This window comes from Peromyscus californicus, unplaced genomic scaffold (assembly GCF_007827085.1).
Source record: "Peromyscus californicus insignis strain IS unplaced genomic scaffold, ASM782708v3 Scaffold_22__1_contigs__length_63687245, whole genome shotgun sequence".
Taxonomy (NCBI): domain Eukaryota; kingdom Metazoa; phylum Chordata; class Mammalia; order Rodentia; family Cricetidae; genus Peromyscus; species Peromyscus californicus.
The window spans coordinates 62,076-181,637 of NW_026294525.1; the positions used below are offsets into that span (position 1 = coordinate 62,076).

The 119,562-nt window shown below is 38.7% G+C and overlaps 1 protein-coding gene and 1 pseudogene across 8 annotated transcripts; both read right to left on the reverse strand.

Annotated features, from left to right (window-relative positions):
- Positions 1 to 14,091: 14,091 nt before the first annotated feature.
- Positions 14,092 to 67,077, reverse strand: LOC128118220 (zinc finger protein 431-like). Of its 8 annotated transcripts, none has more exons than XM_052750691.1 (6): positions 66,892 to 67,004; positions 59,855 to 59,893; positions 18,857 to 18,914; positions 17,743 to 17,869; positions 17,485 to 17,545; positions 14,092 to 16,340 (listed from the first exon to the last, which is right to left on the reverse strand). In XM_052750691.1, exons 4-6 carry the CDS (start codon positions 17,774 to 17,776, stop codon positions 15,050 to 15,052), a joined length of 1,386 nt encoding a protein of 461 aa, XP_052606651.1. In that variant the 5' UTR covers positions 17,777 to 17,869; positions 18,857 to 18,914; positions 59,855 to 59,893; positions 66,892 to 67,004; the 3' UTR covers positions 14,092 to 15,049. The 8 variants fall into 8 exon arrangements, with proteins under 8 accessions (XP_052606651.1, XP_052606647.1, XP_052606648.1 ...); XM_052750687.1 differs by lacking the exon at positions 18,857 to 18,914 and adding an exon at positions 56,901 to 57,046; XM_052750688.1 differs by lacking the exon at positions 18,857 to 18,914 and adding an exon at positions 56,901 to 57,064.
- A 4,510-nt stretch (positions 67,078 to 71,587) lies between these two features.
- Positions 71,588 to 89,401, reverse strand: LOC128118724 (endoplasmic reticulum aminopeptidase 2-like; annotated as a pseudogene).
- Positions 89,402 to 119,562: the final 30,161 nt, after the last annotated feature.

Genomic DNA, 119,562 nt, shown 5'->3' on the forward strand with positions numbered 1-119,562 from the left:
AAAGGCAAGGGTCTTACCTTTAATGGTGCTAAAATCTCTGAAAATCCTTACTTCTTTTTCACCACTGGACTGCCATCTGAGACTACCTAGTGCTGTTTTTCTCAACGAAATAGAGCTTTTCATTTCTTTCTACGTGTTTCTTTTTCACTGTAGACCTGAATGAGTCAACAGTAATAACCATCCAACAAAAACAATATTTTGTCTAAGAAATTAGCCGATTACTTTTTAATTTTGCCCACTTTCTCTGGACTTGGAGAGAATAAGAAAGATTTGGGTCAAACTATCAAACAAATGAACTCTAGCTAATTTTTTCATTAAGTCTTCTAAGTACCTGCCCATACTTACCAGGCCAAGATCACCTGATAGGGCCACAAGGAATGAAGCCAGGCTTGGGCTGGAGGAGCCACAGCAAGAGGAGGCTATGACTGTTTTATTGAAAGCAATCAAACTTTTTATATCTTTATCAGAAACAGAACACAATGGCAATTTCCAGGATACAATGAACTGTCAAGCTATATACAGGGTACACAAGATTAATGTGTAAGACCTGTTGTTCGAATGCTAAATGTTCTTATAATAAAAAACTCTGAGGCAGATATTGGGATGAAAGCTGAAAGACCAGAGCACTGCCATGTCTCACCTCACCAATTCCACGAATCCTCTGACTGAAATCCTCTAAGTCCTCACCCAAAAGGGTCTCAGCTGAAATGCTTTTAGTCCTGATCTCTTCACATCTGATATAACTTTCTCTGCCCTGCCATTTTACTTCATGGCCTGTGTGCTTCCCAAGCAAAGGTATGAGATCTCAATTGCTGGAATTAAAGATATGTGCCACCCCTGCCTGGCTCTGTTTCTCTCCTATACTGGATCAATCTCCTGTAGCCCAGTGTGGGTTTGAACTCACAGACATCTAGATGGATCTCTGCCTCCTAGTGATAGGATTAAAAGTGTGTGCCACCACTGCCTGACCTCTATATCTAATCTAGTGGCTGGCTCTGTCCTCTGATCCTCAGGCAAGTTTTACTGGGGTACACAATATATCACCACAAAGACCAATTGTCCTGTTAATTTTCCATGCTTTTTGACTACTAAGAGATCATACAGAAAGCCAAAAATCAGCTTGAATGTTTCACTGCCTGAGGGAGTGCATCAGTCTGTCAAAACTGGAAGGCTCATTGTGCCCCAGGAGCCATGGACTTTAACCTGAAAAACATATGACACATCTCTCAAGGAAGGTAGGCCAGGCTAACTCCATGGTTTCCTGAAGAGCTTCTTGCCCAATAAAATCTTATGACCTTGACCTCCACTGTCTGCCATTACTTTCAGCATTCCCATCTTCCAGGAACTACAAGAACAGTCAATTATCTCTGTGTCTAGCTGTCTATGGCTTTTGACATCTTAAGATATAGCATGAGGGCTGGAGAGATGGCTCAGAGGTTAAGAGCACTGACTGCTCTTAGAGAGGTCCTGAGTTCAACTCCCAGCAACCACATGGTGGCTCACAACCATCTGTAATGAGATCTGGTGCCCTCTTCTGGTCATACGTATACAAAATAAATAAATAAATCTTTAAAAAAAAGGATGTAGCATGAATCTTAAACGTTCTTATTATTAAAATCAAACTTGAGGCTAGGTATTGGGGTGAACACTGGAAGATCAGAGAAGCAGAACAAGCCACAGCCACCTCACCTTGCCAATTCCTCAGCTGATCCTGTTTCCTCAGACTGGAAGCCTCTGAGTCCTTATCCAGAATCAATGTCGGCTGAACTGCTGTGCTCTAAAGCCTAAAAGCTTAACCAGCCAAATGCTTCTAGTTTCTGGTCCTCACATCTTTTATACCTTTCTGCTTTCTGCCATCACTCCCTGGGATTAAAGGCTCACTTTCTGGGATTAAAAGCATGAGTCACCATGCCTGGCTGTTTCCAATGTGGCCTTGAACTCACAGAGATCCAGAGGGATTTCTGCCTCTGGAATGCTAGGATTAAAGGCGTGTGCTACCACAGCCTATCCTCTACATTTAATAATGTGGCTGTTCTCTTCTCTGACCCCAGATAAGTTTATTAGCATGCACAATATTTTGGGGAACACAACACCATCACATTAAAACCTGATATCTTCAACATTTTTCCAAAAATCAACATTTCCAGATCCTTTGCAGCAACAAAATCACTTTTGAGGTACCATTTTTGTTACAACTTTCTTCTCTGTTGCTGTGACTTAATTATCTAACCAAAAGTAACTCAGGCAACAAACAGATTCATTTGGTTGATACCCCTAGGTCACAGTCCTTCCTTGTGGGAGCTTAGGATAGAAACTCAATCTAATAACTGAAGGCAAAACATGTGGAAACATTGTTTCCTGGCTTTGTCTCTTGCTTTATCACTGCCTTATGCTCAGCTAGCTCTCTTATCCAGCCCAGGCCCACTTCCTCAGAGATACTGCCAACTCAGTGGAAGAGCCTTCCCACAACAAACAAAATCAGCACAATCTCTCTTTGACACAGTAACCAGATATTTTGTCTAGGCATACCCTCAATTGATGTTCCCTCAGATGACTATAGGCTATGTCATGTTGACAGCTGAAGCTAATTAGGAAAAACAAACAATAATATACAAGAAGGTTTTAAAGATCCAAAGCCAATGTATTAATCCTATCAATCACTTAAGCAGCAAAAACACAAACATGAAGATAGCAACAACTGGAAAACACAGATGTGCCAGAAAATGGGAAGAGGCAAGCATCTAACATCAAGAAGGGAAAACTAAAATTATCTCTCCACAGAAATTTCCCAAACCAACAAAAACACAAGGAGCTCATAACAAGGAATTTTCTGAATACAAAATTGGTGAAGGTTCATCATTTTCCAGAAAATGAGCAATATAATTAGATAATTGATAAAATTAACAACATAGTTGATACCACTAACAAAACAAGACACAAAGACAGACCTATAAATATATATTGTGGTCCCTTAAACAAGAATGACAAGATTCTAATCAAAATCAAACACCAAGAAATCACTGACCAAAACTCATCCTGCACACTCCGGTTCTCTCCTTTTCCAATAACAGAAAATGGGTTGGGAGAGGAGGACTGTTCCACCAAAATTGAAGAGATTCACTTGAAGCTTTCTGATGTTTTAACTTTGTAGAAAATAGTTTTGACTACTAAAAAGATCTCATTCTCTTATGATAAAGAAAAAGATGTCTGTTAGGATCACTTAGACACCACTTTGTTTCCTATGTTTGATAATTCCCTGTAAGTCTGCATCAGAGTGAGGAAATAAAAACTTTTTAAAACAAAATTCAAGAAAACAGATTTTTAAGGAACACCTAAAGCAACTTGTTTTACTCTAATTGTTTTATAAATCAAAAGTACTTTTGAAAACAAGTTTGCTGCTACTTTTTTGAATAAGTTTGTGCAAGAGAATGTCTTCCACATGTGTACAGGTGACATACAAAAGAGGGTATCAGAGCCCCTGGATCTGGAATAGCAGAGAGTTATGAGCCTCCCAACTGTAGGTATCTTAACTCAGGCCATCACCAAAAAGAATATGTGCTAAGCCACATGCCAAGACCCATAATACCTTTTATCTAATAAAACAAAAGTCTTTCACAGATTAACAAAAACAATAACAAAATCTAAATAAAGAAAAGAAATGATCCTTGGGAACATGGAGCATCAAAATTAAGATGTTCTGTATGATAAACTTGCACCATAAAATGAATACCATCCAATAACAGTGCTCAACAATTTATGACAGGAAAGCTGATTACAAAGCTACATTCACAGTAGAAACATTCAGAATTCTCAATGGGATTATAAAAAAAGGTACACAGATTGATATGACTTCTATACTTATCATAAAGATACAACAATCAAGAATGTGTAAAATATCTGTGAAAGAATAAAGGGGAAAGAGAGAAAAAGCCAGAAATGAAGGCAGGAAAATAGTCAACTTTTAATCAAAAGACCAAAGGAAACTTCACCAGGAAAAGTGTGATCTTGACCAATGTCACCCAGCTACCTATGATTCTATGTGAATAGAAATTAAACACAGACTTCACAACTTTCACAAAATTAACTTTAAGTGACCCTTAAACTGTTGTTTCTGACCCTCCAGCTACTGATATTTTTTTCAAAGACAGAATCCCCATGATCTAGAGCTCTCTTTGCAAATGGAAGTGATCTCTTACTATGGATATTTTCTTATAATTTCCTTGGCTTGTTGCCAAGTGATAGAAAAATCTTTTTTCAGACTTTTGCTGTTGACATGGTGTATTCCATGAAATTCTGAGGCCTCCAGCACATTTCCTACAAAGAACCAATCAAGTTCATCATCACCTTGTGCTAGAGGGACTGGCAGACCTGTATGGGATCTGATATGTGTTATATATATGGGATGATTCCTATTCCTGACTATTTCCTGTAATCATATAAATAATTAAGTTAATTGTGATTCATCAGGAATAAGTTCAGCAGTTTCAATGTATAAAACAAGTCTTTCTGCATATTGAAAGTTAGTAACTATATTAAGAAGTTCTGTAAAATTCATTAATACCATCAGAATAGCATATAATTCTGACTTTTGGACAGAATCATAAGGGCTTTGAGTCACTTTACTAAAATTTACTGATTTATAACTGATTTACAACCTGCTTTTCCTGATTTGTTTGCATCAATATAGAATTCAGGGGCTCTAGAAATTGGTGTTCCCTGTATAATGTGAGGAAGAATCCAGTTAGTTCTGCCGACAAAGAGGAAATTTTAGCATTAGTAAAAGATACTACAATTTCTGCTGGATCCATTCCTGTCAATTGATAAAGTCTTAATTTTCCTCTTTGAATCAACTCAGAAACCTTTTCCATTTGTTTTCAATTACTTACTTTGTGTGGTAAAAATATCCAAACTATGATATTATCTTCCCTCTGCTTTAAAATCCCTGTAGGGCAATGCATATAGGGTAAAATAACCAGGATGGAATCAAGCTCCAGATCCAAAGGATCCACATGTGCATCCTGTAATTTCTTTTCCACCAAAGCCAATTCTCTCTCAGTTTCAGCTGATAATTTTCTTGAACTGTTTAAGTACTTGTCATTTTGTAAGGTTTCAAACAAATTACTCAGTTCTTGAGTTGTTCTCCAATAGTGAGCTTTAGATAGGTAATGTCTCCCAACAATTTTTGAAAGTCATTAAGAGTTCTAAATTGATCTCTCCTGATTTGTACCTTATGGGGTTGGATTTTTTGTAAACTTATTTTATATCCTAAATAATTAACAGAATCTCCTCTTTGTATTTTTTCAGGAGCAATTTATAATCCCCAACAAGGCAAAATTTTCTTTACTTCTTCAAACATTTTCTCTAAAGTATCTACATTTGACTTAGCTAGTAAGATGTCATCCATATAATAGTAAACTATAGATTGAAGAAACTGTACATGAATCATTTCCAATGACTATTGTACAAAATATTGGCACAAGGTGAAGTTGTTTAACATCCCCTCTGGGAGAACCTTCCATTGATATCCATTAACAGACTGAGAATTATTTTAAGTAGGCACCATAAAGGCAAATTTTTCTCTATCCTTTTCTTGTAAATTTATAGTGAAGAAACAATGTTTTAAATCAATAACTACAATAGACCATCCTTTAGGTAATAGAGAAGGCAGGGGAATTCCAGGCTGTAAGGAGCCAATGGGCTAAATCACCTTATTAACAGCTCTTAGATCTGTTACCATTCTCCATTTTTCAGATTTCTTTTTAATAATACTTGACAATTCCAAGGACTGTTTGATTCCTCAATATGTTGAGCATTTAGCTGCTCCTGTACCAGCTGTTCTAAGGCCTATAATTTCTCTGATGTCAAAGGCCATTGTTCTACCTAGGCAGGTTTATCAATCAACTAAAGGTAGGGCTGTTGATACCTTTGAAAGACCAACAGCTGTTGTGCCCTGTTTTTGTACAACTTGAATGGTCAGTGACTATTCTTTATAATACCTTTTAATATTTTTCCAGAAACATACATTAATTTATGGTTTATTTTTTAGATTGAAGGAATGCTAATCTAGGTATTCCATTGCTGTAACAAATCATGTCCCCATAAATTCATTGCTATATTAGCCATATATGGTTTTAATTTTTTTCTCTGTCCTTCTGGACCTATACATTTGACCCATCTCACACTTTGTTTTACCCAAGATAAAGTTATAATCTCTAAAAGCTGAACATTTACCTCCTGAAGAGGCCAATTTGGATGCCAAGATTCTGTGGCAATTATTGTTACATCTGCCCCTGTGTCTACATACCTTCATTTATTCATATATTTAGCTTTGGTCCTTGATCATTTATAGAAGTCTTCCAAAATATTTGCTTTATGGTTTCTCCTGAAATTTTTGTTTTATCTTCTAAAGCTGTTTTATCATCAAGAGCAGTATGGTTTTTTACATCCTTTAATTGCTCTGGGGAGGAGCTTCCTCCACTATGACCAGGAATGAGTGAACCAAATTTGACATGTGGGCCTGTAAGAGGCCCCCCAAGGCATTTCCTGACTGCAAAGGGTTATCCTGTCTGTCCTTTGTTGATCTGTATTCATTGGTTCAATGTTGGCCTTTGCTGCACCTTCTGCATACTCCAGAATGGAGGGGCCTTCTGTTTGGATTATTCTTAGAGAAAACATTGTTTCTAGGAATGCCCTGTCAACAGTCTCTTTTTAGATGACCTTGTTTGCCACAATTAAAACACCTGATATTTTTATTTTTCTTCAAGCCTCTGGAAATCACCTCTCCCATCCAAGCATTATCATAGTTTATAAGATTCAATATTGACTATATCTCAAATCCATTCCTCTATGGGTACTGATTTTGCCTTTAAAGGCATAATTACCCCTTTTCATTGTGAATTAGCATTTTCAAAAGCCAAAGATTCAATTAGTATTTGTCTAGTTTCCTGATTTGGTATCATTCTATTTGCAGCTGAAGTCAATCTTTGTAAAACAATCAGGTTTCTTTTGGGCCCTGCATAACTTTAGTACATGACTCAGTTCTTTTTCTGAATTCTTTAATTATGTCTCAAGCATTCAAAGCTGCTGCATGGCATGGAGCCAGGGCATGGTCATTATATAGACTGCCTTTTTACATTAGCATAATTGCCCTCTCCAAGAAGTTGGTCTTGGAAGATTTCAATACCTCTAGCCCTACTTCATGTTCAATGGTCCTAGCCTCATCCACCAGGTCCTCCACTGCAATTGAGGATGAAGCTCCAATACTGCTGTAACCAAGTCTTTCCAGTCTTTTGGGATATTTCTGTTATTAGTGGACCATGAATTTAATGTCTGCTTCACAAAAAGAGAATTCATACCACATGAATCTCCTCAAATGTAACATTTCCATAGGAATCTAGTCAGCTCTTACACAGCCTTGTGGATATCTGTCATTTGGCAGTTGTTTTTGTAAGCTGACTGGATAAATTAAGGTTGGTTGTTAACCTTGGGCTGTTCCTCTCTAATTTAATAATGTAATGGTGAAGTTGGATCTCCTTCAAATTCCTCTCTCTGGGCCTGAATATCTCTATGGTTTATTTTAATAAGTTTTTCTAACACCTACATCTTGGTCCTCACTATTAACCAACTTTTAAAGAGATAAACCAAGAATTATCAAACCAGTAAGAATTATCAAACTAATTATCATTATGTCAATCTCAGTTGATTATCCCTTCATTTAATTGTTAGATTTTAAAACTATCCATTGCATAATCATACAGAGACCTAACTCCCTCCATTGTAATAGTGTTTCTCATTTTTTAATGTGGGGGGAAAAACCCTTTTTAAAACTAATTTCCACCTTTAAGAATTCCCAATTCTCTCACTAATTCTGCTGAAGACAATGAAGATGATGGTGAAGTGTGAGGCTGATTGCTGCTGCATAGAACAGTAGAAGCCCAACCAGGTGTCAAGGCAGATACTAGTGTGGCAGCAGCCTGAGGAGGTGGTCCAGGGAAAGCCCACAACTCACCAGGAGAGGAAGCTGGCTATCTGAAAAATGAACCCAGGAAATGGCAGAGAAGAAGCACATGCAGTGGAAGCTGCCTGAAAGCAGAGCTGGTCAGTAGCAAAGGGCTAACTTCAGCAGATGTAGCTGTAAGTTTCTCCAGTTCTGCCTGGCCCTGCTGTCAGGATGAATCTCTCCCACCAGCATCCCACAGCCACTTGGTTCCAAGTAAAAACACAGAAGCTTATATTATTTACAAACTGTATGGCCTATGGCTCAAGCTTCTGGCTAGCTAGTGCTTTCATCTTAAATTAACCCATTTATATTAATCAATGTTTTGCCATGTGGCCTGTGGCCATGCTGTCACCAGTCTGCTGACATCTTGTTGCTCCTTGGGTAGTGGGCTCATGTCTCTGCCTCTACCTTTCTTCTTCCTGGATTTTCTGCCTGGCTATAATCACTTGCCATAGGCCAGAGAAGCTTCTTTATTAACAAATCATAGCAACACATAGTCACAGCATACAGAAAGACATCCCACATCACTTCTCCTTTCTGTCTAATCAAAAAAGGTTTTAATTTTAACATAGTAAAATTACATATAACAAAATAGTTATTAAGCAAGAATTACAGTTACAATATCTAGTGTATTTGCATTTGGCAAAATTAAAGAAAATATCATATATCCTATTTTTGTAAGTCTAAAGTTTCATATCAAATTTACCTTTTATCATGACTAAGGAAAACTATAACTATCTAGTCTTCAACTCCATCAAAGACCCCAGAAAGATATAATATTACTTAAGCAAACAGAAAGTGCATTATAAGCAATTTCCAATATTCTAGAAATGCAGAGACATCTGGCTGCCTAGACAGTCATCCAAAGTTCCTCTATAATGTTGGGGCATCCATCTTCAGCCCATAGGCCTAGAGTTTTTCAGTCACTTCTCCGTGTGCCCTGCAGAATTTCTGACAGTCTCCTCTGTGAAGCAGGAAACTGAAGTACCATCTCAGCTTGTTTTGTCAAAATTTAGTGCTCACTTTCCCATGGGTCCAGCATGTTCAGTCTATATAACATATTGTCAAGGAGTCCAGGCAAGAGCAGTTTCTTTGCCCAGCAGGCCATTTTATGCAAAGAAGAAGATAAACTCCATATGGAAAATCTTTGATGCCCATCTTCCTCTTTGAAGTAAATTGGTGGAACGGACATGTCTCACTTTCTAGAACAGTCTGTTTTAAAAACATTTTAAATGCCATATTCTGTAAGTCTTTGAAGTATTTGAAGATTACCTAATTGAAATATATTTATGTATACCTAAAAAATTTAACATGACTATAAGTTTGATTGTTCTAGATGACTATTAATCTGTATTTCTTAATTATATATTACAATTTTAAAGGAGTTGCATAAACATAATACCTTAAGCAAAAGTAAAAATATACATACAGTATAACAAAATTAACTTTAAATTTGTATCAATAAACCAAAACCCATAGCAATGTAAAACATTTCAAACAAGTTGTTGCTCTATAAAGGTAGATTCAATAATCTACCCTTTTATCCTATCATATCTATATTCCCTTTTCTTCTTTAGAAAGAGATTGCATTTATAATCAGTGTTAGGATCCTGCTCTCACTCATTTTGGTGCCATGACTCAGATAGGAAATTCTGCACACTCAGATGAATGCTGTTGGAAACCTAGCTGAGGACCTGTGACTGCCCGGCAACTGCCAGATCTGCTTTTTTCATTTTCCCAGCCGCTGGACCCTCACACCACACCCACCACCCCCTCATCCTCCACCGCACGTGTGATTGGTGAGTCCTGCTTCCCACAACTGCAGTTTGAGCTATATTACTTGTGCCGGACTCCCGGGAGGGGGGGGTCCTTGAGCTGTGCTGGCAACAACACATTCTCTCCCTTGACGAAGGGGTCAATGCTGTCAGACACTTCGTGGGTCCATGTGCTGTATATGCTCCCAGCCCTTACCTTACCTTGAGGAATGGGACGGGGGTAACTTGTGCTGATTCATAGATCCTTCTCCTACCTCAGGGATGCCTGGGTTTGGAGTCTGATTCCAGTTTGTTATTTTAATTTTTTTTTTTCTCTCTTGGCTGCAGCCATGGGACATAGGGGTGAATATCAGTAAATTTGGCTGCATAACGGCTTCATGGGAACTTCCACCAGTAAACAGGCAAATAAAAAGTTACCTTATCCCCAAGCTTTTTACTGAAGCTCTGAATCCTTCTCCCTCCCCCTACAGCCCTCTGCCATGTACAACCACTTCTGTCTATCTGAATTCTGCCTTCTGCTCTCCAGCAGTGGGTGGGCCACTTCTGCTGACTCTCACCCTAACTCACCTTAACTCCTCCCACTCATTCTCAAGCTGCAGTGAGAAGCACAGGCAGGTGGGTCTGGAAGCAGGCTAAGATCTGTGCAGCCAAATAAGTTTATGATCAGGACCCACATGGGAATCACAGTAACAAGAATGGCTCTTTAGCCAGAGATAAGTTTATAGACTGCCTCCTGGCAGGTCTTCCAAAAACTGTCCTCAAGTCAGCAGCCCCCAGATCTCCCCAACATAGGACTAAAACTTAAGCATCTGGAGAGCAAGAGTCCTGACCCCACAGGCGGAAGTGTCATCTGTGCCTTTAAGGTGCACCGGGGAGAGACAAGAAAAGCTCAAGAACAAAATTACCAAGTGCTGGCACAAGCTGCCTCCCAAAAGCTGTTGGGTCCCTGTTTTAAGTGCAGGGGGAGGGGAGGCCACACAGGCTAATGAGCGCCCTGCCAGGCCATCAGTTGAGCTTTATTCAAAGTGCTGCCTAGAAAGATAACCAGTCAGCTGACTGCCCCCAGGCACCAAGATAGCATGGGAACATCAAGCCAAGACCTATAGCAGACCTAGGCTTGGCCACAGGCTCACAGGGAACCCAGGACGCAGCATGGAAGTGATATGTTTTTTTCCTTCTGGATACTAGAGCCACTGACCTAGTCCTGAGAGTTTTGGGGTCTCACCTCTCCTCATTTCCCTATTGTTGGGGTAGGGAGGACAGCCTTACCCACCTCAACAGACTTAATTGTACTTTCTGGGTTACTTAATGGGAAAAGATTTTCCAGCTAAGATAGAAACTTTCATTTCATTGCTCCTTCCATGTGCCTCACTCCAGACCTGTCAGAAGTGCTTCTCCTCCTCATACACACAGACAGGGCCCTGATCTCTGCCTTGTCCATAATTAAAAAAAAATAAGTTCTCATGTACCACAAGCTTTTCTCTTCCCAGTTCCCTCTTCTAATTAACTCAGCTAATGGTACAGGACCACCACAGAACTGGAGTCCAGAGACCATCAATTAAGAAACAGTAACAGCTAAAAGGTATTTACACCCCCAGACCCAAAAGTGGCTGGGCTCTGCAAAAACAGACTTTAATATAACCATCTATTACTGTTAAATGCTCTCAACAATTGATCACCTGTGTCTCCTGGATGCTAAACTAGTAAAAAAAAACAAAAAACAAAAAACAAAAAAAACCAAACAGGTGCCTTAAATAATCTGTCTCTGATCAAGCTTAAAAACATGTTCCAATCTCTCTATCTCTCCCATTAACACTAACCAATATAAGCAGAGAACTAAATGCTACCATGGTCACTAATTTTCTCATGGCTGCTTCTTAACATGTTCAAAATTTCTCCCAAGCTCCAGAAACCAGCTTAAATCCATCTGGACAGGTCAGATCTACTTCAGCTGCATCCTGTCAGACACAAAAGTAGCCAGGGTGCCAAGCCAAGAGGGATGGACGGCTTCAGGACAGCAGGACAGCCTTACCCACCATCCCAGGATGCCTGTCTACCTTGGAAGACCCCCTTCCCTACCTCCCCTAAGAGCCAACTGACACCCACCAAGTTAGCTGGAAATAGTTTTTCCGCAAGAAACAATGCACCTATTCCTATTCACTCGCCTTTTTATAATAAGCAAAAAGTCTGGAATGTTAGGATCCTGCTCTCACCCCTCCAGGTCTGACACCTTATGTCATCAGCAGGCACTGGCAACTAAATGGTCATGCAATCTGTGCCTTGAAAAGCCAGATGCAGACCCCCCCCCCATGCTCTCTCTCTCTCTCTGTTCTCTCTCTGTTCCCTGCTCTGCTCTGCTACCACCCCCCCCCCCCCCCGCCAGGCCTGGCTCCCCTCTTATCCCCTTTCTTTCTAATAAAGCTCTTTTTAGCTTTGGGAGTCGTGGCCATAGCCCGTGACTTTTCCACTGGTAACCAGTGCCACCCACCAGCACCATTTTCTATCAAATAATCCCCTTTAAATAAAAATAAACATATATGAACAATATCTTGAAAATTTGGGCATAGCTTCTCATACTACTTCCTGCTGATTGGGGGTGCTGGCAATCTTATGGGGATCCTGAGAAAATTAAGAATTATAGTTAAATCTTGGCTGTAGTAGTCGGTGAGGCTATATTGACCTTTCAGGGGGTCGTGGTTGATCAAAGCATATTAGCCTCGAAGCAATTCACAGGTTCTCATCTTCTGTGGAAACAAAAGCAGAAACTCTTTTCCAAAGCAACGTATCCTTAGACACAAATTTTGAAGTCAAGATACCTTTATGTATATATATAGGTTTAACTTAGTAGCCTTTACAATTAAATGTCTCTCTCCAGTTAAAAATCCCAAAAGCAATATAATAATATGCAGTATTCAGATTCTTTGTGTAATATCTATCCTTACATGGCTTAACTTTTTTATTATTCTTATTGTCTCTTTAATATTTTTAAAAACTATTTCTTTATATAACTCTATATTCATTTTCTCTCTCTTCCAAGTCTACATATATTTTTATGCACACTGTAAACCATTTAAAGTTTTATTCCATCTGAATCAGTCTTTATTGTAAACCTATAATCCTTTTCTGGCCAGGAGAGATTTTCAACTGTTAAGCTGTGTGGTTAGGACAAAAGCCACAGCCTTGACTGCTGACTCCAGCCCTCTCAGCATCCCAACATGGCAGTGGTATGTTTACCACCAGCTCTGGGAGCCCTGCTCATTGCCAACTCTGGGAAGCAGTGGGTCTATGCCTCCATCAAGGAACATGTAGCCCAGAAACTTTTTTGTCTGAACTAGCAAAAGCTAAATTCACCATGCAGTGCACTGTGTGACTTGAAGACACCTCTGTGTACCACAGCAGAAATCCACCATGCTGTAGGTCAAGCCTACATACTATGAACACACCATACTCTAGCTCAAGCCCATATACCTTGGTGTCTTTGTATCACAGCTTGCCTGAGGGACAAAACTAGGAAGGTGTTTTTAGCTGTTTTAGGATCCTTTTTTAAAAGCTTTCTCGGGTTTTGGATGGAAATTCTTGCTACATCTGGGTGCCAAATGTAGCTGTAAGTTTCTCTGGTCCTGCCTGGCCCTACGACATCTGGGTGCCAAATGTAGCTCTAAGTTCCTCTGGTCCTGCCTGGCCCTGCAGTCAGGAGGAATCTCTCCCACCAGCATCCCACAGCTGCTTGGTGCCAAGTAAAAACACAGAGGCTTATATTACAAACTGTATGGTCTATGGCTCAAGCTTCTGGCTAGCTAACTCTTTCATCTTAAATTAACCCATTCCTATTAATCTATGTTTTGCCACATGGTCTGTGGCCATGCTGGCATCAGTCTGCTGACATTGCTCCTTGGACAGCAGGCTGCCTTCTCTGCCTTTGCCTTTCCTCTTCCTGTTTCTCTCTCTCTTGGATTTCCTGCTTGGCTATAACCTGACTCATCATAGGCCAGAGAAGCTTCTTTATTAACCAATCATAGCAACACATAGTCACAGCATACAGAATGACATCCCACAGCAGTGGGATTTGGAGCCCAAGTGCCTGTGGAGTTTGCTGCAGAGAGGTTGCAACAGAAAAATCCCAAACTTGCTTAGAGGGCTTGGGGGGGGACCTAGCCTGTGAGGCAGTGGCTCTGGTGGGAACCCCCATGTGTAGCTGTGGTGTGTGCCATTGGCTACAAAGCTATGAGCAAGTGGCTTTTTCATGACTTCATGCCCCAAAAGTTGGACACCAGATGAAGTGTGACCCTAATTCATTTTATCAATAACAACCAGGAGTCAAATAGTGGGGTAATAACTTGAAAGATCAGAGAAGCAAAGGAGCAGCCACTAGTGATTTCTTATCTATTCATATCCTCAGACAAAATGAGGACTGAGATCCTGTCTCCATCTACCTTATACTCCCATCTCCACCTCCTGATTGCTGGGATCAAAGGCATGGGCCTCCAATTGCTGGGATTAAAAGTGTGACACACCACAGACTGGCCTCTAGGGTTAACTGTGGCTAGCTCTGCCCTCTGATCTCCAGGAAAGCTTTATTTGTCAAAACACAAAAAATATCATACAACAGTGCCCTGCTGGAGGAAATATGTAACTGGGGGTATGCTTTCATAATTCACATCTGTACACTTTTTCAAGTTCCCATTCTCTGGTTTATGCTGCAGGTTGAGGATGTGAGATCTTAGCCTCCTGCTATATATGCCATGTCTGATACCTGTTGCCATGCCATTTTCATGATGATCCTGTATCCCTCTGGAACCAAGAATCAAATTAAACTCTTTCATAAGCTGAAGTAGACATGTTTTTATCACACCAACAGAAAAGGCACAAATACACATCCGCAAAGTTTTATTCCTCAATTAGTTATTTCATGTCATTGAAGAGATGTATGAAATCTAAAAGGGTTACTTTATTATTTAAATTGTAGGGATTTATCCATGAGTTTGCAGGTACAAACAAAATAAAGAGGCACTGTAGTGCTTAAACAGATTGTTAACATTGTCAGATGTCTTTTCTCCAGAATACTCTTGTATAATGAAAATGTGTTGGCTAAAGATATCACCAAATCCTTTATAGCCAAATTCCCTTTGTTATGAGTTTTTTCACGTCCTCAAAGACTACTGTGACATGCACAGGCTTTAAAAGAATAATTGCATTTAACAGAATACTTTAGAGTAAAACTTTTCTACTCTTATATAAAGACTACCATGAAGTGCAAAACCCTACCACACTGACTTCATTTATAGGGTTTCTCTGAAGTTTGTTTTTTTCTCATGATTTCAAAAATTGCAGTGATGTCCAAAGGCTTTAACACATTGATTACATTAACAGGGTTCCCTCCAGTATAAGTTCTTTTATGTATTTGGAAATTACTGTTACATGCAAAGGCTTTCTGACATTGATTACATTCATAAGGTTTCTCTCCAGTATGTGTTTTTTTATGCCTTAGAAGATGACTATGATGTGCAAAGGCTTTACCACATTGATTACATTCATAGGGTTTCTCTCCAGTATGGGTTCTTTTATGAATTTGGAGATGACACTTTTGTGAAAAGGCTTTCCCACATTGATTACATTCATAGGGTTTCTCTCCGGTATGTGTTCTTTTATGCATTAGGTGATGATTGTAACGTCCAAAGGCTTTACCACACTGATTACATTCATAGGGTTTCTCTCCAGTATGTGATCTTTTATGTACTCGGAGACTACTGTCACATGCAAAGGCTTTCCCACACTGATTACACTCATAGGGTTTCTCTCCAGTATGTGTTCTTTTATGCGTTAGAAGATGGTTGTGACATGCAAAGGCTTTCCCACACTGATTACATTCATAGGGTTTCTCTCCAGTATGGGTTCTTTTATGAGTTTGGAGATGACACTTTTGTGAAAAGGCTTTCCCACATTCATTACATTCATAGGGTTTCTCTCCAGTATGTGTGCTTTTATGTTTTTGGAGACTACCACTAAATGCAAAGGTTTTACCACATTGATTACATTCATAGGGTTTTTCTCCAGTATGGGTTCTTTTATGGGTTAGAAGATTACTCTGTCGTGAAAAGGCTTTACCACATTGATTACATTCGTAGGGCTTCTCTCCAGTATGTATTCTTTTATGTATTTGGAGATACCAGTGTTGTGAAAAGGCTTTACCACATTGATTACATTCGCAGGGTTTCTGTCCAGTATGTATTCTTTTATGGGTTAGAAGATTACTTTGTCGTGAAAAGGTTTTACCACATTGATTACATTCATATCCTTTCTCTCCAGTGTACGTTCTTTTATGCATTAGAAGATGACTATGATGTGCAAAGGTTTTACCACATAGATTACATTCATAGGGTTTCTCTCCAGTGTATGTTCTTTTACGTGTTTGGAGACTACTGTCCTGTGAGAAGGCTTTACCACATGAGTAGAGTTCCTCTCCAGTATGGATTCTTTCATGCCTTTGAAGATTATTAAGATATGCATAGGCTTTAACACTTTGAATATATTCAGAAGGTTTCTCTCCAGTATGACTTCTTTCATGCCTGCAATGATAATTGGCACATATAAAAGCCATACCACATTCATTACATTTTTTGAATATATCTTTATGAATTAATTTTACAATTTGGTCTAATTGTAAAGAGGAATCACATCTTAACGTTTTATCACTTTATTTCCCTTCATTAAGGGTTGTTTTGCATCTTTGAATATAGATGTGATAGTAAGATCCTTTATTACATGGTTCACATTTATAGCATGTTTTTCCTATATGAGATTTTTCACATATATGAAGAGAACTGGAAAAACTCAGAACTTTACCACACATATTGCATTCACAAATTTTCCTATAGTGTGAGTCATACTACATTTGCAAACTGAACCAGGATAAACAGAAGTATTTACACATTCCTAGTATTCATAGGGCTTTTCTGTAATGTGAGTTTGTTGATGTGCTTCTAATGAAGCTGGAAAAGCAATTACTTGTAAACTTGAATCACATTTAACAAGTCTATTCAAAGTGGGGACTACTACATATCTTCTAATTATTCTGAGAGGGAGAGGTGTATGTGGCTTCTTTCAATACCCCTGTGTTCCTATGGCTTGTATTCAGAGTGACATATGATATACTTTTAAAGGGAGAATAACAAATAAAAGGTTTCCGTCTTGCATTCACACAGTTTGACTTCCTGGTCCTCATAGACGTATGGTATAGGGATTAAGGTTTATCCACAACAACCCCCCATTGGCTCTTAATTCCATCCCTCCTCTCACTGAATTTAGCAAAATCACAAAAAGTATATGAGTAACACAAGCTTTACTATGGACTATTTGCTTATTAGAAGGTTTTGGACATATACTATCACCTATTCAATGTGCATACCTTTTGTATATGAGTGGTATGAAACTAAAAGGATTGGCAGGCAGTTCTACAGCACAGTTCTCATGAGGTTATGAATCAAATGGTAATATCTATTAAGGCATTGTTTCCTTGTCTTCTTTCTTAAAGTAAATCATTGCAAACACAATTCACCTACTTCACATTGAGGTATATAGTTTTGTGAGAATTTAATAATCATCAATGCACTTTAAGCTGTGTGTATTAACATGGTTACTTTCTTTCAAACTTCCAGACACATTAAAAAAATTTTAGAGGCATATTTGTATTAGCTTGCACATGAAAATTACCTTCCATGTCTTCTAGAACTTTTACAATGTTCTTCAATATTATGATCTTCCCATTTGTACCCTAAAATATAGTAACAGAAAATATATATTATTGAAAATTGTGCAAAATTTAAGTTATTATCTTTAGTAAACCTTAGAACCATGCCTGATTTACTCACATCATCCTTCCTCAGTTTCAATCGTAATTACAGAAGAGCATTAATAACCAAGAAACAGTCACTCCCTTATTTTAAAATGTGAAGGAAAATTTATTCTCACCTATAGCAGTGAGGTTCCTATAGGTCTCCAGCATCACATCTTTGTAGAGACTCTTCTGGGAAGGATCCAGCAAAGCCCACTCTTCACGATTGAAGTCAACATGCACATCGTCATAAGTCACTGCATTCTATAACATCCCATACATGTATATAAAAGAAAGTGATACTGATAACATTGTAAATGTATACTTCTTTGAAAATATAGTCAAATAATTCTCATTGTTCCCATGACACAGAAGTTCTAATGTAATCATTAAGTTACTTTAGAAGGAAACTGAATAGAAGGGTCACCTCTGTCATTTCTGCACCCTTTGAATGTGATATTGCCTTGTGAGAGAAATGTGTATTAACAGACAGAGAGACAAGCAAACAGATCAACAGTACTGAGTATACAACAAAGAAATTCTATGAACAATCACTGATCACAAAAAAAAAATAATGGGCAAGCTGGGTGTATTGGTTAATGCCTTTAATCCTAGGACTCAGAAAGGAGAAGCAGGTATGTCTACCTCTGAGTTGAATGTAACCCTCATTTATGCAATCAATTCCACACAGCCAGAAGTACATATTAAGAATCTGTCTCCCCTGCAAAAATCAATCAAACAAACAAAAAACAATAGAAAGAACTCAAAGGGTTTTTTTTTTTTTGTTTTTTGGTTTTTTGTTTGTTTGTTTTTTTACTGAAGTTCCTCCAAAGAGTTATGCATTCACTCCAGTTCTATATTCGTCTTCTAGAAACCTGAAATGCCTGTCTAAACTGTGACATTAATAAGATCTTCCTAAAAGGTACTGCATATTTAAACAGGTAAAAATGGACAGCTGAAAACATGAGCAATGTAAATGCTGATCATAAATAATAACATAGGGCAGGAAGAGATGGCTCAGCAGTAAAGAGCTCTTGCTGGTTTTGTATATTTGTGGTCTCAATTGCCAATACTTATATGGGGGATCACAACTATCCATTATTCCAAGCTCAGGAGTTCTGAGACCATCTTTTGACTACTGTGAGGATCAGGCACCCATGGGGGTACATATCCATGTATACAGACAAAAGACTCATATTCATTTAAAAAAATTTCAAAACAAATACAATAGACAGGAAGAATGTCACACACCTGCAATCCAATGACTCAGAAGGCTCAGGCAGTATTAGTGTCATGAATATATGCCATCCTAGGAAAGATAATGATACCCTCTGCAAAATTTCAAAACTCACAATGTTGGTGAAGCTCAGTACAACAGCACATACTTCACATGTACAAAAACCTACATTTTAGGCCCACCACCCAATAATATAAAAACAAAACAAAACCCTGAAATGGTTGGCTCACCTTTAATTTCAGCACTTGGTAGCTAAAGTCAGGAGTCTGAGTTTGAGGGCACCCTGGTCTGCAGAGCTACTTTCAAGAGAGCTAAGACTACACAGACAAACCATGTTTTTCAAACACAAAAACAACAAAAAAGCCCAGCAGGCTAGCAAAATGGTTTAGCATTGAATAACAATTGCTTCTACTGTATCTTATGTGATTTAGGGATAGAGTTTATAATGGTGGTGAAGTCATGACAGCACAAGAAGAAAACTAACCAATCAGTTTCAACCACAACACGGCAAACACAAAGAACGGGAAATGGGTTGAGGGTATAGACACTCATCTCCCATCCCCAATGAGGAATTTCATCCAGAAAGGTTCCTCCTACTAAAGGTTGCACAATCACCCCAAAGAGACCCACCAAAGAGATACATGTTCAAATATATCATCTATTTGGGAGATTTTTCATTCAATAAAATAGATCCTGACCCAAATCACTACAGGCTTATGGTCATCTATGAAGAAAATGCATTCAGTCACTTTAATGATCCTCAGAGTCTACAACAGCCCCTATGTTGTTCAAGTGTCCAAAGTCTCATCTGACACTCAAGAAAAGCTCTTGACTGTGACATCTTGTAAAATTAGAAAGCAAGTCAAATCTTTCTAGTATACAATGGTACAAAATACCCATTCCTAGTCCAAAAGAGAGGAATAGGTACATAATAAGGGATGATTGGGCTAAGGCAAAACTAAAATCCAGCAGGGCAACAATCAAGTCCTGTAGCTCTGTCTCAGACACATGGGGATTCAGTTTTAAAAGGCTTAGATGGCCCTATCTCTGCAACTTCTCACACAGCTCTCTCTATGGTTACTTCCACTCTATATAAGCAGCTCTTCCTGGCAGATGTCTCATAGCTTGGCTATTTCAACATTTTATGGTCTCAAAATACAGCCCAGGCTTTATCTTAATAGCACCATGCAACGAATTTTCACAGTCTCTTCACTAGGGCTCTGACTCTGCCAAACACAGATGCCTACAACAGTGCTGAACTGAAACCACAGACTAAGAATCCATGACCTGAAATTTTGCATCTTTTTTTTGTTTCCAGAATTAGTGCAACATTGATGATTCCTCCAAATTTGGCTTCTAAGTTGTGATGGACCCTGCCATGCTTGGTCCCGAGTTGCAGCAGGTTTTGTATGAAGTTGCTTCCTGGGACTAGGAAACACTTTGCATAATCCTTCCATTAATTGGGGGCATAGAAGGATGGAATCTTACCCTTAAGGCACCTTGCTAGGCTTCCAACATAGAGCAAGGTCATATCTTTAATGGTGATAATCTCCCTGAAAATTCCTTCCTGTTTCAGCACTTGGCTGCCATCTGAAACTACCTAGTGCTGCTTTTCCCTACAACTCAAAGATTTTCATTTATTTCTGCCCCACTTGTTGCTTTTTTTCACTATAGGTCTCAATGAGTCATCGGTAATAGCCATCTAAGAGATTTCAATACTCCATATAAGAAATCAGCCCATTATTTTTTTTCTTCTTGTTTTTCAAGACAGGCTTTTTCTGTGTAACAGTTCTGGCTGTTCTGGAACTCACTTTGTAGACCAGGTTGGCCTCAAACTCACAAAGATCAACCTGCCTCTGCCTCCTGAGTGCTGGGATTAAAGTCAGCATCACCACACCCAGCTCAGCCCATTATTTTTTTAATTCTGCCTTACACAATTTTTCAGGCCATGGGCATAACAAAAGTTTTGGACCAAAATATCACACAAATGACCTCTAGCTTAACTTATCATGGAGTCTACTTCCCACTGAAATTCTATGACGTGGACCTCCACTGTCTGTCATTACTCTCAACACTCCCATCTTCCAGGTCCTACAAGAACAGCTGATTAAGCTCTATGTACAGCTTTCTATGGCTTTCACTATCCAATGTCCTGATATCCTCCACATTCCTCTAAAAGATAACATTCCCAGGTTCTGCCCAGGAACAAAACCATTTTTTATGTACTATTTTTGTTTCAACTTGCTTCTCTGATGCTAGGATTAAATTCTCTAACCAAAAGCATCTCAGGTAATGAATGGGTTTATTTGGCTGATTCTGTCAGATCACAATCTATCATTGTGGGAGCTTAGGATAGAAACTCAAGCTAGCAAATGAAGGCAAAAAGCATGGGGAAACTTTGTTTCCTAGATTTCTCTCTTACTTGGCCATTGTATCATGCTGTGGTAGCTCTCTTATTCAGCCCAGGCCTACTTTCTTAGGGATATTGCCACCCTCAGTAGAAGGGATTTCACACATCAATCATCAGTCAATGCAACCTCTCAAAGACATAGCAACCAGCCATTCTGATGGGGGTATATCCTCAACTGATGTTCCATCAGATGATGGCAGGCTATGACATGTTGACAGCTGGAGCTAACTAGGACACAGAGACAATAATAAACAAGAATGTTTTAAAAGACAAAAACCAATGTACTAGCCACAGAAATAACTTAAATAGCAAAAATGCAAATACTGATGATAGTAACAACAATTATATGCCAAGAAATGAGGAGAGGTAAGCCTCTAAGATCAAGAAGAGAACATTAAATCTGTTTCTCCACAGAAAGTCCCCAAACCAACAAAAACTCAAGGAACTGATAACAGTAATTTTTCAGAATACAAAAATAGCTAAAGGCCCATCATTTCCCAGAGAAACATCAATATAGTTAGATTACAACTAATAAAATCACACAACATAGATGGCACCATTGACCAAAGGAGCCACAAAGACAGACCTACAAATTTAACATGATCCCTTAAACTAGAACTACAAGATTCTAGCCAAATTTAAAAAAAAAAAATCACTGACCACAACTCACCCTGTGCACTACAGTTCTCCCCTTTGCAATAACAGAAAATGGGTTGGGTGAGGAGGGATGTTCTACCAAAATTGGATAGATTTGCTTGAAGCTTTCTGATGTTTCTACATTGTAGAAAATATCCCATTCTTTTTTGATAAAGAAAAGGATGTCTGTTAGGATAACTTAGAAACCATTTTGTTTCCTATGATTGAAGATTGGATGTAACTCTGCATCAGAGTGAGGAAATGAAAATGTTTTCAAACCAAACACAAGGTAACAGATTTTTAAGTGAACATTGTATGATTTGTATTATGCACCTAAAGCAACCTGTTATACTCTAATTGCTTTTTAAGTCACAAGCACTTTTGAAAACAAGTTTATCCCCATTTTATGTGTATGTTTGTATGTGTGTGAGAAAATGTTTTCCATGTGTGACATACCCAAGAAGAGGGTGTCAGATTCCCTGGATCTGGAGTAGCAGGTGTTTATGAGCCTTCCCACTTGGGTGTTGGTATATGAACTCAGGTCAACCTGAAGAATACTAGCTGAGTGACATGCCCAGCCCACATTGTACTTTTATCCAAAAAAAACCTATTAAGTCTTTCACAGATTAACAACAACAAAAATCTAAATAAGTAAGTAAATAAATGATCCCTGGGAATCTGATGAATCAGTATTAAGATGTTGGGTAGGTTACCAGATAGGTTGCCCATGGACCTTCCCCATTCTCAGCTACCCGTGAGAGCCCACAAAGGTTTCCTAGTGAGATCTGGGCTTGCTTTACACAGCAGGGCTGCATTAGGGGATGGCTTGACCACATGCATGGTTACCAGGTGTTTGGGATGGTCTGTACTTGGCTATGCTGGGAGGAGGTCTTTTGCTCCACCCCTTGGCATTCCTTTAAAAGCCCTTTAGAAGGGACAGAAGGGGCTGGTGGATTTTGACCCAGGCCCTCCCGAGACTATCCTGTGTTTCTGTCTTTCCTCTCATTGTCTAGGTATCTCTTTCTATCTAAATATTTCTCACTTCTCCCTGCTCAAGAGTACCCTGGTCATAAAAATAGCGGCTGGACACCCACAGTTACTCAAGACCCAATACTCAGGGTTGCCCCTAGGGCTGTAACAGAACACCAGCTGCAGCTTCCTCTCCCTGTTCAAGTCTCCTGTGGATTCTACAGACCATCCCCACCTGTCCTTCCCTTCTTGCCTCATCTCTGTATCCCAGCCCTCAACTCAGGCAAACAACCCCTGCTCTTACCACAACTTACCACATCTGCAAGAAGACCAGGTAGGCTCTCCACAGATCTACTACATTATCTATTACCCCAAACCCAATTTGTACAGTTGCCTCTAGAACTGGAATAGAGTACCAGAGGCAGCTTACCCTCCCCTCCACACCTCCTGTGGATCCCTAGGATAATCTTGCCTGGCCTCCCATTCCCCTAGCCTCCAATGCCCTTGAACAATCAGCTAAGAAGGCTAGCAAAAAAGGCAACATTCAGCAAACACACACTCTGAAACTCCAGATAGCAAACAGAAACTCAGGAACAAAACTCCCATCCAACAAAAATGAAGCCAGAAATCAGCACCTAGACCTATAATTGCCCAAACCCAGTTGCCTAGACACCAGCATAGAAACATAATCTATAACAGCCAGGGAAACATGTCACAACCAAAGCCCAACTATACTATCACAGCAGTTACTGACTAAGCCAACATAGCTGAAATGCAAGAAAAAGACCTTAAAACCAACTATATGAAGATATCAGAGGTCCTTAAATAGAAAATGAATAAATCCCTTAAATAAATTCAGGAAAACACAAACAATTGGAGGAAATCAATAAATCCCTCAAAGAAAGACAGGAAAACACAAACAGTTAGAGGACACCAATAAACTCCCAAAATAAAGCCAAGAAAAAAACAGTTAAGAGAAACAAAACTATTTAAGACCTGAAAATGGAAAAAGAAAACACAAACTGCAGGATCCTGGAAATGAAACCAGCCTGGAAGGAGTTGCAAGACTGTCTTCCCAGCACTGGGCAACAGGGTCAGGATTAGTTGTTCAAAGCAATTCTCAAATATATTCTGTGAGGCAAGTTTGAGGTACAGGATACACTGTCCTAAGCTAGTCATTCTCAATCTTCCTAATGCTACAATCTTTAATACAATTTGGAATCCTGTGGTGACGAGCAACTATAAAATTATTTTCATTGCTATTTCATAACTGTAATTTCGATATTTTTATGAATTATAAACATCTGTGTTTTCTAATGGCCTTAGGCAACCCTTGTGTTAGGGTCTTTGACCCCAGGAGTTGTGAACCACAGGTTAAGAAACACTGCTCTAAACTGATATAGATAAATAAAGGAAGGAACGAAGGAATGAAGGAAGGAAGGAGGGAAGGAAGGAAGGAAGAAAAGAAAGAAAGAAAGAAAGAAAGAAAGAAAGAAAGAAAGAAAGAAAGAAAGAGAAAGAAAGAGGACTTAAGAAAAAATGGAATGAAGTTCTTAATGACTGGGAAATGTTGGACAATAGAAACAAGTAGAGATTAGAGCAGGAATGCATTTAAAGAAAATAAAATTTTAAGGACAATGCAGATATGCCTTAAATATAAGGCTGGCATACTCTGGTGACAGGATGGCTGAATACCCTGTCATCATAGAACCCTCATCCAGTGACTGATGGAAACAGATGCAGAGATCCACGGCAGAGTTCCAGGTGGAGCGCCAGGAGTCCAATCGATAAGAGAGAGGAGGGATTCTATGAGCAAGGGATATCGAGACCATGACTGAAAAAAGTACAGAGACAACTAGCCAAACTAGTGGAAACACATGAACTGTGGACCAATAGCTGAGGAGCTCTCATTGTACTGGACTAGGCCCTCTGGATAAGCGAGACAGTTGTTTAGCTTGAATTGTACAGGGGGCCCCCAGGCAGTGGGATTGGGACCTGTCCCTAGTTCATGAGCTGGCTTTTTGGAAGCTAGTGCCTATGGTGAGACACTTTGCGTAGCCTTGGTGCAGGGAGGGACTTGGACCTGCCTCTACTGAATGTACCAGACTCTGCTGACTCCCCATGGGAGACCTTGCCTTGGAGGAGGTGGGAATGGTGGTTGGGTTGGGGGGGAAGGCTAGGGGGCAAGAGGAGGGAGGACAGGGAAATCTGTGGTTGGTATTTAAAATAAATAGAAAATCTCTTAATAAATGAAATTTATTTTAAAAATGAAATTTAAAAAGACTTGTTAAAGAGATAAAAATAATTGGAAGAATACTTAGCTAAAAAAGACTAGGCCCTTCCCTGGTAGAGAGAATATCATTAATAAGACATTATATGACTTGGTACCATGTAAGATGTTACTTGCTGAGTGCTGTAAACTGACAGAGTTACAGACAATGGCCTGTGTCTCAAACCTCTCAGCTGACTTAACTGTGTCAATGAGGATTGCACATTATCTACAAAGGAGTTTGCTAATTGGAAACTGAGTACTCAGTAGTTGAAGCTACTCAGTAGTTGTATACCCACCAATTCTGTCTGTCTTCATGCATATGGAAGGAATTAATACATGCTGGGAAATTACACAGAAAATCAGTCACTGTGCCCCATCAGATCCTTCTTTATGATGGAGACCCATGCAGCTCACTGCCTTAACCTTCAGTCTGTGATCTAGCTATTGTCTACTCTATTTCCCCATGCAGTGCAGAGAGAAGCCATGTTCCACACACAAATCCTTTTCCTGTTCTATAATGGACAGTCCACTACGTGACTTAAACTGGTAATTTTAGAACTCTGTGGTGCTGCAGACTTGTAATCCAAGAATTTAGGGTGGTTAGTCAGAAGGATAGTAAGGGCAATGCCCTGCAAAGCTACACACAAGGTTGAAGTTCACCTCAATCAACATCAGAGACTTTGACTCAAAACTACTTTTCAAAAAGGTTGGGGATGCAGCTGTTCTAGAATTAATATATCTTTATGTTGGTTGCTACCCTAATTGTCGCTTGAGCAGCATGTTATAGGCCTATTCTTTGATGGGGGAGGGAGGCTTTTGGCTGGTTGTAAATCAAGGTTTTTTCTTTTATTATGGGAATGTAGCTTAATGGCTGATTAATCCCAGTGGACAAATATTTAAACCCTGGCATCCTAATCTCTAAAAGGCCTGGTAGCCTTTTAGATAGTTTATCTTTGGTGTATTTGGGAGGCAGCCCTCCCTTTGCTAAATTCTACTTTATGTGACTTAATGTTTCCTACAGATTGGAAAATCCTTATACTATCAATTTTATTACCATCAATTCTACTCCTCTATATCAGTTTAGCAGTGGAGTGCTACTCTACATAGGAGAAACCGTTTACAAGCTGAACAAAATTAACTCCAGACAGATCCTAAATCTAAATGTTAAATGTTAAAAGTGCAGAACTTCTGAAAGATACTAAAGAGACCAGGACTCTCCAAGTTTGGCAAGTCTGCCTTCCATAGCTAAAATGTAAGCACTACAGGTGCCTCAGTTTCATAGTGAGCTCAAGAACAAGGATATTTCTAAGCACAGTCCCTTTCAATGCTCTGCACAGATGCAACCCCAGGAATGAAGTTATTTAGAGGGTGCCACCCTAGCCCAGGGAGTTGCAAGGATGATTCAGGGCCATGCAGAACCACACAGGACTCTGCCTCTGGCTGCTGGCTCCCACCCAGTCCCAAAGAGGACTAACCAAACCAGCTCTAGTGGCTCAGCCAGCTGCCCCTCCCTGTCTGGGGACAGTAGCCCCTTGCTCACCAGTGTGTCTGCTGAGCACCTGCACTCTCCCCACAAACATTATAAACAAAGTACACAGTGGCCTTGGGACTGATAACCATGTCCCCATGTGTGGAAAGAATCAGGTGTCTAGGAACAGAAGCAACCCCTTCCCAAAGGCCCTGACCCCAGACCATTACCAGCTCTCCTTTGAAAGAAGGAGCTCTGTCTTTTTCTCTATATGCCAGGGCCTTAGAGAAAGCTCTGTAGACCCTAGGCAGGTTGCCAAGCTTGGAGAGCTGTGGTGATATATTGTGTACCCTAATAAACTTGCCTGGGGATCAGAGGACAAAGCCAGCCACTATATTAAACATAGAGGTTAGACAGTGGTAGCACACACTTTTAACTCTAGCATTTGAGAGGCAGAGGTCCATCCAGATCTCTTTGAGTTCAAGTCTACACTGGGAACAGAGCCAGGCATGGTGGCAAATGCCTTTAATCCCAGCACTAGGAAGGAAGGAAGATGGCAGGGCACAGAAAGGTTCATAAGGCATGAGTAAATAGGAAGTCTCTCTCTTGAGGTTGAGGATTTGGTAGAGGTAAGAACGTAGATAGCTTGTTCTGTTTCTCTGATCTTTCAGCTTTCACTCCATTATCTGGCTCCAGGTTTTTGTTTTTTGTTTATTTTTTTTATTTTTATAAAGATCTTTTAAGATTTGTGTTACAGAGAGGCCTAGTATCTTCTAGAAGTTCTGCACTTCGAATTTAACATTTAGGTGTAAGATTCATTTGGGGTTAATTTTGTGGAGGTTCTAAATGGCATCTCTTGTGTTGGGTAGCATTCCACTACTAAGTAACCCCAAGAGGCACCCTCTAACCCAAGGTTGTTCCTGCCAGGGCAACAAGGGTGGATGCACACCTCTCCTGTTCATCCAGAACCAATCCTCCCAATCTAATCCCCAGCTCTGTAGCAGGAAATCTTTTGTGGTCTCCCTTTCCTCTCTGACCCTATCCCCAAAGTATCACAAAGATCTTCTCTAACCTTCCTTCCCCCTAACTCATCCCATCATCCCAGCCTCCAGCTCTAGCAGGCATTCACTGGGAATGTACAAGCTGAGCAGGCCAGGAAAACAGGTAAGCCAACTGAAGACTCCCTTTCCCCCTCTAAATCTAATCCCCAAGTTTTATCCCTAGCACTATAACAGAACACCAGTTACAGCCACTCCCCACACCCAGTTACCCCATCTCCTCTTTCTGCCATTTCTTGTGGATCTCAGAGACCATCCCTGCCTAAACTCCCTCCCACCACTCATCGATTTATTGCAGTCCCCAACTTACGCAGGCACCACCTGCAGATATTCTTCCTAGATTCAACACCCCATCTCATCCCCCGCTCTGTAGCATAACACCTGTGGCAGCCTTCTCTGCCTGCCTATTCCCATCTCCTGTAGATCCCACAGATCTTCTCCTAACCTCCCTCTTCCTAACAGTGTGAGTGATGATGTGGTGGGACATGTAACAGCTGTATCTTAGTGGATGATTACTGATTCTACTCTCCTCATTAGGAATTGCTTTCTTAACATGCGGTTAGCATCACATGTATTTCCACCATTGTGATGACAGTCATCATGATGTATGGCAGATGGCAACATGCAAGAGCATGTGAAATTTTATTTTTGATTCATTCTCCAAAACTGTTTTAGACAAAGTAAATCTTAAATGTGAAAGCAGAGTCTTAGTCATGTGTACACACTATAAGTTTAGTCCCTGGAAATTTATAAACTATTTAAATGCCAGTTCTTTCACAAAGATGTTCAAAGATGACAACATAGGTCCTAAAGAATTTTGCTAACAAGGAAGATATATGCAATATTTCAAGTGGAGGAAGCTAGAAAGAATGTGCATAAAGAATATAGGAATATGGAATTTAAATGTCCTAATTCTGAAAAAATAATGTTAATTGCCACTCAACAAAGTCTCACCTAAGTTTGCTTTTATCCCCTCTGCATGTCTTTATTGGAGTTCCCTTCAAATGACAGACAAACTGATAAAAAGCCATGACAAACTTGAAGAAATACATTTATGGTCAGGGTGTTGGGTCAAGAGCACCAAGAGAGAAAGGGATCAGGGATGTGCACTGACATAAAGTCCCAAACACCATATCCCAGATGGAGTGAGGTCTGATGGTCTGGGGACAACGTCTGCTTTCAACCTTGAGCAGAGAAGCTCCTTTTGTGAAGGCAGATACCCTTGATTACTCAAGGTGCTAAGGATTATACAATGTGGAGTTTTATCCCTAAGTGGGATATCTATATCACTCCCTCTATGGCTCAGAAAAGACTGCGGGGCAGGAAGTTCAAAGAGTCTAAAAGTTGGATGCGAAAAACTGCTCTGGTATTACATTGCCTTTCTCATCATGAGCTCATAACAGTGTAGTTCTTGCATTGTACCTGAATAAGACTACATTCAGTCCTGGACTAAAGACAATTTCAAGGGGACTTATGGCGCCCTGGGAGAGCTATTGGGTGCTTATGGAAACTTGTGAAAAGGATTCATTGGCATCAGTGGTACGGTGCCACATCCATCCAGCATAGCTCCAGGGATGTACTTGACTGGAGCAGTGAGGGAATGAAGAAAAGACAGGCACACAGACACATGGACAGAGAGCTAGGGTTGTTTGTTCTGGGGTCTCACATGGAGAAACTTCAGCACCCTAGAAGCTCAGCACATTTATTGTTTAGTTGAACAGAGGTGCAGGGCTACTGCATACCCTTGAACAAAGAGATGGAGTTATGACTACAATAAACAAGGAGGTGGGGCTGAGTGTATACATCTGTATCAAGGAGACAAGTTTAGCTAACAAGGTAGGAGCAGTCTCTGTATGGGAACAGTATTCAGGCTGTAAAATCCAGAGGAGAAAAATATGGTGGACTTCTTTTTGCAAACACTGTCAATATCCACACTTAGACCACTGAGGTATGGCAATACATTTCTCTGATCCTCACCCTGAGTGATTAATGGAAGCTTTTCCATTTTTTCATGGGTATAAAGTTGTGATTCTTTAAAAATGGCTGGCTTATGTAAAAATACACACTCATTAAGGACTTCACACACTCTAGACTTCCTCCATTCTACACAGTATAGCCACTGGTTAGTCCAGCTTGTTGCAAAGAGTCATGCTGTGGGAGAACCATAGGGAGAAAGTTTCACTGGGCATGTCTCTATTGGGAACTCCAGCTGATTACCTAAACTGCACTCATCAGTTGGTTTCCACTGAATGTTTGTTAGCCCCCAATAGGATGAAGTGTCCTTTCTCCTCATTTTTGTTTTCTTTAAAAACCTGAGCACAATGGGAACTGCTTTCACTGGGCCTCTCATGAGATCCCAAGTAGCTTCCCAACATGAACACCACCAATATGGTCTGTGTTAATTTACATAACACAAATTAATACATGCTGGAAAATTACAAAATTACTCCCCTGCCACAATCAGTTCCTTTTTCATAATGGTGATTCCAGCAGCTGAATGCCTATCCTGTTTCTCTCTGCAGCATACATAATAAAATTTTCCTCCTATTCTGGTCTGAAGACAGAAACCATGCTCCTCACGCAAATCCATTTCCTGTGACTACAGTAGACAGTCTCAAACAAATAATTTTAAACTCTGAGGTGGTACAGTCATTTATTTAAGAATTTAGAAGGTGTAATATAAAGGACAGCAGGTCATTGCCCTGGAGAGCAACAGATTAGGATCAAGGACACCAGAATCAACACAGGAGAGCTTGTCTCAGAAATATTTTTCTAAAAGCTGGAGGTGCAGCTATTCTAGAATTAATATGCCATCCCAGGAAGAAATCACTCCACACACTTAAGAGATTAATAAAGAGAAAATTTGGAGCTGGAGAGATGGCTCCGAGGTTAAGAGCACAGGCTGCTCTTCCAGATGTCCTGAGTTCAATTCCCAGCATGGTAGCTCATAACCATCTGAAATGAGATCTGGTGCCCTCTTCTGGCCTACAGGCATACATGGAGGCAGAACACTGTATACATGATAAATAAATCTAAAAAAAGAAAAGAAAAGAAAAATCTCTTTAATGATAGCATGCATCAATCTCTGGCTAATGATCCAAGAGGAGCCAGTCTAGAACAGACTTTGTATTCCACATATGCTATGATCCTTAAGTTTCTTTTAGGTTCAGACTCCAGATTACATTTTGAACAATTTAAATAAGGACAGAAAACTCCAAGTCTGGCCACTTAGGAAGATGGAGACTCATACAACAAAGTTACTCCCAGAATCATTTCTTAAGTACACCAGTGACCTGACACAGCATGTCATTCTTCAGTGACAGGGTCCTGGGGAAGAGGTCCCAGAAGATGAGAAAGACAGAAAAAGTAGAAGATAGAAAAAAAAAAGCTGGGGGTGAGAAGGTCTTGAACAAGCTATGTCTCATATCAAATAAGCTTAAGAAAAATAGAACCTTTTATACTACTTCCAGGGAGGAAATGGGAGACATTTATGAAGTCAGCAGAAACTATCGTACAATGGGATGAGCTCAGGGATGCGGCTAATCAAACAATGCTGCATATGGGGAACACACAAGCCCACAGTGGTCTTGGGATTGATAACCATAGAACCACATGGTGGGAAGAATTGGTTCTGAGGATCTTAAGCAAATCCTCCACAAAGGCCCTGGCCATAGACCATTATCAGCTCTCCCAAGCATGTTCCTCATTTCAGAGAAGGAGCTGTTTTTACTCTATACTTCAGAGACTAAGGGAAAGCTCCCAGGCTGTTACTGACTCTGCCAAGCTTGCTCCTGGGTTTGAGAAGGACCTATGTTCCTTTTCCATACATGAGGGTCTCAGGGAAGGCCTTGTTTGATCAAGCCAGCCCTCAACACATCTATGTTTTTCCTTTTCAAATAGTTGTCACCTGCTGTCTTGCACATCTAGCAGAACTATGTTTTTCTTAAGTAAACAGGACCTTTATGGCACACCAGGCCTTAATGTTGGTTGTGACACTGTACTGTCCCCTTGAACAGCTTGTTAGAGGGCTGTTCCTTGATACAGGGATGGGTATAGTGTCTATTTGTAAATCAGGGGTGTCTCCTTTGTAATGGTTTGAAGCCAAATGTCTGGACAATCCTGGTAAACAAACATGTGTGTCCTAACATCCTAATGTAAAATAGGCCTGGTTAGCATATTGTCTATCTTTAGAGTGTTTTAGAGGCAGCCCTTCCTTAGCTAAATTTGACTTTGTGTGACTAACTATCTCCTAAGCATTGATAAATGCTCTATATTACCAACTTTACTCTTCTATATCACAGCTTAATAGTGGAGTGCTACCCAGTACATGAGATGCCTTTTACAACCTCCACAAAATTAACTATATAAATGGATCTTACACCAAACTATTAAATGCAAAGTGCAGAACTTCTAGAAGATAGTAAAGAAACAAGACCTCTCTGAAACTGGCAACCTGCCTTCCGTGGATGTACCAAAAGAATGCTGACATTGACTAAAAAGATGTTTCTACACTCAGCTCCCTGCTACCAATGTCCTGCACAGATGCACTCCACAGAGCAAAGTCATGCAGAGCCCTGCATCTGGGTCCAGGGAGGTCCAGGACACCTAAGACCTCACAGGACACTAAATTTGGCCTCAGGTTCCCACCCACCCCAGGGGAAGCCCTGCCACACTGGCTTGGGCAGCTCACCATCCCTTCCTGCTCATCTGGAGACAACAGCCCCTCATTCACTATGTTGTGGCTTCCCATCTTGCCCATGCTCCCCTCACAGCTCCCTGCAGTAGCACTCATGACACAGCAATCAAAACCACAGGTGCCTTTTCAGCTACAAAGCCAAGCCTGCCACTTGGAGCTTGAAAAGCCCTGCACCACTTCTGACTGGCAGGTTGGCACGAATGCCCTGATTGCTAGTGAGGACTAAGTGACAAGAGCATCTCCCCTAAGCCTACATTGTGCTGAGTGGACAAAGCATGGTGGTTCCTGGCTCTGCCTTCCAACCCAGACCCAGCACTCGCCCCAGGCTGATCAAACTATCTTCCTGCATTCCATAGACACTTCCCTTTCTTCCTCCTTGACACAATGTAGCTAGCTTATACAGCCCATTACATAAAATAGAGTGGAGTGATTCTCCTGTCCCACAGGTGGAAGGATGCCCAGTATACTAACAATTAAGAGAGATTTTAGGGCACAAAAGAAGTTATTAGTTCTGTGGCTTCCCACTTAGGTCATGTAAGCTAAAGGTACATTTTACCTGGTTGTCACAGGGACTTCAGATAATCAGGAGAGAAAAGAGGGAATCAGATCACAAACAAGATAATAGGTCTTTCTCCCACTAGAAGGCTGGACAATGGTTCTGTTGTTTTAGGTGTATTATTCCTGAAATTTATTTTAACCTCTTGACAATTTAATAATAATAAAAAGCATAGTCTTCACAATAAGCCAAATACTTAGAAATGGAGTAAGGAAGAATGCCTTTATGAGCACTGTTGTTAGCCAGCACATCTTCCTTAGTGGTCAGGTGAAAATAACAACAATAACAAAAACCCAGCAGTAGTAGTCAATGTTTTCTATATGAACAGAACTGGCAGAATGAATCTCTCTCTCCCTCTATGTAGGTAGAAAATGGATTTAATAGAATGTCCCACAGGCTGTGGTCTAGCTAGACCAACATTAGCTGTCTATCATTAGAAAGTTGAGGAATCCAGTAGATGTTCAGCCCATGTAGCTGGATGTCTTAGATGGTCTTCAGCATACGATAGAATTCCTAAGAACTAGGCTTTAATGACAGCAAAGGAATGACCTTCCTAGCCACAGCTAGGACAAGCAGGCAAAGAGAAAAAGAACTTCCTTCTTCAATATACTTTATATATGTAGGCTGCCACCAGAAGATGTGGCACAGATGAAAAGTGAATCTCATCACTTCAAAAGATCTAGATTAATGATGGGTCTTCCCACTTCAAAAGTTTCAATTAAGAAAAATCTCTAACAGGTGTATCCAATGCTTTGGTTTTAATTCATTCCAGAGGTAGTCAGTTTGACTTCCAAGAATAGCCATCACAACAAAATAGAAGAACTGAAAAGTATCTCTTACCTACAGGAGGCAAAAAGAACATGGCAGTCATTTCCAAAGCAATGCTGTTTCTAGATGAGGATTTTACATAGGGAGTCTGGACATGTTCCTATAGAGTTTTGCCTATTCCTAAGCATGCTCAGTTAACAAATTCAATTCTGAATATAGTCACAATGATAAGAAAATACATTTAGGAAATTCTTACCTTAAAGTTATAAGGAACATATATAAATTATAAAATTGATGAAAAAAGACTCTGGCAGCTGGGCAGTAGTGGCACATGCCTGTAATCCCAGCACTCAGGAAGCAGAGGCAGGTGATCTCTGTGAGTCTGCAAAGTGAGTTCCAGGACAGCCAGAGCTTTTATACAGAGAAACTCTGTCTCAAGCAAACAAAAATGCCTCTGGCATGTTCATCTTGTGCCAAAGTTTTAGCTGAAAATCAAGTAAATGACACTGTAAAAGTAGATTGCTTTGGAACCTATACTACATGTCAATCATGATGTTTGATCTAAAAGATAAATGTACCAGTGCCACAATTCTCACAAATGCAAAGGACAGAGAACACAAATACAGAGAATATCATGGAAAAGTCACCTATCAGCACTTAGTTGGACAGCTATACTGAGCTATTATAAACTCAGAACAAAGCTGCTTTTGCCTCTGAGTAGGCTGTCTCAGAGGAAGGCCACAGCTACTTTCATGTAAGTCTAGACCTGTCAGTCTTGGGATCACACCTACCCTCAAAGGCATGGGACTGATGCTAACTGCTCTAGAGCTAAAGTTAGAACAAACTCCTCCCTGTTTCTGTAGTTGGAAGTTCTGTGTTCTGATCTTCCACAGAACACTTGTGTATAGTTACAATTCTACTGCTATGATGAAACACATCATGTTCAAAAAATTTATAAAAGAAAGCATTAAATTGGGCTTACAGTTCTACAGGGTTACAGTCCATAATGGCCCAGTAAACACATGGCATAAGGAAAAGCTGAGAGCTCACAATGTGAACCTCAAGCAGGAGGTAGAGAACACACTGGGCATGGTCAGAAGCTTTTGAAGCCTCAAAGTCCACCCATATAACATACCTCCTTTGGAAAGGTAGAGACTCCTTCCCAAACAGTATTCAAACCTATGAATCAATGGGTGTCATTCTCATTTGACCATCTCATGTTTCCTCAATTCTTAAGGACAATTACTGTTTATCTGACCACATTCTACTATATCCTTAAATGATATTGTTGTTTCAAACATGCACTGGCATAGAATGAACACTCCTATTCTTCAAGAAAGAATATAATGAAAAATGAACAGACCAAAGCAAGACAAAAATGCAGCAGGACAAACATCAAATCTTGTAGCCCCTTGTCAGCATCCTGAGATCATTAGATGCCTACTGCTTTCTCATAGGATGCCCCCATGGTCCTCCTATTTCCAATCTCCTGTGTATGGTATTCTATTTCACTTTATTGAAAGTGGGTTGGAGGGACTGGAGAGATTGTTCAGTGGGTAAGATCACTGGCTGCTCTTCCTGCAGTCCCAGGTTTCATTCCTAACACCCACATGACAACTCATAAAATTGTCTGTGAGGACAATTCCACAGGAACCATAGAGCTAAGCAGTTGGATAGAAGTTGCTACCTGGCACCGACTTAGCTGATTATATGAATGACAGGTTTGTCTATGAGTCCTGACACATAGATAGAAAAATTAGTGAAACAAAAATGTACTTCTGGAGCCGGGCAGTGGTGGCACATGCCTTTAATCCCAGCACTCAGGAGGCAGAGGCAGGCGGACCTTTGTGAGTTTGAGGCCAGTCTACTCTACAGAGCGAGATCCAGGACAGGCACCAAAACTACACAGGGAAATGAAACCCTGTCTCGAAAAACAAAAACAAACAAACAAAAAAATGTACTTCTGTCTTATGGCAGAACATGAGAGAGTTGAGCTACTGTCCTCTTTGCAGCAACAAAATAATTAGCAATATGTGATATAAGATATGAAAGGTATATTATAGCTTATAGTTCCAGGGGGGAAATACTCCAATATGATGGGAAAGATTTGGGAACAGTGTTGTGAGTCTAGCTCCAGAATTGGGTCCAAGGTCAGGAATTAGAGAACAAACAGAAATTTCTAATGGGTATAAAACTTGAGTACTCCACAGCAATCCATTTCTCAAAGGAGGCTCCATTTCATAAAGGTTGTACAACTGCAAAATGTCACTGACAGCTTGGAATCCAGGGTTCAAACTCATGAACTGTGGTGGATATTTCACATTCAAACCATAAAAGTGAATTCTGGAGCTAAATATTAGTGACAATGATCAACGAACACACATTAGATTAACACAAAATCTGTGTTCCAAAATAGCAATAAGAGAACTAAGAACATTATGAATCAAGGCATTTAAAATACATGAAAGAAGAAAAGACTCATGATGGAGACAGGGCATCTTTGCAAACAACTGAAAAGCTACAATATGGAATCAGTTCACATGATTCCACAGGGAAGTCCAGGACCAATTGGTGGGAAAGGTGGAAAAGAATCTAGCTCATTTTAGGATTAATATTGCACCAAGGAGGTGGACCTGCACAGTGAGGTAGAGAAAGTCCCACTGAGTTTCCAGTAGCTGAGCACCTGCTTCCTGTATTCCAGAAGTGATAAGGAGGTAGGGCATGCTGGTGTGTTCTGATCTATAAGGTCATTTTGAACATACCTCTGTGATCCAGTCAATTCCAAGTCAATTTATAATCAATACTAAGCTCATGGTAACTCCACTTCTTCCTTCTAGGATCAAGGTGGAATCAATGCTAACACTAATCTGTAGTGTGACATAGTTGTGTTAATCAAATTGGAGAAATCCTTCTTATAAACTTCAAATAGGACCTCATGAAAATGTTAGTCTATCCATGGGTGAACATTAAGGTAAAATGGTAATGGGGACTGAGATCCCTCTACAAGTTATTCGGACCTCAGGAGCAGATTATTTTCAATGTCACCATGGATTTTAGTGTTTCTTTTCTTTTCAGTTTCTCATTTGTAATTGGAAAGGCATGCTAGTGGATCAAGAAGCTCTATATGAGTGACCGCTGAACCATTTCTCTTTTCTTTTAAAAACCAAGTGTAAGTGTAATATGATTTTGTACCTAGGCTACTTTAAGTACTTTAAGTTTACCTCATATGGTGGTCGGACTATTTTGTGGAAAAAGAGCAAGGCACTTTCTCTTTAGTTAGCAATTCACACTGTATCCTATGGTTAAGATTACACCCATCCATGTGACCTTTCAAAAAGGAGGGGGGAGGGACTTATTTCCATGGCATGTATCTCCACTAAAATGCTGAATAAACTGAGTAGCTATCTGTGTCTCACACCAACCTAAAACAATCATTAAATAAATGAAAAGACAGTAACATTAGAAATAATCTCCATTTTGACTTCAGGAATTAGTACTCTTTTCTAGGAAAAATGCCCTTTTAGAATGTTTTATTTGTTATGAACTTCTTTGTAACTTATTTGGATATTTACAACATGCTCAAGTTTTTCCAATGTCATTTTTCAAGTGATCATCATGTTAAGAGAATACTAACATCTAAAATCCCATTCATCTAAAGTTGTTACCCAGTCCTATTTCAACATCTTTACCAATAAAAAATATATGTCTACAACTTTATATACATTTTCTCCTGACTTGCTGGCTGACTTTCTGTCTATCTGGAAAAACCAGTCAGTTTGACCAGTTAGCATGCTCACAGGCATCAAAACTAAAAAAGCACTAGACAGCATTAATGAAATTATATATTAGTGACACGGAAGAGAATTCACACTTCTATGTTGGGGCTCACTATTAAAAGTGTGTTTCAGTAGGAGGCCTTGCAGACATCCATGAATTGATGTCCAGGTTCTTTCCATTTTGAGCAACACGAAGGCAATGGTATACTCTCATTCCTGTTAAGTTGATAAAGTTACCTGACCCAAAGTAACTTTGGTGGAAAACATTCATTTGACACAATTTTAAGTTACAATCAATCATTTATAAAACATAAATGCAGGAACTCAAGAGCCTAATCACATCACATGCCCATTCAAGTTCAAAAGGAGAATAAACACATATTTGCTTTCTTCTTTTCTGCTTTCTTCACACTTAGACAACTCAGAAATCAGTCTATAGTATGATGATATCCAGAGTAGGCTCCTTATTTTATATCAATCAAAAATCAAGCCAATCTATCACAGATGCGCACACAGGTCAACCTAATCTCCATAATACCTCAAACACTTTCCAAGTGATTTTAGGTTGTATCTAGTTGACAGCTAAAATTAACCAATAAAATTAACACACAATCAGAAACATCCCTATCAAATAAGACACTATCCTCCATGGCCCCCAAAGTCTCATGTTAATCATATAATAAAACACTTTCACCTTCTTAAATCCATAGTCTTAAATTTTCCAACACTTAAAAATACTACAGTCTCCTAACTGTATACTGTGTGGAAAGAAAAAATTAGTATCATCCCACTGTTTTCAAAAAGGGAAGAATGGGAGCATAACAAATAATCAATCACATTTAAAGAAATCAAAACTCAACAGCTTCCTGTATCATATTGTGCAAATTCTGAGACCTTTAATGATATTCTGGGTTTTCAGGAACTAGGGATGCTCCATGAACGGCTCTGCCATCCCCAGCATACACAGCTTTCCTACTACCCAAGCTCTACTCCACATCTGTAGCTCTCCTTGGTCATCTTATGGTCCTAGAATCTACCACACCTCCAGGTGTCCTCTCAGGGCCTATCTGAAAGTATTTCAAATCTGTTACATGGTCATCAGCTCTCCATGAGCCCTTCAATCTTGAATTGACAGTCAAGGCACTGAGGCAGAAGAATTCAAACAAATTCCACACCAGTCTGGGCTCTAGCCAGATAGCAAACAGGGGTAGTCTCCATTCCTTCAGCCTACTGTATGTTGATTCTACTTTTGACCTGACAGCTTACTGAATTTGAGGAGATGCAAGGGGAGGGGGAGAGGAGACCCAGGAGACAGGAGGACACCTGGAGGAAATGAGAAAGGACTAGAGAAGACAGGAGAGGACCTGAGTGGTTCTGGGCCACTGGAGTTGCTGGCTGAGCATGATAGAAGAGAAAGTGGTAAGTAGCCTTGAACACAAGGGCACAAGAGACAACTTCCAGAATATAACACCAGTAGCACAAATAATAACTGGAACCTCATGAAAATGAAAAGCTTCTGTAAGGTAAAGTACACTGTCAGTAAGACAAAATGTCAGCCTACAGAATGGGAAAAGATCTTTACCAACCCACATCTGACGAAGGGCTGATCTCCACAAAGAAACTAGACATCAAAATACAAAATAATCCAATTTAAAAAATAGGCACTGATCTAAACAGAAGAATCCCAAATGGCCCAGATAAACTTAAAGAATTGTGCAACATCCTTAGCCATCAGGGGAAAGTGTGTGTGTGTGTGTGTGTGTGTGTGTGTGTGTGTGTGTGTGTGTGTGTGAGAGAGAGAGAGAGAGAGAGTGAGAGAGAGAGAGAGAGAGAGAGAGAGAGAGAGAGAGAGAGAGAGCAGCCCCTACACTTATTTACCCCAGGGACTCTTGAGGAATGAGGGATAAGAGATTTAATTAGAAATAAAGAAGAGAGAAACAGAAAGAAAACACAGGATAGACTTGGGTGGGCCTGGATCCTTATCTACCGGCCCAGGACTTTATTCCAAAGGTCCATTTATAACAATGCCAAGGGTTGGAGCATAAGACCTCCCCCTTGTTAGTTACAAAACACCTGCACTCAGGCCCGTGGTCCAATCATCCTCTCTATGCAGGCCTGCTGTGTAAAGTCACTAGGAAACCTGAAAAAGGGCTTCCACAGGTCCCCCTTTTTAATATATAAAAATAACTCCCCATTAATAGCTTACAGCAATCTCTAATAGCTGTCATACCTCCTAGTATGGGAGTAGAGGATGATAAAGATGGCATTTCTTTTTTGGAATGCATCTAAAGTGACTACATCAGTCTTAACTGCATCAAGCCCTTTCTAAACTAAAAATCTCTTGATGAAATTGTATCCAACTTAAAGAATCCCTTAGCTTCATCATTAACATAACAGGTTAGAATTGCTATACATAGTTACAATTTTCTCAATCTTACATCTTAAAGCAAACTCTTAACGGAACCATTTTAATTTCTTGCTAACAAGAAAAACTTCTGATGCATATACCTTAAACTTAAATATTTACTTAACTTCACCAAACCATGGTGCACCAATATCAACAGGTTAATTCCTACACTCAATCTACAAACCTACTTTCAAAAACAATTTCTTAATAGAACTATACAAAACATAACATTAATTCACTCAAGTAACATGAAAATGTTTTTTAAATTAAATATACTGAGGAATATTAACTCTCTCTTTTCTTTACAGTTTATATTAAGTCTCAAGCCTAGTTAGAAAACTAAATTTCTCTATAAGCAGTTCCATTTTTACATAAACAGTTCTATTATCACTATTGATAGAGTCTATATGCGTAAGTAAATTCAAACTGTCCCACTGTAATGAAATCATTACTGTCCATTTCATTTCTAGTTCAAAAAGAGTTCTGGTACCATTCCTAAAAGTTTCTCTGAGCATTCTTAGTCAGGGCCTGGCTTGTCAGCTGCCCTTAAGTCTGTATATAGCTGTCAGAGTCATAATGACTCTGAAGCTAACAGTTCCAAATACGAAAAGTTCCACAACCAAAGCTTTTCAGTTCAAACAAGTTTCTCTGAAACCTCCGCTACAGCTGCACTTTGCAGTCTGTAGCCTTCTGTAACCGTGCTACTTCCAGACCAGGCTAGAGAGCTTCACCTCATAGCCATACAGGCTCAAGGCTCTTTCAGCTGCCATGAACTGAAATTGTGGCATTCCCGTAGCAACCCTTGCTTTGGGAGGAAAATCCAATTACCTGCATCGCTGATGGTCCAAGTGCCCAGGAAACCGGGTCTCAGAATCCTCCATATGCTGTCCTGTTGTATCAACAAATGTAGCCTCAGGGCAACTCCATGATTGCAGTCACATCCCACTGCTGGGAGTTTGGGCTGCAATCAGTCTCAGCAGTTCCCACAGAGCCTCAGGCTGGTAGTTCTCACCTCCACAGCTTCCTGCTTTCCAGCGCATCTCAGCTGCTTGTCTGGCATTGATACCATTTTGCACTTGACCTCCAGAAGCAGTCTGAACTCTGCGGTCTCTGCTGTTTAATGGGAGTGTCTTTAAAGTACTACTGATCCTTGCCAAGACAAGTGTGGTTCTGGCTTTAGCAACAGGCATCCTCTGAGGCCAGGACAATATAGCACCATCGCTGAAGTAACCTTTGCAATCCAGAAAAGGTACAGTGCCCCTTTCTTTGAAGGCAGCTGAACAGGCAGTGGACCAATGGCTTCTGGTGTGCAGTGGAATAGTAGCTGAAACAGTTATTCTTGAAAGAGTAACTAGGCTGACAGAGTCTAACTTCTCAATGGTACACTGGCATTTAATAAAAGAGATGAAGCTACCTACAAGCCGAGAAGAATGGTATGCAGAGAAGAATGGGATGCTGAGATGAAGCCACCTACAAGCGAAGAAGAATGGACAGCCGAATTCTAAAAACATTAGCAATTTCCAGAATTTAAAATCCCGAATCATGACAGGACACTGGTGGAATTCAGGTTTATCTGGTACATGGACTACTCTCACCAAATATGAGGTCAAACTGTAGGCCTTGTGTACATCCTACTTCACAAATGAATCTATCAGATATGCTAAACCTATAGGCTGAAGACAGATGCCCCAACTTTATAGGGCAACTTTGGATGACTGTCCAGGCAGCCAGCTGTCTCTGTCATTCTAGATTTTTGAAAGTTGCTTATAATGCATTTCCTGTTTACTTAGGTAATATTATATCCTTCTCAGGTCTTTGATGTAGTTGAAGACTAGACAGTTATAATTTTCCTTGGTTATGATGAAAGATAAATTAGATATGGAACTTTATAGACTCACAAATATAGGATAGATAGGATAACTTCTTTAATTTTGCCAAATATAAATAGACTAGATATTATAACTATAATTCTTGCTTGATAACTGTTTTGTTATATGTAATTTTACTATGTTGAAGTTAAAAACCTTCCTTTTGAATAGGAAAAAAAAGGGAAGTGATAGTGTCTTTTTGTATGCTGTGAAAATATGTTGCTCTGATTGGTTGATAAATAAAGCTACTTGGCCAATGTTGAGGCAGAATAGGGTTAGGCGGGACATTCTAACTAGAGAGGAAGGAGAAAGGCAGAAGAGGAGTCGCCAGCCAGACACAGAGGAAGCAAGATGTGAAGGCAGAACTGAGAAAAGGTACCAAGCCACGTGGGTAAACATAAATAAGAATTATGGGTTAATTTAAGTGTGAGAGCTAGTCAATAGTTAGCTTGGGCTAATGGATGAGCAGTTTTAATTACTATAAACCTCTGTGTGTTTACTTGGGTCCAAACAGCCGCAGGGCCACGGGAGCTGGGAAGGACCAGGAAAACTTCAGCTACAGCTGTTCACTGCTGCTCTGCTTGCTGTTCACTTTTCCCACAGTGTGGCATCACTGTTTGCCTTTCTTGTGGCTTAGTGTGTCCACTTCTCACTGTGTCTTCTTCACGTCTGAAAGCCTGCAGACCCTAGCCATTAGTGCTGGCTCTGCTTTCACTGGCTCTTGGCATCTGCTGCTTGAGAAGCTATGATGGTCCACGGTCTCAGCAGTGGACACTACTTTCTGCTGCTACTTTCTGAAGCTAGCAGTCTCTGGAACTGCTTCTTGCTATTATTGATGGTTTCTGGAACTGCCAAGTTCACAGTCCACCATGGACATTGCTCTCCACATCCCAGGTTGGGAAAACCTACTCTAAATTACTTTCTTCACCATATCCTTAAACCTAAAGCCTGTATGTTCTAAACCTGCATATACTTTTTCAAATATCTAACTTATCACATACCTAAAAGAGATATATTACTTCTTACTCTTAACTAACTTACACTAGGAAGAATCTCTTAGCAAACTCTCTATAGGGCTACCCTAAACCTATATTTATAAACCTTACCCAAGTCTCACTTAAACCTAAACCTTGCCTAAGTCTTAGTTACATTCTATAGGTCTACTTTATAAACCTTAACATCTAGAAGAGATTCTTAACTATTATCACTTTACATATAACAGAACTAACTTAACACTAAAGCAAACATCTATAAGATATTTCTTAACACTCAGAAAAGAATTTTTTAACTAAACAAGACCAGAAGTACGCAAATCATTTAGTAAAGTTCAGAGTTCATAGTAAAGTTCTGATATTATTCTAAAAGTTCTTGAGAGTTTGAAGTAAGATTTGTCAATGGCTCTTTCAACGCTGGGATTTAGTGAGTTCTGTTGCTATGGAGTTGTAACACTTGATGCTAGGGAACATTTTTGAACAAACACTACTCCCCAAAGTCATCTTTCCCACCAAGCTCTCTCAGCCATTCTGGAACTGGTAGAGATGCACTCTCAGTGATAAACGGTTTCTAACCAGAGGCTGTCCCTTTACCCATATTCATAACAGCTCTCCTGTGCCATAATTTAGACAAATGTTTCTGTTACAGCAGAAAAGCTACCATAAAGCCCCATCTTAGGCTGAGGGTGAAATTCCTGTACTGAACTGCCATAAAGCTCTTAGCAAAAATTCCTTGTGCAGCTATTAGACCATATAAGGCACTGCTTAAAACCTGCATTGATATTACATTTCCCAGAAACCTTTCGGGTATGCTAGCAAACTTTCCAGTTCCCTTTACAGGGTTTTGTAGATGAATTTCTAAACAGTCTTATTAAATAAGAAACACAGAGCCAAATACAGAGGTAATAGCCGAAGAGATTAGAGAAGAGCCACGACTAGCCTTATCTTACCACCATGCAGTAGCTTCCACAGGGAGAGTTTCTTCCCATCTAACCTGTGTTTTTATTGCCTTCCTGTTCTGCCTTCTCATTGGCTCTAAGCTCAGACACAAGACTTCGTAGTCACTTCCTGTCTATACAGACCTCCAGGTCTCTACGGTTGGTAATGGTATTAAAGGTGTGGGTCACCACCCTTGGCTGTGTCCTTGACCACATAGAGACTCTCTGCCTGCCATGTGATCAGATTAAGGGCATGGGCTACCACCGCCTGACTTCTGTTTATGGCTCACTGACCTCTGATCTCCAGGCAAACTTTATTTAATAACATACAAATAAAATATCACATTTCAACACAAATAAAGTACCACCACATTCCCCTTTTTATTCTAATAAAAAGAAAAAAGAAAAAAAAGTTATAACTAATATAAGAAAAACTATATACCATAAATACAATAACTATATACAATATGTACAAGTAATAAATACCCCCTCCCAAAAAAACTAAAAGCTAAACAAAGGAGATTAGATACAGGGTTCTTGTTTAAAAAAAAAAAAAGGAAAAAAGAAGACATAGAAAAGGGTAGATCATTGAATCTACTCTGAAAAAAGAGAAGATATAGAAATTATAAGATAAAAGGCAGACTTTTGGATCTACTCAAAAAAAAAGAGAATATGGATATGATAAGATTAAAAAGGGAGATTACTGAATCTACTTTTAAAAAGGAACTACTTGTTTTAAATATGGTAAGTAATGAAAATTTTTTATCTGAATTTGTCAAATGTTAATGGACTGGACATTGTTAATATATATATTGGAGTTTTTTGTCTGATTCTGTCAAATGTTAATGGACTAGACATTGTTAATGTAATTCTTGACTGTATATATTGTATATACTTATTGGATATAGTTTTTTCTTGTATTAGTTATAAGCTTTTTAAATTTTAGACAAAAAAAGGGGAAATGTGGTGATATTGTGTTCCCCAATATATTGTGTACCATAATAAACTTATCTGGGGTCAGAGAACAGAACAGCTATTAGATATAGAGGCCAGAAAATGGTAGCACACACACCTTTAATCCTAGCATTCCAGAGGCAGATATCCGCCTGAATCTCTGTGAGTTCAAGGCCACACTGGAAACAGCCAAGCATGGTGACACATGCCTTTAATCCCAGGAAGTGATGGCAGGAAGCAGAAAAGTATATAAGGCATGAGGACCAGGAACTAGAGCCTGGTTATGCTTTTAGGCTTTTAGCAGCAGTTCAGCTGAGATTCATTCAGGTGAGGAATCAGAGGCTTCCAGTTCGAGGATGAAGGATCAGCTGAGAAGTTGGCGAGATGAGGTCAGCTGTGGTTTGTGTTCTGTCTCTCTGATCTTCCAGTATTCACCCCAATACCTGGCCCTGGGTTTGTTTTTATTAATAAGACCTTTTAAAATTCATGTTACAGAGAAAGATTATGTTTTCTAAGAAAACTTTTAGTTTGAAAGAGAAAGATTAAGTTTTTCCTAAGATTTCTGTTCTCTAAAATTTTTTAGTTTCATGACCTGGAGGGAACTAATTCTGAGGGTAAGGTTTTGCACTGCTGACTGAGCAGAGGACTTTTGTTTCCATCCACACCCGATGCAAAGGAAATCTGCTCTGCTGCTTTTTTAGCATTTTAGCTGTGCCCAGGCCAAAAGCTTCCATAGGAATCTTTTTTCTACCTGATAAGCTCAAAGAAGAGCTTTTCTCTGCCCGTAAAGCTCAAAGAAGATAGATTTTTTTCCCCAGTTTGCATTCGTAGCCCCTGAAGACTGTTTTTCTGTCTAGTAGCCTAACTCATCTTAAGTAAATTTTTTCTACACTACCTTACACTTCTAAGTTTTTCATGTTCTATATTGCTACACTCTACCTTCCTTATTTTTATAGATGAGAGAGAGAGAGATCTAATGCTGTAGCCTTGCAGTATTTCACTGCCTACCTACATACCCGAGAATAAAATACTGTTGCCTTCATTTTTTAATTCCTTATCAGCATGCTTACACTCGCAATGCCCCCACAATCCTTTCACCAAGTTCTAGGGTTATTTTTTTCTTTTTATTCTTATTCTTTGTCCCTGTTTGGGCACCATCTGTGGGGGACCAGCCCCCAAACTTATTTACCCCAGGGACTCTTGAGGAATGAGAGATAAGAGACTTAGAAACAGAGGAAAGGGAAACAGAGAAAACACAGGATAGACTTGGGTGGGCCTGGATCCTTATCCACCAGCCCAGAACTTTATTCCAAAGGTCTATTTATAACAATGCCAAGGGGTAGAGCAAAAGACCTCCCCCTTGCTAGTTACAAACACCTGCACTCAGGCCTGGGGTCCAATCATCCTCTCTATGCAGGCCTGCTGTGTAAAGCCACTAGGAAACCTGAAAATGGGCTCCCACAGAAAAGCAAATCAAAATGACTCCGAGATACCATCTTACACCTGTCAGAATGGCTAAGATAAAAACATTAATGAGGGCGAGAGAGATGGCTCAGAGGTTAAGAGCACTGACTGCTCTTCCTAGAGGTACTGAGTTCAATTCCCATCAACCAATTGGTGGCTCACAACCATCTGTAATGAGATCTGACACCCTCTTCTGGTGTGTAGGCATACATGCCAGAACACTGTATACATAATAAATAAATAAATAAATATATTTTTTTTAAAAGCACTAATGATAGCTTATGTTGGAGAAAATGTGGAGTAAGGGAAACACTCCTCCACTGCTGGTAGTAGTGCAAACTTGTACAGCCACTTTGGAAATTGATATAGCAGTTTCTGAGAAAATTGAGAATCAACCTACCTCAAGATCCAGCTATACCAATCTTGGGCATATACCCAAAGGATGCTCAATCATACCACAATGACACTCACTAAACTACATTCATGGCAGCATTATTTGTAATAGCCAGAACAGAAACAACATAGATGCTCTTCAACTGAAGAATGGATAAAGAAAATGTGGTACATATATACAATGGAGCATTACTCAGCTATAAAAAACAATGACATCATGAAATTTCTAAGCAAATGAACAGAACTAGAAAAAAAAATTATCCTGAATGAGATAACTCAGACTCAAAAAGACAAACATGGTATGTACCCACCTATTAATGGATATTAACTATAAAGTAAAGGATAACCAGGCTACAATTCACAGCCCCAGAGAGGCTAGGTAACAAGGAGGGCACAAAAGGGGATGCATGGGTTTCCCTGAGAAGGAGAAATGGAAGAGATCTTTTGGATAAACTGGGGGAGAGAAGAGGGTGGGAACATGAGGGATCAGACTTGGCAGATTGGGGTGTGGGAAGGTCAGGGAGGGTAATGAAACAGATGTCTTGATATAGGGGGACATTTGAGGATTAGGGAGAAACCTTGTGCCAGAGAAACTCACAGGAATCCGCAAGGATGACCCCAGCTAGGACTCCTAGCCATAGTGGAGAAGGTACCTGAACTGGCCATCTCCTATAATCAGATTGGTGACTACCCTAATTGTCATCAGAAGCCTTCATCCAGAAACTGATGGAAGCAGATGCAGAGATCCATAGCCAAGCACTGGGCTAAGCTCCAGGAATCCTGCTGAAGAGAAGGAGGAAGGATTGTATTAGCTGGGGGTGGAGTGGGATGGGAGTGTGTAAAGGTCATCACAAGAGAACCCACAGAAACAACTAACCTGGGCTCATAGGAGCTCACATCTCTGGACCTACAGCTAGGGAGCCTGCATAGGATCTACCTAGGCCCTCTACTACTTGTGACAGTTGTGTAGCATGTTCTATTTGTGGTATTCCTAGCAGTAGGATCAGAGCCTGTCCCTAATGTATGAGCTGGCTTTTGGGAACCTATTTCCCATACTGGTTGCCTCGCCAAGCCTTAATGCAAAGGGAGGAGCTTAGTCCTACCTCAACTTGATATGCTATGCTTTGTTGACACCCATTGGAGGTCTGCCCCTTTCTGAACAGAAACTGAGGAGGAACAGATGTGGGGAGGGGAGGCAAAGGGAGAAGAGAAGGGAGGGGAAACTGCAATTGGGATGTAAAATAAATGGAAAAAAGTAATAAAAAAGAAAAAAAAAAGATAAATGAGAAGAGCCTTTTCACAAGTGTTAATGCAGCAGATTGCTTCCAAGGACTCTTGACTAAAACAAGAACATCTGTGTGGTGGATCTAACCTGCTCTGCCACCATTTGTATAGCCTAATTATACAAAAGCTGCATTACATGAGCTGTCACTCAGTTACCTAAAGAAACAAATAACCAATTCCAGTCATACAGTTGAAAGCTGTGTTTTAAGGCCACTAAAGCCAAACCAGGCTGCTTTGCAGTGTGTGCCAAGGGTGTGGGGATAGAAAGAAGGACCTCGCACTCCCATAGTGATGGATCCCTGCCCTAAGTCCCTGGGCCACTGTTGCCATCTTCCCTTCTCAGACCCAGCCTTTAGTGACTTAAATTTCAGGATAAAGTTGCATTTGGGTGAATGAACACTCTACACCAAAAAAGGTCCAATGTAAATCTTAAGATCTACCTTAAGATTTAAAAGGGAAAAAGAATGTAAGGGGAAAGTTATGGTGAGTTTCTGCCATTTCTATGACCCTACTCTGAACTGTAAAGTATCCTAGTTGGTAAAAAGGCTAATAATTGAGCTGAATTCAGTACACTATGAATAAATGGAAATATTACAGAAAAAATATCGGTCCCCCTTTTAGGGTGTGTGTGTGTGTGTGTGTGTGTGTGTGTGTGTGTGTAAGCCAAAAGACAGAGATCAACTTCTAATACTATTACTTGTGAGTCATCCATGGTTTTGGGTGTTTTTATTGTTGATGATGATGTCCATACATGTATTCAAAGTATTTTGCTTCTACCTATCCACCATTATCCGTCTCTGACTCCCTAGTGCCATACTATTTTTTGAGTCAGGGTCTCTCACTGGGACCTGGAGCTTGTAGAGTAGGCTACGCTGACTAGCCAGTGACTTCCAGGGATTGTGTGGGCTGTGCGTCCCCAGAAAAAGGGGGTGTACATTGTCATGCTTAGCTCTTTGTGTGTGGATGCTGGACACAACACTCATGTCTTCATGCTTAAATGGGAAAAACTTTACTGTCTAAGCTATCTACCCACCTCACCCCATTCCCATTTGGATTCTATTGGAAAGTAGAACTTTACTTCTAAAGCCTCAGCTACCCCATTATTGTACAAATGATTATCAGTAAATAAATTATATCTCTTTATCATCTAAAAAATTAATAATTTTATCTAAATTGAAAGTGGCTACCATTACTCAAGTTCAGTATATCCACTGGTCTATGAAGTTGTTAACACCCGTTAGAAACTTCTCTAGTGCCAGACATTAGCAAGATGTCTTTGCCACAGGACAAAAAGGGCAATTTAAGATGGATACAAAGGATATTACCATCCATTGGTATAGGCAGATGACAGAGAATTCCTCAAACTTTAAAAAACACAGAGTACATGTACTAGCAAATAATCCCTCTAGTGTGAAGATTCCACATGATGCCAAGTTGAGAGTACCTCCTTCTATGAAACTCTCTAGAGCTGCAGATTACAAATACCCACATTAAACCAGTTTTATTTAAAATTCCATTTCCTATGTTCTATCTCCTAACTGCTATGATTCAGAGTAACTCAGCTGTTGTTGAGTAAGCTGTAGTAAGCTCTTTCTGAAAAGCAGCCAAGTTTGATTACCATTATTACACATTTGTTGAGTTTTTGGTTTTAAATCCCCCATATCAACCCCCCCCTCAAATGTGTGAATGGCACAATGAATGTGAACAAATGCCCTCAGTCTCTGTAGTCTCTGTTATATAGCTCTCATTGACTCAACCATTTTCCTTTCTAACTCTACAAGAAGCAGTAAACCTAGCTCTTCAGATCTGACACTAACTTTTAACTATTCAGAGGAGTATATGGCCTATAACCCCAGCACTCAGAAGCTGGGGAAGAAAACTGCCATGAATCAATGACCAGTCTGGGATAGATAACAAAACAACAATAACAAAATTCTATTCAGGATAGTAAGAGTAGGCCTAAGAATTTCAAGTCACTGAAAAATTCTTTAACCTCAGAGTGGCATGAGCTGCACAACACTTTAAGTAGATCACTCTGGTTCCTATATGGGAAATAACTGTGTAGCAAGAAGGAAAAGCAAAAACAAAAACGACCTGGAGCTCTTACAGAATCACTACAGGAGATGGCAGTGAGGATAAAAATCATCTATTCTAGGTACCAGTAAGCATTCAACCTTGCCACACCAACTCCCTAATAGCAGATGGGAGATACATGTCCCACGGGACTAAGCTCCCTGGAGGTTCCTGGCAGAGTGCCCGTGTTATGCTTCCTTCTCAAAGAAGATGTACTTCACGGATTATGAGCTCCCTGGGCTATGGGTTCTGTATAACTGCTTTTCTGATAATTTTCTAATTAATCTATAAAGCACAGCCAAAATTAATAAATGCTTGGGTTATAAACTATGGAGAAAAGGGGAAGCTGGACATGGATCTTAATCAGATATAGCAGAATGAGCTATTTCTTAAAGACCCCAAGCCGCTAGATAAAGAAAGTATAAAGGTTCAGGCACTTCTAGGGAATGAACACTCACCTACTAGGAATCCTTTAAGAATCCCAACTAAAGTGACTTATGGTAGAAAACATTATCTCATAGGAGGCAGATGATGGGCCCCTCTGTTGAGGAAGTTCAACATGGGAAACTTAAAGACTACAGCAGAACCCCTTCCCCTTACAGGTGTAAAAGTACAAGAGTCCATATTCCAACAGGTAAAAAGGTTTTATATTAAAAAAGATATGTGGTAAAAGAACTAAAGAAAGACTTAGAGAGGATCTACAGCATCCAAATTGGCTAAATGGGCCATGGGAACCAAAAAAATAAAAATGTATTATAAACTAAAAAACTGCTGAGATAAGATAAGAGACACAGCTACAACCACAAAAAGTCTACACAAGTCTAGAGACTGTACTAAGTTTAAAAAACACAGACTGCTCTTTGGGTCATAAAATTCTTGTGGGTGAAGGGATATGTCTAGGGCCAATTAATAATTGTGTGCTTGCTGTTTTTTAAAGATAATGTAATTAAATTATTGCCAAGCTCTTGTTGTTCCTTGTATGACTTGATAGTTTTCTTTTCTATATATAAACGACTGATTTGCAGAAGTAAAATTGCAGCATATTCAAACCACTTCTGAGTGTGTTGTCTGTCTGTCATTCGCCGAATCCTTGCCTTCCTGACTACCCAAGCCCTGGTTCTCCTATGGTCGTGGTACCCCTGATGGGCCAGTCCGTGGCACAACCTGAAGTATAATCCAAGGGCAGAAATGAAGTTTTATGTATAGGAAAGATTCTAGTTTAATACTTTCAACAATAGTAAACTAAAGATTTTGAATGATTTCACCAGTAGACCAGGACAAGCAATAAAGTGATTTCAGAGGTGGCTATGTGAGCAGATGAGAGTGAAAAGGGACTTTGCAATTATCAGTTGTAACAGAAACCCTTAAAGGAGACTGGACATATAAACCTGAAATACCAGGCCTGGAATGATTGACAATTAGTGTCATACCACTTGTTATAGTTTCTCAAAGGTACCAGCTTAGTGCCATCCTCACTCTAGCATTAGTCAAATGATAGTCTACCCAAAAATCACACTGCATACACACACAAGAGTTACATTTTCAGCAAATATAACAATAATAACTTTTTTTGTGACTTATAATGCAGAAGCCCTTAAGTATATTACACTAATATTTTTTAATCTAGCTAAATAGAAATTAGTTTCAGACTGTCTTAAACAGTCAAAGTGGACCATCCAAACATTAGTATTATAGAATGGAAATTCAATAAAATTACACTTAATAGCAATTTCTCTAAAAATAAAGCAGAATTGTAAAAATAATGACTTGATAAAAATCTATAAGACAAATGACTTGTTATAACTGTTCAAATATCAAAATTGACAAGCACACATATTTAGACCATGCATGTGCCTATGTGTTTTCTAAAATTAAGAAAAAGTACCAGAGTTGAAACATTAAGACACTAAGAATGCAGATTGTGGATATGGTTCCCACACTTCAAAACTGTAGGCAGGAGGATCAAAATGCAAGGCCAGCATGGGTCACTGTTTCAAAAAGATGAAAAAATAAAAGCACTACTGAGCAGCTGGTGAGAAAGCTCAGAGAGTAGAGAGGGCTTGTTGTCAAGCCTGCCCTGAGTTTGATTCCCAGGCACCACTTGATATGAGGGAGAGATAACTTCTGACTTCTACACATGCCCCTACACACGAATATCCAACTGCAATTTTTAAAAAGGGAAAGAAGTGAGGACACTGAGGCAGGAGAATCAAGACTAGGTAAGGCTACTACAATGAAACCCTGTGTCAACAAAAACAAAAACATCAGACTACTTATATTTCAGCCTCACTCTGTTGACAAAAAAATATTTCCTGTGATTTTTTAACTCAAATGAGAAGATTTAATGAATGCAATTCTCTGTGTTGTTTTAAAGCATGATTTTTTTAAAGAAAGAAAAGTATTTCTGTTTTCACTAGACCAAAAATACTTATTAGTCAATCAAATTATTGAAATACAATTATTAGTATATTAAATTGTGTACCAAATTTTCAACTCCTTTTGTTAAAATATAATAAAGAAGCTTTATCATAAGAAGGGCAAGGATTGAAACATCTCTTTAAATAGAAAACACTAGCATGTAACAACCTGGCCTAGAGCTACACATGTATACCGTACTAAAATGTCCACAGTTCTAAATTTGACATTACAAATTAGTTAGGTAAAAACTAATCACTGAGGATGGTTTAATGAAGGTATTATGAGGATCAAAGCCAAGTTTTAAACTAATTCATCCCATAGTAAACACTACCAAATAAGTTTTCTGTTTGTCTCACTTCTGAGTTTAGAACTTACCAGCATAGAGAAAATTTCCAGACTCTCCTAGCAATAGTTTTCCATTTTATTTTCTCCTTTGTAAAATTGAAATAATAGAGATACTATTTATGCTACTTTCCAGTGTCAACATTAGGGTCAATTGTATCTCAGCAGTTTCTATTGTTAATTCAAAACACTTTAATTGTACCTCAAAGAGCGTAAGGCCACCCTGAATATCATCTATTAAAAAAAAACCAAAAATTATTAAATTATATCTAGAAAATTTAAATTATTTCCAATTATCAGTAATGAGTAATCCTCCAAAACAAAAGTTTTCAGTACCTTTTGATGTTTGGGGTATCTCTTTAGACTTTACCAGCTAAGCTTGTATCATCCATAAGGCTTTTCAATATTTTGACAAGTTTACAGATTTTTCTCATGAGGCATGCTCAACATACCCATTAAATATATGAGAAGATGAGAACAGATTTCCAGAATGGATGAAATAAAAAACATCATATAGCTAGAAACTTGAAAATCTTTTGAAGCAATATTTACTCTCTAAAACATGCAATTTTCCTGTCTCCTGAAAACTATTTTAAGTAATGGAATATATAATTTACTGAAGTCCCACAAATTCAGGAACTAATAAATATTCAACAGAAACATTGCTCAACATAAAAAAAAATGGCATCTATCACATACTCCAAAAATACTTATTCACTCTAATTCCTGGAGGATAGGAATTGATATTCCAAGACTGAAGTTCTATGAATAGATTCATGGAATCCCTACAAAGACACCACAGCTTTCCTTCCTATGCTATTTGTACCATTCTTAAATTTCTTGTTTAAGTTTTCTAAAATTGTAAGAATCCTCTCAAAACTTTCTTTTATTTTGTTTTTGAACACAATGAAAATAAAAACAGATCCAAAAACTGTGGATCATTCCTCTAATCCCATAACTCAGGAGATTGAGGCTGTGGGGTAATCACATAGTAAGGCCCTGTCTCAAAGAAAGACAAAGAAAAAGTAGATACTACATGTACATGTATAATGAACTTCAAAGATATACTGCGTTCTAGAATAAAGAATGATTTTATAAGAATCAGGTGGGTCTCTCTGGGTTTGGGGCAGCCTGGTCTACAATATCAAGATCCATTCCAGCCAATTCTATACTAAGAACCAAATTCTGAATTAAAAAAAAAAATTATTGGACCTCAACATAAATCTACTCTGAACCTGCTAGAAGAGAAAGTAGGAAGTAGTCTTGAACGCATTGGCATAGGAGATCACTTCCTAAATATAACACCAGTAGCACAGACACTGAGAGAAACAATCAATCAATGGGACCTCTTGAAACTTAGAAGCTTTTGTAGAGCAAAGGATATGGTCAACAAGGCAAAGTGATAGCCTACAGAATGGGAAAAGGTCTTCACCAACCCCACATCTGACAGAGGACTGAATCCAGAATATATAAGGAACTCAAGAAATTAGATATCAAAATGCCCAACAGTCCAATTAAGAAATGGGCTATAGAACTAAACAGAGAATTCTCAACAGAGGAAACTCAAATGGCTGAAAGACATTTAAGGAATTGCTCAACATCCCTAATCATCAGGGAAATGCAAATTAAAACAACTCTGAGATACCACCTTACGCCTGTCAGAATGGCTAAGATCAAAAACACTGAAGACACCTTATGCTGGAGAGGATGTGGAGCTAGGGGAACTCTCCTCCACTGCTGGTGGGAATGCAAGCTTGTACAACCACTTTGGAAATCAATATGGCGCTTTCTTAGAAAATTGGGAATCCATCTCCCCCAAGATCCAGCTATACCACTCTTGGGCATATACCCAAGGAATGCTCAACCACATCACAAGATCACTTGTTCAGCTATGTTCATATCAGCATTGTTTGTAATAGCCAGAACATGGAAACAACCTAGATGCCCTTCAACTGAAGAATGGATAAACAAAATGTGGTACATATACACAATGGAATACTACTCAGCAGAGAAAAACAATGACATCATGAGGTTTGCAAGCAAATGGATGGATCTAGAAAAAATCATCCTGAGTGAGGTAACCCAGACTCAGAAAGACAAACATGGTATGTACTCACTCATAGGAGGATACTAGATGTGGAACAAGGATGACTGGACTGCTACTCACATCACCAGGGAGGTTACCTGGAAAACAGGACCCCAAGAAAGACATGGGGATCGCCCAATGACGGAGAAATGGAAGAGATCTACATGAACAGCCTGAACATGAATGGGGGTAATGAAGGGCGAGGGTCGAGGGAAAGAGAGCTTGGGGGAGCGGGAGATCCCAGCTGGATCAACAACAGAGAGGGAGAACAAGGAATAGGAGACCATAGTAAATGAAGACCATATGAGAATAGGAAGAAGCAAAGTGCTAGAGAGGCCCACAGAAATCCACAAAGATACCCCCACAACAGACTGCTGGCAATGGTCGAGAGACAGCCCGAAATGACCTACTCTGGTGATGGGATGGCCAAACACCCTAATTGTCATGCTAGAAACCCCATCCAACGACTGAGGGATCTGGATGCAGAGATCCATGGCTAGGCCCCGGGTAGAGCTCTGGGAGTCCAATTAGTGAGAAAGAGGAGGGTTTATATGAGCGAGAATTGTTGAGACCAAGGTTGGATAAAGCACAGGGACAAATAGCCAAACGAATGGAAACACATGAACTATGAACCAATGGCTGAGGGGTCCCCAACTAGATCAGGTCCTCTGAATGGGTGAGACAGTTGATTGGCTTGATCTGTTTGGGAGGCATCCAGGCAGTGGGACCGGGTCCTGTGCTCATTGCATGAGTTGGCTGTTTGAAACCCGGGGCCTATGCAGGGTCGCTTGGCTCGGCCTGGGAGGAGGGGACTGGACCTGCCTGGACTGAGTCTACCAGTTTGATCTCAGTCCTCGGGGGAGGCTTTGCCCTGGTGGAGGTGGGAATGGGGGGTGGACTAGGGGGAAGGTGAGGGGGGAGGGAGGGGGGAGAACAAGGGAATCCGTGGCTGATATGTAGAACTGAATTGTATTGCAAAATAAAAAAAAAATTATTATTTTATGGTATGTTCCATTCCTGCTGTAAAGAACTATGAAAGAATGGAGTTTTGGTATCTGTTATATTCCAGGAGAAGACAGATACATGGTGGAACTGAGTTACAAAGTGAGATATAATTTAGCAAATGACTAAGTTTGAAAAATGACTAACAAACTGCTTGCAAATGGAAGTAATCAACAAGGATACACATGAAAAGGAAACTAAAGCCAACAAGTACTTAAGAGTGCACTTAATAAAGAAAACAAAAATTTTTTTAAATTACAAAAATATAAGCAACTAAACCACCACTAGGCCCAAGTGTACAGCTCCTTTCTCAGGACAGGTAAACATGTCCAAGATCTCCCTTGAATAGAGACATGTTTTTGACTCAGGTACCCTGTATAATAATGAACCTGAAGATGACTTGCTAAGAATGGCTAAGAAGCCATTAAGGACATCTCCACTGCTCTTTCTTTCAACATGCCACAATTGCAATCAACGAATTATGAGATTACTAGGGATACTGAGATCCTGGACTGTAGCTAAAGTTTTCCTGCCTGGCCCACAGTCAGTACAAATCTCTCTCACCTGCCAGTCCCACAGCCGTCAGACCCAACCAAGTAAACACAGAGACTTATATTGGTTACAAACTGTATGGCCGTGGCAGGTTTCTTGCTAACTGTTCTTACAGCTTAAATTAATCCATTTCCATTAATCTATACCTTGCCCCATGGCTCGTGGCTTACCGGCATCTTCACATGCGGCTTGTCATCATGGCGGCTGGCAGTGTCTCCCTCACCCAGCTTCCTGTTCTCTCAATTCTCCTCTCTGTTAGTCCCGCCTATACTTCCTGCCTGGCCACTGACCAATCAGTGATTTATTCATTGACCAATCAGCAACACATTTGACATACAGACCATCCCACAGCACTGGACGGACATAGAGAGAGAGTTCAATGTTTATCAGCTGTACTCAAAGCAGACACCATTGCCTATACCCATAAAGCTACCAAGTTTTAAAAACACTCTTTATCTGAAGTGACTGGTAGGATATTTAGATTTGACTATCTTTGCCTCCCCACATGGAACTTTTTCCACTGGATAAGAGAGCACTTGTCTTTTCGTACACATCATGTTGGCTGTTTTGGCATATAATTCCTTATGATTATTTTGGGCTTGTTTAATGAACTTAATTTTAGGAGGAACAATGACAACAAGCTCCGGAGACTACTATCACACCTAAAGGAACAAACCATCTATGCATGATTCCAGCAGACACATCTGTACAAACTGATTGAAGAAACTTCTTCAGGAATTGTTTCATCTCCATGATGACACCTCAGGCCAGGAACATTGTATTCCAGATTCTTGGTTCAGCCCCACAATGTCATTGCCATCTCTGCCAAAACACAGGGGTCTATATGCATTGGTCATACACAAGGGATGGATGGTTAGAAGACTCAGCAGACTTCCTGGTGCTTTATATTTATCATTTGTTTTTTCATAATGTTAACATACAAAAATCTGAGAATCAACATTGGAAGCTAATTATGAAGATTAATGGACTCTTAGTTGCTTTCTTCATTAATAAAGGAAGAAATATCTCTCCCATGGCCATAAACCACATTCTACTACTTGACACTGATCAGGTTAGGGTGATGCTATACAATGATTGGCTTAGCTCAGTCTTATAGCTCCAACCCTACTATAAGCCCCATTTACAACGTTTTGTTTGAAAGTGATTGCATTTCCTTTTATTTCTGAATGTGTTTTCTATTTGGTGCATATCAAACCTGTAGAAAATATAAATTTGAGAAAATATGTATATGCCAGATGGATCATAACAATTTCCTGTGATCTATACTGTTTCAACATTTAATAATTGTATGTTTTAGTGCTTGAGATTTATTTTCCTGCCTTTATTTGTCTATGAGTAATTTGAGTATACAATGTATGCCTTCTCCTTTTCCTTTTTGTTGCCTGAATTTGAAAATTGCTGTGAAATTGTTAATAATTCTTATATGTGGTCCCCATCAGCACTGTGTATGCCTCAAAGGACTAAGTGATGGAATGTAATGAACATAGGGGTGGAAAAGCCTTTTTGTTTTTCTTTTTTTCTTTTTTTGCTTAAAAATTTTCATTTATTTTACATACTGACCAATTTCCCCTCCCTCTTCTCATCCTGTTTCCTCCCCTCACCTCCCATCTATCCCCCATCCACTCCTCCTCCATCTCCATTCAGAAAGAGGCAGGCCTCCCATGGGAGTCAACAAAGTATGGCACATCAAGTTGAGGCAGGACCAAGCTCCTCTCCCTGCATCAAGGCTAGACAAAGCAACCCAGCATGGGGAATAGGTTCCCAAAAGCCAGCTCATGTGCCAGGGACAGGTCCTGATCTCACTGCTAAGAGCCCCACAAATACACCAAGCTACACAACTATCACACACATGCAGAGTGCCTAGATCAGTTCCATGCAGGCTCCCTAGTATAAGTCCAGAGTCTGTGAGCTCCCATGAGCCCAGGTCAGCTGTCTCTGTGGGTTCCCCTGTGATGACCTTGATCCCCTGGGCTCCTCCTCCCTGTCTTCAACAGGATTCTTGGAGCTCTGCCCAATGTTTGGCAGTGGATCTCTGCACCTGCTTCCATCAGTTACTGGACGAATGCTCTCTGATAACAATTAGGGTAGTCACCAATCTGATTACAGAAGAGAAGGCCAGTTCAGGCACCCTCTCCACTATTGCTAGGAGTCTTAGCTGGGGTCATCCTTGTGAATTCCTGTGAGTTTCCCTGGCACCAGTTTCTTCCCTAATCCCAAAATGGCCCCCACATCAAGATATCTCTTGCATTACTATCTCCTTTCATCCACCCCCAACCTACCTAACATGATCCCTCATTTTCCCAACCCCCTATTCCCCCCCCAATACCTACAGTTTGTGCAGGAGATCTCTTCTACTATACCTAGCAAAACTTTCAATCACCATAGATGGAGATAACAAGAAATTTCATGACAAAATCAGTTTTAAACAATACCTATCCACAAACCCAGCCCTACAGAAAGTACTAGAAGGAAAACTCCAACCCAAGGAAGTTAGCTGCACCCATGAAGACACAGGTAATAGATAATCTCAAACCAGGAAACCCAAAGAAAGAAAACACACACACACACACACACACACACACACACACACACACACACACACACCTACCTACTATCACCAAAACCAAAAAGATAACAAGAATTAACAACCACTGGGGATTAATATTTCTTAATATCAATGGGCTCAATTTGCCAATAAAAAGACACAGGCGCATAGAATGGATACAAAAACAGGATACATCCTTCTGCTGCATACAAGAAACACACCTCAACATCAAAAACATCACAGACAGACATTACCTCAGAGTAAAGGGTTGGGAAGATTTTCAATCAAATGGACCTAAGAAGCAAGCCAGTATAGCTACCCTAATTTCTAACAAAATAGACTTCAAACTCAATTAATCAAAAGAGATGGAGAAGGACATTTCATATTCATCAAGGGAAAAAATCATCAAGATGAAGTACAAATTCTCAACATCTATGCCCAAATACAAGGGCACCCAACATTTCTAAAAGAAACATTACTAAAACTTAATCACACATCAAACTCCACACATTAATATTAGGAGACTTCAACACCCTACTCTCACAAATCTGCCAGACAGAAACTTAACAGAGAAACAAAGAACTAACAGATATTATGACTCAAATGAACTTAATAGACATCTACAGAACATTTCACCCAAACACAAAAGAATATACCTTCTCAGTATATCATGGAACCTTCTCTAAAACTGACCACATACTCAGTCACAAAGCAAATCTCAACAGAAACCAAAAAAAAAAATTAGAATAACCCCCTGTATGTTATCAGATCACCATGGATAAAAGTTAGGATTCAACAACCCACAAACTACAGAAAGCCTACAAACTCATGGAAACTGAACAACTCTCAACTGAATTACCATTAGGTCAAGGAAGAAATAAAGAGAGAAATTAAAGATGTCTAGAATTCAATGAAAATGAATCCATAACATATCCAAACTTAAGGGGCACTATGAAAGCAGTGCTAAGTTCAGAGCACTGCCTACATAAAGAATTTGGAGAAATCTCACACTTGTGACTTAACAGAATACCTAAAAGCTCTAGAACAAAAAGAAGAAAACTTACCCAGGAGGAGTAGATGACAAGAAATAGTCAAACTCCAGGCTGAAATCAATAAAATAGAAACAAAGAGAACAATACAAAGAATCAATGAAACAAAGAGTTGGTTCTTTGAGAAAATCAACAAGACAGACAAGCCCTTATCCAAACTAACCAAAAGGAAGGGAAGGAATGTCTAAATTAACAAAGTCAGCAATGAAAAGGGGGACATAACAACAGACACTGAGGAAATCCAAACAATCTTTGAGTCATACTTCAAAAACCTCTACTCCATAAAATTGGAAAATCTAAAAGAAATTGACAATTTTCTTGATAGGTACCATATACTAAAATTAAATCAAGACCAAATAAACAATTCAAATAGACTTATAACCCCTAAGGAAATAAAAACAGTCATTAAAACTCTCCCCTACCCCCACCCCAAAAAAACCCCAGGACCTGATGGTTTCAGTGTAGAATTCTACCAGAATTTCAAAGAGCTCATACCAATACTCCTTAAATTGTTCCACACAATAGAAACAGGAGGAACATTGCCAAATTCTTTTTATGAGGCTACAGTTATCCTGATACTCAAACCACACAAAGATGTAACAAAGGAAGAGAATTACAGACCAATCTCCCTCATGAACACTGATGCAAAAATACTCAATAAAATACTGGCAAACTGAATCAAAGAACACATGAAAAAAAAATCAACAACCATGATCAAATAGGCTTCATCCCAGAGATGCAGGGATGGTTCAACATATGAAAATCTGTCAATGTAATCCACCATAGAAATAAACTGGAAAAAAAAAAAACATGATTATCTCATTAGATGATGAAAAAAAGCCTTTTAGACATGTAAAAACAGCTTAATCATGAACCCCACTACATCCAAGGCTGTACATGAAAACCAGAATCCAGTGATATCACTCACTCCAGATAATCAGGCACAGTCCTAGAACCACATGATGCCCACTGGACAATATATAAATAGAGACCACGAGCAATGCTCTACTCTGCACATGTGGAGAGACATTATCTTGATTAGCCCTGGGGCTAGAGTATCTCAACCAGGATCCTGACCCTTGAATTAGAGACTTCTGTTAGAGAAGAAACCTGAACTTAAGCTAAGATAGAGGTGAGCAGCATTGGTGAGATAAGTTTAGAACCATAGTTGGGAATTTAGAGTATGAACTATGTACAATGACCATCTACATAATAAAATATAAGTTTGGTTATATTAACTATGCATATCTACCTTCTTGTTCACAAAAGTTAGGATCACTTTCCTATGGTTGATGATTAGATGTAAGTCTACATCAGAGTGAAGAAAGAAACTTTTCCAAACCAAATGCAACATAACAGATTTTTAAAGAAACAATGTATGATTTGTATTATAGACCTAAAGCAACTTGTTTTGCTCTAATTCTTTATAAGTCACAAGAACTTTTGGAAACAAATATATCTCCCTTTTTTATGTGTATGTTTGTATGTTTGAGAGAATGTTTTCCATATGTGTACAGGTGACACACTAGAAAAGAGGCCATCAGAATCCCTGAACCTGAAGTAGCAGGTGGTTATGAGCCTCCTGATTTGGGTGCTGAAATCTGAAATCATGTCATTCCCAAGAATAATTTATGCTGAGTGACCTACCAAGCCCATAATACTTTTTAGCCAATAATCTAAAAGTCTTTCATGGATTAACAACAACAAAACCTAAATAAATAAAGTATATAAATGATCCTTGGGAACATGGTGCATTAATATTAAGATGTTGTTTATGGTCAATTTGCATCATAAATTGAATCCAAAGACAATGCCAGACAGTTTATAAGAAGAAAGCTGATTCTAAAGCTATATGCAAAGTGGAAACACTCAGAATGCTCAATGGGATTATGAAAATCATTACACACATTGATACAACGTGACTTCTATATTTACCGCAAAAGCTACAATAATCAAGAATGTGTACAATATTTGTTGAAAGAGTAAAGAGGATGGAGAGAAAAAGCCAAGAACAAAACCAGGAATATAGAGTCAACTTTTAATCAAAACACAAAAGGAAATTCAGTCAGGAAAAGTGTGATCTTGACCAGTGTTACCTAGGATTCAATGTGTACAGAAATTAAATAAACACAGATCTCACAACTCCAACAAAATTAACTCAAAGTGACCCTTAAACTGTTAACTCGCTGACCCTCCAGCTATTGATATTTCTTCCAGAAAGGCCACATGCTCTAGAGCCCTCTCTGCAAACGGAGGTGATCTTTTTCAGAGCCTACTGTGGCTCTACAGTCCCTCATGTCGCCTTATGGTTTCAGGTAAACCCAGCACCAATGATGCCCAATCACAAAACAATGCTGAAGAATAATTTAATGTCTGCTTTCTGTCACATAGATTATGTCACAAGACATGCATGGCATCTGCCCTATTCACCTGCCCAATATCATACAAACCTGAGATACCTCTACAGCTCAGAAACTCCTTTTGTGCCCTGGAACTCAATTTCATTGAATCCCACCATGGTAGCTGGCAGTAGCAGAAAGTAGAAAACATTCTAATCATGTATTGCTGAAGGATGATGCCTATCACCCCCTCTCTACCAGTTTCTAAACTATCTGTAACATTTGAAAGACAAACCAAAAAGTGGAATGTAACATTTAGAACTTCTAGAAACCAGACCTTCAGTTTTCCAATCTTTCTTCCCACTGCACAACAAAAGCAATGAGTGTATGTGCACTCTGGACAGTGATATTACAAGTTCATAGTCTCCCATGTCAGGATGGCAGAGCCTCCTCATCCCCAGGGAATCTACACTCAACAAAGCTCAGAGGTTGAGGGCCACTGACCAGGTCACCACAGGGACCAAGAGAACCTCAGTCTGGCTCATGGTCCATCCCAGTCCAAGCAGTTCTGACAGCTCAGCCAACTTGCTCTTCTTGGTCTGGGGACAGTGGCCCCCACACTCACCATGGCATGGCTTGTGGTTTTCCTTTTCAGCTCCCTACAGCAGAACAAGTGGAAACTCCTGGAAAGAGCCTGTAAGCTACCTCCCTGGTGCTCCTGATTGCTAAGCCTTCCCCAAAGTCCCTCGTTATCTTGGACCACCCAGCTGGGCTTCAGGACATTAGCAGTTTCCCTACTGGGTTAGCAGAGATCAAATATGACTCAAACCACACAAGTCCTTCCAGCTCTACCCTTCCACACTATGGTCAGACAGGGCCCTAATCTGGGAAATTTGTAGTTTAGTAAAATCCTCCAATCTCCCAGAGCACTTCTTGTTCCTCTTCCAAGGCACAGGATCCTATGTGTGCACATTCCATTATACACTCAGTGTATAGTGAAACCAATCCTTTGTCTCATAGCTGGGAGGTCCTACAACCAAACTCAGGCCCCATTCAAACAGTAACTGTTGTTGTTAAACAAACAGAGGCTATGGATTAGAACACAATGAAGGGTCTATAGGAGGGCTTGGAGGCAGGAGAGAATATGGAAATGATAAAATTATAATTCCCAAAAATTATGTTAAAAAGTTGAAACAGGCTTTATGGCCATGTCCTCCAGAGACTAGGAATTTGTCTTAGAACATACCAAGTACTGCCCATGCCATTCTCTCAGGTTGTACATCTTAAACCTGGAAAACACAGTCATATTAGGCAGGGTGACATTTTATCCACTTCTTCTATTTAGGCTGAACTGGTGTAACTACAGTAATTTGGTTTCATGGTTAAGTTCAGTTTTTTTGTTTGTTTGTTTGTTTTTTCGAGACAGGGTTTCTCTGTGTAGCTTTGCGCCTTTCCTGGAACTCACTTGGTAGCCCAGGCTGGCCTCGAACTCACAGAGATCCACCTGGCTCTGCCTCCCGAGTGCTGGTATTAAAGGCGTGAGCCACCACCGCCCGGCAAGTTCAGTTTTTTATCTAGATTCTTGATTACCTGGTCTGTGGACCCAAGCAATGGCCAGTTAGGATATTTATGGAACATCTAAAATTGATTCCCTCACTACTCATTGATAATGTCAACTACTGTCAAAGCACAAAAGCTTCCACCCTCCTTTTTGCCTATCCCTTTCTGTGCTGTGACTACACCTGTTTTACAGTTGGTCAGTTACACAGGTCCCACTTCATTTATAAATTCTCAATAAAATCTAGAGAAGTTGGAGGATACTCATTCACTGTTCTATTTTTCCTTCCCATAGACCAGTCAAGGCCCAGCCTGGAAGGAGTTGCAGGACTGTCTTTCCAGTACTGGGCAGCAGAGGGAGGATTAGGTGTTCAAAGCAATTCTCAATTAAATAATGTGAGGCAAGCATAAGCTACAGGAAACATTGATCTAAACCAGTGGTTCTCACCCTTCCTAATGCTGTGACTCTTTAATACAGTTCCTCATGATGTGGTGACTCCCCCCAATCATAAAATTATTTTTCAATGCTACTTCACAACTATAATTTTGCTGTTATGAATTGTAATAGAAATATCTGTGTTTTCCCGAGGTCTTAAGCTAGTCCTGTGATAGGGTCATTTGATCCCCCAAAGGGAGCTGTGACCCCCAAGTTGAGAACCACTGCTCTAAACTGATATAAATAAACAAATAAGCAAATAGCACTTAAGAAAAAAATGGAATAAAATTCTTAAACCCGAAACATTGATAAATAGAGACTAGGACAGTAATGCATTTAAAGAAAGTGAAATTTAAACAATGATACCAATAATTGACTTTTTAAAATGATAGAAATAATTGGAAGAACACTTAGGTATACTGACTTTGAAACAGAGTAGGCACTTCCCTGGTAGAGAGAATGCCATTAATAAGAGACTGTATGACTTTGTCCCATGTAAAATGTTAGCCACTGAGCACTGTAAGCCTTCGCCTCAAACCTCTCAGCTGACTTAGCTTTGTCAACTCAGATTGCACATATCTGCATAGAAGAGTTTGCTAATTGGAAACTGAATACTTAATAGTTCAAGCTATCCTCCCTATACTGTATACTCACCAATTCTGTCTGTTTTCATTCACATGGAAGGAATTTGTTGTTCAAATCTTAAAAGGTCTTACAATAAAAAACAGATATTGGGGAGAGTGCTGAAAGATCAAAGAAGCAGAGCAAGCCACAGCCACTACCTATTACCTCACCAACTCCACAAAACCTCTGACTGAAATCCTGAGTCCTCACCCGGAAGAGTCTTAGCTGAACTACCTTATATACCTTTCTCCACCCTGCCATTTTACTTCCTGGGATTAAAGGCATGTGTGCTTCCCAAGCAAAGGCATGAGATCTCAAGTGTTGAGATTAAAGGTGTGCGCTACCACTGCTTGGCTCTGTTTCTCTCCTATACTGGATCAAGCTCATGTAGCCTAGTGTGGCCTTGAACTCACAAAGATCCAGACAGATCTCTGCCTCGTGAGTGATAGGATTAAGGGTGTGTGCTACCATTGCCTGACCTCTATGTCTAATCTAGTGGCTGGCTTTGTCCTCTGATCCTCGGGCAAGTTTATTAGGGTACACAATATATCATCACAGGAATTAATGCCTGATAGGAAATTACAAAGAAAGTCACTCACAGTGCTCCATCAAGTCCTTCTTTGTAATGCAGACCCCTGCAACTCTCTGCCTTAAACTTCAGTCTATGAACTAGCTGTTATCTACTCTGTTTCCCCCTGCAGTGTACCCAGTACACTGTCCTCCTCTTCTGGTCTGAAAGGAGAAGCCATGCTCCACACACAAATCATTTTCCTGCCGGGCGGTGGTGGCGCACGCCTTTAATCCCAGCACTCGGGAGGCAGAGGCAGGCGGATCTTTGTGAGTTCGAGGCCAGCCTGGTCTACAGAGCGAGATCCAGGTACGGCGCAAAGCTACACAGAGAAACCCTGTCTCGAAAAACAAAAAAAACAAACAAACAAATCGTTTTCCTGTGTTACCTCAAAGTACAGCCCACTATGTGACTCAAACTGGTAATTTTAAAACTCTGTAGTGCTACAGACCTGTAATCCAAGAATTTAGGATGGCTAGTCAGAAGGGCAGAAAGTGCAATGCCCTGTGGGGCTCCAGACAGTGTTCAAATCACTTCAATCAACATCAGAGACCTTGACGCAAAACCACTTTTGAAAATGGCTGGAGATGCAGCTGTTCTAGAATTACTATACCTTCATGGCAGACCAAGACTTAATGTTGGTTGTAACCCTGTAATTGCCCCTTGAGCAGCATGTTAGAGGCCTTTGATGGGGAGGTGGGCCTTTTGGGGGGTTGTAAATCAGGGTTGTCTCATTTGTTATGGGAATATAGCTTAATGGCTGATTAATCCTGGTGAAAAAACATTTACATCTTATCATACTAATCTCTAACAGGCATGGTTAGCATATTACTTATTTTATTTTTGGGGTATTTGGGATGCAGCCCTCTCCTTCTTAAATTCTACGTTGTGTGACTTCAAGTCTCCTAAGAATTGGTAAATCCTTTACGCCATCAAGTCTACTCTTCTACATTACAGTTTAGCAGTGGGACCTATTCTACACTGGAGATACCATTTACAAGCTCCACAAAATTAACCCCAGATGGATCTTAAACCTAAATGTTAAGTGTTAAAAGTGCAGAACTTCTGGAAGATACTAGAGAGACCAGCACTCTCCAAGTTTGGCAATTTTTGTAATGTCTCTCCACATGTGACAATATAAGCACTACAAGCACTAGCATTTCACAGTGATCTCAACAAAGATATTTCTAAGCACAGTTCTGCTCCCAATGCTCTGCGCAGACACAGTCCAGGGAGTGAAGTTGTTCAGAGGCTGCCATCCTGGCCCAGGGAGTAGAAGGGATCACACAGGACCATGCTGGACCAGGCAGGACCAGGCCAGAACACGCGAACTCTGTGTCTGGCCACTGGCTCCCACCTAGCCAGGGGAGGACGCACCATGCAGGCTTTCAAGCCTTAGGCGGCGGCTCCACCTGATCTTCGGGATAGCGGCCCCTCACTCACCAAGACCAGCCACTCCTCCCCAGCAGCCCTCACTCACCATGGCTGGCCACTCCTCCCCACATGGGGGCAGCAGTCCCTCACTCACCTTGGCCCACCGCTCCTCCCTGTCTGTGGAAAGCAACGTCTCGCTCACCATGGTGCGGCTTCTGAGCTGACCCGTGCTCTCCTCAGAACCCAAGGCACAGTACACGCAACGATTTCCGACTTCCTCAGAAGAGCTAAACCAGAAGCCTGGCTCCCGGAAGAACCCTCCCATCTGACGGGCCGGTTCTCTGGAGGCTCTGATTGGCTACTGAGGCCTGAGTGACAGAACCAGGTGAGCCGAAGGAACTCCGCACAGTGGTTCCCAACCCTGGCTTCCCATCTAAGGACAAACCTATCCCCCACATTGGCTGGAGATTTGTGCCAAATTCAACTGCAAGTCTCTTGTTAATGTAAACCAATGGGTTCAGTTTTAAAGGAAGTATACAAATTCAGAAGGAGGCTAATCAGCCAATGTTGCATAAGAGGAACATGGGGTAACTCAAGAATATTATAAACAAAACCCACAGTGGCATTAGGACTGATAACCAAAGCCCCTTGTGTGGAAAGTGTTGGGTTCTCAAGATCTGAAGCAACATCTTCCAAAAGGCCCCAGCCCAGACCATTACAAACTCTCCCAAGCATATTCTGGGTATTAGAGATGGAGCTCTGTTTTTGCTGTTTTTTTTTTTTTTTTTTTTTGGTCAGGTCCTTTGAGAAACCTCCCAAAGCCTAGGCAGGTTGCCAAACTCAGAGAAGCCTAGTTTCAAGTATCTTCTAGAAGTTCTGCACTTTGCATTTGACATTTACGTGTAAGATCCATTTGGAGTTAATTTGTGGAGGTTATAAATGGTATCTCATGTGCTGGGTAGCACTCCACTATAATCTGTGATGTAGAAGAGCAGTTTTGGTGCTATAAAGGATTTACCAATGCTTAGGAGATAGTAATTCACACAAAGTAGAATTCAGCTAAGGGAGGGCTGCCTCTAAAATTCCCCAAAGATTAGTAGTATATTAATCAAGTCTGTTAGAGATTAGGATGCTAGGATGTAAGTGTTTATTCACCTTTTATGTTTACTGTTATTGACCACATTCCTGTAGTAAAAACAGCTAATGGGGATGCTCATCCATGGAGAGGATAGAGAGACCCTCTGTGTAAAGATCTCACTATAGTAAGCTGGGAATCATAGTTTTAAGAGGGATTTCTTAGTTGTGTTGTACTGGATGCTGTAGACATCAATTTCATGATATTTTGTTACATATTTGCTGTTTCTTGGTATTAACTACATACTCACATTAAAATCCAAAAGCATGGTTAGAGTAATGATGCCATGTATTTATTATATGAAGACCATCTTGTGTTTTCTCTAAGGTTTAGTTTAACAGATTGTAGCTAGGAAATATTAAATTATGACATTATCTTATACACAGTTTTTATTCAGCTTTCTTTTATTTAATTGTTGCTCAGCATTATCTTAAGACAAACAATTGGTGCCTTCCTATGATCATCTGTGTCTGCTTACAAAGGCTGTCCACCACCAAGTTTGCTGACTGTTAACATTCCATAATACAAGGAGATATCTCCTCTTTCTAAGTATACAGCCTCTTTCCCAGGCAACTGTATGCAATTCAGCCCTAATGACACATGCCCTTGTGGCTTAGGGGAGGAGTTAGAATACATAGCCTGGGAAGGACTTTGGATGGGGTAGATTCTGAATCTGCACCTATGAGAAAGTCATCTTTTAACGTGGGAATTTAACTTGAGTACTATCAGGCTTACTTCCTATGTCCACTGAGAAATGTAGTGTAATGGAGAGTATATGGGCAGTGGAAGTGCAGCTATGGGAGAGCCATTGTACATACTAGGTGGAGACATTCCTGTGTGGCTGCTTTGGGGTATCTTAGAGTTTCTATTGCTGTGAAGAGACACCATGACTACACCAACACTTCATTGGGGTTGACTTACAGTTGCAGAGGGTTTAGTCCATTATCATCATGGCGGGAAGCATGGTGACCTGAAGGCATACATGGTGCTGGAAAAAACGCTGAGATTTCACCCGGCAGCAGAAAGCAACTGTGACACACTTCTTCCAACAAGGCCACACCTACTCCAACAAGGCTCCACCTCCTTTAGTGCCACTTCCTGTGGGACTTGGGGTGGGGGCATTTTGATTCAAACCACCACAGTATCAAAACCCTTGTAAGTATCTTTTCAACCATGTTCAGCAAGTAAGCTCAATAAACTCATTGGTTCCCTAGGGTAGACTTGGTGAAATGGCACTTTTCAATGTCATTGAGACTTACGAAGATGGAATAGACATTCCTTCCTCTCCCTCCACCAGGGAGAAGATTCTCACAACAGATCATAAACACATTTGTTAGTGTTCCTATGTGTCATGGTATTAGAAAAAGGAAGTAGTACATAAAAGAACATGTTAGAAGAATATAAATGTGGAAATGACTTAGTAAAGAAGGACGTAGATGCATGAAGATGATGATGACTGGATAGCTCCAGAATAAAGAAGACTGGAAAGGTTTTACAAGTTATGAAGGTCTGAGTAAGTTGTTTAAGGTGTATAAAGAATGAGATTTAGAGATCATATATTGTATTAAAGTTGACAAGGTCAGATATCAACTATTTCAAGGACTGGCTAAAATGTATGTCAAAGTTCATTGAGTTCTGTCTAGCTATTGAAATATTATACAGTAGTTAAAAGTACCAAACTGGTATAAAACTGATCTTCTGAGTGTTTAATAATCATTCTTGGGTGCTATTTTAATGTGGTTAGAGGAACTAATGGGAGAATATTTCTCCCCTTTGCATACAAGGTCACTGAGGTCCCTGGGAACAAAGGCCATTGATCACTTGTTGTCTTGTTTAATGGAGGCCATGGAGATCCCACTCAATGACTATGAAACATTATTGATCTACAAAAGGAGAATTAATGTGGGAAAGATTTCCTCAAGGATTCAAAGGAAGCAACAGTACATAAAGCAAAACCTTTAACTTATCCTCACGTTTATGAACAACTGGTTTAAAAAAAAAAAAGGCTCGAAGAGTCTGAGATTCCTTTCAAGCCCAAGTAACCCTTGAGGACTAGTTGCTCAACTGGCCTTGACAGCACAGAAAGAAAGATTAATTTTGTTGCCCTGCATAGTCTTCAGCACTGAGGAGGAAAGTTTAACCGAAGACTGAGAAATGATAACAACTCAAGGGATCACACCCCACAGACATTATTAGATCTAACTGTTATTTAGACAACCAATTTCACTAATATTTTCTTGATAAAAAGATGTTGCCCATATGTAAGACCTCAGACGTTGGCTCCCTGAGCACCTGCCCACAGCCAAGGATGACAGGTCCATGATTGTTTTAACCCCCAAATTAAATGATGCTCAATACCTCTTCTATCCCTATCCAGAAGCCACATAGGAAGAGCTTCATGCTGACTTTGGCTGATGAAACAGCTATGAAAAGGTGTGAAAGCTAATTCATCCTTTCATCCCTCTGAATACCAACTGTAGAGATCCTGCCTCAACTGAATGTGCCAGGCTTTGTTGACTCTTCATGGGTGTCCTTTATCTTTCTGAGGAGTGGGTGGGGTTGGTTGAGGGAAGATGAGGGGGAGTGGGAGAAGGGGTGGAGGGTAACTGTGATTGGTATGTAAAATGAATAAAAGAAATTAAATCATCACTAACAAACATTAATATTAATATTCATTAGCTCTCAAATGTGAGAGACTAGTTCTCTAAATTACATTGATGATTTTATATCATTTAGATAATTTACCATAGTCATTAGTGGTGTTGATAGCCATTTTAATTTTTCTTAAACTGTATGCTTCTTTTCAGTTAATTTTAAAAAGAACTTTCAGATGAGCTGCAAATTTTCTTTTTTAATATAAGATTGGTGGTGTCTATTTTCAGTCTTAGCTAGATTTTTTTTAAACAATGTCTCACTGTGCAGCTCTGGTTGTAATGGAACTCACTGTGTAGATCAGGCTCACCTTGAACTCTCTCCAGAGTCCTGGGATTAAAGGTGAGTGCTGCTCCCTTCATAGCCTTTTGATTTAGGTTCAGCAATGGATTACAGGTAAACTGATTTTCTCCAGCTGCAATCAAGAGCATTTAGAACCTGCAGCATAACAGTACAGTAAGACTTTGGAACTATACAAATACATGGGGGATATATCTATTTGATGACTTTTTTCAGTTTTTCTAAGGAAAACTTCACAGACTTATGTCAGAAGGGGACAGTGAATGGGGTATAAGGAGTGTGTCCTCACATTCAAAAGAAAAAAATATGTTTTACCACTGTCAGAACCTCTTAGAACTAGTAAGTTTTGAAAGTTAGGTTTTGTTTTGTTTTTAAACAAAAGGTAGGTAGTTTTACATGCTGTTCAAAATTAGAGAAATTGGGTGTTTTCATTTTGAAGACAATGAGCATTACTTCCACATCTGCCTCAAATGATCTCTTCATCCCAATGTCTTTGGTAGATGTGCCAATCTTATCATTCAACCTCCAGGGTCAGTTTCTAGTTTCTGGTTATATAAATCTTTGGAAAATTTCATCAGAAAATTGCTAGTCTTGTACAAATATGGTTCAGAGATTGCCACAAAATTTAACTCACTTCTAATGTGCAATTCAGCTAAAATGTGAGAAAATGACACACACTGTATAGGTTTCTCAGATGCACTTTTTTGTTTGTTTGTTTGTTTGTTTTGTTTTTGTTTTTGTTTTTATACCCAAACAATATCTCTTAAATAAATGGTTCCTTCTGGGCTAACTCAATCTCTTCAATGCCTGCTGAAAGCACATAAAAGAAGTAAGACATCAAAGCATGCTCTATAAGCAGAACAAAAACAATGATATATAGTTTGAACATACCCAGCCTGGAGAATGAATAGTTGCTATCAGGGTACTTTTCCTAAAAGTCAATTAGTTTCAGTGATTCTTGCAAGGCATGATACATTTGATTCCATTTGTCAGGGGATGAATAGAGAGATGTCTGGGAAATGGAGACCAGAGGTGGTCTCTGAATGAAAGCTCCTTAGAGCTTTCTTAAACTGTATGCTTCTTAGAAAAGTAGACTATATTTTTCAAGACAATATTGAGTTATCTTCGGCATGTTGTCAAAGGGATGAGAAATTTTTTGAATTACTAAAACAATAGTCTTGAAATTGTAAACAGCCCTATGTTTTTTGTTACATTCAACTTCCTATGTGGTAACCAGTAAGTTTCAAGTTATATTGACTCATAAAAATACATTTGAGTTAATCACTATGATATACTTGGAAGCTGGAGAACCAGCATTCCAAAATTACAATCATAAACATGAATTCTAAGACCTATATGAGAAAACCTTCAAGAATTTAAGAGTAGATAATATAATAGAAGATAAGTTTTGATAAAGATGTAAAAAAAAATACAGTGGAATAAAATGGTTGATTCAACAAATGATGCTTGAAAACTGGATATCTTCTGCAGAAAAATGACAGTAGATCCTTATCTCTTACCCTGCATAAAAATCAATTCAAGGTGGATCAGAGACTTTAAAATCTTAAATTAAAGATTTTTAATTTCAACTAAGGGCTGGAGAGATGGCTCAGAGGTTAAGAGCACTGGCTGTTCTTCCAGAGGTCATGAGTTCAATTCCCAGCAACCACATGGTGGCTCACAACCATCCATAAAGAGATCTGGTGCCCTCTTCTGACCTGCAAGTGTATATGCAGACAGAACACTGTATACATAATAAATAAATAAATCTTTAAAAAAAAAAATAATTTCAACTAAAGGTTGAAACTTCTAGAAGAAATCATAGGGAAAACACTTCAAACTATAAGTATAGGCAAGACACAAGAAATAGTCACAAGGATTGACAGGTTGGGTGACATAAAATTAGAAAACTATACAGCAAAAGAAACCATCATTTGAATGAAGAGAAAGCATGAAGAATGGGAGAAAAATCTTTGCTATCTATACTTCAGACAGGGTTTAATGTCTAGACTACATAAAGAATTGCAAAAGTAAAACACCAACCTTATCCCTGCAAATGAATAAGTGGGACAATGAACTGAACAGATACTTCTCAAAAGAAGAAACACAAGTGAATGCCATAAGGAAATGAAAATTAAAATTAATGTAAGTTGAGATTTCAACTTACGCTAATCAGAATAATATCAAGAAAATAAAGCATAGAATGTTGGCAAAGATGTGAAAAAGAGAAAACTCTTACTATTGTTGGTAGGAGTGTAACCTGATTCTGTCATTGTGGAAAATAGTGTGGGGTTTTCTCAATAAACTAAAAATAGAACTACTGTATAATATAGCTATCATATACCTGGATGTATACCTGAAGGATTCTATAGCCTACCAAAAAAAATACTTGGCCATCCATGCTACTTGTTGCTCTATTCACAATAACAAGGAAATTAGATTCTCATCAAAAAATAAATGGGTAGTGAAAATGTGGCACATGGACACAATGGAATTTTAATCATCTATAAAGAAAAATTAAGCTATAAAATTTAGAGGCAGATAGATGGAACTGAAAAATATTATATTAAATGATGTAACGAGCTTAGAAAGACAAATGCCACACTTGTGTTATGGAATATTATTTTAAGATGTGTTACATTTGTTTATGCTGTGGAATATTTGTTTAATGGTCAAAGATGTTTTGCATGCTTTTATGTTGCATTTGTGTAACTCTGTGAAGCTGTGTTAATTTGCCTGCTTGAAATACCTGATTGGTTTAATAAAGAGCTGAATGGCCAATAGCAAGGCAGGAGAAAGGACAGGCAAGGCTGGCAGGCAGAGAGAATAAATAGGAGGAGAAATCTGGGAAGAAATGATTGAGGAGCAAATAAAGGAGAAAGAGAGGAGGACATCAGGGGCCAGTCACCCAGCTACACAGCAAGCCACAGAGTAAGAAGTAAAGAAAGATATACAGAAATAGAGAAAGGTAAAAGCCTAGAGGCAAAAGGCAGACAGGATAATTTAAGAAAAGCTGGCTAGAAACAAGCCAAGCTAAGGCCAGACATTAATAAGAAAGAATAAGATTCCATTTGATTTATTTTGGAGCTGCCTGGTGGGCTCACAAAGAGAAAACAGTAAAAGAGTGAAAAAATACCAACTATACACATGCTTTCTCATATGTGGATCCTAGTTTCTAATTTTTATATACATATACTTACAGAGGAGTGAGTGTGAGTATAGATTATGAAACTAGAAAGGGATTCATAAATTGGGAAATAGTATTAGAAAAGAGAGTAAGGACAGTAATAGAACATGTGATATAAAGTAGAAAGGGGATATACTGGAGCTAGGGTTTATAAGTGGAGAGTAAGAGCAAGGAGATGGGAGAGATGAGTGGGTGTGGGAGGAGAGTAGAAAACCAAACTAATTATGTAGGAAATGTCATAAGGAAACTTGCTACTTTGTATGCTAATTGAAAATAATTTATAAGACCAACTGCTCATCACCCATCTAGTTTATTTTAAACTGAAAATAAAAACCTAAAATATATTCAAATAACTCTACTAAATTATCTAGCTATTCAGCATTAAAAAAATGGATGGCGCCGGGCGGTGGTGGCGCACGCCTTTAATACCAGCACTCGGGAGGCAGAGGCCGGTGGATCTCTGTGAGTTCGAGGCCAGCCTGGGCTACCAAGTGGGTTCCAGGAAAGGCGCAAAGCTACACAGAGAAACCCTGTCTCAAAAAACCAAAAAAAAAAAAAAAAAAAAATGGATGGCAATGTTCTTGTTTTCCAAGTGTTAGGGCTATTTTCATGCTTTGAATTAACTGAAGTCTTTCAAAATAACTATGCAGAGGATATGTAAGTAGCTCTCTCTTTTCCATGCAATTCACCAGGAAATGTAAAAAGTATTTCATATAAAATCTAAATTAATACTATAACCCTAATGGAATAGTGGTAGTATTTTATAGATAAAGCAAAGGAGACACAACACAGGAAATTATAAGATGTGCCTAATACCACTCTGGTGGTATTAGGTACACTGTAGTGTGGTAGGACACTGTAGAAGTAAGATATGAATTCAAGGAGGCTGGCAAAGTTAAGTACCACATGCCCCCCCCCACATATTATGTCTATATACATATATATACATGCAGAGAGATACTATGATATATATCTAGAGACACAAACTCATAAAACACATCTAGATATCCATAAGAATAATATGTATGTAATTAGTCATTTTGGAGGCATCATGTCATGATTCCTTGAAATTTTAAGTCTATAGTTTGATTCCTTATGGTATGAAATTCTTTTTATTTCTTTAGTGTCTCCATTGATATTAATAAAAATTTAACTAAAAGAAAATTAATGGGTACAGTCAAAATTTTTGCAAATAATGAAGATGCTAAAACTTACAGAGACAATTTTGTTGAGAGAAAAAAGGTATTGAAAACATCAATTTGCTAAAACAGGTTGTTAAAGAACCCTATGAATTTCTATGAAAATGTGAATATATTATCATAGAAAACAATGACATTTAATTTTATGACATATTCAAATTATTATAAAATCAAGTTTAAATAGTCATAATTTATTGTGTGTGTATATATATACATATATATACAATATGTAATTGAAATAAATATCTGTATTTCTTCAGTATATACTCTTACTATATACTGGCATGGCTGGAAAATATTTAGAAGGCAAAACTTACTGTTATAAGCAGTTACATCTTGGTGATAAGATTCAGGATCTTTGTTTGTTTGTTTTTTGAGACAGGTCTCTGTCCTGTAACTAGCTCTGTAGACCAGGCTGGCCTGGAACTCAGAAAGTGCTGGGATTAAAAGCATGTGCCACCACCATCCAGTTTCAGAATCATTTTAATATAAATTTCGATCTATTTTTAGTGTGAAAAATAAGCTTCAACTTTGATTTTTTTTTAAAAAAAAAAAGCATAAGAAAATAAGAGAAAATGCACCAAGGACACTGTTCTACAATAGGAACTCAGTCTCATCTTGACCCTGATGAGGTTGTGTGGCTCACAGAGTCAAACTCAAAGACTATGTAGGTTATAAGGTATGTGCTTATTCTCAAGGTAGCTTCTGAGTGTTCTTCCACGAGGCCCTCTTCAAGTTCAGTTGTTTTAACCTACAGCAAAGGGAAGGAATCTGTATGTGAAATGGAATATTTCATGACTGTACCTGATATATAGCAGTAAAGTAAGAAGGAATCCCTCTTTGTGAAGGGCACTCAATGGCCTTTTAGATAAATAGCCTCTCCTGGCTGTATTTCTTTTATTCCTCTTTTAAAGACACAAATTGCTGCCTGAAATTACAAAATCGTGTTAGATAAATGTTTTTACTTGTAGGCTTCCCAGGGTAAAAAAAAATGCTGGAGAATAGGCCCTTCCTTTTTTTTTTTTTTTTTTCAAAACTATAATAATCTCTTCAGCAGAAGGAAACAGGAAGCAAAACTTTTCTGGATGCTTCCCTTTGTCTTTGAATCCTCTTATGTGGGTGTGAGGTAGCTGTTATTTCACAGGTAGGGAAATGGACTCCAAAAAATGCTAACTAAAATGCTGGAGGTCATAGGGCTAGTTTCACAGCAGGACCAAAATTCAGATGTGATTTTACATTCTTTTACAAACTGGCTACATGACAGTTTGAGCCATCATCTTATTTTATCTTTGCTTCATTGATTCGGCAATGAAAGCAGTCAGGCCAAGATGGTCATTAGTAATTTAAGGTTCTGCCTATCTCCCAGGAAGCAGGAAGTTTTCAGCGTGCAGTCTAGTCAGCTACATCCATCAAAAATCACTAGAAAATCACTGAATTCTGTGTTTAGTCTGAGTAACTTGTCCCAGAGAAAGTTCCCTATGTAGCACTGTTCTCCTAAATCCTGAATGTATACAGGTCCCATGACCTGAAAGCATCACTTCAGGTTAGTAACAATTCTAGCCCTCCCTGTCCCTTCCTTCCTTCCCGCACCCCCCTTTCAACAAGGTGGGCTTTTGGCAAAGCTGATATTTGTTTGCTAAGCATGCTTTATGTGTTGGCTAAATGACAGCTTTGTTGAGGAACATGGAGTGACTCAATGTACTGCTTTAAATGTAAAATTTCCCCCATAGGCTCATTATTTGAATACTTGGTCCCCAGATCTGTGCCATTTTGGAAGGTCATGGAACTTTCTTTAGAAGATGAAGCCTTGCCGAAGGCAATGAGTCACTGGAGCATGGACCTGAGGTATTACAGTCCAGCTCCACTTCTATCTGTTGTCTGCTTCCTGTTGCACTGGAGTAGGTAAGATCCTTAACTTATTACTCCTGCTACCACAACCTTTGATACACCTTCCTCTCCAAGATAGATTGTACCCCCAAAACTGTGAGCCAAAATAGACCCTTCTTTGAGTTGTTTCTTGTATTGGTTATTTTTCTGTTGCTGTAATAAAACACCATGACCCAGGTAACTTACAGAAGGAAGAGTGTATTTGGACTTATGGTTCTGGAGGGATAGGAATCTATCATGGTAGGGAGGAATGGCAGCAAACGTGAGCATGTTGGCAGAAGCAGGAAACTGAATGCTCACATTTTCAAACACAAGTATGAAATATATATAGAGAGAGAGAGAGAAAGAGAGAGGGAGAGAGAGAGAGAGAGAGAGAGAGAGAGAGAGAGAGAGAGAGAGAGAGAGAGAGAGAACTTGAAGTGGCATGAGGCTTTTCTATTCTCACAGCCTGCACCCAGTAACATCCTTCCTCCAGCAAGCTTCTGCTTCCTAAATCTCCCCAAACAGGGCCACCAACTGGAGATTAGAATTAGAATATCTGAGTTTACGGGTATTAAAAGTCTTATTCAAATGACCAGATTTCTTGGTATTTGGTCACAGCATTAATTCATCCATGAAGATTAGCATTTCCTTAACTCTCTATGTGAAGGGTATTAATATGAGTTTTTCATAAACATATACATAAACACCAAGTATAAAACACTTACTACTTAGTGAAGATTTAGATGTTTCCCAATGCTAGCAGGACTCTACTTGCTTAGGAATATTCAGCAGCAAGTGTGCATTCCATTCTAAGCAGTGTTCTCTTAAAGCAGCAGTTCTCTACCTTTGGTTCTTGATCCCTTTGGGGGTCGAACAACCTTTTCACAGGGGTCGCTTAAGCCCATTGGTGATGTTAAGCATAGAAGAACTGGGATAGTTATGTACATAATATGTCAGTGGGGAAAAAGTTAATGGAGTTTTGTTAATGCCATTCATGTATGCAACCTGCATAAGTTCAAGCCAGGCAAATCTTAGCATGGAGAAGGCAAAGCCAGCACAAGTCCCACCCCTAACCAAGAAGCTATTTTTAATAGATAGCTGCTAGGAAAGGGAAAATCAGTTTTCTTCTATGGAGTGTCACTGAGTATAACAACCACACTCCTCTAGGGTAAGCCTCGTGGTCAGAAGTAGTTGACCAATACAAAATGGACTCCATGAGTTTTTGTTTTGTTTTGGTTTTTGTGAGTGTGTGTGTTCTTTCGCTGTTATTATTGTTTTGTTTTATTTTCTTAAGAGACAGAAAGAACATGAAGTTGGTTAGGTAGGGAGGAGGAGGATCTGGGAAGAGTTGGAGAAGGGAAAAGAATATGATCAAAATGCATGAAAAATTTAAAAAATACTAATAACTTAAATCTAGAAAGAAAATATAGGATAGATGCATAACTTGAGAATAATACACAGAGTTCTTGAAGATGGCAGTACATTTGGCATACTAGGTAGTACAATGTGTTTTCTCTTTCTTATACTGATTGAAAAGTTGGCTTTGAATAGTGGTTCATCACAGCAGGGGAAAGCTATTCTTGTCTGTGTTGTTTCAAAATCTGTTACTGCAATTATCTTGTGAAAACATATGGTTTCAGTTAGAATAAAACTAAAACCAGTAAATGAACTTGTAGCTTCCACAAGCATATCAAGTCTAGAGATAGTATATTTATCAAGCTACAATTTTAGTCAATTTAGACCTAGATTTTGAAAAGAAATGAAACTAAAATTTACTCAGAGATATTGATCAACAGTAATGTACCACACTGGGCAGACACTCTACACTGTTCATGTTATTGTGATAAACAAATTGCAGCTAAGATAATTTGAGTGACCATACCAGTAATATGACCTCAAAATTGACCAGAAACCTAGAAAATAGGACCTCTAAATCTCAAAACCTTTGAGTAACTATATATGAGTGACATTAAAAACATGCTACCAGCATGTGGGAAGAGGAACATTACAATAAAACCCTAACTTTAGTTTTATACCCCAGGAATCATGAAACAGGACCTTTAGGGTGGTCTATGAAAGAAGCTAGGCTTCATATTCATGAGCCATTATTGACTAAGGATCTCCATTTGGAACTCTTCCACAGGAACTTCTAATTCTCTCTGCTTTCAGCAAAGTTACCCAGGCTTCGGAATGCAGTCTTTGGATATATACACTAACAATCTATATCCTACCACACCAACACTTTCTGTACTTATACAATTACAAACATATTCTTTGGGTTTAATCTTTAAAAAAGAAGCAAATTGGCTGGAGAAAGTGCTGATAGTAAAAAATGTCAAGTGTCAGGTAAGTGGAGGTAGGTAAGGAAGAGGCCAGAGGACCTGTCAAGACCTGCTTACTGTGTTTTTCTGATGGAGACTAGGGAAATCAGGCTAGAGCTATCAATGATTGGCTGTAAAGATTTGTAAATCATGGGGCCTCAGAGTTTCATTTCATTTGGTAAAAGGTACTGTAAATGTAGAGGAATTCCAAGTTTCTGGGAAAAAATTGCTAAAGTGAAATTTGAGTCCGATTAAGCTATACTACAAAAGCAAGATTGACTTTTTTCCTTTGTTCTGAAACCATGTTAACTCCACTACCTGCAAAGTGTGACTTTCTGCCTCTCAAAAAAACTAATAAAACTATTTCCCAATTTATGAAAGAGAAACAGACAGAAACACACAGAGATATGCCTCTTAGCTTCATTTGACATTTTGTAGTATATTATACTGTGTGATAGATCTGATGAGCAAGTAGAGACAGGATTGACTAGTCATTGTAAGCAGGAAGAATCTTGACTTCCTCCAGCTATTATCCCAAATATATAACCAAAAATGATATTCTAAAGGTGTATGCCCTTTAGCTAAGCATTTTTCACTTGAGAAAATGAAGCCAGTAAAGATCACCTACTGGTTTGTACAATGCTTTGGTGAAGCAGATAGTAAGTATCTTTCTCAGTTCTTGTGCTAGACCCAAGAACCAGGCTCTGAATTGAATCTACAGTGATGACAAGTGCCACCAAGCAGAAGAGGAAAGAGATGGTCCTGGAGGCTTCAGTGGACATTGAACACTCCAGTGAGGAAGGAAAATGAAGAATTCAGCAGACACCGTTAATCACCCACCCAGTGTCTACTCACTGTCCTCACTTCCAGTCTGTGTTGTTTTATCCTCCAAAGTATTTTTAAAAATTTAATATATGATGTATTCAGCCCCCTTACCCCCTCCTATTCCTCTTCCATATTGCTGGCTCCCTTCTTCTCAACTAGCCCTCCTCCAAAAAATTTTGTCCACATGGTGATATTTATTTATATGTGGTTGTTACATTGATTGACATTGTCAAAATTTCAAAGCAACATTTTTACTCAATATATCCAAAAGACAAAGGGAACAAAGACAAACCTCCTCTCTCTCTCTCTCTCTCTCTCTCTCTCTCTCTCTCTCTCTCTCATACACACACACACACACACACACACACACACACACACACACACACACACACACACACACACCAGAAGTAAAGAAGAATAAGAAATAGTGTTCAATCTCACTAATAAACATCTTCCAAAATGAAGGTGAAATTCAGTGATTTTACTCTGTAATCAATGATACTGGCCTGGCCCAAATTACCATCTTTTCTTACTTGAACTACTGCAATGACCTCTCAAAATACTTATTCTCCTTCAATGTTTTTGTCTCCATTATATACACTCAGTATACATGTAATCTTCGCAATCAACAGCATAGATCAGATCAGAATTTTCCAGTGACTTCCCATTGCACCATAGTAAAAGACTATAACTTCTTACAAGGGGCTCCAAGATGCAACATTTTCTAACACCTTTTCACCCAGGTTACTCTCCTCAAACCACAGAGACTTTCTCAGTCAGTCTTATAATGGAGTGTTTTCCCTTGCCCTAAAATGTTCTCATAAGTGTGCTCTGTTTTCCCCTTTACTCAGTCTCTCTTCTACTTTAAACTTAGATGTCTGTTTGTAGAATATTATTTTAAGATGTGTTACATTTGTTTATGCTATGGAACATTTGTTTGATGATGCAAAGATGTGTTGCATCCTTTTATGTTCCATTTGCTTAACTCTGTGAAGCTGTGTTACTTTGCCTGTCTAAAACACCTGATCATCTAAAAAAAGAACTGAACAGCCAATAATTAGGCATGAGAAAAGATAGGCAGGGCTTGCAGGCAGAGAGAATAAATAGAAGAAGAAATCTAGGAGGAAAAGAAAAAAGAGCAAGAGAACAAGGAGAAAAATCAAGAGAGAATGAAGAGCAAAAGAGCCAAAAGAGTAAAGGTAAATGCCGAGGACAATTTTAAGAGCCATGCCATATTGCCTGCCTGAGTTAAGTTTCTGTTGTCCAGAATTGAGCCACTAACCAGAAACTTTTGACATGCCTGGACAAGTCCTGAGTTATTAGAAAATAACTTAACATTTCCTTATCTTTGTGCTACAGTGACCATTAGTAACAGTGTTTTGTGGTTAGGTTGCTTGGTTGGGTTGCTTGACAACTCAACAGTCCCCTGATCTTTTCCCAAAGATCTGCTTACTATAGTCTGCTTACTATAAAACCCACCTGAGAAAAATAAAATTTTGCAGCTTGATCAGAATTCTGTCTTGCTGTCAATTCTTTGTGTCTCTTGTCCCTTCATTCACCATTCCCCCTTCTAGGGTCTCTGCTGAAGATCCCACTGGCCAGGACAGGTAAACAAAACCCAACCAACTACATTTTGGCATACCAATGTAAGGCTCTCAATTTTCCATGTAGGGCCTGAGAAAAATGGGAAAAAAAGAGGATACAGTTCCTTTAAGAGTTTCTGCCTGCTTGAAGATACTAAGGTGATCCCTTGAGTAGCCAGTACATTAAATAGGAGCAAAAAAAACTAAGTAAAAAATGTCTGCCACAGCACAAGCATTGGCATTCTAAAGCTCTAGGAAGGCTGAATGAAGTTCCTGGTCACATACCTCTGTCCAGGCCATGAGCTTTAGGCTTGGCTTTCATGACTAAGAGCAGGTGGGGCCAGCTGAGAGCCACACAGACAATCCAGGTGTAGTTTAGCAGTTTAAACTTTGGTCATGCAGTCAAAAAAGACTAGATATTTACAGTAAAAGAGGTCCAGAAGGAAAAAAAACCTCTAAACAGGTTCCAGTGCATTTTGCAATGTGTATAGGCTTGAGAAAGAAAAGAAAATGGATATAGACAATTATAGAAAGAAATAAACAGTTTTTTAAAAAGTCTTTAAAGAGACAGTAAAAATAATATAAAAGAAAAAAGTCATATAAAGATGGGAAATACACAGGAAGTCTGGATCCTGTATAATATTGTGTTGGTTTTAAATATTTTGATTACTGATGGGCAAAAGACAGCTGTTGGGAGATATGGGATTGTCAACTAGACTGAAAAATTGAACCAACCTAGATTTAGGGCATCTTAACTTTAAAAAAGAAGTCAAATGTATTTTTCAAATGGAAATCAAAAATGCTTTGGAGTTTTGTTCCCACAGGAGACACGAGGCTGTGGATTCCTTCAGGAATGAGATAGATTAGGTTTGATTAGGGGAGACCTCCTGAATCTTGACAGGTGATATCTATCAACAAAGATTATAGCTGGTCTTCCCAGGACTTGGCCATTATTTCAAATTTTCTCAGAGGCACCTTTAAAGATGCCTTTGCCCATAAACAGCAGGAAGCAGTTTGGAGAACATGACACCCACATTCCCAAGAGGGGTGTGGGAGGCTTTTGGTTATATTGATGGACTATGGATGTTTGTTATCATTTAGAGGAATATACTGTATTGATACAAATTTAAGGTCCTTTTTGTTATTGTATATATATATATATATATATATACATATATTGTATATATATATATATATATGTATATGTTTCTACTCTAGTTTAAGGTATTGTACCTATGCAGTTCATTTAAAAATGTAAGGTAAAATTCTAGTTTTTGAAAGCTATTATTATAAACTGTGGTGGTATTTTAAATAAAGTTGCCTGGGGGTCAGAGCTATTAGAGCCATAGCAAATGCGTGGCAGTGGTGGCATACGCCTTTAAGGACCTGGAGGGCGGTACATACAGGCAGTGATGAGGCAGTCACATGATTGGGTTTACAACCAATCATAAGCCAGAACAGAGAGAATATAGAGACAGACACACAGGAAGGAGGGCTCCTCTTTCGGAGAGCTCTCTTGGCTGAAGAGGATCCCTGAATCAGGAAGGGTGAGGCTCTTGGCTCTGACCTCTTGGCTTTCTTCTCTGAATCGGCTCCGTGTTTCTTGTCTGATAAAACCGTTGGCTACATCTACACTGAATTACATCTACATTTGGCGCCCAACGTGACAAGAATCCGTTAAAAACCATTTAACTGCTGAGCTGGATTCACACCTTGGACACTAGGTGGCTGTTTTGAAATTCCCTCGGATTTGTACTGTTCTATGAGGACTTAGTTATCCAATATTTTAAAGGAAACTATTTAAAAGAGAAATTTTTTTCCACATTTAAAAAAAAATGGGTTTTTTGTGTTCATTGGAAGAAAATTGGGCTTTGTTTGCAATTTTAGACAGTCTAACAATGGAACAGCTATATGAGAAGATTAATGTTGATAGAATTATGCATTTTATTACTATATTTATTCTTATTTTACTATTTAAGAAGATAGTCAATTTAAGTGCCAGGGTGACAACTTTAGAAAATCTTGATAAACCTGTAAAAACTCAGACAGAAGAAACTAACAGTGAAGCTGCTTCAAGATTGGATCATAGGGTTACAGAAAGAAAGCCTGTTTTCACACAGTCACCTTTAGTTTGTCCAGTAACCGTACAGCAGTTGCCTGATCAAATGACTACACAAAATATTTGGGCTCCAATTGAAATGTTGGATTTACGAAGGTTTAAGGAGGCAATAGTATCTTATGGCATGCATTCCCCATATGTAAAGCAAATGTTAAACTCTTGGTCAACATATAATAGGATTGTACCACAGGATTGGCGGGAGCTGGCACAAGCTGTTCTTGAACCCAGTCAAAGGCTTCAGTGGCTAACTTGGTTCAAGGATGAAGCTAAAAACATAGAAAAACAGTGGAGGGATAAAGGAATACAAGTCTGCCAGGATCAGCTTATTGGAGAAGGTCAATATGCTTCAGCACCAGCACAATGTTTATATGATGTCCAAACCTTAATTTTATGTTGAACAGCAGCCTTGAATGCATGGGACAGAGTTGAGGAAGCAGGAAAAAAAAACTGAGTCATTTACAAAGGTTATACAAGGTTCAAAAGAATCTTTCACAGATTTTTTTACAAAGACTGGCTTCAGCAGTAAAGAGAATGGTCCCGGATTCAGAAGCTGGTAAGATAATAATTGAAACTTTGGCCTTTGAGAATGCGAATGCAGCATGCAAAACAATAATCAGGCTGTTAAAGGCAAGATCTGCACCTTTGGAAGATTGGATTTGAGACACGGTTAATGTTGAAACTCATGAGCATGATGATACGTGGGTAGGAGAAGCAATTTCAAAAGGCTTGAGGAATGTTAGATGTTTTGGATGTGGAAAGCAAGGACATTTGAAAAGGGACTGTAAACAGGTCATTCCTAGAAACAATGTTTCCTCAAGGAACAATGGCAACAGAAGGCCCCTTCCTTCTGGAGTATGCAGAAGGTGTGGTAAGGGAAAACACTGGACCAATGAATGTAGATCAACAAGGGACAGACAGGGTAATCCTTTGCCTCAGTCTTCGGGAAACTCCCAGAGGGGCCTCATGAAGGCCCCAATAGCAAATCCAGTTCAAACCTTTCCTGCAGTCGTAGAGGAAACCCCTACTCAGAGCAATTAAATAACCAAATGCCTATTGGAATAAGTCATGTTGGTCAGGATGATGAAACAGAGAGAATAGAAAATTCAGGAGAAAACATAAAGAAAACTTCTATTAATGAACAAAGACCAAAATTATCGATAAAAATAAATGATGGTTTGTTGTCTGGTCTGGTAGATACAGGTGCGGACGTTACCATAATTGCACCAGAATTTTGGCATCCAACTTGGCCTCTTCAGGAGGTAAACATTCAACTGTTAGGTATTGGGACATTATCTCAGGTGAAACAGAGTGCAAGATGGTTTGAATGTATAGGTCCAGAAGGACAGAGAGGAAAATTGAAAATGAGACAACTGAAGAAAAGGGACAAATCATCTATCTCAGGAAACAGAGTGAAACGGCGTATGGTTTTCTGCAGAAAATCACGGCCAGGCCTAACATCAACTGAAGTCTCCAGGAAGAAGTTGGGGCCCCACAACAACAACAATTCCACGTGGACAATAATAATATCACTAAACTGACAAACATCATCTACAGATCAGCTTTGAACTACAAGGTGCTCAGAGTAATTTTGAGATGACTAGCTGAGATGATCCAGTCTCAAAGACTACTTGAATAAGGACTTGAGATAAACCCTGAACTTTGGCATTATACATAGACTGGATAATGAAGGATATGGTTACCTTTCCTAGAATTTGACAATTAACCTAAAATTTTTCTTTCAGGATAAAGATAACTTTGCCCATATGCAGCAGGAAGCAATTTTAAGAATACGACGCCCACATTCCCAAAGAGGTGGTGTGGGGCAGGTGGTTTTTTGATCTTTTTAATGGGTTTTGGGTCTGGGATAGTTTTCATTGTTTAGGGGGCTTGGTTACAAGTTGTTGTCAAGGGTTAGGAAAAAGGCTAAGCAAAGGAGATTAGATTTAAGGTTCTTATTTAAAAAAAAAAGAAAAGAAAAGAAAGAAAGAAGAAGAAAAAGACAATTACTAGTTTTAAGTATTTTACATTGGATTGGATTGTTTTATACTGTATACAAGTTATATATATTGGAATTGATATTGTTAGAAAATGCTATATGTATATTTCTAATTGTACTTATACCGTTCATTTAACAGTACAATTTTCTGATCCTTGAATGTTATTATTACCAACTATTAGGATATAAAGAAATGAAAGTTAGTTAGTTATAATTGAAGATTAGTTAGTTATAGTTGAAAGTTAGTTAGTTATAGTTGAAGATTAGTTAGTTATAGTTGAAGATTAATTAGGATAGAAAGTGAATTAGATACATTTTGGACTTAACAAAATAAGATAAATAATGAAATTATTTTCTCTGAATTTGTCAAATACAAATGGACTAGAAATTATTTAGACATTGTATATAGTTATTGTACTTTTGTATGTAGTTTTTCTTTTGTTAGTTATAACCTTTTTCTTTTTTTTTCCTTTTTATTAAATTAGAAAAGGGGAAATGTGGTGATATTTTAAATAAAGTTGCCTGGGGGTCAGAGCTATTAGAGCCATAGCAAATGCGTGGCAGTGGTGGCGTACGCCTTTATGGACCTGGAGGGCGGTACATACAGGCAGTGATGAGGCAGTCACATGATTGGGTTTACAACCAATCAGAAGCCAGAACAGAGAGAATATAGAGACAGACACACAGGAAGGAGGGCTCCTCTTTCAGAGAGCTCTCTTGGCTGAGGAGGATCCCTGAATCAGGAAGGGTGAGGCTCTTGGCTCTGACCTCTTGGCTTTCTTCTCTGAATCGGCTCCGTGTTTCTTGTCTGATAAAACCGTTGGCTACATCTACACTGAATTACATCTACAATAAACTATTTAGGATAATCAAGAAACATAGGTTAGTAGTCATTTAAAGAATCAAATTTGTAGATAATGTTAGGTATGTTTTTCAAGGTCATATAGAGATATTTGAGATAAATAGTTGGTCTTCAAAAACTTTAAAGACCTACAAAATATGGCATTTAAATGTTTTGTTAATGTAGGGCTTTTCATGACAATGAGACATGTATGTTCCTGGCAGCATCAATTTACTTGATAAAAGGATGATGGGCATTGAAGAAACTCCATAGGAGTTTGCTTTCATTGTAGCAATGTTAGCCACTGGGCAAAGAAACTTCTTTTGCCTTGACTGCCTGACTGTACGCTGTGCAGACTGGACATGCAGGACCCACAGAAAAGTGACTGATGAACTTTGTCAAAACAATGCAGGACAGTCCTTCAAGATTCCTGCTTCATAGAAGAGTCTGCCAGACATTCTGCAAGACACAGAGACAAGTGACTGATGAATTTTGCCAATACAAAGCAGGACAGTCCTCCAAATTTCCTGCTTCACTGAAAAGTTTGCCAGATATTCTGGGCCTGTAAGCTGAAGATGGATGCCCCAACATTGCAGAGGAATGTTGGGCAACTGTCCAGGCAGCCAAATGCCTCTGTTGTTAGATAATATTACATCCTTCTGGGTCTTTGATAGAGTTGAAGACTAGATAATTATAGTTGTAGTTTTTCTTAGTTATGATAGAAAGTAAGTTAGGTATAAAACTTTGGATTCACTAAGATAAGATAGATAATGCATTATTTTCTCTGAATATGGTAACTACAAATGGACAGAATGTTGTAAGTGTAATTTTTACTTGATAATTATTTTTGTTGTATAGTTTTACTATGTTAAAGTTAAAACCTTCATTTATTTAGACAAGGAAGAAAATATTGTAGAATATTATTTTAAGATATGTTACATTTGTTTGTGCTGTGGAACATTTGTTTAATGATGCAAAGATGTTCAATTTGTTTAACTCTGTGAAGCTGTGTTACTTTCCCTGTCTAAAACACCTGATGGTCTAATAAAGAGCTGAATGGCCAATAGCAAGGCAGGAGAGAGAGATAGGTGGGGCTGGCAGGCAAAGAGACTAAGTGGAAGGAGAAATCTAGGAGAAGAAAGAGCAAGAGAACAAGAAGAGGAGGATGCTAGGGGTCAGCCACTTAGTCACCCAGCCAGCCATGGAGTAAGAGTGAAAGTAAGATATACGGAAGTAAGAAAAGGAAAAAGTCCAAAGGCAAAATATAGATGGAATAATTTAAAGTTAAGAAAAGTTGGCAAGAAACAAGCCAAGCTAAGGGTGGGCATTTATAATTAAGATTAAGCCTCTGTGTGTGATTTATTTGGGAGCTGGGTGGTGGGTCCCCCAAAAGAGCAAAAACAACCAACTACAGATGTCAGTTTAAACACACCTCCTTAACAAACATTTCCTGCAATTCATACAAATTGGTCTCAATCCCCATATACTCTTTCTCTATATTGTAGCAGCTTCATTGTTTTTGCACTTCTTCCCTAGTAGTTTACCTTGCTTGTTTTATTATTCTCTTGTCCTTACAGTATTTTTCAACACTTCTCAACACTTCACACTTAGTGCCCAAAGTTACACTTGTCATATAACATGTGCTCAGTGTGTGTGTGTTGACTAAACAGATCACATTCATCATTAATTCTTCAAACACGTATATTTTATGTTTATGCCTCCTGGATTTGAACCATGCCATTTTCTAGAAATGAACACTCTTTCTTCCCTCTTCCTACATCTCATACTTTCTTCTTGTTTCAGTTCAAGTATTGCCTCCTTTGAGAAGCCTTCCCCATTTCTACCTCTGCTCTGCCTATTACTACCCAGAGCATCCATCACAGACTGGCCTCTATTTTATTATCTTCCCTCTACCTGTTTAAGCCTATGCATCCTGTCTCCTGTTCCATCTCTATTACAGTATCCAGAAGGAATGTTAGAAATTTCACTTCTGAGTTTCCCACGTTTATTTAGTTTTTTTTTCTACATGATTGGTGAAACATTTGCTGACAAGAGATGTAATCTATAAGTATCACAAAAGATTGTAAATTACTTACTTTGTTTCACCATCAACACCCTTACAGGTGCTTTTATAAAATCCTTCAAATCTATCAGCTAACTTAGCATGGATATCTTACAGCCACAGAGTATCTGAGGCCAGCTGTAAGTTTCTCTGGAACTAACAGTGCAATTTGTGATGATTAGGGTAACTCAACACATGCAGTTTTTTTTTTCCTGGTTTTGTAAATCTCAATTCTTCCTCTAACTGAAGGATGGCATTTTTGGTTTCTAGGTCTTAGCTGTGCAAGATGATAAACTGGATAGCATCTCTTACTAAGACCTCAAACTTCCCAAATGCAATGAAGTCCAGAGAGGTTAGATTTAGATGGATGAACAGGTCACAGTGGAGTGAGATGACCACATTGCGGAGCTGTATGTAGCTCATGCCAAGAAAATAGTTCCTCATTGGTGGCAGCTGGAATTTTTAACTAAATGATGTTAAAAACTCGAACAAAAGCGTAGTTGGGGAAGGATGACTTCTAAGCAATAAAATCCTATGTGAACATTAAATATAAGTTTTCTGTATGAATTAACCATTACAGAAATGTGACAATAAATCTATTCCAGAAGATACATTAATATTCAGGATAAATCTCACAAGTTCTCTATCACATTGCATTGGCTCCAGTTAGGTCATTAAGATACAAACAATGTGTTTTAATAAATGGGTCTAACCTAGAATGAAAAAAATACACATAGAGCACAAAAGACCCCACAAATAAAATCTTAAAGTATAGAAAGATATATGTAAATGGAGAAACATTCTCTATCAGAATTAAGCCAAATATCCATAAAATAAGAAGAAATTAAGATATCATCTGGTTGCCACAAATAGAAGGCCTTTAAGGCTCACATAAAAGGATATTTTCCTTAAAACTGTATATAATGAAGCCCATGTACCCTCCTATGCAATGAGCAGAGGGTTGGTAAATAAATGAACTGCATGTTGGATGCTTATAACATATATTGTACTATTTTAAAAGAATGACTCAAATCTTAAAGGAAAACTGTGAAATACCTCTATTTTTTCCTAATAACTCATAAATAACACTTTACATTACAGATATTGTTATTTTTTATTCATACTATTGAACTTTCTCTCTTTTGTTATACAGCATCACCTGTGTGTATGACTACTGCTGTAAAGGATCTAATTAAGTTGTGTTAATCCTCAGCTTATTTTCAACATATCAAAAGCCATAGAAATAAAATTTGCATTTATAATATTCTAACTAAAATATTTTTGAAGTTTCAGGCAGATATGATACATACACCTGTATGCTCTGACATACAGATCAGTTCTCTCTGTATGTAAAACAGACATTCCAGTGTAGATGAATTGGTAAATGGTCTTGTTAAAATCCAGAGCCAGATATAGGGGGTGAAAACATGAGAAATCAGAGGAATAGGAAAAGCCACAAGCTAACCTCACCTCACTGACACCTCAGTCTCCAAAGAGACCTACTTCCTGTATAGCCACACCTATATGCCTTTCTGTTCTGCTATATCATTTGCTCTCTCTGTCCAGCTACATTACTTCCTCTTCCTGCCCATCTTTGTCACTTTCTGTCTGTCTGTACAGACCTCCAGACCTCTATGGTTAGTGCTGGAATTAAAGGCATGTGTCACCACGCTTTGAACTCACAGAGATCCAGACAAATCCCTGTCTCCCAAGTGGTAGGATTAAAGGTATGTGCTACCATTGCCTGACTTCTATGTTTACTATAGTGACTGGCTTTTTCCTCTGATCCTCAGATAAATTTTATTAAGGGACATAATATATTGGGGGACACAATACATCACCACATTTCCCCTTTTTCTGTCTAATAAAAATAATAAAAAGGTTATAACTAATATAAGAAAAGCTGTATACAATAAGAACAATAACTATATACAATGTATACAAGCAATAAATACATCAACAATGTCTAGTTCATTTACATTTGACAAATTCAGAGAAAATATTCCATTATCTATCCTATTTTGGTGAGTCCAAAATGTGCCTAATTCACTTCCTAGCCTATCTTGTATTACCAACAGAAAACTATCTTATGATGTCTTTCAAATTCATACACTTTACACCTCTTACTGAGTTTCTTAACAAAGAAAACTATAACTATCTAATCTTCAACTCCTTCTGAGACCCGAGAAGAAAATAATATTACCTAGTAATACAGGAAGTGCAAACAAGCAACTTCTAAAAAATGAGTTATAACAGAAACAACCAGCTGCCTGGACAGTCACACGAGATTTTTCCTGAAACATTGGGGCATCATCTTTGGCTTACAGGCTTAGCATATCTGACACTCTCATTTGTGAAGCAGGATGTACACAAGGCCTCCAGCTCAACCCCATATTCAGTGCAAGTATTCCATGTACCAGATATACTTGAATTCCACCAGTGTCATGTCATGATTCAGGATTTTAAATTCTGGAAATTGCTGGTGTTTTTGGAATTCGGTTTCCCATTCTTCTTGGCTTGTGGGTGGCTTCATCTCCTTTACTAAATGCCAGTCTACCATCCAGAGGCCAGACTCTGTCAGCCTAGTTACTCCTCCAAGAATAACTGCTCCAGCTACTGTTCCACTGCACACCAGGAGCCATGGGCACACTGCCTGTTCAGTTGCCTTTGGAGGAAGAGGCATTGTACCTTTTCCAGATTGCAAAGTCACTTCAGCGATGGTGCCATATTGTCCTGCCTCAGAGGATGCCTGTTGCCAAACCTGCAACCATACTTGTTTTGGCAAGGATCAGTAGTCCTTTCTTTTGTGTCCTGCTTGTCCATTTTGGATAGCATACTGTCAGCAATCAATGCGAGGGCACTTTCTTGCCCAGTGGCTAACTTTTGCCACAGTGAAAATAAACTCCATGTGGAGGTTCTTCAATGCCCATATCTTCTCTGAAGTAGATTAGTGCTTCCAGGAGCTGACGTGTCTCATAGTCATAAAAAAGAAAAAAATCTATGCTATTAAAACATCTTAAATGCCATATTCACTAGATCTCTGAAGGGTTTGAAGATGACCTATCTGTCTAAAATACATCTCTGCTTGACCTTGAAATCATAACTAATATGACTACGAGTTCAATTGTAATGACTAACTACTAACTTTCATTTCTTTATATCCTAATAGTTGGTAATAATAACTTTCAAGAATTAGCAAATTGCATTACTTTGTTAAATGAACTGTATAGGTACAGTAACTTGAACAAGATTAGAAATATATGTATAGCATTTTCTAACAAAATCAATCTCAAATTTGTAGCAATATACATAATTTGTATACAATATACAAAAATCCAATCCAATGTAAAATATTTAAAACTAGTGGTTGCCTTTTTAAAAATATATTCAATAATCTACCTTTTTATCTATATCATATTTATATCCTCTCTTTTTTCTTTTCAGAGTAGATTCAATAATCTACCCTTTATCCTATCATTTCTATATCTTTTTTAGAGTAGATTCAATAATCTACTTCTTATCTATATCCTCTTTTTTTTCAAACAAGAACTTTAAATCTAATCTCCTTTATTTAGCCTTTTTCCTGACCATTAACAATAACAACTTGTAACCAACCATCCTAAACAATTATCCAAAATCCAGAGAAAAACCAAAAACTACCCATGCTACTTCTTGGGAATGTGGGTGTCATGTTCTTAATATTACTTCCTGCTGTTTGGAGGCAAAGGCATCTTTAGGGGATCCTGAAAAGAAAATTTTGAGTTAATTGTCAAGTCCTGGGAGAGATAGCTGTATTACTTGTTGTACAGTCTCTGCATAATGCAAAAGTGCAGGGCTTATCTCAAGTCCTTGTTTGAGTAGACTGTGAGGCTGGATCATCTCAGTTAGCCATCTTGAAATTGTCCTGAGCAGTTTGTAGTCCAAAGTTGACCTTTGGGTGATGTTTGTCAGCTTAGTGGTATTATTATTGTCCATGTGGAATCATCGTTGTGGGGCCCCATCATCTTTTTGGGACTGCAAATTTGCTGTTATTCCTGGTCATGATCCCCTGCAGAAAACTGATAGAGACTCCAACATAAAAACATGTATAGGCGGCTAAATAAAGCCTTTTTATAGATTTAGTTAGTACTCTATATGACCATTAATATCATAACAAAAGTTAAAAATATATATTAATCTTATAAATTTTGTTATAAAATTCATACTTTAAGAAATGTTTAAAGAATCAAAATAGAACCAAAGAATTGTGAGATTAGTGGCAATAGAATAGTCCCTCAACTTTGGTTTTCTTCTGTCCCATATCAGATGGCTCTTCTGACATGATACAGAGATTTCTGCATTTTCTTTTAACAAGCATGTTTGGGTTTAGAGAAGGAAAGAGCCATTCTCAAACTCCAAAGCCAGCTTTAATGTTTAATTGAACTGTGACTGTAGAGAAGAGCAGAAACAAACATTTAAGAAGACTAATGAAATTTTATATGTGATATACCAATAGGCCAATTTATTCTTTTTCTTGGGACTTTTTTTCTGGACACTTTGTCCTTTTTCTTCATATGTCTCATTTTTCCAGTGTTCTTCAGATTCCTTAGCCTTCATTCTCCTGAAAGACAAAAACAAAAACCCTTTCCCAAGCCTAACTTTGGGAGGTTCCCTTTTGGCAAGTTATATCTGATTAAATAAAAAGTATTTGTTAGTGGTATAAGTTAATTTTAAATTGGATGGTCATGCTGGTTGATGAACTATCACCTCTTCTAAGTAAGAGTTCTTTCTTGTTCAAATTGAACCTTTATCAATTTTGATGGTATCCATAGCTTTCCTTCTCCTGCAGAAACAAAAGCAAAATCTTATCCCCAATGTAATACATATCCTGGTTTCCATTCTGAGGTCAGCACATCTTTAAAGTATGTAGGCTGATTTAATTCTGTAGTTTTTTCTATTATCCAATGTCTCTCCACAGCTGTTGTTCCTTTCTCATTAGCACTGAGAAAATTCAAAGTTAATAGAGCATTACGCAATCTATTTCTGGGGGGGTTTGTTACCCCTTTCTGTTTATTTAGCATATCTTTTAGAATTCGATTTGATCTTTCTATGACTGTTTGGCCTGTAGGATTATGTGGTGTACCTGTAATATGCTTTATATTGTAATAAGCAAAAATCTGTTTCATTTTACCAGAGACATATGCTGGAGCATTGTCGGTTTTAATTTGTGCAGGTGTATGCATGATGGCCATAACTTCTAGCAAATGTGTGATTATAGAATCAGCTTTTTCAGAACTCAGAGCAGTTGCTCATTGAAATCCTGAATATATATCAATGGTGTGGTGTACATATTTCAATTTTACAAATTCTGCAAAGTGAAACACATCCATCTGCCAGATTTCATTCCTCTGAGTACCCTTTGTGTTACATCCTGCTGGTAATGGAATCTGATTGTAAAAGGAACAAGTAGGACATTTCCTTACAATTTCCTTAGCTTATTGCCAGATTGTGGAAAAATCCTTTTTTAAACCCTTACTATTGACATGATGTTTTTAATGAAATTCTGAGGCCTCCAGCACACTTCCTATCTATAGTTTATTGATCTCATCATTGCCTTTTGCTGAGGTCCTGGCAGACCCATATGGGATCAGATGTGAGTTATACATAAGGGATACTTCCTATTCCTGATTATATCTTGTAAGTGAATAAATAACAAAGTTAATTCTGACTCATCAGGGATAAATTCTGCAGTCTTAATATATAAGACCACTCTGTCAGCATACTGAGAGTCAGTAACTATGTTGAGAGGTTCCAAAAAAAAATCCAATAATACCAAGTATTCTGTATGCTATTCTGCATACAATTCTGATTTTTGAACTGAATTATAAGAACTTTGAACCATTTTACTTAAATTTTCTGATTTGTAACCCACCTTTCAGTGTTTGTTTGAATCTGTATAAAATGTATGGGCTCCAGATATGGGTGTTTCCTGTACAATGCAAGGCAGAATCCAATCAGCTCTCTTTATAAGTTGACTTCTATTGCTTTGGGGATATTTGCTGTTAATCTCTCCCGAAAAAAGTTACTGCAAGCTCTTTGCCAAGTTTCACTTTCTGCCCATAATTTGTCAATGTCATCCTTAGTTAAAGGTGCTACAATTTCTGCTGGGTCTATTCCTGCTAATTGAAAAAGTCTCAATTTTCCTTTTAAAATCAAGTAAGAGATCTTTTCCACATAAGTTTTTAAGTTTTTACTCTGTTTATTTGGTAGAAATATCCATTCTAATATAATATCTTCCCTCTGCATTGAAATGCCTGTAGAAGAATGCTTAGAGGGTAAAATAAACAAAATGCAATCAAGCTTTGGATCCACATAATCCACATGTCTATCCTATACTTTCTTTTCCACCAAGGCCAATTCTCTCTCAGCTTCAGCGATAATTCTTTTGGACTATTTAAATCCTTCTCACCTTCTAAGGTTTTGAACAGATTACTCAGTTCATCATTTTTTAAACCCCAACAATAGTCCATAGATGGGAAATATTTCTCAATAATCTTTGAAAGTCATTAAGAGTCCATAATCAATCTCTCCTAATCTGCACCTTTCAGGGTCTAATTTTTTGTAGACCTATTTTATATCCTAAATAATTAATAGAATCTCCTCTTTGTATTTTTTTCAAGAGCAACTTGTAATCCCCAACAAGGCAAAATTTTCTTTACTTCTTTAAACATTCTTTCTAGGTATCTGCACTTGAATCAGCAAGTAAAATATTGTCCATGTAATGATAAATTATGGATTTAAGAAATTGTTTATGTATTACTTCCAAGAGCTGTATTGGCACAGGGTGGGATATTTAACATTCCCTGTGGGAGTGTTATATCTTAAGCATTGATATATCTTAAGCAGCTGAGAATTATTATAAGTAGGCACCGTGAAGGCAAATCTTTCTCTGTCCTTTTCTTGTAAGAGTATTGAGAAGAAACAGTCTTTTAAATTGATAGCTATAAGAGGCCATCCTTTAGGTAACAGAGTAGGCAAAGGAATTCCAGATTGTAGAGAGCCCATTGGCTGAATTACTTTGTTAATTGCTCTTAGGTCTGCTACTATTTTCCAGATTTCTTTTTAATAACAAATACAGGCGAATTCCTAGGGCTAGATGATTCTTCAATATGCTGAGCATTTAACTGCTCTTGTACCAACTCTTCTAAAGCTTGTAGTTTCTCTGTTGTTAAAGGCCATTGTTGAACCCATACAGGCTTGTCTGTTAACCATTTTAAAGGTAGAGAGAGCTGTTGGTATCTTTGAAAGATTAGCAGTTGTATCCTGTTCTTGTACAATCTGGATGGCTGGTGACTCTTCTTTATAATAATACCTCCTAATATTTCTCTCAAAAACATGTGTTAGTTTATGGTTTGTTTCTGAGGTTGGAGGAATGTTAACTTGGGTATTCTCTATTGTTGTAATAGACCATGGCACCATAATTTATAGCTACATTAGTCACATATGGCTTTAATTTTCCCTTTTACCCATCTGGTCCTATACATTCAACCCATCTTCTGCTCTTTTTCATTTGAAATAATGTTCCAATCCCTAACAACTGAATAGTTACCTCCTGAAGAGGCCAATTTGGATGCCAAAATCCTGGTGCAATTATTGTGATGTCCACACTGGTGTCTACAAGACCTTCCAAGAGAACAACATTTATTTGTATTTTTAATTTTGGTCTGTATTCACTCATAGAAGTTTGCCAAAAAATTTGCTTTATGGTTTCTCCTGAATTTTCTGTTCTCTCTGATATAGCTGTTTTATCACCCCAAGCAGTATGTTTTTTTTACAATAGGCATTTGGTTATTTAATTGCTCTGAGAAGGTGTTTCTTCTACAATGGCAGAAAAGGACTGAACTGAATTTGCCATGGGGGCCTGTGTGAGGTCCCTTAGGGAGTTTTCCAATGGCCGAGGCAAAGGATTACCTTGTCTGTCCCTTGTTGATTTACATTTGTTAGTCCAATGTTTACCTTTACCACACCTTCTGTGTAATCCAGAAGGGAGGGGCACTCTGTTGCCATGGTTCCTTGAAGAAACATTGTTTCTAGGAATGTCTTGTTTACAGTCCCTTTTTAGGTGACCTTGTGTACCACAATTAAAACATCTTACATTAATATTTTTCTTCAAAGTTCTTGAAGTCACCTCTCCTTTCCACATATCATCATTGTCATGAGACTCAATATTAATTGTATCCCTGATCTAACCCTCCAAGGGTGCTGATCTTGCCTTCAATGGCCTGATCACTCTTTTGCATGCTGCATTTGTATTTTCAAAAGCCAAAGACTCAATTATCATCTATCTAGCTTCCGAATTTGGTATCATTCTACTTACAGCTGAAGACCCCCTTTGTAAGAAATCCATGAAGGATTATTTGGGGCCCTGTATAACTTTTGTAAATGATTCAATTTTCTTCCCTGCTTCCTCAGTTCTGTCCCACACATTCATGGCTGCCATGTGGCATAGAATTAGGGTTTGATTATCATATAAACATTGTCTTTGTATATCAGCATAATTGTCTTCTCCAAGAATTGATCCTGGGAAATTTCCACACCTCTAATCCTACATTGTTATTCTATAGTTTTAGCCTCTTCTTTCCACCACATTCTCCACTGTAACTGTAGACTGGCCTCTAGCACTGCTGTAACTAATTCTTTCCACTCCTGAGGGATAATTCTATTACAAGTTGACCACGAGTTTAACACCTGCTTTACAAATGAAGAATGCATACCATATGATACTATAGCTTCTTTAAATCTCCTTAAATCTAACATTTCCACTCGAGTCCACTTATGTACATTATACATACCCTTGAGCATTTGGCAGTTCCTATAGGGTTACTGGGTAGATTAATGTGTGCTGTCTGGTAACCTGAGGCTGTTTCTCTGTGACCACATAATTCAGTCTTGAGATAGGTTCACCTTTAAATTTTTCTGCTGGCTCTGAATTTCTCTATAATTCATTTTAACAGGTTTTTCTAAAGCTTTTATCTTGGCACTTAAATTGACCAACCTTTTTAACCCTAAAATAAAAACAATCAAATAAATAATATTCATAATTGATGTTACATACATCCCATCAACATTAATTATCCTCTCATTTAATTGTTCTATTTTCAGACTGCCTAATGTATTATCAAACAGAGACCAAATTTCTACCATTGTAAAAATGTTTCCCATTTTTTAATGTGGGAAAAAATTCTCTTTTAACTAATTTCTCCCTTTAAGATATCTTAATTGACTTACCAAGTCTGTTGACTGTGTAGTACAGTAGAAGTCCAAGGGAATTTCAAAGCAGCTACCTAGTGTGGTAGTAGTCCAAGATGGGAATCCAGAGAGAGCCCACCACTTATCAGGAGAGAAAAGCCAAAGAGACTTTGGTTGTATGCACATTAGGCCTGAGCTGGGGAACCTGTAAGGCCACAAGTGGCTTTAGTGAATTCTTGCCACAATTGTTGAAGTGCCAATTGTAGATGAATTGCTAAATGATCTTACTAAATAAAAACCTGGAGCCAGATATAGGGGTGAAAACCTGAGAAATCAGAGGAATAAGAAAAGCCACAAGCTAACCTCACCTCACTGACACCTCAGTCTCCAAAGAGACCTACTTCCTGTATACCCACACCTATATGTCTTTCTGTTCTGCTATATCATTTACTCTCTCTGTCCAGCTACATTACTTCCTCTTCCTGCCCAGCTCTGTCACTTTCTGTCTGTCTGTACAGAACTCCAGACCTGTATGGTTAGTGCTAGGATTAAAGGCATGTGTCAGCATGCTTGGCTCTGTTCCTAGTGTGGCTTTGAACTCACAGAGATCCAGACAGATCCCCGCCCCCAAATGTTAGGATTAAAGGCGTGTGCTACCATTGCCTAACTTCTATGTTTACTATAGTGACTGGCTTTTTCCTCTGATCCTCAGATAAATTTTATTGGGGGACATCACCACATTCCAGAGCACACTGGGTTTTAGTGAGAAGAGTCCTGAGAAAGTCCTCCCCAGTTACATAAACTGTCTTTTTTAGGTTTGGTTAGGTGTTTACAGGCTAGCTAGTATAAGTCATGAATGTTCAGTAAAGAAACAAGGTGAGTGACTCTCCCCAAAAAAGTCACAAGAAATTTAAAGCTGATTGTGTAGTGAATCACAACTCTCCAGACTATGTTCCAGGGTACTGCCCAGTATGCTATCCTGTAGCTTAAATAGCACCACAGCAACCAAACACCTTGGGGTGGAGATGCAGGGATTATAGCAAACATGGGAACCATAGAGAGCCAGTTGATCAGAGAGTCTGAGACCAGGCCCTACAGATTCATTCTCTTTCAGCTGAGAAGACTGAATTTCTTCAACACAAAGCATCTGTACCTTTGGTTTTAGTCACTATTCTCAGTATGAAGTTCTGAACTAAAGATAAACACAAGGAAAATGTTGTTACCTTATTCCATGCCATTGAAGAGCTGAATGGAAGCTATTTTTGTTTTTACTTTCTGTTCTCTTACTATCCACAGTGGCATACTTCCTGATTACAATGATAGCTAGTTCATCACAGTTTAGTATGAATGCTGCTTGATACATCTCTCCAGTCTCCCTCACCTTTTATATCAGTCTCTCACTGATCTCAAACTCACCAGTTTAAGCTAAGCTGGCTAGCCAGTGAGTCCCAGAGATCCACCTGTCTCTGCCTCCTCAGCAGTGAAACAGGTATATGTCATCATTCCAGGCTTTTTTGCCTTGGTTCTGGGGATCAAACTCATGTCTTCATGCTCTCAAGGAGAGCACTTCACAGATAAAGCTATCTTGCTAGTCCTGTGTTGGCATCTTACTACTTAGACATTCAACCAAAAAAAATCTTTAAGAAGTCCCCATATGGCAAAGACAGAAACTCAGATTTATCTTTATATTTGAAACATCCAAAATAAATAGAAACATAAAATGAATGGAAGACAGCCCATGTTTTTGCAAAGTATTAAATACTAGGAAATCAAATACAGTAACTGCTGAGAGAAGGAAACCAGTACAGAAACCCTCCATTTTTCAAGTTTTCTTCCTTAAGACCCAAGGTTGTTTCTAGAGATAAAGAACTGAAGCAGAGCCCAGCAGATTCATTGAGTTAAGGGGATGGAGTAGAGGCTGAGAGCAAGTAAACTAGAATTGATGGGGAAAGATAGCTACAAAAGAGTTAGAAGAGTGGGGCAGGCTTTGCATCTTCAGAGACCTCTTGAGAGTTCAGTTGATCAATGAGCAACACATACATGTACAAAAGTTACTGAGACTGGCAAGGATTAACAGTACCCTTGCTAGTCCTCAACAGAGACAGAATTAAAGCTGTACCCACCAGACAGATTGGAAAGCCTCCAGGCAAGCAATGTTATTCCAAGGGATCTTGCCTCATTAGATCAGGAGAGCAATCATCTCTAAATCAAACTCTGCACTAGTTCCCCCTAAGAAATATGAAAAATCAAGTTCATGAGTAATTATGTCACTGCTTAAAGTTCAAATACATTTAAAGAGATGAAAAGAAATTCATATCTACTTAGGTTACAAAAGTGAGTAGTGGTTTTTTAATGAACTGGGTTTGTTACTCAAGGCAAGGAAATCTGCACACACACACACACACACACACACACACACACACACACACACACACCATGAGAAACCAGAAAGTTTCAGTAAGAACTTCCTATAGAACTTATGTGGTGATGTACAGGATGTATATAGGTGATTAATAGTGAGAGGTGGGTAATAAAACAAGGTTTATTTGCATTTAGCTATTCTCAGAAAGTGGTGGGGGTGATTCTAGAATGGACAATTTTACCAAGGATAGAGGGTTATCCAGACTAATGCTAAGTTGTTATTAGTAATAAAACAGTAGCCCCTCATATTCATCAGGATAGGGAGATGGTGAATCATTTGTGTGATTTGGAGAATGTTTATTTTTGTCCATATTCAGACATAATTATAGGGTTGTCTTGTTTTTGTTCACTCAAGTCACAGAGTAATTTCATCTGATGTTGATAGCTTATGAGGTTGTTTACATGACTCCTGAGGCCTAGATGTGGATGCTTGGATAGTTCCTAGATAATACACATTGCTTTCTTCAGTACTCTCAGCTGATCTTACACTCAGATTTTGCACCCTCTATGAGGCTGTCTAAAGTTTAGTCAGCCTCCCAGTTTCTTCTTCCAGTTCACACAGCGCTGAGGGTGCTGAATCCATAGCTTACTGCTTGATTTCTATCTTCCCTAGAATATTGATTCCATACTTCTTTATCTTTTTAGACTTCAATGACTTAAAGAAAAAATATGTTTTGTCAGGGCTCAGAGTTTGTGTTCATGGGAAGGCTGGCTCAATTGCATAGGGTATCATTACTGTGATAAAACCTCCTCCACCTGACCCCTATACCATCATTAAAAGTCCCTAAACCTCTAATAAAAGTCTTCTGGTTCTTGGCTGGATACTCAGTCCCAACTACCACTTTGCACCAGATGTCTGACCACTTTGCAATAGCTCTCCAAGTTGATCTTTGGGTTACTAAGAACTTTCACTACACGTAGTTTTAATTCCCTAACCCAACAATCTCATAGTGGCTTTGACTTATATGCTGCTACTAAACACTCCATGTTGGACAGATATTTCTTCCATATTGTTGTTGCTCCTGCCACCCTTCCCTTAGAAATATTGGCTAGAGAGCTGGGGATATAGCTTAGTGGTTAGGGCATTTGCTTAGTATGTATAAGGTACTGGGTTCAATCTCCAGTACACACACACAAAAAGAAAATTGGGATCTATTTGTTAGCTTCTAACAGATATACGAGTTAAATAAATATGGCAGGCTTGGGGTTATGCTTTTGAAATATGTTGAGTAAACTACTTCCCCATTTTATCTAGGAGATAGTGGTTTCATTTTTTCCACCATGCCCTTTGTTTGTAACTCCCAGAAAAAGCCAAAACTGAGTGTGATATGAGTGAGTGCAAGACAAAGGGAGATGGATGTATACACATGGACTTTTAATATTTTATTACATTTATTAATTTATTATGTGTGTATATTAGAGAGGTGTATGTATCACAGCTTATGTATGAAAGTCAGAAGACAACTTGTGGACATTGGTTCATTCCTTGCAACATGTGGATCCTGGACTTGGTGATAAGTACCTTTTTCCACTGATCTCACTGACACAGGGGTATATACTTTTTGGTGAATAATTATCAAGTAGAAAAGTCATGGATTATTGTCTTAAAGTCAACTGTATACTTTAACCTAGATTTCTAGGTTAACCAGATAAGTCTAGTTAACACCAAAACAAAACAACTTTGACTTATCCCAGTGTAGCAAGCTCAGTTCCCACAAATGTCACCTAGTAGTCAAATGGCAAATTCTCTTGAGAGATGAGAGCAAAGGCAGCAGGAGCTTCATCTAGTGGCAGCAAGAGTAACTGCAGAGGCTCTTCAAGCACCAGCACCGCCCAAACACACAATAAGAAAAGACACATAACTGATACCTAAGACAAACAAGTTTATGTACAGACTTGGATTTCAGGCATATGAAGTTGAAGATTCAGTTATAACTCATATGATTGTATTGATAAATCTAATTTGGATCCTTGAATAGCTGCTTTAGAAGTACATTCTAGAGCAGTGACTTTCACAGTGAGCCCCCCCACTTTTACAACAACGGCAGCACTGCAGCCCTTGTTAGCCCTTGTTAGGAAACTCTGGGGGATAGTGTAGGAGGCCAGACCCCACACTAATTTACCCCAGGAACTCTTGAGGAATGAGGGATAAGAGACTTAGTTAGAGAGAGAAAAACAGAGAAAACACAGGATAGACTCGGGTGGGCCTAGATCCTTATCCACTGGCCCAGAACTTTATTCCAAAGGTCTGTTTATAACAATGCCAAGGAGTGGAACAAAAGACCTCACCCTTGCTAGTTACAGTTACCTGGTACCCAGACCCATGGCCCAATCAACCTCTTATGCAGTCCTGCTGGGTACAGCCACTAGGAACTTAATGGGCTCCAACAGGGTAGTATCTAGAAATCTACACAATAACAAGGACCTCAAGTAATATTTACATATGGAAAAGACAGCGACAACCTTAAGGTGAGAAGTCAGGGCCTTAAATAAAACTCTTCCTTCCTTCCTTCCTTCCTTCCTTCCTTCCTTCCTTCCTTCCTTCCTTCCTTCCTTCTTTCCTTCCTTTCTTTCTTTCATCCCATTTCAGCTCCTTAAAACCTAGATGGCCTTGCACAAGTATTAAGTTCCCCACCTATGGAATTAAAAAAAGCAGCATGATTTGGAGCATGGAGACACTATGTTACCTTAGTATAGATTCCCACCCATAGAGGTCCAAGACAAATGTTAGGTGTTGATATTTCACTGAAACATGTAGAAAAGAGTATTTTCCAAACACAGTCAAGCTGATCCATAACCTATCCCACTCACATGCTTCTATCACTGAGGTCACTGTTTCCTTCCCTTAAATCTGAGCAAACCTCTTTAATACCTTCCATAATAAACAATACTGCACTGGGTGGTGGTGGGGCATATCTTTAATCCCAGTACTTGGGAGGCAGAGGCAGGCATAACTCTGTTCTAAGCCACCTTGGTCCACAGACTGAGTTCCGGGACAGCCAAGACTACACAGAGAAAGCTTGTCTTGAAAAAACAAAAAAACAAAAACAAAAACAAAAATCAATGGTGCAATGCTGTGCTTTACAACTATGCCATACAAAGGAGGTAGCTACCATGTCTGTGGAGTGCCAGGGCTGACTTACAAGCGAGAACTTATTAAATATAACTCTTCTCAACCTTAGGGTCACTGATTTCCAAGTGGGATGAAATCTGTTAAAAGGTATATAAATAATAGGTAAATCAATAAATTATACAGAAACATAATGAGAGAATAAAGTATAATCAGGAAGAGGCTTGTTTTTCTTTATTAATTTTTTGAGAATTTCATACAATGTATTTTGATCATTCTTATCGTCTCTCCACACTTCTAGATTTAACCCTCCTTCCCTCCTCACTCAACTTTGTATTGATTTTTTTTCTTTTTTGGTATTTTAAGCATAAAGTACAGTTTGTGCTGCCCATATACTCTCAGATATGTTGCCTTCACTGGAGAGTAGTCAACTCACCAGAGGCTGCACCCTTGAAAAAATACTGGCTCGCTCTCCCTCCCTGCAGTTATCGAATGCCAATAACTCCTCAGCCAAGGGTGGGACTTCCTGCCCACCTTCCCCTTCTATGCTGGATTTTTATCTGGCATGAGCTTGCACAGGTCTTGTGCATGCAGTCATAGCTTTTGTGAATTTTTATGTGCAACTACCTGCTGTGTCTAGAAAGATGGTTCTTAAGTGCTCCCCCAAAATCTCTCTGTCTCTCTGCGTTTTGCCTCTGGGCTCAATGCTATGATGAAGTTTACACAGCTTTCATTAAAGATTGCTTAGTAAAAAAGATATATATATATATATGCAGGCTGATTTAATTTAGCAGTTTTGTTTTTACTATCCAATGTCTCTCCACAGCTGTTGTTATTTTTTCATTAGCATTTAAAAATTTGAAGTTAATAAAGCACTGTGTAATCTATCTCTGGGGATCTTTATTACCCCTTTCTGTTTATTAAGCATATCTTATAAAGCATGATTAGATCTTTCTATAACTACTTGTCTTGTAGGATTATGTGGTATATCTGTAAGATGTTTTATGTTGCAATATGCAAAAAAACTGTTTCATTTTATTAGAGACATATGCTAGGGCATTGTCATTCATAATTTGTACAGGAACACCATGATGGCCTTAACTTCAAATATATGTGTAATTACAGAATCAGCCTTTCAGAACTTAAAGCAGTTGCCCATTGAAATTCTGAATATGTATCTATGGTATGGTGCATATACTTTAATTTTCTGAACTCTACAAAATGAAACACATCTATTTGCCAAATTTCATTTCTTTTAGTACCTTTTGGGTTACTTCCTACAGGTAATGAAGTTTGGTTATATGAAGATCAAATAGAATATTTTCTTATACTTTCCTCAAGCCAAGTGATAGGAAAATCTTTCTTCAAACCCTTACTATTAACATGGTGCCTCTTATGAAATACTGAGGCTTCTAGTACATTTCCTACCAATAGCTGATCAATTTCATCATTACCTTGTGCTAGAGGGCTTGGTAGACCTGTATGAGATCTGATGTGTTATATAGAGAGGATGATTTCTATTTCTGATTATTTGTTATAATTTAATAAATAAGTTAATTTTGAATCATCTGGAATAAGTTCAGTAGTTTCAATCTGTAAAACCATTCTTTCTGCATATTGAGAGACAGTAATTAAATTAAGAGGTTCTGAAAAAAATCTAATAATACCATGAGACTAGCACATAGTTCTGATTTTTTTTTCAACACAATCATAAGGGCTTTGAGCCACTTTTCTTATTTTTTCTGTAAAGAGCTGTTGACTGGATCACCTTATTAATAGCTCTCAGATCTGTTACCATTCTCCATTTTCCAAATTTCTTTTTAATAATGAATATAGGAGAATTCCAAGGACTAGTCAATTCTTCAATGTGTTGAGCATTTAGCTGCTCCTGTACCAGCTGTTCTACTTCCTGCATTTTTTCTGATGCCAAAGGCCATTGTTCTGCCCACACAGTTTGTCAGTTAACCATTTTAAAAGTAGGGATGTTGGTACCTTTGAAAGACCAACAGCTGTTGTGCCCTGCTTATGTACAACCTGAACAGTTGGTGATAATTCTTGATAATACCTTTGAATATTTCTCTCAGAAGCATTCTTTATTTTATTGTTTGTTTCTGAGATTGGAGGAATGTTAATCTGTGTTTTTCAAAATCACATCCCCATAAATTTATTGCTATGTTAGCCACATATGGCATTAATTTTCCTACCTGTTTTTCTTGCCCTATACACTTGACTCACCTTGTACTTTGTTTTACATCAGATAAAGTTCCAATCCCTAGAAGCTGAGTATTTACCTCATGAAGAAGTCAATGTAGATGGCCAAGATTTTGGTGAAATTATTGTTACATCTGTGCCTGTATCAACCAAATCTTCAATTACAATGCCATTTACTCATATTTTTAGCTTGGTCTTTGATCATTTAAAGAAGTTTGTCAAAATACTTGTTTTGTGGTCTCTCCTGAATTTTTTGTTGTATCTATTGAAGTTGTTCTGTCCTTGATTATATCCAGAACAGAATAGTTTTTAACAACAGGCATTAAGGCTTTTATTTGCTCTGAATGAGTTTTTTCAATGCTGATAGGGAATGATTGAACAAAATTTGATATTGAGAGCCTATGGGATGCCCCAAGGCATTTCCTGATGGCAAAGGGTTACCTAGCCTGTCCCTGGTTAACCTGCATCCATCAGTCCAATGTTAGCCTTTGCCACATTTTCTGCATACCCCAGAAGGCTGGGGCCTTCTGTTTGGATTATCTCTAGAAAAACATTATTTCTGGGAATGCCTTGCCTACAATCTCATTTTAGATGATCTTGTTTTCCACAATTAGAACATCTAGCATGTTGATTTTTCTTAAAATTTTTAGAAATCACTTCTCCTATCAAAGTAGCATAAGTGTGTTGCTGTGGGATGGTCTGTATGTCAAATGTGTTGCTCTGATTGGTCAATAAATAAAACACTGATTGGCCAGTAGCCAGGCAGGAAGTATAGGCGAGACTAACAGAGAGGAGAACTGAGAGAACAGGAAGGCAGAGGGAGACACTGCCAGCCACCGCCATGACAAGCAGCATGTGAAGATGCCGGGAAGCCACGAGCCATGTGGCAAGGTATAGATTTATAGAAATGGATTAATTTATGATATAAGAACTAGATAGCTAGAGCCTGAGTCATTAGGCCAAACAGTTTAAATAATGTAAGAGTCTGTGTGTTTATTTTATAAGTGGGCTGTCAGACTGCTGGGGATTGGCGGGACCCAGAGAGAAAACTTTCCAGCTACAGTGTGTGATCCAGTATCAGCTGTATTTCTAATCCATTCATCTTTTGGTGCTGACCTTGCCTTTAAAGGCCTAATCACCTGTTCTGCATTCTGTATTATATTTAAAAAGCCAGAGATTCAATTAATATTTTTCTGACCTGACCTCTGGATCTGATATTATTCTATTTACAGCTGAAGTTAATCTTTGCAAAAAAATAGTGAAGGCTTCTTATGAGCCTTGTACGATTTTAGTAAATGAGTCAGACCCCTTTCCTGATTCTTCAACCTTGTCCCAAGTATTCGTAGCTGTTAGATGACATAGGGTCAATGTGTGATTATCAAATCCAAACTGTCTTTGCAAATCAGCATATTAGTCTTCACATAGAAACTAGTCTTGGGAAATATCAATACCTCTAGCCCTATTTCACTGTTCTATAGCCCTAGCTTCCTCTGTCCACCATGGCTTCCAGTGTAACAGAGGACCAGCTTCCAATACTGTTGTAGCTAAATTCTTCAAGTCTTGGGGGATAATTCTATTCTAAATTGCTCATGAATTTAACATCTGCTTTATGTAGTGTAAATGCATACCATATGAAACTACTGCTTCCTTAAGTCTCCTAAAATCTAATATTTATACAGGATTCCATTTGATTTCTGTATAACTTTGGGGGATGCCTATCATCTGCTGGTCATTCTTGTATAGTAACTGGATAAACTAAGGTTGATTTTCTAATAACCTTGGGCCACCCCTCTTCAGTTTCATCATGCAGTGGTGCAGTAGGTTCTGGTCTAAATTTCCCTGTCTGTGTCTGATTATTTTTCTTATTTTTATTAGTAGGTCTTTCTAAGGCTTGTATCTTATCAATAGCAAGTCTTTCTAAGGTTGTATCTTATCAGTCAATTTTTTCATATTTGGCACAGTTTTCAAACCACTTTTTAAGGATAAAATATGATAGTAATTTTAATCCACATATGTCAATCCCAGCTAAGTCAGTAATCCCTTCACATTTTTTTTTCATTTTCAGGTCATCCATTGGGGCACCATACAGAGTTCTAACTCCTTGCATTATGATATTTCCCATTCAAAATGTGGAAAAGATTTTTCTTTGGATGTCCCAGGTAGCTTACCAAATATGCTGACTTTTCAAGTTTGTCAACAGCAGTGGTGACTGCAACAGCAGTGATGAGTAACATGGGGGGTGGGGAGTGCAGGCACGCCAGGGTGCTCAGGTGGCCAGGATGGTACAGCAGATGCTGGGGGCATGGACAATGGGGGCATGGCGAGATGCTAGGGTGAGGTGGGTGTGGGTACTGGGGTCACTTGAATGATAGAGCTAGCAGCAGGCAGCTACAGCTGTGGTGTCTGCAGAAGCATGTTAGAATGATGTATGCAGTGTTGGCCCAGGAGGTAGATACAGGAGGACCACTATAGGAGAAGCCCACAACCCATGGGGAGGGTTTGTGGGGAGCAGTGGCAGGAGAAGCCACCTGAGGAAAGGCTGCGATGACAGAGAGAAGTGGTGGCTTCAGAAGCCACTGTGTGATCTCATGCCAGTAGTTGGACACCAGATGTTGTGTTTATCTAAATTGTTCTATTACCAATGAAGACTCAGGAATCAGATATTGGGGTGGAAACCTGATCGATCAAAGAAGCAGAGGAAGAGCAACCAGCTGACTTTCCCTTTTTTATGGGAGACCCAGAAAGACCTCTTTCTCCACATGTTCCAGATCAAAAAGACTGTGAAACCTCTAAGTACCTTCCACTCCTTCCTATGCATCTTCTCCATCTGCATACCTGGCTTCTCTATGGCTAATTCCAGTCAGCTAATCACTGACTCTGACCCTGATTCAAGGTTAACTTTATTAACAAATTCTCAGGGTGTCACAGTGCAATCAAATATTCCACAACATAATAAATTTCTGAAAATATGTTGCAATTGTGTCTCATAAAGTCAGTTCTGTCATTAACAATCTAAGAACCAGAACATTTTGCCATCTTTTTTAAAAGATCATCTAATTGTTCTTGAGAACACTAGTACATATTTCCTTGTTTTTCATTTGAAACCCCCTTTAGATCATTAACCACTGGTTATTTTAGGATCCAGTGTCATTAGCTATCTTAGGCCCCATTTTAATCCTATGCAGGAAAATTGCTGTGGTAGTCATCATAGGAATATCCAAGTAAACAAAAGATTCCCCCACTGAACTTAAAATAGGACAGGAGAAAGTGTTGCACAAGAGCAAGATCTTTAACAGGGCAAAGGAGAAAATGAAGAAAAAGTGAACAAACCAGTTTGCTGGTGGTCACATCAGAGGAGCAGCAGGTGGCACCTGAGTTTCAGGAGTTAGGTCACCAGAATGCAAGACACTGATGGGTGAATCTCAGATAGGCAAGGCCCTGTGGGCTTCAGCCTAGAATGTCTCTTGCTATTGCTGTGTCTTTCCATGTTTGCTGCTACCATTTTTCTCTGGTATCTGGCATGGTGTGAATGAATGTGGAGGGAATCCCCACTTCCCTTAATGTCAGGTGAATATCTCATGGAAATATCCCCTTCTCCTGGGCATTTTTACCTGTGGATTATTATGAAGATGATTTCCTCTTCAAGCTGTACTGTTTAACTGAAGTAATGATGTTATACAATAACAGTGTTAGTTTGAATAGAACTTTGATGATTAAGGGTTTTTAACAAATGTAGTCAGGGATTATGATAGATGTTAGTTTAGTGGGAAAATTAATAAAGGTAGAACATTGTGTTGCTCCTGCCCCTGATAAAGCAAGGGCTGCAGAGGATAGAAAATAGGAACAAAAAAGTGTCATATAGCTAGGACTTGTGAGTTTTACTTGAGAAGCCGTATAGACTATGGTTTAGGTTAATGATTAAGGAAAACAATTAAGTCCCAGGAGTTAATTCAAGTTCTTTTTGATATTGGGAAATGTGTTCACAGGTCTTGGTGTGTATCATAGTTAAAACAAAGTTTTAAGCAATTGACTTCATGTAACTAAAAAACAAGGAATTGGATAGTTAGTTAAGATAATTGGACAGGACTCTAGATATAAAAAGTGAAACTAGTAACCTGTTTTTCTGGCAATTATAAAATTACTGTCCATGTAAATGGTTATGGCTGAAAGGCTCCTGATTATGAGAAGTCTAGAAGCTAAATCTTTAATTGTATGTGGATTCTTGGGGATAATTTGTTTTTTTAACCTGTAATATGTAGTGTTTAATCATGTAAGGAAAATAGGAAACCTGTTGTGTTTTACTTGTATTCATTGTAATCATCCACTTAAAAAATAGAATGTAACCACATTATAATTTTTATATTGCTCAAAAGAACCTGCTAGGGTATAAGCTGAAAGAGAAAAAATAAAGGAAATAGAAGAAAGTCATCAAAAAGGAATGAGAAGGAAGCCATCAGGAAACAGAAAGAAGGGAATTATCAGGGTAAAGGAACAAAACAGAAAAAGAACAGACTAGAACAAACAACAGAAAGAATAATAAAATGAAGAACTAAGTGTTGGCCCTCAGAAAAGTCCTCATGTATCTGTTTGTCTATCCAGTAGTTAGCCTACTCTGCATCTCCTCTTCAGGTTCTCTGACCTGCTGAAGGTTTGCCATTCATCAGGACCCTAGGTGAAATCCTGACATGTTGGAGATTGTGTGTGTGTGTGTGTGTGTGTGTGTGTGTGTGTGTGTGTGTGTGTGTGTGTCTTTTTTACTAGCCACAGAGAATTAAGTTTTACTCCATCAGATAGAAAAGTAAATTGAGTGATTAGTCCAACTCAGTGGCTCCCTTTCAATTCCTGAGCTGCTGAGGGCTGGTCCTTCCAAAGCACCAATTCTTTCTTTAAAGCTACTAACCATACTGAATGTTTTAGTAAACACAAGCACACACACACACACACACACACACACACACACACACACACACACACACCACAAAGTAATACCTTTTATGTATAAATAAGACAAAAGACAGTTTTGTGTTTCTGGGGAAGTAATAACATTGCTTTCTATTTGCATAGTACTTCATAGTTTAAAAGGTAATTCATCTTGTCTTGGTATTCCTCAGTGTCTACATGAATTATATTTCCATAGAGTCATGATAATAAATGTAGATTCATGCCTAACTTGTATATTAAGCTAATTATTGATACCTATAAGCAATGCTTTATTCTTGTTTTATAGAGTGATTTTAGAAGGTCATTATATATCTGGTGAAGTTTGTTATTCAGATTCTAAGACAACAAATAACCCAGTAAGTATAAAGAGACAAGAAGAAGAGATGTGGTCTATTGACTGACTGGAAATGTCTATGGCATGCAGAGTGGCCCCCTGTTTTTCTAAATAACTAGAGAGGAAAGAGTACTCAGTTTTCCATGAAACAATGTCAACTGAAGGAGAAATGGTCACTTGTAATACTATGTTTTATTGTTGTCATAATTTAGCTCTTCCACAGCCCTCTATTAGCTAAAAATATGTCAGCTCAAAGGTTTTTTTGACTTGTTATTACTGTGGCATGCCTTAGGCTCTAAAAAAATGTTAAGACATGTATGTTGTTAGGATTCAATGGTGTCTTTCTGGCTTATCTGGAGGCTTGATCTTAATCTTTTCTTTACCTTTAGAGAGTATCGAAACACTTCAAGGAGGAAAGGTTATCTTTTCAACTAGGTGTGAGTGCAGGTAGAATGAAGGGTAGATAAAAGGCAAAACTTATAGAGACTCATGGAGGAAACACCCTAAGTTATGGTTTTCAAAGGGTTTCAGCATTATCAGTATGGTGATATATTATATTCCCCAAAATATTGTGCACCCTAATAAACTTATCTGGGGTCAGAGAACAGAACAGCCACAATATTAAACATAGAGGTTATGCAGTGGTAGCACATGCCTTTAATCCTAGCATTTCAGAGGCAGAAATCCATCCAGATCTCTGTGAGTTCAAGGCCACAATGGAAACAGCCAGGCATGGTGACTCACGCCTTTAATCCCAGGAAGTGATGGCAGAAAGCAGAAAGATATATATGATGATATTTTATTTGTACTGAAATGTGATTTTATATGTATGTTAGTAAATAAAGTTGCCTGGGGGTCAGAACTGATAGCAAGACATAGCAGAAGTCTGGCAGTGGTAGTACATACCCTTAATCCCGATCACATGACAGGCAGATCTCTGTGTGTTCAAGGATACCACCAGCATGGAGACACATGCCTTTAATCTCAATACCAATCATAGAAGACCTGGAGGTCTGTATAGATGGGCAGTGATGAGGAGGTCATGTGGTTGGGTTTACAACCAATGAGAAGGCAGAACAGAAAGTCTATAAAAAGACAGATACACAGGAAGTAGCGCTCTTGCTGAGAGGAAGGACAGCAGTGGCAGTGAAGGGTAAGCTCAGCTCTCAGCTACTGCTCTGACCTCTTAGGCTTTTAACTCTGAAATTGGCTCTGTGTTTCTTATGTAATAAGACTGTTCATCTACATATATAAGGCGTGAGGACCAGGAACTAGGACTGGTTAAGCTTTTAGGCTTTTGAGCAGCACAGTTCAGCTGACAGGCATCCAGTCTGAGGAAACAGGATCAACTGAGGAATTGGCAAGGTGAGGTAGCTGTGGCTTGTTCTGCTTCTCTGATCTTCCAGCATTCACCCCAATAACTGGCCTTGGGTTTGGTTTTATTAATAAGAACTTTTAAGATTCATGCTACATATCAGTGATAGAAACCAACTAGAAAGCATGGAAAGCAGAGAATTTGTTCTTCACAACACACTCCTGAAATAAAACTGTTCTGTTGAAATATTGGAAAACCCTCTGATGATAGTCATTCCCTCCTAAGTCTCCTCATGAGAATCAGTTATTATAGTAAGGATAGGGGTTATTTGTTTGTTTTGAAAAGGACCAGGGAAGTTTTCCCTTTCAGCACCTTCTAGGCTGGCTCTTTCTGCTACCGATGAGCTCTGCTCCTCTCATTTGCAGACCAGTCATGAGATGGCCACCATGAATTCAGATATCTCCGGTATACGCTGTGACTCTCCTGGTCTCCCTACCCAAGCTTGGTGTTTGGCATCCAAGGACATAAAAGGCTCTGATCTCTTTTGGAGTGTCTCCTCTCTCTTTAGCTGCCAAAGATACTTGTTTTAGCTTGCCTCCCTGGAGGAGAATGAAGCGGCAAAGAAATGATGACTACACAGACACTGAAGAAAGACAATCCCACCAGTGGTTTTTGAATGAGATGGGCATTTACTCAGGTTGCAATAGGAGCACTTCCTGAAAGGGGTGTTCAAAGAGGATCCTGAGTGGAGGGCCCTGCAGGAAAGGTGGTAGTTTTTCTTCTTTTGATTTGGCTTGCTCATCTCAGTTTGTTCATTATTTTGTTAGCTTTCTTTGAGATCCTTTGGCAACTCTGTAGGATGCCATTTCTATGCAAGAATCAGAGGCCTAAATGAGCTTTAGCAAACAAATATAAATAGCTTCACATGGACCAGTTAATTTTATTCAACAAACTCATTCTTAACAATTCCATGCAGCTTTCAGAGTCTCTATTCTGATACAGAGCATGGTTGGTTATGTTTTGATTGTATTATACTGATGTCTGGGTCATAAAGTTATGTGACTGGCCTTCACCTAGGAAGTTTTATGAAACTTAGAGAAAAAAAATCATTAGAGAAAAAAAGTACCACTACGTAATAGCTTGGATGCTACAGTCTCCTGTTCCCTTTTAAAAACAGTAGACTATAAGTCTGAAAGCACATAATGTTCTTGATAGCAATAAAAGAAAATACAGCTACCCACACTGTCACCTTGTTCTTCCCCCATCATGAGAAAACCTTCTAAAGTACTGAGATCAAGAAACATTTCCACATTTGTTTGATCTATTAGTCCTATTAATAAGATAAATGAGGTTAATTTAAAATGAAATAATCTAAGTGAAACTGTGCTGGCTCTTATAATTGTTATTTCTTTTTCTAGGAACTTAAATATCTAATCATTCTACAATTAATCTGAGAGTTTGAAGGAAATCAAAGTCTTTAACAGAGAGAATGTTATGGATTATTTTTTATCAGTTGCATATTCCCAACCTAAGAGAAATTCTTACAGAACTTTCCTACACATGTATGTCTTTCCTCTTTTCTGTGTGTCCTTATGCAATCTGTACCAAAGAGCTTATAGCCCAGTAATGCAATCTAGTAAATTTAATGTCTGTTTCAATGTGTGAAAGCAGGAATCATAATTCTGTAAATAAAGGTGTCATAAGTGTTCAAATCCATAAAGGACTCATAATCAAAGTGTTTCCTATAATAATTTGTATATCCCTCTATCTGGGGCAATATTTAAAGAACTCAAATGATTACCTTCTGATTATGATTGTCCATCCATATTGGATATACATGCATAGTTAGAAAAAGTCACTTTTCATTTTAGAGTCAAGACCAGCCCATGAATCTTAATTCACTAAGTGCTGGCAATATCCAGGTGGTCAACTACCTTTCTGTGTAAAGACTATGCATTTTTCTTCTTATCTGTACTTTGTAGAGAGTCACACATAGATTACTTATTCTGCCCCCTTATTATATAGGTTTATTTCCTTTCATTCAAATTTTATGGACAAATGGGTATGGCCTTTTATGCTCTATATCCTTCAGGGTGTTCAAACATGTACTTTTACATGTGAGTGATTATTAAAACAAAGATATCTTAATTTAATAAGGGAAATATATTTGATAAACTACTAGAAATAGGAAAAAAATTCCAGTTTCTGCTATTTATTACAGTAGGGCCATGGAAAAGGAACTGAAGCCCTGTCTTCCAATCTGTACTGTTTCACTCTCTGCCTGGCTCTCTTGCACTGACTAAAGTAATAGGACCACTTGCAATGTTTAGCAGTTGGGAAGTAGTTCTGCTGAACACGAAGGAAGGTAAAAGTCATACTGGAATTAGTTCTTTTCATCTTAAGGATTTTTCCTACAGCTTTGGTTTAGCTATTTAAATCAACACCAAGCTGTCAGAGGTTTGAAAATATAAAAAGAGTACTGAATATTTTTCCATTGTAAAAAATAGAATTTGTTACAAGATTTGGACAGGCAATTGACATGCAGGGTTTTGAGGTAGAGTCCAGATACATAACTACCATAAAAGAAAATCTTACCTACTCAAGGATATGCTAATCTGAGCCCATATAATTCATATATGACATCAATAATGTGAAGGGTGGGTACTTAGGTACCTTCCACAGCCTGTTCAGTCTGGAATCACCATTCATTCATTCTATTATGTTCTTTACTCTCTAATGCAGGTACCTGTGACATATCCCACTGACCTACTCAATAAGTTCCTCAAATAAGATTCACAGATACATTCTAATACATAAGACAGATAATAAACTAATATGTAAATGGACATTTCAGTCCTGAAATTAAGAGTGTTTTGAGCTATTTGAAGGGGAGAGCCTATAAGCAAACCTAATGATAAAAGATTTGTTTGAGAGTGTCACTTATCTATCACTTGTTACAATACTCTTCAGCTATAAAATATATTTTTTATTCAGTGGCAGCTGTCTTGTGTTTTTAATACTTGTATGTAGCTTTATATTTATGCTAATAAATAATACATTGCTGTATTATGTCATTTAATGCCCAGTAATACATTTTCATGGATTGCATGAAGTAAAAGCATTTACTGGGAAAGGATAATTTCGGAATTGATTAATCTGGGTCAAAATCCTCAATCTGTCACCTATTTGATTTGTGACATTCAGAAACCTTAAAATTTCTTCAGAACTTCAATTTTCTCTTCTTACTTTTAATTATTACTGTCCTTCACAGAGTGGTTGAAACACTTTAAATTATACAGCTTACTATAATGGTTAGCATGTTGAAAATATCTGATATGATATAAACTTGTTTCAGCTTTTTAAGACAGAATTTCATATAGCCTAGGCTGGACTTGATCTCACTATTTAGCTGAATTCCTCATCCTTCTGCCAAGTTTTGGAATTACAAGTGTGTGGCACCATTCCTGGCATATAATAAAATTTAAATTTCACCTCTCAGTAACAATCAAATCTGAAAGATTTTCTACCACAATTTCAGGCTCAAACTGAGTCTTTCACCATAATAAAAACTGGACAAACATGTCACCTATTTGCACTAACAAAGGTACTTTGGAGGACTTTGTCTCAAAAGAACAACAAACCCATATTTTAAAAAAAAACACCAGTTTTGATGAAGGTTCTGATGTACATATTAATAGTGAAATGCCTAATCCATTTTTCTCTTCTTAGATACTCTGGATTTACCTGAAGGGACTAGTTGAGTGAAGTTCAATATGGAATCACATGACTACTATTCAGGGCAAGGATGGGGCCAGTTGATCAGATAGTTGAACCAGAACCACACATTTCTAAGACCTAAGGCAGAGTGATTCTGATTCATGATGCCTTCTAGCTGGTATTGCAAAATGTCATCTGATTTCCTAAAAAAAAAACCTATGTCATGACCAAATATGCTAGATTTAAAAATCAAATTTTCAATGTGGATCTTTCTTACAAAGTCAAATTCTACTTAACAATGAGATATTTTTAGCAAATATAGTGTTTACATAGACTTAAGTCAACATTTTCAAATTTGTAATACTTTATATATAAATCATGACTTCTGAGATACATCTAAAAGATAAATTTGACAACTGTTGGTGTTTATTCCCACAGACCAACACAGACAAATATGTAATTGCCTAGCAACCTTCAGGCCAGGCCTGCAGTCTCCTGTGCATGGAAGTCCCAATGCACAGTGACCTGTCTCACTCATCTTGTAGTCATCTGAGCTTGACCTCAAATTGAAAATTTTATGCTAGCAAACTTTGCACAAATACCTCTCTAGTCTAAGAAGAATAGAATCGGTACTGTCGTTTCTGATTTTAAATAAGGTGTTAGCCTAGAGCATAAGCCATTAATGGAGCAAGAACTGGTTGTTTATATTTGTTCCTCTTCAGACTTTCTGGGAAAGAAAATGTTGTCTTTCATTTTTGCTTATCACAAACAGAATAATATATAGAATAAAGCAGGTTTCAAGATTGCCAAAGGGGGCAAAATTGAAGCTCTGGTTGTATATTGAATACTATAAACTGTAGCTAGAGTTTTCCTGCCTGGCCCACAGTCAGGACAAATCTCTCTCACCTGCCAGTCCCACAGCCGCTCAGACCCAACCAAGTAAACACAGAGACTTATATTGGTTACAAACTGTATGGCCGTGGCAGGCTTCTTGCTAACTGTTCTTACAGCTTAAATTAATCCATTTCCATTAATCTATACCTTGCCACATGGCTCATGGCTTACCGGCATCTTCACATGCTGTTTCTCATCATGGCGGCTGGCAGTGTCTCTCTCTCTCTCTCTCTCTCTCTCAGCCTTCCACTTCCCAGCTTTATTCTCCTCCTTGTCCCGCCTACACTTCCTGCCTAGCCAATGGCCAATCAGTGTTTTATTTATTGACTAATTAGCAACACATTTGCCATACAGAACATCCCACAGCAATAAACTGTTTTCATTTGAGAAATACTGTAATGTACTCATTTTATTCAGAGTGATGCTTTGTTTCCTTTTAATGCTTATTTAGATCAAACCAAATGAAAGTAGCTGGTAGGAAATCTTTCAACTGAGATTTATCTGCACAATAGGATTTCTTAGCTAGAAAGCAGAGAAGAGTGAATCTTCAGTTCCACAGGCCTCAGAACAATATGGTGTCACATGGGGGCTGAGATGAGGAAAAACACTATCTTACATAAGAGCATATGGCATGGTGGGCTGAGTAGGAAGTAGGCTTGGTAGATTTAAATTGTAAAACTTGGAAAAAGTGAAGAATATTGACAACTCTGCCAACTGAATCCAATTTTTCAAGCAGTATGTAAATTCCTTTTGTGTTTTTATTCTAAATGTATGTACACTTTAAAATTATTGGGAAGAACACTATAGTTCTCAGTGCTTTGTGGGAAAATAATCTTTCCTCTATGAAGCAGATAGATTTAAAGAATAAAAGTTTGGGGGTAAAACAGAGATGAATAAACACTACCTCTTCTCATATTGTCTGAGCTTGGGAAAGTTATTGAACTATTTTATCTAAAATGTCTTTAAAACTCCAGTAATAATAATGTCTAGCAGACAAAGTTGTCTGAAAGAGCACAGCATTGGATAAAATGTGAAGTTTTATCTAACCTGCCCCATAAGCCTCGGATGTTATTCCCATAAGCATTATCTAATACAAAGTGTTGGAAGCATCATGTGCTGAAGAGGAAGAGTGGTAACAACATAGAAAAGTTCATTGTAGGTATTCAACTCCAATTAAATACTATTGTATGATATACAAATAGATCACAGACCGCAGAATATCATGTCTTTCCTGCTTTGAACTTGTAAAATCTTAAGTTGTTGTCTAAAAAGAGAAAATGGAAGCTAGAAAGAAGTAAAAGAAAAAAATACTAAGCTGTGTTGTGACCTTACTTTTCTAATCACAATGACATGGGGCTTTACAGCAAACAGGAAAATTTCTCCAAATTTTCATCTGAAGACAGAGGGCTCAGGCATATGCTCTGTGTGGTCTGCCTTATTTTCTAAAGAAATAAATCAAAAATTGTCATTTGAGAACAACTTTATAAGAAGATAATAGTTTATTTCCTCCACAAAGAGATACCACAGGCTTCTTTGTTGTTGTTGTTATTATTTTTGTTTTTCAAGACAGGGTTTCTCTGTGTAACAGTCCTGGCTGTCCTGGAACTTGCTTTGTAGACCAGGCTGGCCTCGAACTCACTGCGAACTGCCTGCCTCTACCTCCCAAGTGCTGGGATTAAAGGCATGCACCACTACCACCCAGTAACAGCATTCTTGTTAAAAGGAAGTATAGAGACACCATAACTTTAGAATCTAAGTACTATGGGAAAACATCTGTTTTGTTCTCAGTGATGATCACTACTTTTCTAATAGAATTAAGTGTTAGCAAACTAGGCCTGTTTTTCCCACTGCAAAGCACTGAAATAGGTTTTGCAGAAGACAACTTATTCCCAGTGCTGGTGTTGGAGACACGTCTCAAGCCTATCCCCTGGAAGATGGAATTAGGGCACAGTGGTGGGATAGAAAGGCAGGGTAGTCTTTGGTTTAGAAAAAGGTGATCATGGTGAAGTTAGTGGCCCTTGTAAGCACAATCAAACCTCATATCTCCTCATGGGACACAAATTCAGAAACTGATATTAATATGCTCTAAGGATAACATTTCAGCCTCCTGATCTACAAATGGCACCTACACAGGCCCAGGTAAGAAGTCTGTGATTCAACAAAAATGTCATTCAAGTCCCTGAAAAGTAATTAATGCAATCATTATCATCACAACTCATGAGTCAACGGTATTATCTACAACAAAGCCAAGGAGGCTAGTGTCTTGTTTAACTAAGAGATTTCCCAAATTAGGAATTTTTAAAGTTTACTGAAAGCAAGTAACTAAAAGCTAAGGAAGCTGGAGGGTTTATTCAGATTCCTTCTCTATTTTATAAGGGCATCTATGGGGAGGGGGACGTGTGTATGATGTGACGTCTGTCCTCAAAGTTTTAAATTTGCTTATAGGAACAATTCAAACACACAAATGAAATAAGAAGGAATGGATATGCAATTTTTTAAATATCTTTTGGTACTAAGTGTTAAAACTAGGTGGTGCTTGTTTTTTAACTTCTTCCTGTGTGTTAGGCATCATTAAGTGTTTTAAAAATATCAATTCATTTAATCT

Bases quoted from the DNA above. Each gene is read 5' to 3' on its own strand.
- LOC128118220 (XM_052750685.1), bottom strand. From the start codon at position 67,062: ATGGGAGGGTTCTTCCGGGAGCCAGGCTTCTGGTTTAGCTCTTCTGAG. The intron at 17,870-66,891 runs GTGAGTGAGGGA...GGGATGTTATAG, and splicing joins GGGAGGAGCGGTGGGCCAAG to AATGCAGTGACTTATGACGA. The intron at 17,546-17,742 runs GTGAGAATAAAT...ACTATATTTTAG, and splicing joins TAGGAACCTCACTGCTATAG to GGTACAAATGGGAAGATCAT.